The sequence below is a fragment of the Gobio gobio genome (genome assembly GCF_949357685.1).
Source record: "Gobio gobio genome assembly, chromosome: 21".
Taxonomy (NCBI): Eukaryota; Metazoa; Chordata; class Actinopteri; order Cypriniformes; family Gobionidae; genus Gobio; species Gobio gobio.
Genome location: NC_137117.1, coordinates 43,360,280 through 43,504,458, shown reverse-complemented (window position 1 = coordinate 43,504,458; position 144,179 = coordinate 43,360,280). Strand labels below are relative to the sequence as shown.

General features: G+C 37.5%; 2 protein-coding genes across 2 annotated transcripts; one reads left to right on the top strand and one right to left on the bottom strand.

Moving 5' to 3' along the window:
* The first annotated feature begins 26,587 nt into the window (after positions 1 to 26,587).
* nup210 (nucleoporin 210) lies at positions 26,588 to 115,184 on the top strand. The gene is made up of 40 exons (XM_079803120.1): positions 26,588 to 27,203; positions 29,342 to 29,478; positions 32,203 to 32,334; positions 39,259 to 39,355; positions 44,267 to 44,417; positions 44,564 to 44,696; positions 47,107 to 47,262; positions 47,443 to 47,511; positions 49,548 to 49,654; positions 50,506 to 50,646; positions 50,796 to 50,933; positions 51,071 to 51,226; positions 51,378 to 51,567; positions 60,779 to 60,924; positions 61,020 to 61,238; positions 62,238 to 62,411; positions 62,489 to 62,681; positions 68,424 to 68,530; positions 72,680 to 72,784; positions 72,863 to 72,964; positions 76,628 to 76,756; positions 81,103 to 81,230; positions 81,309 to 81,444; positions 82,062 to 82,124; positions 86,797 to 86,976; positions 88,264 to 88,344; positions 88,426 to 88,557; positions 91,448 to 91,606; positions 91,683 to 91,774; positions 91,943 to 92,117; positions 92,410 to 92,585; positions 96,597 to 96,817; positions 98,759 to 98,895; positions 99,053 to 99,161; positions 101,175 to 101,321; positions 101,426 to 101,676; positions 101,812 to 102,016; positions 105,024 to 105,140; positions 105,253 to 105,327; positions 114,056 to 115,184. The coding sequence occupies exons 1-40, from the start codon at positions 27,037 to 27,039 to the stop codon at positions 114,157 to 114,159; spliced, it is 5,637 nt and encodes a 1,878-aa protein (XP_079659246.1). The 5' UTR covers positions 26,588 to 27,036; the 3' UTR covers positions 114,160 to 115,184.
* A 4,860-nt stretch (positions 115,185 to 120,044) lies between these two features.
* Positions 120,045 to 131,921, bottom strand: LOC307117528 (E3 ubiquitin-protein ligase TRIM35-like). The gene is made up of 6 exons (XM_079802423.1): positions 131,321 to 131,921; positions 126,676 to 126,771; positions 124,767 to 124,997; positions 124,654 to 124,676; positions 124,247 to 124,365; positions 120,045 to 121,367 (listed from the first exon to the last, which is right to left on the bottom strand). The coding sequence occupies exons 1-6, from the start codon at positions 131,708 to 131,710 to the stop codon at positions 120,832 to 120,834; spliced, it is 1,395 nt and encodes a 464-aa protein (XP_079658549.1). The 5' UTR covers positions 131,711 to 131,921; the 3' UTR covers positions 120,045 to 120,831.
* Positions 131,922 to 144,179: the final 12,258 nt, after the last annotated feature.

The window sequence follows — 144,179 nt, the reverse complement described above, 5'->3', positions numbered from 1 at the left end:
TTTGTAGACCTTTTAACTACTTATTGGAACCAGAAGGAAAGTCAATGAGTGACTTTTTTACCTTTGGGACAAAAGTATGTTCAGTAGGTCAAATATGTAATTCTGTACAGCCATAATATGTAAAAGAAAATAATAATAAATAAATAAAAAAAATTTTAAACCTTTTGTAGACCTTTTAGCTACTTATTGGAACCAGAAGGAAAGTCAATTAGTTGCTTTTTGACCTTTGGGACAAAAATTTGTTCAGTAGGTCAAATATGGACTTCTTGTACAGCTATAACATGTAAAAAGAAAAAAAATTAAAACCTTTTGTAGACCTTTTAGCTACTTATTGGAATCAGAAGGGAAATCAGTGAGTGACTTTTTGACCTTTGGGACAAACATTTTTTCAGTAGGTCAAATATGGACTTTGTACAGCCATTATATGTAAAAAAAAAAAAAAAAAAAATATATATATATACATATATATATATATATATATATATATATATATATATATATATATATATATATATATATATATATATATGTATATATATATATATATATATATATATATGTATATATGTATATATATATATATATATATATTAAACCTTTTGTAGACCTTTTAGCTACTTATTGGAACCAGAAGGAAAGTCAATGAGTGACTTTTTGACCTTTGGGACAAAAGTATGTTCAGTAGGTCAAATATGGACTTCTGTACAGCCATAATATGTAAAAAAAAAAAAAAAAAAAAAAATATATATATATATATTAAACCTTTTGTAGACCTTTTAGCTACTTATTGGAACCAGAAGGAAAGTCAATGAGTGACTTTTTTACCTTTGGGACAAAAGTATGGTTCAGTAGGTCAAATATGGACTTTGTACAGCCGTAAAATGTAAAAAAAAAAAAAAAAAATTAAACCTTTTTTAGACCTGTAAGCTTCTTATTGGAACCAGAAGGAAAGTCAATGAGTGACTTTTTGACCTTTGGGACAAAAATTTGTTCAGTAGGTCAAATATGGACTTCTTGTACAGCCATTATATGTAAAAAAAAAAAAACGTAAACCTTTTTTAGACCTGTAAGCTACTTATTGGAATCAGAAGGGAAATCAGTGAGTGACTTTTTGACCTTTGGGACAAACATTTTTTCAGTAGGTCAAATATGGACTTTGTACAGCCATAATATGTAAAAAAAAAAAAAAAAAAAAACAAATTTAACCTTTTGTAGACCTTTTAGCTACTTATTGGAACCAGAAGGAAAGTCAATGAGTGACTTTTTGACCTTTGGGACCAAAAAATTGTTCAGTAGGTCAAATATGGACTTCTTGTACAGCCATAATTTGTAAAGAAAAAAAAACAAAAAAAAAACTTAAACCTTTTTTTGACCTGTAAGCTACTTATTGGAATCAGAAGGGAAATCAATGAGTGACTTTTTGGCCTTTGGGACAAAAACATTTTCAGTAGGTCAAATATGGACTTCTTGTACAGCCATTATATGTAAAAAAAAAAAAAAAACGTAAACCTTTTTTAGACCTGTAAGCTACTTATTGGAATCAGAAGGGAAATCAGTGAGTGACTTTTTGACCTTTGGGACAAACATTTTTTCAGTAGGTCAAATATGGACTTTGTACAGCCATAATATGTAAAAAAAAAAAAAAAAAAACACAACTTTAACCTTTTGTAGACCTTTTAGCTACTTACTGGAAACAGAAGGGAAGTCAATGAGTGACTTTTTGACCTTTGGGACAAAAACATTTTCAGTAGGTCAAATATGGACTTTGTACAGCCATAATATGTATAAAAAAAAAAAAAAAAAAAAAAAAACATTTTTTAAAACCTTTTGTAGACCTTTTAGCTACTTATTGGAACCAGACGGAAAGTCAATGAGTGACTTTTTGACCTTTGGAGAAAAAAAATTGTTCAGTAGGTCAAATATGGACTTCTGTACAGCCATAATATGTAAAAATAATAATAAAAAAATTATAATAATTTTAAAAACTTTTGTAGACCTTTTAGCTACTATTTAGAACCAGAAGGAAAGTCAATGAGTGACTTTTTGACCTTTGGGACAAAAATTTGTTCAGTAGGTCAAATATGGACTTCTTGTACAGCCATAATATGTATTAAAAATTTTTTTTTATAAAAATTAAAAAATGTAAACCTTTTTTAGACCTGTAAGCTACAAATTGGAATCAGAAGGAAAGTCAATGAGTTACTTTTTGACCTTTGGGACAAAAATTTGTTCAGTAGGTCAAATATGGACTTCTTGTACAGCCATAATATGTTAAAACAAATAAAAATAAATAAATAAATAAATAAACCTTTTGTAGACCTTTTAGCTACTTATTCGAACCAGAAGGAAAATCAATGTGTGACTTTGTGACCTTTGGGACAAAAAATTTGTTCAGTAGGTCAAATATGGACTTCTTGTACAGCCATAATATGTATTAAAAAAAAAACAATTCAATGAGAGACTTTTGACCTTTGGGACAAAAAATTGTTCAGTAGGTCAAATATGGACTTTGTACAGCCATAATGTGTAAAAAAAAAAAAAAAATAAAAATAAAAAAACCTTTTTTTTTTTAAACCTTTTGTAGACCTGTAAGCTACTTATTGGAACCAGAAGGAAAGTCAATGAGTGACTTTTTGACCTTTGGGACAAAAAATTGTTCAGTAGGTCAAATATGGACTTCTTGTACAGCCATGATATGTAAACAAATTTAAATAAAATTAAAACCTTTTTTAGACCTGTAAGCTACTTATTGGAATCAGAAGGGAAATCAACGAGTGACTTTTTTGACCGTTGGACCAAAAAATTTTCATTAGGTAAAATATGAATTTCTGTACAGCCATAACTTGTAAAACAAAATTAAAACTTTAAAAACTTTTTGTGGAACTTTTGGCTAGCAACTGGATTCTGAAGGTAAATCAAAAAGTATATATAGTAAGTTAGTGTTTAAGGACTGTTGGTACAAAAATATGTTTAGTGGGTCAAATATGGTCGTCTGTACAGCCAAAACATGTAAAAAATAAAAACATAAATGTGTTGACCTTTTAGCTACTGGTTGGAATCAGGAGTTATGGCTTCTGTATGGCTTAATGTAAAATAAGGACTCAATGTGTATGTATAGCAACTTAATATTTAAACACTCAAAAATATGTTCAAAATAATTCAGTTGTGCATTAAAAAATAACATTTGTTCTGTTTCAGTGCGTTTCAATGAATTGTTGTGTTATATACGGGATGACATATTTTGCACCATCTAACAATGCTTTGCGTATTAAGGAGATAACACCTCATGTTAACTTTTGCAGTACATACAAGAATAAGCTTGTTCTATTGTGTATTGAAAAGAGAACACACCAAACGTGTTGTTGCCGTGCATTGCATGCAATAACTAACTTATGTATTAAAGAGATAAAAACATATTTGCTTTTGCATTGCATTGCACGAACTAATGCTTCGAAGAGATTAGTGCTTTTGCGTTGCATGAATACAAGGTGTGCATTTAAGAGAATAGTGGTTTTGCATCGCAATGCATAAAAAACGCATTGTGCATTGACGAGATTAGTGCGTTTGCATTGCAATGCATAATACATTGTTGTGCATTGAAGAGACAAGTTATTGTGCAAAACACATTGTGCATTGAATAGATTAGTGCGTTTGCATTGCATAGCATTAAAAAAACTTGTGCATTGACGAGATAAATACTTTTGCATTGCAATGCATACAAGAACTTTTCGTGCATTGAAGAGACAAGTGATTTTATATTGCATTGCATTCAAAAACTCGGTGTGCATTCAAGAGAATAGTTGTTTTGCATTGCAATGCACACAAAAACTCGGTTTGCATTGAAGAGAATAGTGGTTTTGCATCGCAATGCATACAAAACGCTTTGTGCATTAAAGAGAATAGTGGGTTTGCATTGCAATTCATACATAACTCATTGTGCATTGAGATATGTGCTGTTGCATTGCATATAAGAACTTGTTGTGCATTGAAGAGACAAGTGATTTTGTATTGCATTGCATTCAAAAACTCGTGCATTAAAGAGAATAGTGGTTTTGCATTGCAATGCACACAAAACACATTGTGCATTGATGAGATTAGTACTTTTGCATTGCATTGCATATAAGAACTTTTTGTGCATTGAAGAGACAAGTGATTTTGCATTGCATTGCATTCAAGAACTCGTAGTGCATTTAAGAAAATAGTGGTTTTGCATTGCAATGTACACAAAACACATTGTGCATTGAATAGATTAGTGCGTTTGCATTGCATAGCATTAAAAAAAACTTGTGAATTGACGAATTAGTGCTTTTGCATTGCAATGCATACTAAACTCATTGTGCATTGAGAGATGTGCTGTTGCATTGCATATGAGAACTTGTGCATTGAAGAGACAAGTGATTTTGCATTGCATATAAGAACTTTTTGTGTATTGAAGAGACAAGTGATTTTGCATTGCATTGCATATAAGAACTTTTTGCGAATTGAAGAGACAAGTGATTTTGCATTGCATTGCGTTCAAGAACTCGTTGTGCATTGAAGAGAAAAGTGATTTTGTATTGCATTGCATTCAAAAACTCGGTGTGCATTGAAGAGAATAGTGGTTTTGCATTGCAATGCATACAAAAAGCATTGTGCATTGAATAGATTAGTGCTTTTGCATTGCAATGCATACAAAACTCGTTGTGCATTAAAGAGAATAGTGGTTTTGCATTGCAATGCACACAAAACACTGTGCATTGATGACATTAGTACTTTTGCATTGCAATGCATACAAGACTCGGTGTGCATTGAACAGATTAGTGCTTTTGCATTGCTTTGCATTAAATAAAACTTGTGCATTGACGAGATTAGTGCTTTTGCATTGCATTGCATATAAGAACTTTTTGTGCATTGAAGAGACAAGTGATTTTGCATTGCATTGCATTCAAGAACTCGTAGTGCATTTAAGAAAATAGTGGTTTTGCATTGCAATGTACACAAAACACATTGTGCATTGAATAGATTAGTGCGTTTGCATTGCATAGCATTAAAAAAAACTTGTGAATTGACGAATTAGTGCTTTTGCATTGCAATGCATACTAAACTCATTGTGCATTGAGAGATGTGCTGTTGCATTGCATATAAGAACTTGTGCATTGAAGAGACAAGTGATTTTGCATTGCATTGCATATAAGAACTTTTTGCGAACTGAAGAGACAAGTGATTTTGCATTGCATTGCGTTCAAGAACTCGTTGTGCATTGAAGAGAAAAGTGATTTTGTATTGCATTGCATTCAAAAACTCGGTGTGCATTGAAGAGAATAGTGGTTTTGCATTGCAATGCATACAAAAAGCATTGTGCATTGAATAGATTAGTGCTTTTGCATTGCAATGCATACAAAACTCGTTGTGCATTAAAGAGAATAGTGGTTTTGCATTGCAATGCACACAAAACACTGTGCATTGATGACATTAGTACTTTTGCATTGCAATGCATACAAGACTCGGTGTGCATTGAACAGATTAGTGCTTTTGCATTGCTTTGCATTAAATAAAATTTGTGCATTGACAAGATAGTGCTTTTGCATTGCATTGCATATAAGAACTTTTTGTGCATTGAAGAGACAAGTGATTTTGCATTGCATTGCATTCAAGAACTCGTAGTGCATTTAAGAAAATAGTGGTTTTGCATTGCAATGTACACAAAACACATTGTGCATTGAATAGATTAGTGCGTTTGCATTGCATAGCATTAAAAAAAACTTGTGAATTGACGAATTAGTGCTTTTGCATTGCAATGCATACTAAACTCATTGTGCATTGAGAGATGTGCTGTTGCATTGCATATAAGAACTTGTGCATTGAAGAGACAAGTGATTTTGCATTGCATATAAGAACTTTTTGTGCATTGAAGAGACAAGTGATTTTGCATTGCATTGCATATAAGAACTTTTTGCGAATTGAAGAGACAAGTGATTTTGCATTGCATTGCGTTCAAGAACTCGTTGTGCATTGAAGAGAAAAGTGATTTTGTATTGCATTGCATTCAAAAACTCGGTGTGCATTGAAGAGAATAGTGGTTTTGCATTGCAATGCATACAAAAAGCATTGTGCATTGAATAGATTAGTGCTTTTGCATTGCAATGCATACAAAACTCGTTGTGCATTAAAGAGAATAGTGGTTTTGCATTGCAATGCACACAAAACACTGTGCATTGATGACATAAGTACTTTTGCATTGCAATGCATACAAGACTCGGTGTGCATTGAACAGATTAGTGCTTTTGCATTGCTTTGCATTAAAAAAAACTTGTGCATTTACGAGATTAGTGCTTTTGCATTGCATTGCATATAAGAACTTTTTGTGCATTGAAGAGACAAGTGATTTTGCATTGCATTGCATTCAAGAACACGTTGTGCATTTAAGAAAATAGTGGTTTTGCATTGCAATGCACACAAAACACATTGTGCATTGAATAGATTAGTGCGTTTGCATTGCATAGCATTAAAAAAACTTGTGAATTGACGAGCATTGCAATGCATACTAAACTCATTGTGCATTGAGAGATGTGCTGTTGCATTGCATTTAAGAACTTGTGCATTGAAGAGACAAGTGATTTTGCATTGCATTGCATATAAGAACTTTTTTGTGCATTGAAGAGACAAGTGATTTTGCATTGTATCTAAGAACTTTTTGTGCATTGAAGAGACAAGTGCTTTTGCATTGCATTGCATATAAGAACTTTTTGTGCATTGAAGAGACAAGTGATTTAGCATTGCATTGCGTTCAAGAACTTGTTGTGCATTGAAGAGAAAAGTGATTTTGTATTGCATTGCATACAAGACTCGGTGGGCATTGAACAGATTAGTGCTTTTGCATTGCATTGCGTATAAGAACTTTTTGTGCATTGAAGAGACAAGTGATTTTGCATTGCATTGCATTCAAGAACTCGTTGTGCATTGAAGAGAAAAGTGGTGTTGCATTGCAATGCACACAAAACACATTGTGCATTGAATAGATTAGTGCTTTTGCATTGCATTTCTTTAAAAAAAATTGTGCATTGAAGAGACAAGTGATTTTGCATTGCATTGCATACAAGACTCGGTGTGCATTGAACAGATTAGTGCTTTTGCATTGTATTGCATTAAAAAAAACTTGTGCATTGACGAGATTAGTGCTTTTGCATTGCATTGCATATAAGAACTTTTTGTGTATTGAAGAGACAAGTGATTTTGCATTGCATTCAAGAACTCGTTGTGCATTTAAGAAAATAGTGGTTTTTGCAATGCACACAAAACACATTGTGCATTGAATAGATTATTGCGTTTGCATTGCATAGCATTAAAAAAAACTTGTGAATTGACGAGTTAGTGCTTTTGCATTGCAATGCATACTAAACGCATTGTGCATTGAGAGATGTGCTGTTGCATTGCATATAAGAACTTGTGCATTGAAGAGACAAGTAATTTTGCATTGCATTGCATATAAGAACTTTTTTGTGCATTGAAGAGACAAGTGATTTTGCATTGTATCTAAGAATTTTTTTGCATTGAAGAGACAACTGATTTTGTATTGCATTGAATTCAAAAACTCGGTGTGCATTGAAGAGAATAGTGGTTTTGCATTGCAATGCATACAAAACACATTGTGCATTGAAGAGACAAGTGATTTTGTATTGCATTGCATTCAAACACTCGGTGTGCATTGAAGAAAATAGTGATTTTGCATTGCAATGCATACTAAACTCACTATGCATTGAGAGATGTGCTGTTGCATTGCATATAAGAACTTGTGCATTGAAGAGACAAGTGATTTTGCATTGCATATAATAACTTTTTGCGCATTGAAGAGACAAGTGATATTGCATTGCATTGCGTTCAAGAACTCGTTGTGCATTGAAGAGACAAGTGATTTTGTATTGCATTGCATTCAAAAACTCGGTGTGCATTGAAGAGAATAGTGGTTTTGCGTTGCAATGCATACAAAACTCGTTGTGCATTAAAGAGAATAGTGGTTTTGCATTGCAATGCACACAAAACACATTGTGCATTGATGAGATTAGTACTTTTGCATTGCAATGCATACAAGACTCGGTGTGCATTGAACAGATTAGTGCTTTTGCATTGCATTGCATTAAAAAAACACATTGTGCATTGACGAGATTAGTGCTTTTGCATTGCATTGCATATAAGAACTTTTTGTGCATTGAAGAGACAAGTGATTTTGCATTGCATTGCATTCAAGAACTCGTTGTGCATTTAAGAAAATAGTGGTTTTGCATTGCAATGCACACAAAACACGTTGTGCATTGAATAGATTAGTGTGTTTGCATTGCATAGCATTAAAAAAACTTGTGAATTGACGAGTTAGTGCTTTTGCATTGCAATGCATACTAAACTCATTGTGCATTGAGAGATGTGCTGTTGCATTGCATATAAGAACTTGTGCATTGAAGAGACAAGTGATTTTGCATTGCATATAAGAACTTTTTTGTGCATTGAAGAGACAAGTGATTTTGCATTGTATCTAAGAACTTTTTGTGCATTGAAGAGACAATGATTTTGCATTGCATTGCATATAAGAACTTTTTGTGCATTGAAGAGACAAGTGATTTTGCATTGCATTGCGTTCAAGAACTCGTTGTGCATTGTAGAAAGTTATTTTGTATTGCAATGCACACAAAACACATTGTGCATTGATGAGATTAGTACTTTTGCATTGCATTGCATATAAGAACTTTTTGTGCATTGAAGAGACAAGTGATTTTGCATTGCATTGCATTCAAGAACTCGTTGTGCATTTAATAAAATAGGGGTTTTGCGTTGCAATGTACACAAAACAAATTGTACATTGAATAGATTAGTGCGTTTGCATTGCATCGCAATAAAAAAAACGTGTGCATTGATGAGATTATTAATTTTGCATTGCAATGCATACAAGACTCGGTGTGCATTGAACAGATTAGTGCTTTTGCATTACATGAAAAAAAACTTGTGCAGTGACGAGATTAGTGCTTTTGCATTGCAATGCATACAAGACTCGGTGTGCATTGAACAGATTAGTGCTTTTGCATTGCAATGCATACAAGACTCGGTGTGCATTGAACAGATTAGTGCTTTTGCATTGCATTGCATTAAAAAAAACTTGTGCAGTGACGAGATTAGTACTTTTGCATTGCATTGCATATAAGAACTTTTTGTGCATTAAAGAGACAAGTGATTTTGCATTGCATTCAAGAACTCGTTGTGCATTTAAGAAAATAGTGGTTTTGCATTGCAATGCATCCAGAACTCATTGTGCATTGAGAGATGTGCTGTTGTATTGCATATTAGAACTTGTGCATTGAAGAGACAAGTGATTTTGCATTGCATTGCATATAAGAACTTTTTGTGCATTGAAGAGACAAGTGATTTAGCATTGCATTGCGTTCAAGAACTCGTTGTGCATTGAAGAGAAAAGTGATTTTGTATTGCATTGCATTCAAAAACTCGGTGTGCATTGATGCGATTAGTACTTTTGCATTGCAATGCATACAAGACTCGGTGGGCATTGAACAGATTAGTGCTTTTACATTGCATTGCATTAAAACAAACTTGTGCATTGACGAGATTAGTGCTTTTACATTGCATTGCAAATAAGAACTTTTTGTGCATTGAAGAGACAAGTGATTTTGCATTGCATTCAAGAACTCGTTGTGCATTGAAGAGAATAGTGGTTTTGCATTGCAATGCACACAAAACACATTGTGCTTTGATCAGATTAGTACTTTTGCATTGCAATGTATAAAAAACGCATTGTGCATTGAATATATTAGTGCTTTTGCATTGCATTTCTTTAAAAAAAAATTGTGCATTGAAGAGACAAGTGATTTTGCATTGCATTGCATATAAGAACTTTTTGTGCATTGAAGAGACAAGTGATTTTGCATTGCATTGCGTTCAAGAACTCGTTGTGCATTGAAGAGAAAAGGGATTTTGTATTGCATTGCATTCAAAAACTCGGTGTGCATTGAAGAGAATAGTGGTTTTGCATTGCAATGCATACAAACCGCATTGTGCTTTGATCAGATTAGTACTTTTGCATTGCAATGCATACAATACTTTTTTTGCATTGAAGAGACAAGTGATTTTGTATTGCATTGCATTCAAGAACTCGTCCATTGAAGAGACAAGTGATTTTTTATTGCATTGCATTCAAAAATTCGGTGTTTATTTAAGAGAATAGTGGTGTTGTATTGCAATGCACACAAAACACATTGTGCGTTGAATAGATTAGTGCGTTTGCATTGCATCGCAATAAAAAACTTGTGCATTGATGAGATTAGTACTTTTGCATTGCAATGCATACAAGACTCGGTGTGCATTGAACAGATTAGTGCTTTTGCATTGCATTTCTTAAAAAAAAATTGTGCATTGAAGAGACAAGTGATTTTGCATTGCATTGCGTTCAAGAACTCGTTGTGCATTGAAGAGAATAGTGGTTTTGCATTGCATCGCAATAAAAAAAAACTTGTGCATTGATGAGATTAGTACTTTTGCATTGCAATGCATACAAGACATGGTGTGCATTGAACAGATTAGTGCTTTTGCATTGCATTGCATATAATAACTTTTTGTGCATTGAAGAGACAAGTGATATTGCATTGCATTGCATTCAAGAACTCGGTGTGCATTTAAGAGAATAGTTGTTTAGCATTGCAATGCACACAAAACACATTGTTCATTGAATAGATTAGTGCGTTTGCATTGCATAGCATTAAAAAAAAACGTGTGAATTGACGAGATTAGTGATTTTGCATTGCAATGCATACTAAACTCGTTGTGCATTGAAGAGACAAGTGATTTTGCAGTGCATAAAAATAACTGATAAGTGCTTTTGCATTAGCAAGTGCATGGCAACATCTGTCTATTCAAAAGGTCTATCTCCTCAATGCACCTCGGAATGAGTTGTCTTGCCAGGAGTAATCCTTAATGCGAATCCTCAAACATAAAATGTCTTATAATTCCCTTTGACTCCTCATGTTAAATCAGCCGGAACGTAGTACATTATGACCTATTGAACATGTTTCTGGCCGATGAGTCCTCAAATATTAAATTACTATAAACATTCATTGACTCCTTACGTTACATCAAGCCATACATTAGGTACATATTAATTCTACTGAACATGTTTAAAGTCTCCTGTTCAAGGAGATAGATAATGTTCAATTGACTTACTATCCATACTCATTGACTCATTCTTATGTTACATCAGGTTCTAATGTACGACTGTTGTAACATTGAAGTCAATGAGTAGTATTAAATCAGTTTTCAAGGACACTTTGGTCAAAATAAAATGGACTATGGCTGATTTATCATCATAAAGAGTCTATATTTGTGTATTGAAACTTAATTTAGTCCATATTTGACCTACTGAACATGTTTCTGGCCAAGGTGTCTACAAAGGTTTTCAACTATATACTCACAATGTTTCCTTCTCATGTTAAATCAGACAATAGTCCATATTTGACCTACTGAACATATTTTTTGCCAAAAGGTTCACAAAGGTTTCCATCTGCTATATATTTTCATAGAACCCTTTTGATATTAAATCAGACATACAGTATATATATGACCAACTGAACAAATTTCTGGCCTCGATCATGAACTTACTATACATACTCATTGACTTCCCTTCTGATTCCCTTTTGTGGACAAAGGGTCAAAAATGGACATATGGACTATCTTATGGACTGATGAATATTCAGACAGAAATATGTTCAGTAGGTCAGTAGGTGGACTACGGTATGGCTGATGTAACATAAGGAGTCTTTTAAAATATATAGTTGAAAATATTGTGTGGACCCCTTGGCCAAAAACATATTTGACAAGGTCAAATATGGACTTCTGTACAGCCATAACATGTAAAAATAAAAACAACATTTTAAAATCCCTTTTGTAGAACTTTAGCCTAGTAATTGGATTTAGAAGAGAATTGAATGAGTATTTAATTTAGTATTTATGGAATCTTGGCCCAAAAATTTGTTCAGTAGGTCCAATATGGACTTCTTGTCCAACACTAACATGTTAAAAAAAATATATAAATAAAAACTTTAAATTATTTTTGTGGAGCTTTTGGCTAGTAATGGGAATAGAAGGGAAGTCAATGAGTATATATATTAAGTTAGTGTTTGAGTTATCTTAGGCCAAAAATATGTTATGTAGGTCAAATTTGAATTTCTGTACAGCCATAACATGAAAAAAAAAAAAATGAAATAAAACCTTTAAAAAAAAGGGGGGGGGGGGACTTTTGGCTTGCAATTAGAATCAGAAGGAAAGTCAATGAGTGTGTATAGTAAGTTAGTGTTGAAGGACTGTTGGGACGAAAATATGTCAGTAGGTAAAATGCGGACTTCTGTACAGCCATTACATGTAAAAAATAAATAAAATGAAAAAAAAAACCTTCTGTGGACCTTTTAGCTACTAATTGGAATCAGAAGGGACTTTTTTGACCTTTGGGCCAAGAATATGTTCAGTCGGTCAAATATGGACTTCTGTGCAGCCATAATATGTAAAAAAAAAGAATAATAATAATAATTAAAAAAAAACTTTTGTAGACCTGTAAGCTACTTACTGGAATCAGAAGGGAAGACAATGAGTGACCTTTTTTTACCTTTGGGCCAAAAATATGTTCAGTAGGTCAAATATGGACTTCAGTACAGCCATAATATGAAAGAAAAAAGATTAAATAAAACATTAAAAAAAAGGGGGGGGGGGGGGGGGGGGCTTTTGGCTTGCAAATGGAATCAGAAGGAAAGTCAATGAGTGTGTATAGTAAGTTGGTGTTTAAGGACTGTTGGGGAAAAAATATGTTCAGTAGGTAAAATGTGGACTTCTGTACAGCCATAATATGTAAAAAAAAAAAAAAAAAAAAAAAAAAAATGTAAACCTTTTTAAGACCTGTAAGCTACTGATTGGAGGGAAGTCAATGAGTGACCTTTTTTTACCTTTGGGCCAAATTTTATGTACAGCCATAAAATGTAAAAAAAAAAAAAAAAAAAAAAAAAAAAATTACAACCTTTTTGTGGAACTTTTGGCTAGCAATTGGATTCAGAAGGGAAGTCAAAGAGTGTGTATGTATAGTAAGTTAGTGTTCAAGGACTCTTGGGCAAATATTATGTTCAGTAAGTTAAACATGGACTTCTTGTACAGCCATAATATGTAAAAAAATAAAATAAATTAAAACATTGTGTGGGACCTTTTAGCTACAAATTGGAATCAGAAGGGAAGTCAATTAATTGGAACCAGAAGGGAAGTCCCCACTGAGCAAAGTTATGTCCAAAAGACGTCTTTTCAATGTCTTTGCCCCTAGAGGTGTACGTTGAAAAGACATCCACTGAGGAGCCAGAATGAAAGCTTTTATGACGTCTGTTTTTGATGTGTTCTGCACGTCCGATATAGAACCTATATGCTGTACTTTTGCTAAACAAGCCAAACAAGAACATAAAACTCAAAAGCACAACATCAGATTCTAGACTTCTGATGATTTAGTCATCAACAAGGAGCTGACAACACCTGAAGTCACTTTATCTTTGCTTTCTCAGCCATAACTATTGTGTTTCACACACACAGTTAAAGCAGCCAAAGAAAAGCCAACACAAACACAGGGACCAAGAGCCCAACTAAAGCAAACGCTTCCCACCACAATGGTGACTTCAAATTAACCATAAATATCACCATCTAAACCTCAGTTAATTCTCAGTAAGAGCTTCTAGACGTCTGACAGAAATAGTCAAAGTGTGTCTTATGTCTGTGATTAAGGGCAGCTCCAGTGTCTCAGTGGGAAACACTGTCTCCTCACAGCAAGAAGATCCTGGATTGAATCCCACGATTCTCTCACGATCCAAAGATGTGTGAATTACAGATGCTAAATTGTCTAAAGTGTCTAAAGGTGTGAGCTAAGTTTCTTTTATTTTCCTGATTTCTGGACAAACACACACTGTCTGTGAGTTGCTTTGCAATTACAAATGGGAAATATGTCCACAATGAGCACATTTGAACTAGTTTTAAACCTTGAGGTTCCATGAACGTCTATATCGGACGTGCAGAACACGTCAAAAACAGACGGCATAAAAACTTTCACTCTGGCTCCTCAGTGAACGTCTTTTCAACGTACGCCTTTGCTCAGTGGGTAGTAGCCTAGGCTATAGCCTGCCTATTGATAAAAAATATGATTTATAGCCTATGTAAAGATGTGTAGCTGCCTATAATTTAATTTAGTGATAGTGTGTAACCTATTGTACTTTCTAAATTTCTTTGTAGGGAACCACTCACATACCCTACAAACAGCCTGCACTCTCCTCAAACAGCATCCCAAGATTGTTTTTTGGCCTATACCAACTGGATTCAACTTGTTTTTTTGGAAATCTGCAGTATTGCACCTATTTTTAATGGAAGAGCATGCTAGGAGCAAGCTAGTGTAACACACATTATATCAGTCACACAGCCTACACAGTAAATTCCCCAGTGTTGAATTAACACCGCTCGGTGTTCATATGGGAACCACCCGCAGGGTGTTAAAGTAACACTGAAGCAGTGTTAGAGTTAATAAGATACTTAAGTGATTAATTGAGTGGTGATTGTTTGATTATTGAAGACACTAGTTCTTATTGAGAATGAACAGAGGTTTACAGGTTGATGTTGTATTGAAAATTTCCCATAAAACATCAACCTCTAAACCTCTGTTAATTCTCAAAAAGAACTGTAGACAAATGACAGAAATAAAGTCAGTCTGGTTTATAATAAGAGAGATTTACCCCCGGTTTCACAGACAATGCTTAAGCTAGTCCTAGACTAAAATGCATGTTTGAGCTGTTTTAACTGAAAGAATCTTGCACTGACAATTCTTAAAATATGTCAGTGGCATTGTTTTGTCTCAAGATGCACACCAGTAATGTTTTTTTCTTGGGCATGTTTATAAAAGTTACTTAAATGTCCTAATTGAACTAAGGCCTAATCCTGGCTTAGTCTAAGCCCTGTCTGTGAAACCGGGCCTTAATGTCTTTTCAGTTGATGTCATCTTAAGCTGTGGCTGTAGTTGTGTTTCTCTGTCCTTCAGTGATTCTGTTCATTATCATCAGGTGTATTTAATAATCAAACAATCATCACTCAATGAATCACTTAAGTATCTTATTAACTCTAACACTGCTTCAGTGTTACTTTAACACCCTGCTGGTGGTTCCCATATGAACACCGAGCAGTGTTAATTCAACACTGGGGAATTTACTGTGTATCCTACATGACGAATAAAAATAACAAACAAATTATGTAATGCAATTTTATTTCAAATGAACGAGGAAAATAAAGTGGGTTGAATCCAAGCAGCTCTAAAAGATTTTTAGAATAGTTACAGAATAACCTGGCATCCTTCTGAAGGCACTCCACTCTTTTGAAATGCTCTATTGATAATTGAAACATGTTAATTAGCCTACACAAATAAAATGTTTATTAAACGAAGCAAACATTTTGTTGAAATATCCACAACACAAGAGCGCACGGTTTATCCCCCAGATGCGCTTGAAAGTTGTTCGTTGCTGTAGCAACAGTAGACTTCAGGTGCAGTGCGTTGTCGTGATCACGAGAAAACAACTTTTGTTATCTTGAGATCACGAGAAAACAAGACAGAAAAAATTAATCCATGGTCTTTTGGGGCTTCCATAGTACAATCACTTTTAATCTTTATTTTATTCTTCAGGAAGCATTTCCAGTTTTGACCAGCATGGGTCACCATTTGTGTGTGTTTTGTGCATATCTCGTATGTATTTCGGTGTGTGTTTCTGAACATAGACCGTTATGGATCCGTCACCTGATTGGCCTACATAACGGAAATTCAAGCTATTTGGGCAAGACAGCCGGATCATTTTTAAGATGATCATTTATTATTATTATTATTATTATTATTATTATTATTATTATTATTATTATTATTATTATTATTATTATTATTATTATTTGTAGACCGGATAATTTCAGATTAGTTTACACAGCTTTATCCATTTAAAAGTTTCTGTTGTGGCATCTGTTAAAGTAACAGTTTCTATTCAGATTTTCGGTCAGAATCACAGTTCATAATTTCAGATCATGTGCTTGGAAGTTGTGTGCAGAATAAGACCATAAGACGCGCACCGATGGAGAGGCATTTCCATTGGCTGCAGTCTGCCTGTATTGGCCAATCACAAAAGTCAACATTGTGATCACGGACTTGGCAACACTGATTACGCATCCAATAACATAATATCCCGCTAGGTTTGTATTATTGTATAATAGCCTATTACGCTACATTTATGTGGTTGTTATATTGTTGACTATTGAGTGGCTAAAATATAGAAATCCTTTACATTTTCAAAAAAAAAAGAAAACCAACTGGAGTGTCGTTTGTTTGTGTGTAATAAAAAATTGTGTGTGTGAATTTTATATTTGAGAGAGAAAAACTCTACTGTAGGCTAATCCAACCGCTGTGGGTACAGGTGGCATCTAATGGCGATAATGGTACTGCGCCCAAACAAAATCTTACTGAAAGCTATTTTTTGTTGTTGTTGAGATATTAAGTTTCTCTGAATTGCTAAAACTTTTCTCGAAACCTTCACACGCTTTCACAAAACCTGAAACACAAAACCAAATCTTCAAGCTACATTCAGAGAACCTCTGATTTCCTCAAAACCATTTTATCTGTGATCAAAATCAAACAATGCTTTCAGTTAATACACACGAGTCAATATTAGTCAACACTATAGATCAATCATTAGACACCACATAAAAAAATGGAGCAGCATGCAAAGCATGCAGTCAGTATTCAGCACTTGTAAAAATACTGCAGTCCAACTGCAAAATCCAAAGAGGTAAAAAAAAAAAAGGGAGTAAAACTCTAATTGTTTTGAGAAAATATTTCTCATAGTCACACACAGACATCAAGATTTTGCATATGATTCACAACAACGGTGACAATCAAGCATGAGTTTTGAGTTTTGTACTTTGAAGCTACCCATCATGCATTGCAGCATGAAGGTTTTTTTTATGATTGTCACCGTTGTTGTGAATCATATGCAAAATCTTGATGTCTGTGTGTGACTATGAGAAATATTTTCTCAAAACAATGTGCACATTTTGTTTTATCATTTTTCAGGATAAGTGATTATTTTATTGCTATTAGTCCCGAAACAGTGGATTCACAAGGTTATAGTATATAAACAAATGATTTGCCAAACAAGAACATAAAACTCGAAAGCACAACATCAGATTCTAGACTTCTGATGATTTAGTCATCAATAAGAAGCTGACAACACCTGAAGTCACTTCATCTTTGCTTTCTCAGCCATAACTATTGTGTTTCACACACACAGTTACAGCAGCCAAAGAAAAGCTCACACAATTACGGGGACCAAGAGCCCAACTAAAGCAAACGCTTCCCACCACAATGGTGACTTCAAATGAAACATAAACATCAACATCTAAACCTCATTCTCAGTAAGAGCTTCTGTAGACGTCTGACAGAAATAGTCAAAGTGTGTCTTATGTCTGTGATTAAGGGCAGCTCCAGTGTCTCAGTGGGAAACACTGTCTCCTCACAGCAAGAAGATCCTGGATTGAATCCCACGATTCTCTCACGATCCAAAGATGTGTGAATTACAGATGCTAAGTTGTCTAAAGTGTCTAAAGGTGTGAGCTAAGTTTCTTTTATTTTCATGATTTCTGGACAAACACACACTCTCTGTGAGTTGCTTTGCAATTACAAATGGAAAATATGTCCACAATTTGAACTAGTTTTTAACCATGAGGTTCCATGAGCGTCTATATCGGAAGTGCAGAACACGTCAAAAACAGACGTCATAAAAACTTTCATTCTGGCTCCTCAGTGGACGTCTTTTCAACGTACGCCTTTGCTCAGTGGGATGTGTGTGACGGATTCCCACAATATCTCGAGGGCTTGTGTCCAGCGAAAGTGACGTCGTTTCCTGTTTCCCAAATGGATTTTTTTTCATAACTTTGATGAAAACCAATCACATAAACTTTAAATAACAGAATCTTGTTTGTTTTATAACTCTTATTATTCAAACAATGTTAGTATTTATTAACTAATTGCATTAAATAAATTGTAAAATTGATTAAATCTTTTAGAGTTTATTTACTTTTAATGTATAGATTTTAAAAATATGAGTTTTTAAATAAAATCAAATAGATGTAAATGCATAAAAACTAACTCTGCCATGAATATACATTTAACATGATTCAAATAAATGTTATTTAACTTTTTTAATTATCCTGATTTAGTTCTCTTAATTATTATGCAATTTATACAATAAACTTTATGTATTTTAAATAAATAGGTTTTATTATCCTAATGAAAATAAATTGTGTAAAGTTTATTTGGTAGATTTGTGTTAAAATTATGAAAAAAATATAAATGGGAATTTGTCATTTAATAAAATTACATAAATCTTAAATTTTGGGTGAAATATTTCTGTGAGTGTATCCTGTTATTTATTATAACATGTTTCAACGAGAAAGAGGAACAATATAAATGTGGCCGAATAACAAATCACATACTGAGTTTTCTGCTACAGTCACATTACGGGCAAAATTACATTAGTTGCATTGCGAAAAAAAAAAAAAGGTTTGCATTCAAACAAAAATGCAGTATTGCAGTAAGAAATATAATTTTTGCACTATAATTGTTTTTATATCCGTATCAATTTGATAAATAAAATAATTAAATAAATTATAAGAAACATTTCTGCTACAAAACACAGATTGTTTTAAATATATATATTTTTATTAATATACAAATAAGAAATATTGGAATGTTTAAACATGAAACTAAACCGCCAGTAGGTGGCGCAGGTGACCGTCTTAATGAGTGAGTCATTGAATCATTGATTCAAAGATTCGTTCAAACGGCCGATTCGTTCACAAATGAGGCAGTCATTTGCGAACAAGTCAATGGATCTTTGATTCAACCGAAGGCGGGGCATATTCATTACGCGTTGCAGTTTCTCCCATTCATAAGTAATCGCACCCGACTGTCTTTCTATAATCTTTTGACTGTAGTCACTGTACCTTGAGTTGCCAGTTCCTGTGTGCTCATTTGTCTTGAAAAAATATCTTTAGCCTAAGTTTGGCACGATTGTCAGGGACCTTCTGCCTGCTGCTGCTGTCTCACTGAAGATCAATGACCCTGTCCATTTCTTTTTCTCATTTCCCTCAGCATCAGGCTTGTCTTTATTAAACCACAATCACATTTAAAATAAGTCAAAAGGCTAAAATCAATACAATTTAATTAACTCTTGACCCGGTCACAGTAGTGTTCATGGTTGCTGTGACTGTGTGTTTATTATGCACATTTGAAGCAGCAGAAATAACCATGAGAAAACTATGATCAGAGGATAAAGTTATCATCGCATACATTTGCTGAGCTCAGCAAGTGTTTGATATCTGAAACTTTACTGTAATAAAATATTTGGAATTATTAATAATTATTTTTATAATATTGTTGTCATTATCTGCACATTTATTTTTAGATACACACTGCACATAGGATGTTTTAGTCTAAGGTGTCACACAGGCACACACACATATCAAGAATCAGCTCATGAATCTCAATAATGGTGAAAAAAACAAAAGCTTCATCCCGCAATGCATTCTTGGAGTCACCATGGTACATAACTCATCCTTGACTCCCAGCATGCACTGCAGGATGAAGCATTTGTCACCATTGTTACGATTCATGATCTGATTCATGATGTGTGTGTTTGACGAATATCTGCTGCAGATTTACACTTTCTGAAAACATTGAATTTTTTAAGAATTCATTCTGCACTGGACATCATGGAGCAGTTTCACAAAACTTTTATAGCAAACAGCACACAAATCAAGTAAATGTATATCATCCATTTACTCATAAACTGGATCAGATCTTGAGATTATGACGTGCTCAAGTAATTTCTGACAGTGTTTTCATGCCATAACAAACATATTTTATTATAATGCAGTTACAGCAAGAAGAGAAGAATTAAAAGACAAGGAAAGGGTCAAGAGCTCAAATAAAGGAGTCACTGATCACGATTCTGGAGACTTCAGATGAAACATTCAATGAACCATCAACATCTAAACCTCTGTTCATCTCAATAAGAGCTGGTGTGTGTAGATTCATGATGTCTAAAACATCCAGGTAATACAATAAACAGTCAAACACTCTTTATTAAACGTCAATGGACTAAACACAAGTTAACAATACGTGTCAGTGTTCATCCAAACAAGTAACTCTGGCAAATACACACATACAGTCACATGTAACACACAATAGACACACGTTGTGTAACTATAACACATTATTGTCTAAAAGGTTTCAACACACTTCTGTGTAAGAGGAATAACACATTAGTTGAGTTACAGGTAACACGGAGATGTGTTAAAGAAAACGACACAGGTTGTGTGTTAAATTTTACACAACATGTGTTGTCCCTGAGCACACACACTACATGTGTTAAAATCTACACATGTGTTGTCCCTGAGAACACACACACAATATGTGTTAAAATCTACACAACTTGTGTTGTCCCTGAGCACACACACTACATGTGTTAAAACTGCAGTGTTTATGTTCTCAAACAAACAGGCCTGAGTAAATAATAGTTATTTATAAAGAATGTTTTATCAGTTGCTACATTTTAATTTAATTCAAAGCGCAAACTCTGTCAACTGTTATCTCTTCATGATCTTTTCTCAAAAGCAGCATCGATGTGGTGTTGAAGTGTGAATAATTGAGTTTATAGAGTCATAGAGTTTGAAACATTGTACTTTGTGTGCACATGCGTTCTGTACTCGACTATTGATTAAATGCTTAATCATTTAGTTTCACTTTATTTTAAAAATAACATCTGAGTATGTGATTACCTGACAGAATTTGTGTGTTAAAACGACTTACACATTTATTCTGTAAGAGATAAGTTGATGATATAGACATATATTGATGATATTCTAATTATATGACCAGCACCTGCATATGACTTTCACCTTTTAAGTTGAATTACTGAAATAAATGAACTTTTCCACGACATTATAATTTATTGAGACAGCAAAATCCTCAGTGTTAAAGAGCACCTATCATGGAATTTTGAAATTTACCTTTCATGTAGTGTGTAACATAGATCTAAGTGAACAAAAACATCCTGTGATAGCTTGAAATATGACAGTGCACCGTATATATAGTTCCCGTAGCGTAAGGAACTTACGCAATACTCGTTCCCTCTTCTAGAGAGAACCGAGGTTACGTTAAGTAACCGAGTATCGTTATTTTCTTTCAAAAGTAAGAGTCGACTCGGAGTCATTTTTAAGAATCGTTAGAAGACCGAAGCTTTTTCTCTGACTAGATGACGTCAACTTGTCAAGTTATTTGAATACGATACGCCCACTTATTGCGCTCCAAGACGCCAGTGAAAACTAGAAAACATCATGGCCACGAGACGCTGTGTTCTGAAGTGCGACTCAAAAGCAAACTTTTTTCATCTGCCCAAGGATGAGCATTTGAAGACTAAGTGGCTTGAAGACAAACCATACATCGTCGCGATTGAGTGTTTATTATTAGTCGTCAAATGTATGTTTCGCGATCTCAGGAAGCTTTTATTATGGACTTTTATTATGGCACATGGTATCTTCTTCGTCTGTCTGTACCATATATGGATTACATGTGCACAGAGCGCCCTCCGGCTGCCAGTATGAATTGAAAACAACACATAAGAGACTCAATCGCTCATGATTAGGCTATTTCTGCCCATTTTGAGGAAGTATTGAATAAAAAATACTCCTCTGTTTAGAAATTTGACACAGACATATAAGAATCTATCAATATGTCTCCTCATCTGCACACTTTTGAACTAAAAGCCCTGAGGGATGTTGATTTGTCGCGAGTCTTCGTGAGGAGTTTTTTTATGAATGAGATCAGCTGAGGCTCATATTACAATCAAACAGTACCGACGCGGTTTTCATATTCATAACTCCTGACACATATTAACAAATTACTGTCATTATAAGACTTTGATGGGCGTTCCGTTTCCGAGAATATCTGCACAGACTATACCAATCACAACTGACTGGGTCATCTGACCAATCAGCGCAGATTAGCGTCACGTAAAGGCGGGGTTTTGAAAAGTGAATCACTAAAGGAATCATTTGAGAATCGCTGTCAAAACAGGTAAAAATAAATGCATATTATAAGAAAACTAAAGTCTTTTTTGTCATTGCATGCATGCAAAACTGTTGTTGGGGACTTCTAAAACAATATTTGGAACATTTTAAATGCCATGATAGGTGCTCTTTAATTGAACACTGCTGGTGTTCATATGAGTCCACTATGAGTCCACACTCAGAGTGTTAAAAGGTAACACCGAATCAGTGTTGAAGTTAATGAGATAATTCAGTGATTAATTAAGTGATGATTGAACATTAGTGATGAACACCTGATGATAATGAGAAACACTGAAGGAAAGAGAAACAAGAACTACAACTGACTTCAGCCAGAGCCTTAGATGAAATCAACAGAAGATGAAAGAAGACATTGAATCTCTGAAGATCTCAGCAGAGGAGGATTAAACAACTCCACAAACAGCATTACCAGCTTCACACATTACTAACCAGACTGACTTTAATTATGTTAGATGTCTACAGAAGCTCTTATTGAGATTAACAGGGGTTTAGATGTTGATATTTTATTGAAAATTATAGATTTGTTTTGAAGTCACCATTATGGTGATTAGTGTTTGCTTTAGTTGGTCTTTTGACTTTTCAACACTATTCTGTCCTTTGGCTGCTGTAACTGGTTGTTATGGTGAGAACAGCAAGAGAACGTTGATGATGAAGTAATTGATGATCTCCTAAGAGTAACTGATTAAAGTATCCTTGTAACTCTACAGCAGGATATCCAACAATGTGTTAATCAGAACAATTAAACGGTTTTCAAAACATGTACATAGGTTTTGTACTCCAGTTTAATAGCACATTACACAATAAGCACTTCTAACTCCTGCAAAATTTACTCACACACAGACATCAAGAATCAGCCTATGAATCTCAGCAATGGTGACATGATTCATGCTGCAATGCATTCTGGATGCATCATGCAAACCTCGTCCATGGCTCCCAGAATGCATTGCAGCATGAAGCATGTCACCATGGTTGAGATTCATAGGCTTATTATTGATGTGTGAGTGTGAGTACAACTTGCATGAGGTCGAAGTACTTAACAGACATTTTGCTTTAAAACTTATTCAGCTTTTCTGATTAAAACAGTGCTGGATCTTTTCTAGAATCACAACAAAACAAAGTTAATAGTATATTGCTCATACTCAGTCACACTATCTGTTAAGTATGCCACTTCACAATTATCATATTCTTTTCACTGAGCAGCTGACAGCACCTGATTGTGTTTTCTATTGCTTTTCTTGCCATAGCAAACTCAGTTACAACAGCCAGAAAACCACTAACATTACAGTCATCAAATTGCACAACCAATGAAAACACTAATCATCATAATGGTGACATCAAAAATAAGAGCTTCTGTAAATGACTAGATTTCTGACAGAAATAAAGTCAGTCTGGTAATGTGTGAAGCTGGTAATGCTGTTTGTGGAGTTGTTTAATCCTCCTCTGCTGAGATCTTCAGAGATTTAATGTCTTCTTTTATCTTCAGTTGATTTCATCTAAGCCTGTGGCTGAAGTCAGTTGTAGTTCTTGTGTTTCTCTGTCCTTCAGTGATTTTTCTCATTATCATCAGGTGTTCATCACTAATGCTCAATCATCACTTAATTAATCACTGAATTATCTCATTAACTTCAACACTGATGCAGTGTTACCTTTTAACACTCTGAGTGTGGACTCATAGTTGACTCATATGAACACCAGCAGTGTTCATTTAACACTGAGGATTTTGCTGTGTAGTATAATTACTATATATTCACTATATATTCTCCTCTTCTCCTGTTATTGTCACTTGCACTGCCTGTTACATGTTTAGTATTACCTTCTCTGTTGGCGAAGAGGGCTTCATATGTGATAAATGCAGGGAGATAGGCTGACAGAGAAGATTTCAGATTTAGAGACACCCATCCAACTTTTATTGAGAAAGTAAGAGATTTAGACACTGCTTTGGATGTGACTAGCTTAGTGAACTACATTGTTTAATTCCGGTTGCAGAATCCGTGCAGCAGGGAAACTGGGTGACTGAGAGTCGAGATAGTCGCAAATAAAAAAAACACTCTTCCGTTCCGATTAGAACATCAAACAGGTTCTCCCCACTCAGTGACGCACCCACTGAGAATCCTGTTGAAAGTGCCCTAGTTATTGGCGATTTTATTATACGGAACGTGAAAATAGAGACACCAGCCCCCATAATCACATGTTTACCGGGAGTTAGAGCGCCTGACATCAAAGCAAATTTAAAAGCTAATTCACATCGGCACTGATGATGTTTGACTTTGCCAGTTGTAGATCACCAAAATTAACATTACAGAGGTGTGTGAACTCGCAAGTACTATGGCAACTAAAATGTTTTGCTCTGGCCTCCTTCCTGTTAGGAAGTGATGAGTGATGAGATACTTAGCAGACTATCCTCACTCAATGGCTGGTTGTCTAAGTGGCGTCCACAGAAGAACATAGGGTTCATAGACAATTGGAAAAGCTTTTGGGACAGCCCTGACCTGTTAAAAAGAGATGGTATTCATCCCTCCTGGGATGGTGCCGCTCTTCTCTCTATATTTGACACATAGTCTTAGAGCTGAACCTTGACTAACTGGGGCCCAGGTCAGGAAACAGACAGACTGGCTGAACGACCGTCTGCTAGCTGACTCATGTCACAGAAGTCAGATAAATCCCAACACATTTGGGACTCACTCACCTAGATATTATCACATAGAGACTGTGTCTGTTCCCGAATTAGTAAATACAAAAAACTCTTGAACCCATTTACATTTTTTTACAATCGCTATTACTTTTTACAAATTTCCTAAACTCTTGTTAGCACAACATCTGTCTCTGAAGGCTATACAATTAACACATTTATTGTTGCTTTTAAACGAAATGCATACAGTTAACACATTTAAAAAGCTTGAACTTCTTTTACACACAAGCTCAACCAAGACCAAAACAATGTATTTTTACTGCCAAATTTACCAATGCTTTAACGCTGTATGTCAGAACAGATAACAGCATGTTCTAAACCTTACCTTATAGGCTAAAGTCAAGGTAAACATTTGTCTATATTGTGAATTGAAACACAAATATATCCCCTACAATATTATCCAATTTCAAATGCATGTTTGTCTCAAGATCAATCAATCAAAATTTTAGAGCAACTGAAGTGGACCAAAGTGCTGTGAAGAATAAATAAAATACATAAAATACATAACTCATACGAGGCATAAAATACAAAAAACAAAACATATTAGAGACATAAAACATAAGAAAAACAGCCATACCAAAAAAAAAACTATAAAATTAACTAAATGTCAACATCAGGTGCACTGTAAAGAAATTCAACCTATTTCAACTTAAAACTTAAGTTCAGTTGCTGCCTTAAATTTTTATGTTAAAGCAACTTAAAAGTACAAGCCATTTAAATTTAGATTACAGTAAACTGACAATTTTGTGTTGAATCTTGTATAACTTAAATTAAAAAGTTTAAATTGCTTAACTTATTTTGACAAGTTAAATTAACTTAAAAACATATGTTGTCATAACTTATTGATCCCATCATTTTTTTAAAGTGCAAAGGCCAAGGGGAAAAGGTGGGTTTTTGACCTGAGAGAACGGGTAGGTGTATGGTGTGGGACAAGTCCATTTAGGGATTTAAAAACAAATAAAAGAATTTTACAGTGGATCCTAAAATTTACAGGCAGCCAGTGGAGTGAGGCTAAAATGGGGGAAACGTGCTTGTGTTTACATGTTCCAGGTAAAAGATGCACTGCAGCATTTTGTACCACCTGGAGATGGGTGACAGAAGATCCACTAACTCCCACATACAGTGCATTATAGTAATCCAGCCGAGTGGTAACAAAGGCGTGGATTACTGTCTCAAAGATGAACACGAACACAAGTAATGTTTTTTTTCTAAGTCTAAGTCATGTTAAGAAAAGCTACTTAAAGGTATAGTTCACCCAAAAATGAAAATTACTCCATGATTTATTCCCCCTCAAGCCATCCTAGGTGTATATGATATTCTTTTAAAAGCCAGGAAAAAATATATAACTCTGATTGTGTTCATCAGAAAGAAGAAAGTCATATACACTAGGATGGCTTGAGGGTGAGTAAATCATGGGGTAATTTACATTTTTGGGTGAACTTTCCCTTTAAATGTCCTAACTGAACAAAGGCATTGGCATAATCTAAGCCCTGTCTGTAAAACCTTACCTAAAAAAAACATGTTGTCTAAAAATCTGCCTGTATCTCTATTTCATGTATATCAACAATTTTCATTAGGAAACACAGGCGGGATTTTCACAGACGCTGCAACCCACTTAACTTCAACCAGTCAAAATGAAACTACGACTGTGCCTTTAAGGAAACTCGTCACTGTTTGAATGACGGAAATCAAGTCCCAGCATGCCTCGCTCCGCTTCGGTAGTAACCTTCGGCGGGTATTTTCCATGCGACTATGTGTATTCAAAAAGTATATGTTTTTTGCTTGCTCCGTTGAAGTCTTTGACTATTTTATTGACTTGTTTTTTTCTATTAGTGTCTTTGTTCTTATTTGAAAATCCCAACCACTGAGTTAGGAAAGAAGCAATAATGAAAGTAACAGTGACTGTGCAGCTCGCGCGGCGTGAACTCGAGCGCGTGTTGTAGTAAGAGACACTGCACATCGTCATCATCATCATCATCATCATCATCATCATCATCATCATCATCACTACTGCTGTCACATCTGATTAGTGGCGCGAGGGATGAGGCGGGAGGCTGATGGGCAAACTTCATCTAACTACGAATACTCTCATAACCGTAACTTGAAATATCTCAGTGAATAGTGAATCTGTGATGATGGTGAACGTTCGTTCTCTCGCGGGGCTCTTTATTCTCACACATGCGTTCATCTGCAGTCTGACAAACGCTGCCAAACTCAACATACCTAAAGTTTTATTACCTCTTGCCAGAAGCACAAAAATCAACTTTACACTGGAAGCATCAGAAGGATGTTATCGCTGGTAAGTGCATTAAATACAGCGTTACATTAGAAGTGCATTGGCATTTCTTAACTAATTTACAAATATAATGTACTAGAGAATACCTTGCCCGGTTGTAACATCAAACATATTGTTGTGGTCTGTGGATGATAAAGAGTAACTATATGCAATACTGTAACGATGAATGCTGAAAGGTCAAGCACGTGGTGCTGTTGTGATGTGTTTGTTCTGACAGCCATTGCAGATCTCACGTTTTAAATGTATGTAATTTATAGATAAGACAATGTTTTAAATGAATGTCTTTATTTTTCATATGACGAGTTTTTATTTTATTTTAACATATAAAGTTACACCGATCAGGCATAACATTGACAGGTGAAGTGAATAACACTGATTATCTCTTCATCACCTGTTAGTGGGTGGGATATATTAGGCAGCAAGTGAATATTTTGTCCTCAAAGTTGATGTGTTAGAAGCAGGAAAAATGGACAAACGTAAGGATTTGAGCGAGTTTGACAAGGGCCAAATTGTGATGGCTAGAAGACTGGGTCAGAGCATCTCCAAAACTGCAGCTCTTGTGGGGTGTTCCCGGTCTGCAGTGGTCAGTCTCTATCAAAAGTGCTTCAAGGAAGGAACCGGCCACAGGGTCATGTGTTAAACAAACAAGTTCGATCCATGGAGGCCCCACCTCAGAACTTACAGGACTTAAAGGATCTGCTGCTGACATCTTGGTGCCAGATACCACAGCAGCACACCTTCAGGGGTCTAGTGGAGTCCATGCCTCGACGGGTCAGGGCTGTTTTGGCAGCAAAAGGGGGACCAACACAATATTAGGTCATAATAATATTATGCCTGATCGGTGTGTATATTTATATAATTATTAATAGATTGTATGTTTCACTTTGCTTGCAAATTTCCAAGAAAAACATTGGTAAAACTTTTAACAATAAGGTCTCATTAGATAAGGTTAGTTAATGTATTGACTAACATTGTCTAACAATGAGCTATAAATTTGTTACTGTATTAATTAATCACAACTGTTAATTTAGTTTGTTAGCTGAGGTCCATTACATTAAATTAACAGATACAACATTTTGATTTTAAAGGGTTAGTTTACCCAGAAATGAAAATTCTGTCAAGAATTACTTACCCTCATGTTGTTCGACACCTGTTAGACCTCCGTTCATCTTCTGAACACAAATGAAGATATTTTAGTGTAAAGCTGAGGCTGAGAAAGGCTTCAGATAGGCCTCCATTGGCATTCAGTACATTCACACTCTCAAGACCCATAAAAGGCTCTTAAAACGTCGTTACAAAGTCCATCTCACCACAGTGACTCTACAATAATTTTACGATGCGACGACAATAGTTTTTGTGCGCAAAAAAATCAAAATAACACCTTTATCCAACTTGTTCTTGTCTTCCGTGTGTGTCTCCACGACGCATGCGCGAGAATATGACGTAGCGCCGGGGTTCGGGAATCCATGAAATGCTCACTTTAGCCCCATTTTGAGAACTACGCCGAGACCTAAAGCACGATCAATGTAGAATTCAACAGCTTAGATACGCGCGTCTTCCTCTGCTTGTAAACAAATCTCTTCTGGGTCATGTTTCCGAACGCCGGATCTGCGTCATATTCTCACGCATGCGTCGTGGAGACACACGGAAGACAAGAACAAGTTGGATAAAGGTGTTATTTTGATTTTTTTTTGCGCACAAAAACTATTGTCGTCGCATCGTAAAATTATTGTAGAGTCACTGTGGTGAGATGGACTTTGTAACGACGTTTTAAGTGCCTTTTATGGGTCTTGTGAGTGTGAATGTACTGAATGCCAATGGAGGCCTATCTGAAGCCTTTCTCAGCATCAGCTTTACACTAAAATATCTTCATTTGTGTCTGAAGATGAACGGAGGTCTTACAGGTGTCGAACGACATGAGGGTGAGTAATTAATGACAGAATTTTCATTTTTGGGTGAACTAACCCTTTAATAATGTATTACTAAATGTTGGAATTTCATTAACTAAGATAATAAATTCTGTTTTCATTGTTAATTCATGTTAACTAATGTAGACCTTTTTGTAAAGTGTTACTGGTGAAAAGGTCACTTTCTGGAGCTTCGTATGAGCCAGTAGTTAATGTGTTGTGTGCTCTCCACAGGTCCTCCAACAGGCCGGAGGTGGCCAGTATAGAAGCGGTGGATGTGGATGAGCGCCAGTGCTCTCAGAGGGCTGTCCTGCAGGCCCGCTCCACTCAGCCGTCCCGGCTCACCAGCATCATACTCGCGGAGGACATCTGTGAGTGTCACCCTGCGCTATTTGTTATTGTTGGTGTAGCTTGTTAGTTTGTCGTTCCTTGTTAGTTTGTGATCTTATTACTGAGAATTGCAGAGACAATGTGCTATGCACTCTTATATCAGTTAGAAACCCATCTCTCTCACACAATTACAGTGAACTGAGCCTTTTAGCTTAAAAAATTATGCATATGGGGCCAGTTGCATAAACTAAGCCATTATGTTAAGACAGTGTCTTAAGATCTAGTATGAGCCACTAGCAGTTATTCAAGTGGCGTTCAGTCTTACTTTTCGTATCAAATTAGGCCAGTCTATGTTTTTATGTTACTGATTTAAAAAAATTATGAACAGTCTTAAAGAAAAAAATGTATGTCTAACTTGTAAGACTAGTCTTAACGGTTTATGCAACCGGCCCCTGAGCACCGTAAATGTATAAAAGTAATGACCCGGGGCCGGTTGCATAAACCGTTAAGACTAGTCTTACAAGTTAGACATACATTTTTTTCTTTAAGACTGTTCATAATTTTTTTAAATCAGTAACATAAAAACATAGACTGGCCTAATTTTATACGAAAAGTAAGACTGAATGCTAGACTAGCCTGGCTGCAAATTAGATGCCGCTAGGGTATGTCTAGATTTCTAGGCTATCTTCCTACATGTTTTTTTAAAGGGTTAGTTCACCCAAAAATGAAACGTCTGTCATTAATGACTTACCCTCATGTCGTTCGACACCCGTAAGACCTCCGTTCATCTTCGGAACAGAAATGAAGATATTTTAGTTGAAATCTGATGGCTCTGAAAGGCCTCCATTGGCACAATGGCACTTTACACTCTCAAGACCCTTAAAAGGCACTAAAGACGTCGTTACAAAGTCCATCTCACTACAGTGGTTCTAAAATAACTTTATAAATCGGCGAGAATAGTTTTTGTGCGCAAAAAAACCCTAAATAACGACTTATATAGTGATGACGATTTCAAAACACGGCATCATGAAGCTTCGAAGCGTTATGAATCAGTGAGTCGATTCAGCGGTTTGAATCGCCAAATTTCAGCAGTTTGGCGGTTTGACACGCGATCCGAATCATCAACGCTTCGAAGCTTCATGAGGCCGTGTTTTGAAATCGTCATCACTATGTAAGTCGTTATTTAGGGTTTTTTTGCGCACAAAAACTATTTGAATCGCCTCTCGAGCAGCTGTTTCAGTCATGCTGGTACAGCTCCTATATCTATTTAAATGGGGAAACATCATTTTTCAAAGCTGTATTTTTTCTAAATGCTCAAATCATGACACTTTTTTTTGTTGTTTTTTTTGTGTGCATTTTCCAGGCTGGTCCAGCCATGAGCATGTGCAGCCATAAGCATGTCTCAGAACACTGGGTCTCATTATATGCACAGACGAACTGCTCACTGAAAATTTCCACCTAATTCACAACACACGTGTACGCATAGATTTGTTCTTAACTTCGTTCGAATATTAATGAATTTGGAGTATTCTAAATGAGCAACCACATGCCTGAGGATAGTAATTTGCATAAAGCGCAAATCCATATAAAGGCTTTCAAAGCACACCCTTTCCTTTCACCACTCTCAGTAAACATGGCGCTGTCTACAGACACACACTCGCGATCCTGGAGCAATGTCAAGAGTGCCAGTCTCACATAACACCTTTAATAGAGACCCAGATCACAGACCTCTGATTAGCCAGCTAAGTGGATGTGTGGTTTCAGTTGTTCCTACATTTCTTCATAGATTTATTAAATAATTTATTATAAATCATGATTTGTTTGTGAACACATTAATACGCAGGTTTCACTCACAAATCTGTGCATATGCACGGTTAGTATATGAGTCCCACTGAATCTTTCTATAGCAACCTTCTAACTTCAGCTGCAATGACTTTACCAATTGCTCTTTTATTCACAAGGCAGGACTTATTCCGCCATATACTCACTTATAATATTGTGAAGGTATTGTGTATGTTTGGAAGTTATAGAGTATTATTTTTTGAGTTTTATTAATGTATGAATCGGTTTTTAGATACTTTTTTGTATTTGTTTTTGATTGATAAAGGCCCTTCTAGGGACAAGTGTTGCAAATTAGCCTTTGGCTATATACACTGTGATACAGACATCAGATTGTTTAGTCAAAATGATCTATGTTGGTGGTATCTGTCCCTATCAAATAAATTATTAAATAAATAAAATAAAAATAAAATATTGTGCATTGCACTTTCCCCCATTCGTAGTAATATGAGTGCACTGTCTTTGTATATCTAAAGTCTTTGGTTGTACAGACACCTTTAATGGTGCTCAATTGTCATTTGACCTTGACACCTCTTCCTTACTTTTCATTATATTGAGAACATGCAAAGAAATCACTTTTGAGTTTCACGGACGAGAGTAAATTGCAATTTTTTTTTTAACGTTTAGTAAACAGTGAAATTTACATCACGTTATAAAGAACATCAAGATGGATAATATGTTTTTAAGCCATTTTTGTGTGAAAGGAACACTGGCAACATGCCGGTCGGGTTACTCTAAATGGAAATTGGCTGATATCAGTTTATAGTGCCTAAATAAGAGTTTGTTTTCTTATTGCATATTTTTGCTGTTTGACCATATTATTAGCAAATTAAGTTTAGTTTCAGAGAAATTGTCCATCTGTGGAAAATGGCTGTAGTTCAGTCCTTCTCAGTGGGTGCTGATGAGTGCTGTTGATCTGTGTTCAGTGACGGGACAGGTTCTGCGCTGTGACGCTATAGTGGATGTTATCAGTGAGATCCAGATTGAGTCCACCACTCGAGAGCTTCACCTGGAGGATTCTCCGCTGGAGCTGAAGATTCATGCGCTCGATTCAGAGGGTGAGTGGAGCACCTATTCATGTCACGCACATACAGATCTCAGGGCTCCAGACTGCGACTAAATGGTCAACCACACATTAATTTGCGAGTGATATTTACGCTGAGATCGCCATGTCATGTTATAATTAAAAATTGTTTTATGAAAAATGTTCTGTGAGTAGTCCATCAAATCTTTTGTTGTGTTGACAAAATGAGACGACGGGCAGCAAAGTTACAGTGGAAAAAACCTCACTGAGTCTGAGCACCAAAATACGCATCAGAAACGGATGTGAAAACGGAAAATATCGGGCTTTTACAAAAGCCCTCATCTCTATCAAGCAACAACGCTGATGGCTGTGCCAGCATGAGAGAGAGGGAGAAAACGACTGAAATGTGTCAATGAATGAACATCCCAGTACTGTAAAAGTGCAAGAAGGCAAGTGCACACAACATGGTTAAAGGGTTAGTTCACCCAAAAATGAAAATTCTGTCATTAATTCCTCACCCTCATGTCGTTCGACACCTGTCAGACCTCCGTTCATCTTCGGAACACAAATGAAGATATTTTAGTGTAAATCTGATGGCTCTAAAAGGCCTCCATTGGCTCAATGGCACGGTTCACTCTCAAGACCCTTAAAAGGCACTAAAGACGTCGTTACAAAGTCCATCTCACTACAGTGGTTCTACAATAACTTTATAAATCGGTGACAATAGTTTTTGTGCGCAAAAAAACCCTAAATAACAACTTATATAGTGATGACGATTTCAAAACAAGGCATCATGAAGCTTCGAAGCGTTATGAATCAGTGAGTCGAATCAGCAGTTTGAATCGCCAAATTTCAGCAGTTTGAGACGCGATCCGAATCATCATTCGGCTCATTGATTCATAACGCTTCGAAGCTTCATGATGCCTTGTTTTGAAATCGTCATCACTATATAAGTCGTTATTTAGGGTTTTTTTGCTCACAAAAACTATTGTCGCCGATTCATAAAGTTATTTTAGAACCACTGTAGTGAGATGGACTTTGTAACGACGTCTTTAGTGCCTTTTAAGGGTCTTGAGAGTGAACCGTGCATTGAGCCAATGGAGGCCTTTCAGAGCCATCAGATTTACACTAAAATATCTTCATTTGTGTCTGAAGATGAACGGAGGTCTGACGGGTGTCGAACGACATGAGGGTGAGTAATTAATGACAGAATTTTCATTTTTGGGTGAACTAACCCTTTAACAACAACAGATAAACATGCCAGCTGTGTGGACGCCAGAGATGGGCACCTGAGTTAGTGACTCGGACTCGCATTTTATGAGACTTCAGACTTGACTCGGGCTTGACCTGAAATGAATTCAGACTTGACTCGACAAAAAAGACTTGTGAATATCTTGTGACAAGTCTTTAATCCTTATCTATCGTAAATGAAAAATGTTTTACTTTATTTGAATGTTATAATATCTTCTTCACATGTACGTGACGTGGTAGATCGGACCCTTGTCATAGAATTTGATTACGGATGGTTGTGTATTGCGCGTAAACTCCGACATGTCATAAGAGTCCCATGAAACATGACAGGATCCATCGTGCCATACACCATCACATTTGGATGTATTACCATGTCAAATCGGCTAGATGCAAAGAATGTGTGGAAAATAATTAAAGACACCGGAACAACATTTTATTAGACATCGAATCCACAAAGGTTAGTGATGTTAACTCACACAGCTCACTGTTTTACTGTGGTGTAGCTGGGTGGCTCTTTTGAATTGCCTGCCTGTTAAAGGGGTGATGAACTGAGAAATCAACTTTCCCTTGAGCCTTTGATATATAAAAGTTAATCGTGATATAAGAATATCCTGTAAGTTTTAGAGCTGAAAACTTCCTTGTTAGTCAAAGAAAAGCTTTTATTAACACCAGGCCCAGAAAGCGAGAGCTCTCAGAATATGTCGACCATTGATGCAGAAACATCGCCTCTACAGATAAATATGTACGTCTACTTCTGTAGCCCCGCCCACTGACTCGTGGAGCTAAACGGATCGCGCTATCAAGCTATAAACATGAGTTATACATTGCGCTGTGCCTGGTTGTGGAAGAACACAGTCCCTGCGCAAGGCTCCTTCGGATTATAATGGTGGGAATGAGTGGCTAAACTTTATTTTTAATGAAGTTCCAGCTCACGTGGGGAAGACATTGCACGTATGTTCATTTCACCGGATTCGTTTGTAAATAAGAGACTGGTTTTGCAGACAGGATGATATTACATGAATGCATGAAGCTAATCACTATTGTGAGTAAAAATGTTTTCTATGTGATAGTATTGCATTGTTACAGATCAAATACAATGTTACATTGTGTACATGTCTAACTAAACATAACTTACGGCTGTCACAGGGCAGCCCAACGTCCAGATGGGCTACCAATACTTATCATCATAAATAGTGAAATAACATTCCTTTCTTGATGTGCGTTCACTCTCTTGACTTGATCTTTGAAGGAAAAATACAATCGCGGAAGTTTTGATCATGCTGTCTGCAATGTTGGCGCGCGTGTATTAGAGCCCGACCGATAAAGAATTTTTAAGGCTGATACCGATACAAATATTTGGTGATTTAAAAATCTGATGAATGTATAAACAAACAGATTTCCCTTATTTGTAGTTATTCATGATCCCTCAGCCTCTCTAAAATAATATGATAATGCAGTTTAAAAATAAACTTGTTTGTTTTCTTGTTACAACAAAACAGAGGAGCATAAAAATATATTAAAGTTCTGATAAATAAAATTTATAAAAATACAAACTTAAGATATGAAACTTAAAGTCCTTTGGATGAAAACACAATAACAAAAACAAAACAAAAAAAATCAAAGTTACCAGTATTAATAGATGTGGAAAGCTTCATAAATATAACTTTGAGCAAGACTGGAAAAAAAATATTTAAGTTCTATAAGTTCTGATAAATAACAACATCAGCAAAATATAAACTATATACAGTATAAATATGAGCCACCTTATAATTACAATACATCATTTGGTGCCTGCCTTCGAAAATCTACTACTTAGTGATGCAGTAAATCCATTATGTGACTTGTTAATGCTGCGTCTGAACGAAGTCAGCAACGCACTTTCGTTCACTCCTCACGTGCCTAACTTACAATTTACAATGCAGGGACTGGAACTACAAATATACTAGTTATATTGTTGTGATTTCCAATCGCATTAAAGGAACACTCCACTTTTTTGGGACTTTAGCTTATTCACTGTATCCGCCAGAGTTAGATAAGTCCATACATACCATTCTCATCTCCGTACATCCCATAACTCTGTCTGACGCACCCACCGTTAGCCTAGCTTAGCACAAAGACTGGAGGTATATGGCTCCAGCTAGCCTACTGGTGACAAAATAACACCAACATTTTCCTATTTACATGGTGTGATGTGTATAGTCACAGCGTGTACAAATAACAAGGTTACATGAGACACAGCCATATTATAAACGTACACACACTGGGGACTATATTCTCAGAAGGCGCAGCACTGCTCTACTTCTGCGGAGGGCGGAGTGATTTGCTTGCAGGACCGGAGAAGCCCCGCTGTTACGTCTGTCAAAAAAACCAACGTGACTAGGAAGATAGTAGCGAACGTGACTGTTGCATGGCTGACTTTGAGGAATTGTCAGAGGATTTTTACTTTGTATCAAACCAAAATCCAGAACCATATCGTTTTGAGCCAGAATACACAGACAAGGAGTTACAAACTTTGGAAGCTGATAGACAAGACGCCGAATTGACCTATCGGTAAGCCCCGCCCCCCTTAGTTACTGTTGCTAACTCGGACAAACAAATGGAGTTGCTTTATCTTACAATGACAGCCGTCAGTGTGAAAACCTTATCCCAAGATGTTTTTGGACACAGAATGTAGCGTATATCGTCTGAATGATGGCCAGACTTTTCTGATGGTTTATTAAGTTTGTCATTTTTCACTCCAAAAAAATCATTGTAAGAGCTGAACAAACAAAGCATAAGAAGTGCGCTCTAACGTCTCATTCACAAACTCTCTCTCACTGTTGCATTACCATTAAAATACACAGCAAACTACACAAAAACACTCATAAAACTAACAGTAAACAAACATATAACAGAGCGTATGCCTTTTCGAGGGTGCAGTTAATAACTGGTAAACTTTGTATGATCTACAAAACAACTGCGATAAACTGCGTGCAAGCTCTCCCTTTCACCACCCGTAGACTATAATACCCATCAAAATAGGAGTCCTCCTTACTGGGACAGATAATGTAGACCTTAAACATATCTAAAATTAAATTAATTTACATATAACCAGTTTAATATGGAGAGGCACTGAAATGTAGACCTTCGTGTTTTTGACCTACAGTGTTACATGACGTGAGAACAGTTAGTTATTTCGGTTTGTATGTTAGCAGGGACTTTAATCGTAACTTAACGAGAGTATGACAAACAGAAAATCCTCTCAGGATACCAGGAATCAGTGTTACAGTACCTCAGGCATGACATTTTAGCATTTTTGTAGCATAAACACCATCAAACCGATGAGAGCTTCGGATTTTCCAATGCATCTCTATGGCGCTGACACCTAAAGATGTCCGAGTTCCGGTCCCAGCGCAACTGATACTCAATCTGCCATCCATTGGGTCATCTGCGGTCGAGGGGAGGGGCTTACCGATAGGTCAATTACCTCTGGCACCGCTCATTTGTTACTGTGACAGTCAGAGCTTGTTCGTGACAACACAATACTAACATTACAGGGGATACATGGAGCACGGGAACAACTGCAATACAGTAGTGACCACCCTATTCATGTAATAGTGTCACTAACGTTACATTAGATACACTAGCTAATGACACTGTTACAGTAGGCTAGTCGTCTAAAAACATAACGGAACACTTACCGCAGCCACAGGTGGTCCGCTTTGTCTTGTCTGTAGTCACTACCGATGGGATGGCCGTATTCTTCAGCCCACGTTTCATGATCCGTGTGGCAAATTCCATTTTTTCAAAATAGTCGTCCTCCGTTAAATGTTCTGAGCAAACCCGATGGTAGGCTACTTGATGATGGCTACAGGTGTCTTTGGATACATATCCAGAGCAAGCAGCTGCGGTAAGTACTTCCGTTGTTTTTAGATGACTAGCCTACTGTAACAGTGTCATTAGCTATACATAATGTACCGTTAGTGACACTATTACATGAATAGGGTGGTCACTACTGTATTTCAGTTGTCCCCGTGCTCCATGTATCCCCTGTAATGTTAGTATTGTGTACGAGCTCTGACTGTCACAGTAACAAATGAGCGGTGCCAGAGGTAATTCGGCGTCTTGTCTATCAGCTTCCAAAGTTTGTAACTCCTTGTCTGTGTATTCTGGCTCAAAACGATATGGTTCTGGATTTTGGTTTGATGCAAAGTAAAAATCCTCTGACAATTCCTCAAAGTCAGCCATGCAACAGTCACGTTCGCTACTATCTTCCTAGTCACGTTGGTTTTGTTGACAGACGTAACAGCGGGGCTTCTCCGGTCCTGCGAGCAAATCACTCCGCCCTCCGCAGAAGTAGAGCAGTGCTGCGCCTTCTGAGAATATAGTCCCCAGTGTGTGTACGTTTATAATATGGCTGTGTCTCATGTAACCTTGTTATTTGTACACGCTGTGACTATACACATCACAACTTGTAAATAGGAAAATGTTGGTGTTATTTTGTCACTTTATTGAGCAGTAGGCTAGCTGGAGCCATATACCTCCAGTCTTTGTGCTAAGCTAGGCTAACGGTGGGTGCGTCAGACAGAGTTATGGGATGTAAGGAGATGAGAATGGTATGTATGGACTTATCTAACTCTGGGGGATACAGTGAGTAAGCCAAAGTCCCAAAAAAGTGGAGTGTTTCTTTAATGACACCTTTAAAGCATGAATACAATAAAACAGTTTTAAAAGTGAAATCATAATCAACCACCCCTTTAAAAATGCTTGTATATGTAATTTATACCTTTTTAATGATTTGAATACACCCATTCTAGGACTAGCATGCTTTAAATTTTGATGTCATTTTTTGGGCAGGGTGATGCATGATGTTATGTAGTTTAGTATAATATTTTCATGAAAACAATAACGAATTGAAGCTAGGGCTGCACGATTAATCGAACCGCAATCACAATTTGGCTTATGTGTGATTATGAAAGCGCAAAGGCTGCGATTTTAATGAAATAAAAAAGCGTGTCAGTGAAGAGCTGATCTGTGATCAGTAGTAAACGCTCTTCCATCTGAAAGCACTGCGAGTTTGAGTCGCTTATTATAACGTGTGCTTGAAAAAGCAACGGTCAAACATCTTCACAAACTAGTAATGTAAAGTGTTCATAAACCTGTTGTCCAACAAAATACAACGTTTAATAACATGTTTTAACTCACTTCATATCGTCAGTCGAGCTGATGTGGCTTCTCATCACAGAATGTCAATCAGCACTGCATACTTTATTATTATGAAAATGTCTGCATATTAACAGGTAACCCATTTTTAAAAAAAGATGCTTTCTGTAAAATATAATAATCGTTATTATTATTATTATTATTATTATACTGTTATTTATTCTTAAAAGCTCTATTTTAATTTTTTTATAATGAAAATGTTATTGTAATGGTAATATTTCTTATTTTTATTTAGCAATAATAATAATCATAATAATTATTATTAGTCATATCAATATATAAACACAAAATGTTATATACACACTTTTCATTTGTAAAAATAAAAAAATTATAATAATCGCATTTTAAATCGCAATCGCAATTTTAACCAGAATAATCGCAATTACATATTTTCCCCAAATCGTGCAGCCCTAATTGAAGCTATCAGGATAACTCCGTGAAGAAGGATTGTACTTGTGTCATTGATGTGCATTCTGGGTAAAAATTTTCCTCATTCTGCCTTCAGGAAACACCTTCAGTACTCTAGCCAGTCTGTTGTTTGAGTGGACTATCGTGAAGGATGCGGAAATGGCAGGTTTTCCTGATTCCTACAACACCCTGCAGTAAGAGCACACACTTCCTGTGACCAAATGATGCTGATTTTTACTTAGTAGTCCTGCTTTGTCCCATTTCCTCATGTTTGAATGTTTAAAATTGAATTGTCTTGAAGCATGTTTGTTTTTTCAGCATAACAAAATAAGTATGGATTTCATTTATTTTATTTCAAAGTGTTTTTATTGTTTTAAATGTACATAACACAAACAAACCAACCTACAATGAGTGTTTAAAAAAAAAAAAAAATCCCTTAGCTATATTATATATATATATATGGAGTAGGGGTGTAACGGTTCGTGTATTCGTACCGAACGGTTCACGGGGTGAGTTCCAAATGGAATCAGTATTCCCTATTTGATCATCCCTATGTGAGCAGGACACACGTGTACCGTATGTAGCAGTTTGGAATGCACTTGGCAAAGGGAGCGGCGTAAATTCCTCATTATCTTCAGCTGGGATGTTCCGGTGACAACGCAGCACAGTGTCCGTCAGCAGATCAGGGTTGCCAGATATTCACAACAAAACCCGCCCAATCGCTACTCAAAACTAGCCCAAAACAAGCCCAGTCTCATTTCAGTGGTTTTTTTTTGGTAAAAATCTCTTATGGGGGGTAAAATATATGTCTTTTTGGCAGGGTTTCCTGCTGAAATACGCATTCCCGGTGCTAAATATCACACAATTGGGGTCGCTTCAACCTGCGGACATGTATGAACTTGGCAACACTGCAGCAGATGTCGCAGTTTTATCTGCATCATTTTCTTTTTTTTAGCCTAACTGTTGCAAATAAAAATAAACATTTTTTATTTTAAAATGTTTATAAAAATATGCTTTGTAATACTGTATATAAAAAGTAATATAACTCTTAAAAATATGAATTGTATATTTATTTATGCTGGCGCTGCATTGTCACGGGAACATCCCAGCTGAAGATAATGAGGAAATTACGCCGCTCCCTTTGCCAAGTGCATTCCAAACCGCTACATACGGCACACGCGTGTCCTGCTCACATAGGGATGATCAAATAGGGAATACTGATTCCATTTGGAACTCACCCCGTGAACCGTTCGGTACGAATACGCGAACCGTTACACCCCTAATATGGATAGTTCACCTAAAATAAAAATTATAATTTACTCGTGCTCATGTCATTCCGAAGTTTTGAGAAAACACAAAAGAAGATATTTTAAAGAATATGTGAACTGTTTTTGTCCACACAATGTGAATATCTGGCATCATTGCTTTTTAACTTCGGAGCCAAATGGTTTGCTGTATCAAGCTGTTTCTACGAAGAGTGTTTAGACGAGTCTCGAGGAGGATCGCTCTCTTACCTGGGTGCTGGTGTGACGGCGCAAGTCAGCGAGTGGCCGCTGCAACATACACTTGTTCCTGTGTTGGTTGGCTGGGCGTTTCCATTCTTGAGTGCTCACACGCAGGCTTGCCGTCGGACTGCTGTGAGCCGCGGCCATCTCCCTGAGTGCTTATGCACTTCTAAAAGAGCTTTTCCTTAAAAAAAAGAGCAGCACAGTTTGACCCTGCGCTTTTTCAAGATGTCATTCAAACCATGTGTTTCTGGATGCGGTTGTTTCCTGTCCTCATTTGACGGGCACGATCTCTCTCGCATATAAACATGTGAGATTGCTTTCATGGGTGATCCATGCTCTATCAGGAGAGCATGGTCACGTCTGCGCGTTGTTCGTCTCACCTTTCTCGTAAGGGCTTGAGTGTTCAGCGCGCCGTGTGCCGTCGAGCGCCGGCTGATAGCGGGAGTTGTCACAGCGCGTCACGCGGCACTCTAGATGCGCGGTCCAGACTATGAAACCTCAAACGGGGTTGAGTCCCTTTGCTTATTCCCCGATCTAGTTTCTTTTCTGGTGCACTAGAAAAGGGCTACTTTGGCTAATAAGCCTTGGTGACCTGAGGATTACAGTGGGGCTTCCCCGCCGGGTACATCTATTCGGGCCCCCACTCCTCTATTGCATCATGAGCATGCTGAGACTGCCTGCTGGTAGCTCAGATGGGATTACTGGTCCTTTTTTGAAAAAAGGGGGGACCTAACGTTTCATTTGTGGCTCTGGCAGAGGACAGATGTCAATTGCTGCATCGGAGAGAGCGCTGTTATGCGCTGGAGATGATGATGCTGAGTTTCCCACTATAATAGTGTGTGCTCATGCTGAATCAGATTCAGAGTTGACAGCCATGATTTCCTGGGTGGCTGCCTAGATGTGCATTGGAAAAATTTAGCAGTGTGGAACTATTTGGTGTCAAAATATGGAACACCAAAAGGGCCATAATCTGTATAAGTTTTTTCCCTCTCTCACTACCCTCTGTCCTGCATGCACAAGGGTAGTCCCGACTCAGGGGTTATGCAGAAACTGCGTGCGGTGATGGACCTCGCTAACCGGGTGACGGAAGTCACTGCACGCTCCCTGGGTCAGGCGATGTCCACATTAGTGGTCCAGGAACCTGGGGCTGACTTGGCAGATATGCGTGAGCCCGACAAAGTTGGGTTCCTCAACGCCCCTGTCTGTCAGGCTGGCCTCTTCAGTGACGCCGTCGAGAACTCGCCCAGCAGTTCTCGGTGGCCCAGAAGCGGATGGAGGGGGTTTAAAAAAACAAAACAAAAAGCAAACAAAAAACAAAACATCCTGCCCCGACGACTAGCTGCTGCCTTCACCCAGTCGTCGGCTGCAGCCGAGGGTGCCCCCCTGCGTCCGCCTCCGCCCCTGCTAAGCCAAGCGGCAGCCTCCACCCGGGCAGCAGGTGGCCGGGCGCAGGGGACGCGCCCAACCCGTCTAGGGCTAGCAAGCACAAGGGCAAGCGGCCCTGGAACGGGCAGCCCAGCGAGATGGGGAACTGCTCGGGGAGAAACTGTCCGCACCCCTCCCTCCCCCGGGGGGAGAATATTTTTCGGTTTCGGTCCTGCCGCTGGCTCTCCGGAGTCCAGCAGTACCCACATTCTCAGAGCAGTTTCCTCCCTCCCTGGGCCCTGAGAGGGTCAGGTTGGCAGTGTGCGACGCCCCCGGGCCTTGCCACTTCTTTCCTCCCCTCTCCCCCTCGCCAGGGGGCAGCAGTGTGGGCACAGAGGTACCCACAAAAAGTGACCGGCTGAGGTGACGGAGCACCATGTCCCTGTGTTCACACAACTTCATGAAGCCGTGAGGCGACAGGGACAGCCCGAAGGGCTTCAGGTCGATCGCTGCAAATCAATCTCAGGGACGGATGCATTCGAGAATGCGTTTCTGCGTTAACATTCTGAACGGGAGCTTGTGCAGGGCCCGATTCAGAATGCGCAGGTCCAAGATTGGCGCCCCTGGCCTTCTCACCCATACTCTGCCCCACCTGGAGTACTCAGGCAACACTCCGGGTCTGCATACTCCACCTCGCTGCCCCGCCCCGGGTACGTCTGTGGTGCCGTTGGTCCCGCTTGTTCGGTCCCTGGGGGCCTGGCTAGGTCTCCCCAGACCGTCTCGCTGGGTCATCATACCATCAGCATCGGCTACGCGATTCAATTCGCTCCCCGGCCTCCCAAGTACAGGGGCATCCTCTTCAACACCGTGTAGAGCAGTGGTGCCCATGTCTTGCGGTCAGAGATCGATGTCCTGCTGGCGAAGGACGCGGTTGAGCCGGTTCCTCTGGCCGATATGAAGTCAGGGTTCTACAGGCCCTACTTCATTGTACCCAAGAAAGGTGGTGGGTTAAGGCCAATCTTGGACCTGCGCATTCTGAATCGGGCCCTGCACAAGCTCCCGTTCAGAATGTTAACGCAGAAACGCATTCTCGAATGCATCCGTCCCTGAGATTGATTTGCAGCGATCGACCTGAAGCCCTTCAGGCTGTCCCTGTCGCCTCACGGCTTCATGAAGTTGTGTGAACACAGGGACATGGTGCTCCGTCACCTCAGCCGGTTGGGCCTTCGGGTCAACCGAGAGAAGAGCAAACTCTGCCCCGCGTAGAGGATCTCTTATCTCGGTATGGAGCTGGATTCGGTCAACCGGACTCCGCGCCTCACACCAGAGCAAGTCCGGTCAGTGTTGAACTGCTTGAATACGTTCAAGGGCAGGACAGCGGTCCCACTGAAATTCTTTCAGAGGCTCCTGGGGCATATGGCATCTGCAGCCGCGGTAACGCCGCTCAGATTGCTTCATATGAGACCGATTCAACGCTGGTTACACGACCGAGTCCTGAGATGGGCGTGGCAGAGTGGCAAGTACCGGGTCTCAGTTACTCCTTACTGTCGCCAAACCTTCAACCCGTGGGCGGACCCCTCGTTTCTCTGGGCCAGAGTGCCCTTAGAACAGGTGTCCAGGCATGCTGTGGTCTTCATGGATGCCTCATCCACGGGCTGGGGGGCTGCGTTGGCATATCAATTGCCTAGAGTTACTGGCGGTACGTCTTGCCCTGGCCCGGTTCAAGAAGCCGCTCCGGGGCACTCTATGTAGCGCACCAAGTCCTGAGGAATGCCGCTGCCGCGGGCATCATAAAGTAATTACGCTTAGTGCATCACGACGGCCAGCAGCGGGACTGTAGCAGGGTATTGCGATATCTTTCTAGTACTGGTATATCGTGCAACTAGTATAGAGAAAAAAAATTATGAAAGAAAAAGTCATAAAGGTTTGGTACGACATGAGGGAAATTATGAATTTTCAATTCTTGGTGAACTATCCTTTTAATTAAATGTGAATGAAAACCGTCTGTTCTGTCTGGATTCTGCTGATGTAACATTGTAGATATATCTTAAAAAAAAGAAAAAAACGTTCCTTGTGACAAAATATTAGACAACCATAAGATAGTAGAGTACCATTTGTTTGAAGTGACTAGATCTATCCTTCACAACCTCATTTTACATTCACGAAAAATATGGCATCTACCACGACTACGTTCTGTTCTAACAAGCTTGGCTGCACATGTAATTTCTCCAGGGTCCTGAGGTTTGCGGAGTCGGCGTACACTCCTCCAGTGTATATCTCTGAGATGGAGCGAGTGGGACATCAGGGCGATATCATCCTAGTCTCAGGAATCAAAACCGGCCACGCCAAACTCAAAGCCAAAATACAAGAGACAATCTATAAGGTCCATGTCACTTGTGATTGATTTTATTCCTCATATAAATAGATTTTTGGAAATAAAAATGTAAAAATGAATATGTTAGCAAAAGTTCTGTTGTCATGAGTGTTTTTTTTCTGAATGTGGCATACTTTTGGTTGACTTTTCTTCAGGATGTTGGTGCTGCCGAGGTCAGATTGCTGATTCTGGAAAACATTCTCTTGAGTCCTGCGTATGATGTTTATCTGCTGGCTGGCACCTCCATCAAATACAAAGTCCAGAAAATACGTCAAGGAAAGATTACAGGTAAGCTTTTATTAATTCATCAATACATGCATTTTCTTTATTGATTATTTACAGATTTTTGGACAAAAATGACAAACTAATCGGGCTGTAATCCGTTACCAAGAAAGATATACAAAATAAAATTAAGCTTTTTTTCTTATCAGCGCCAAAGAGACTCAAATAACTCATTTTTTTTATCATTCAGGCAAGTGTTATTCATCATTATAATCTGTTCATTTTCTATTTTTTTGTGTACAGTCACAATAAAAACAAAATGTTGTGCTTTTTGCAAAATAAAGAAAACAAACATGATGCGCAATCTGCTGCCTCTCTCTCTCTCTCTCTCTCTCTCTCTCTCTCTCTCTCTCTCTCTCTCTCTCTCTCTCTCTCTCGCTCTCTCAATAATGTCTAATCTGATTATCTTCAGAAAATGACCTGTAGCTTAGTGAAAACTTATCACAAAAACATGAGACATATGTCTAAAGAAACGTTAAAATGTCAGGTTTTAAATAATGTAAACCAAATCGGAAAAAAAATATTCTGTGTTTGTAATCTGTTTGAAAAGAGAGACATGTCCGTCGTTCCCGAGCGTTTCATTATCCGCTAATGCGACCACGCCCACGGAGCACGCGTTCTTTGAGATTCAAATACTGAGCCGATCCAGAGTCGACGCACACACATCAACTCAAACAAACACATCAAGTGAAGCGCTATATTTCAGCAACATCCTTTTGATATGCGTTGAGGAATAATCCTGGAATAATTCTCCTCATGAAAAGCTATTCATGTTCTGTTCAGAGCAACGGATTCAGCCGCTGATTGTAAGGTAGGCCAAGTTTATTTAGTTAGCATCTGTGAATATATTAAACGCAAAAAGACCGTTTAAATATGAATCCTGCTGCAACATAAAATTTATGTAATAGACGCAAGACTGTTTAGACAAGATTTATTTGGCCTGTTTTGGACAGATCATAACGTGTTTATTGTAAAAGAGCGTAGTGTCACATCAATAAAACTTTTATTCGCAAATGTCTGCTCAGATGCTATAAATATAGTACCAGTCAAACGTTTTTTGTTCCGTAGCCATTAATACGTTTTTTGCTTCATATTAATGTTTAAATATTATAGCCTAATGTTTATTTTATTTTTTAAATTTAATATCAAAGTTTGTCAGAAATGATTCTGGAGTTTTGTTTTGTAGAAAGCCTTTCTTTAAAGGGAATTTCATTTTGTATAAATTGTATCCAAAAAGGGATAGTTGTCTGATTTTTTTTATCCAAAGCCAAAAGTAAAGTAAGTTTGTAGTAAAAACATGGTTTTAATCTCATTAGCTAATTGTTGTGTTTTAATAAATTGGTGGAATAAATCATAAATTATAGTTTAATAAAGCATAAATTGTTGTGGCAGAGAATATAGATTGTTTTAAGTTATCTGGTCTACCTTTATGAAGCAACTCTGCACTGTGCCCAAGCAGAATTTCCCCTTGGGGACAATAAAGTTAACTAACTAACTAAGCAAAAACTCACTTCATTTTGATTTTCCGCCCAGAAATTTGTACTTATCTAGTAATTAATCTTGATTTAAGAATTTTAAATATTTGGACTGGAAACAAGAAAAAAATGCCAAATAAGAAGAGCATTTTTTGCAGTGTAGTCAAATCTTCTGATCATTTAAAATATAATAGGCCTTTGTTGATTACATTCCAAAAATAATAAACTACAAAAAATATATATTTCCTTTGCCCTGTTGCTCTCTGTCACAGACTTACCTGAAGCTCATTCATTATGCAACTCATTAATGCGAGTCCTTTGTTATCTCAGGTGCTATCTCACCATTATTCATTAGATATCACGCCTCCTCGCATATTGGCTTTGAGAAGAGAAACTGTCTTACAAATTTTAAATCAGTGTATTGTTTTATGTGAATGAGTAGGCTCAATGATTCTCACATCAGTTTAAAGAAAAAACGTCTAAAGTCTTGAGAACACATATCTATTGTGTGTTTTGAGGCCTTAATTTTAAAACACATTTTTTTGTTTTTTCAAAATCCGTGCATAAACATTTTTCTCTCAAAAATACAAGCATGTACATACATGTTTTTCACATATTCTGGCAGCCCAGTTTGTGCTGAATACAGTGTAATTACAATTTTGCCATTAATATGTTTATAAGCAACTGAAAAAAGCACAAATGTCAGAGCATTGTCAAAACTTCTAAAGGGCCCTAAATCGGCTCAGACTAGGGGTTACAGAGCTGGGTTAGACACACTCGCTTTACATTATCAATGCATTGATAATCACTATAGTTTTAACCTTAAATATTGTAAAAAGACCTAATGGACTCAATGTCCATATGTGTGGGCCACGTTGGGTTTTATAGCAGTGAAATAGCGATGTCTGTACTGAAGCTGAGAGTGTCTTCCTCAATTTCAGAGCTGTCCATGCCCTGTGATCAGTATGAACTTCAACTTCAGAACAGTGTCACCCCTAATGGACAGCCAGCGGCTCCTGTCGCATACTTGGACCAGATCAGCTCAACCGTCTTTGGCCTTCAACATGGACACACCAACATTGTGCTGGACCACAAGAGTATCCTTCACATCACCTTAAAACTGACTTGATTTCCCAGGCTTTTATAAGACTTTGAGATTCCTCTGAACAATACAGAGTCTTTCATGAAGAATGGGATGTTGTGTTTAGAGATGATTATGTTTGCAGCAGTTGATTTGATAACTTTACTCTGAGCTTTCCTTCATTCTGAATGGCAAGGTCTTGGGATGCAGGGCATTTCCCGACTTCCCAACAGCACCATCTATGTTGTGGAGCCTGGATACTTGGGTTTGTCTCTTCATTAGCTTTGCATGGAGAGAAATTTCAGAAGGGGTGTAACGGTACCAAGTTTATAATCGTTAACGAAAACCAACGAAAAAAAGAAAACTAGATGGGTAAAAACATAGTCGTTAACTGAAATAAAAATAAAAACGAGAATAAAAAACTAACCAAAACTGTAATGTGTGTTTGTCAAAACAAATATACAATAAACGAATATAAAATAAAATACAATTATAGATTAAATGTCCTTAGTTTTCGTCTTTGTCAATGTCTTTCATAGAGCAAATAACGTTCAGCTGCATTTCCTTTCCCTGCGTCTCGTACTCACGCGTCTCTCTCACATGCACACACACACACACACACACCCCCGTGCACACCGCGTCTCCATGAGAACGAGTGTTCGACGTTGAAAGCAAGTTCGCAAAAGGTTGGTATCTCATGAACACCTTTACACAATCACACATTAAAAAGTGGTATAAAAATATTTTTAATTCTGAATATAATTTTGTCAGTGTGTTAATGTCGACCCGAGAAGCAATTGCTACTTTAGAAAGTTAACTAGTCGCAAGTTTGAGGTAAAATGCACTTGGGTTGTCGATGTCAAAACACTATATAAGCTGTGATTCAAATATGAAAAACTGTTATGTCATTTGTTTACTCTTACACTGAATGTTTGCTGCTTCAATCCAGATGAGTGGGCTATTGTATAGGGTAAATTTAGTGTAGGGTGTGAAAAGTGTACAGCTGTGGTATTTGTAACGTTATAGGTTCAGCTTAGTTTAGGTTTAGCTATATATTTGTATTTTAGCTCAAAAATGGGTTGAATACATGCGGTTCATGTATGTCTTCTTTAGTCTGTTGGCTTTTTACAGGCACACGTCACTTACACATTTTGCACTTGTTGAGACTGTTTACATATTTGTGCCCACATGTACATTTTATTTACTGGTTTTATTTTTTTAATGAATATTTTCTAAAATGTTATGATTTTTTTCATGCCCATGATGTGAGAAATCCACTGCACTATGGAGACATGAAGGTGATGCCAACGGCCATGCGTGTACAAATCAATATACTGGAAATATTCTGACCTTTTTGAATCTTGCCCCTGACAAATAACCCAAATTACAAAAAAAATACTAAAACTTACACTAAAACTAATAAAAACTAAACTAAGACTAAGCATTTTCAAAAACTAAACTAGAAAAAAACGAATTAAAACTAAACTGAATTTGAAAACAAAAAGTCAAAATGAAATAAAAATAAAAACTAATGAAAAATGCAAAACTATAATAACCTTGAACGGTACACGTATTCATACCGAACTGTAAACAATGTCACGTAGCATCACAGCTGTGAGTTCACTTTAGAAATGAACTCTTTCACTAAATATATGCACTATATTAGCCTATATATTCATTATATTCTACTGAACCTGTTAGTGATGTCTTGATTATTTCATGTATGTTTAAATAAATCTGTCATGAGAATGACAGACACTGTAAATAATTATATTTCAACAACGAATTGGAGAAAAAACTATTTAATAATTAGTTAAGTTAATGCAAAAACTGCCTTATGTGAAGTTTACATGTTTGCATGTGTGTTATTTAAGTGTTTATTATATCTGAAACTGAATAGCAAGGGATTTTAGGCTAATAGTTTGGGCTCTGTTGTTAACCTTTAATATTACAGTAATGTGCAAGTAAGGGCTTCCTATACACTTTACAGCATTAGCTGAGATAAATTAATTCAATTACAACTTAAAGTTTCTTAAAGATATAAAAATTAAGGACAAACAAACTTTGTTCAGTAAACCACTTTTTAATCAAAATAAAGCAATTTTATATTTAGTTTTCTCTCCCCTGCTTCAAACTTCAAAACCAAGGTACGTGTCGAACCGTCATTTTTGTGACCGTTACACCCCTAAATATCAGCATTTTTGACAACTTGTAATCTTAAGTTGATCAATTAATAAGATGTTTTAGTATAGTTGATTGACTATAATTGATAGAAACTATTTTTATCGTCTTCTCTACTAGCATTCAAGATTCATCCTGAGGATCGCTGGGTCCTTGAGACACCGAGGAAATATGAGATCTTCATTGAAGTGTTTGATAAGTCAGGCCACAAGATTTATCTTTCTGATGTAAGTTGAATTTGGACTTTTAAAATGTGTCTTTGGTTTTTATTCTTTTCAATGTCATTAAATGCATCTTCTGCTCATTATGAGTAGAGAGAAATCTGAAAAGTTCATAAAAAGTTACTTAATCACTGCCCTCGCTTTAAAGGGTTAGTTCACCCAAAAATAAAAACAAATTGTTCTCGCCTGACACAAGCACGCTTGAGGTTCTATTTACCATATTTGATGTGCTCTAAGTACGTTTGCTGATCAATGTTTATATGTGAATAAAAGTCTAAATTACGTCAGAAGACGTGCATGACGTGTACTTTTACATGCATAAAAGTTTTGGTTGCATTGACTTTAAATGGATGGACATATATTAAAAATATCTTCTTTGGAATGACATTAGAGTGAATGACAGAATTAAAAAAATTCTAACCCTTTAAGATGGATAAATGTTTTATTTATTATGAAAAGATGCACATAAACTGCAATGAAAACACAACTACAGAATAAAGTACTAGCTGTGCATAAACAAAACAATTTTGTTTGCCTCATCAGTTTTAACAAAGATGATTGGTTGCTATGACCTAATGTGCTGTAAGACACTATGATGCTCCCAGAAATAAGGCCTTTTCCAACCAGTCTCTCGCAAACATGGAGTTTGTCATATGGTTTAGTAACCAAGTAATTTATTATATTTGATAAAAAACAACAACATTGGTTTCCTCAATGGCTGCAAATGTGTAGTGATGCTTCTGTTCTTTTGAACAAATGAGATGGTTCTTTATTAACCAACTCTTTTTACAATTTGTAGTTTTTAGTGTACTTTAAAACCAAAAAAATTAAACCATGTTTTAATAATTTTTTCACAGAATATCCGTATAGAAACCATGTTCCCTACCGAGTACTTTGAGGTTCTGGAATCATCTATTAATGGATCTTACCACCATGTGAAGGCTTTGAAACACGGTCAGACCGTCATTGATGGCACACTGAAAGCTGTCGTTGATCAAGTAGGTTTTTGTCTCATTACAAGGTGAACATTTGTTTTCTTCAGCATTTAAAATGATATAATTTACTCCAGTTACATAGATCTTCCCAGTGTTCAGTATTGCTTTGTCAACACTATTCTAGTTTGTTGTAACCTCATTTGTGTCTTCAGGCAGGAAGTGTCCATGCACTCTCTGTTCCTGTGCGTAATGAGCAGGACGTGGAGATCTACGACCCCATAGTTCTCAAACCCGCCATCCTTACATTTCCATGGCAGCCTAAAGAGGGAGCATACCAGTATACCATCAAGGTGTCTTATGGCTTTCTTTTTTTATGACGAACATTAACGATTTAGCATTCTAAACTTCAATAACACAAAAGAGCAAATAAAGTTTGAATCTAGTCTTCTATGTGTTGTGGAATTAAATGTGATTGTGTCTGTTTCAGGCGACTGGAGGAAGTGGCAACTTCAGCTGGTCGTCCACTAACTCAGCAGTCGCCACAGTTACAGTGAAAGGAGTGATGACCACGGTCAGGGACGTTGGAGTCAGTGTGATTTATGCCCATGATGTGAGAAATCCACTGCACTATGGAGACATGAAGGTGATGCCAACGGCCATGCGTGTACAAATCAATATACTGTTCTTGATTGATCATTCTTGAATTTAGTTTTTTATTTTTAAATAACAGATGGACGTTTGAGCATATAATTATTTAGCTCTTGTCTTAGATCTGCTTTCTGTTGTTCCTGCAGGTATATGTGATTGAGCCGGTGGGGATGGAGTTCAGCCCATGTGCGGTGGAAGCCCGTGTGGGCTTAAATCTGGATCTGCCACTGCGAATCTTTGGCCAGCTGGGCGGAGAGAGAGTGACGCTCAGTGACTGCTCACACTTTGATATGCAGGTGGACATGGAGAGTCACGGCATCTTTCAGTTGTTGGAGGGTGAGTTGAGTTGATGTTAAAAGAAAGGATTTTGTTTCTTGCATGTAACCAAAGTCCTTTTAAAAATTCAGTCATCATTTACTCACCCTCGAGCTGTTCCAAACCTGTATGAATTTCTTTCTTTTTCTGAAAAAAAAAAGATATTTTGAAGATTGTGGCTATATTTGAATACCACGGTATAATCAATACAGCAAAATTTCATTTTTTTTTTTTTTAAAACTAGTGGTTTTTACTTAGAAAAAATTGAAGACATATGGGTTATGCATATTAATGGGAACATTTTTCACAGCTGTTGATTTGAAGTCCTGCATTAATGGTCTTCAAATATGAACATGGTGCAAATTATAAACACTCAGTTACTCAGTTTGTGTTATTTAAAGGATAGAAATATGATTTCATTGTAATAATATTAGCAGATTTAACTAGGGTTGGGTATAGTTAAGTTTTTTTTACAATACCAGTGCCAAACGGTACCGGTGCCTGAACCGATACTTTTTAAAAAGAGCCACAAAACGACAGTGGATGACATTTAAAGAATGGCTTTTTATTGAAAGAAAATTCTTTAAATTGAACAATTTATTAAAAGATTAAAGTATACTTAAATATATAAATATAAATAATTACAAAACACAACAAATTCACAATAAAACCTAAGCCACCTAACCCAACTACAATAATTTAACACTAAATAACAGTTACAGTACTAATAAAAGAAAAGTAGTCTGTATTCTTGGTATGCTACAAACCAGAATCAAGGTTCAGCAATTCTTTTGCAGAAAATTTTATTTTCATTTTTTATAAATAAATTAGACAGACAGAGAATGAATAGAATGATAAGTGCTATTCTTGATTGGTCAGGTGCTGCTGGAAGAGATGTGTCTTTAGATGTTTTTTGAAAATGGCTACAGACTCGGCCACACGAATTGAGATAGGCAGGTCATTCCACCAGGTGGGGGCGGTCCAGGAAAAGGTCTGTGAGAGCGATTTCATGCCTCTCTGGTATGGCACCACAAGGCGTCGTTCACTGGCAGAACGTAAGCTCCTGGAGGGTGTGTAAGTCTGAACAAGCGAGTTTAGGTATATTGGTGCAGAGCCAGTGATTGCTTTGAAGGCGAGCACCAGTGCCTTGAATTTAATGTGAGCGGTTATTGGCAGCCAGTACAGACTGATGAAGAGAGGCGTGACGTGTGCTCTCTTCAGCTCATTAAAGACCACCCTCGCCGCTGCATTCTGGATCAGTTGCAAGGGCATTACAGTAGTCCAGTCTGGATAGAACAAGAGCTTGGACCAGGAGTTGTGTGGCATGCTCTGATAGGAAGGGTCTAATCTTCCTAATGTTGTATAACGCAAATCTGCAGGACCGGGTTGTTGCAGTGATGTGGTCATTGAATTTTAGCTGATCATCAATCACAACTCCAAGGTTCCTGGCTGTCCTGGACGGAGTTATGGTTGATGATCCTAGCTGAATGGAGAGATTGTGGTGAAGTGCTGGGTTGGCTGAGACCACAAGCAGTTCTGTCTTTGCAAGGTTGAGTTGCAGGTGATGTTCCTTCATCCAGGCAGAAATGTCTGTTAGGCAGGCAGCGATACGAACACCAACCGTGGGATCATCTGGTTGAAATGAGAAGTAGAGTTGAGTGTCGTCGGCATAGCAGTGATAGGAAAAGCCATGTTTCTGAATGACCGATCCCAGTGATGACATGTAGATGGAGAAGAGAAGTGGTCCAAGCACTGAGCCCTGGGGAACTCCAGTAGCTAGATGATGTGACTTAGACACTTCACCTCTCCATGACACCCTGAAGGACCTAGCTGAGAGGTAAGACGTGAACCACTGGAGAGCAGTTCCTGAGATGCCCATCTTCATGAGAGTTGACAGGAGGATCTGGTGATTAACTGTGTCAAAAGCAGCAGACAAATCCAGTAAGATAAGTACTGTGGATTTGGAGGCTGCTCTTGCCTGTCTCAGTGCCTCCGTAACCGAGAGCAGGGCAGTCTCAGTTGAGTGGCTGCTTTTGAAGCCGGATTGGTTGATGTCCAGGAGGTTGTTCTGTTCAAGAAACGTAGAGAGCTGGTTAAACACAACTCGCCCAAGTGTCTTTGCAATGAAAGGCAGAAGGGAGACCGGTCTGTAGTTTTCTAAAAGTGCTGGGTTCAGAGTAGTGATCGACTGATATTGATTTTTTTAGAACCGATACCGATAATTTTTGTTTTTATGTGCCCGATAACCGATATACAGAACCGATATTTATTTACTGTTTTTCTTCTGTTTTTCACACGATTACAACACTGAACTGAACAAACCATTTTTTTTATTACAATCACTCACTCCTTGCATAGAAAAAACAAATCTTATTTATACACCAATAAATAGAGGGGTCTGAAAGTGCAAAAAATAAAAAAAGTGCACTGGTATTTTTTGTTGTTTTAGATTTTGACCCCATGCTCACATTAATTTGGCATTCTTTGCAAACTGCCAGCCCTGGCAATGACTGAGTAAGTCCATACTTCACTTTGGGTTTTCCTCCTTTCAGTCATCTTAAAAAAAGTGTTGAAAATTAGTAGTCTTTCATGTTAATTTGCATAAAAAATAATTTTATTTATAAAAAGCATCAGCAGCAACACTAATGTTAACAATAAGCAAAATAAATGTAGAATGTGTAATGTTTTCAAATGGAGAAAATGAATTAAAGACAGGAGTCATATCAACTTTGCAGAAATGTAATACTTAATTTTAAACTACAGTTTTAGTAGATTTATAAACTGTTTAATAGGTTAAAGAGTGAAGAATAATTCGCTGGATAATGTTAAATAACTGAATAATATTCTCTGGAATATTGGAATATAACAAACATCGTAATTTATTGCATTTCTCAAATGGTATGTTAAGTTATATCAGAATTATTAATGTTTTTGTCGTTCTAGATTTTGAAATATCTGCTGACAAACTGATGTTTATCTATGCATTTACACAGAACTACTCAAACTGCGATCGTTCGCGGAGATAATAAATAATTAATATCCATAGAGTTGTTTAGCCTACTTTGATGTTTATTAACAAATTAATGGTTACGTAAATGTTTATATAATTAATTACGGTGTTTTAAACAAGTGAAACTTGTTAAAGTTATATGCGGTGGCCGTGGAGCATTTCCTGAGCATCAACCCGCTGCGTGAACAGCAAAATACAGGCGACTTCACGAGACTAATGATGAGCATAGACAGGGAGAGGATTAAATTCAGCGCTTTTATTTCCAACATGTGCTCATTCATGGCTGTATTATTTAATTCATGCAAAGTTGCATCTGTATTTGGACAGGGATTATTTTACGTGGCTCGGTGTAAAATCACGGAGGCATGTAAAATTATCCGTCAAATCCTGAATAAACTAGCTAGATTTCAGGCATTTATGTAACATCTAATTTGTGTATTAATGACTTATGTTAAATAAAGTTTACTAATTACCGCAAAGCAGGCAAGTATGCTTTACCTGTGCACGCCGTTGTCTCGTCTCCCCACGTCTCGCCTCAGATGCGCTGTAATGGCGATCCTGCGCGCAATTCTCAAAACGCCCACAAGACGGCGCCGTTTATCGGTAAATCCGATATCACAAAACCGATATCCGATTATGGTAAAATGCTTAAATATCGGGGAAAATATCTTAAATGCTGTGGGGAAGGTCCCGGTGTGAAGAGAGGTGTTGACAATGTGAGTGAGTGCAGGAGTAACAGAAGAAGGAATGGCCTGAAGGAGGTGGGTGGGGATAGGATCAAGCTGACAGGTAGTGGGATCCCACTCGTCCTGGAAAACCTGGAAAACCTGGAAAATTGATGACAAATTTTCCAGTCCTGGAAAACACATGGAAAATTAGAGAAAATATAAAATGTCCTGGAAAATCTTTTTGTTGTCTGGGAAAATTCTTTGAAAAAAGTTATTTCTTTAGCCGAGTATAAAGAGTTTATCGCTGGCCCAAACAATTAGCGCTAGTTGCAGAAAGCACATGTTCAGGAATGCTGAGTTTGATACGTGTGAGTAGTATTTTGAATAATGATGTTTAATAGCTAATGCTATAACTGCTCAAATGTATGCAGTGAATGTTAACTCGTAAGCTGATACCTAATCACATCATTTTGATATAAAGGCACATTTGTGTGTTATATAGTCAGAATTGCGTGATATAAACTCGCAAGTCTTTTCTTCACAATTGACTTTTTTGTGCAGTTGCAAGTTTATATCTTGCACTTCTGACTTCTTTTCTCAGAATTGCGAGATCTAAACTGCAATTTGAAGTTATAAAGTCAAATTCTGAGGAAAAAAAAATTGCGACAATTTTCGCGTTTATATCACAAATATGTAAACTCGCAATTGCGAGAAAGTCAGAATAGCGAGATAAAAAGTCACAATTACCGTTTCTTATTCTGTGGTGTAAACAAGCTTCCATAGTCATAATGTATGATAAAGAGCTCATATTGAAAAATGCTGGATTGTTAAGGAATGGCAATAAACTGTACCGCTTTTAAAGACTTAGAAAGCAATATTTGGCATGATCCTTGTCTTTTATTCCCGCCGTAGTAAAATTGAAAATGTCCTGGAAAAGTACTGGAAAATGGTTGCTGAAAAAGAGTGGGAACCCTGAGCCTGCTTAAATGCTGTGGGGAAGGTCCTGGTGTGAAGAGAGGTGTTGACAATGTGAGTGAGTGCAGGAGTAACAGAAGAAGAAATGGCCTGAAGGAGGTCGGTGGGGATAGGATCAAGCGGACAGGTAGTGGGATGACTGGAAAGGAAGAGTTTGGAGACATCTGCTTCGGAGAGCAGAGAGAAGGAGGGGAGCGTGTGTGTGATGGTTGTTGAGATGTGCGTGTCGGTTTGTGGTGTGGAGAATTGGCTGCTGATGGAGGAGGTTTTGTTTGTGAAAAATGATGCAAAGTCATCAGCTGTAAGAGTTGATGAAGGAGGGGGAGGAGGTATGTTAGGTTTGTTGTGGTAGTATGTAGTTTTAGCAGTGGAGACATTTGCAGAGAAAGAAGCGAGAAGAGACTGATATAGGGTTAGGTCAGTAGCGTTTTTAGTTTTGCGCCACTTCCTCTCTGCCGCCCGCAGTCCAGAGCGATGTTCGCGGAGAACATTTAAAACCCTATATAATGATCATGTTAGTTGATCTATATTGCACGATGGGTGCCGCCATGTTAGTTTACACCTCACAGAACCGGATCTGTCGGATTTACATCACATAAATTCATCCACGTCTCATGAAATACATGAAAGTAAGTGACAGGTGAACTTGGAGAAGAATAGAGTAAACTATATAGTTAACTATATAATGTGTATCTGAAATAAATAAAACGCGTAGTCAAATTGTAACTGAAAGAATTGTTAGTGCCACTTCCATAGACATCAGTGTGTATTTTTTTGCTACTACTTGTGTGCATAGAAATGTCTGAAACCTAAAATAGATTTAACCAAGGATGGGTCGGACATGATTTGTTGCACAAGTTTGTCTCCTCCTTCTCCTTTTCTCCTTTTCTCCTCCTTCTCCTTCTCCTTCTCCTTCTCCTTCTCCTTCTCCTTCTCCTTCTCCTTCTCCTTCTCCTTCTCCTTCTCCTTCTCCTTCTCCTTCTCCTTCTCCTTCTCCTTCTTCTCCTTCTCCTTCTCCTTCTCCTTCTCCTTCTCCTTCTCCTTCTCCTTCTCCTTCTCCTTCTCCTTCTCCTTCTCCTTCTCCTTCTCCTTCTCCTTCTCCTTCTCCTTCTCCTTCTCCTTCTCCTTCTCCTTCTCCTTCTCCTTCTCCTTCTCCTTCTCCTTCTCCTTCTCCTTCTCCTTCTCCTTCTCCTTCTCCTTCTCCTTCTCCTCCTCCTCCTCCTCCTCCTCCTCCTCCTCCTTCTCCTCCTCCTCCTCCTCCGGGAAAGTTATGAGATTTGGCAGACTCATAGAGGACAGTCTGAAGTGTCAACATAGCAAATTTGGAGTCTCTAACTCAATCCCTCTAGCGCCACCACCTGTCCAAAGTTTGACTCATGTTTATGTTAACTTTTGAACCATAAGGGCTAGAAACAAAATTATTTTTTCCTCTGATTCCTTGGCTCAAGCCGATTCGATCGTCACCATATGACGTCATTTTCCGTAATGAAAATTTTCCCGTCATTTTGAATTTTCCGAAAAACCTACTTTTGCGAACTCGTCCTAGACGGTTCATCCGATTTGCACGAATATTGAACCAGATCATCTTCAGACCATGCTGACAAAAAACATGGAATTCAAGTTTATTCGTCACATCGTTTTCGATAAACGCGCGAACAAATTTTACGTAGCGGTTGCGAAAATACACTTAAGGCTATACCTCTGCAACGCTTTATCGTATTCAAACCAAACTTGGTAGAAGTCATCACATGTATGACCTGAGGCAAAATGCAGCGTTTTGGCGCAGCGCCACCTACTGGTCCGTAGATACAAAAAATGCCTATTTTTTTGTCGTTTGTCTAAAAATTATAAAAGTGGTATCGTTAGATTCAGGACGTCATGCTGAGTCGCATGATATATAATTTTACCATATCGGCTATTTTGGCCATTTTTGAATTGTGCGCTAAAATGCTGTATTTTATGAACGCATGAACGGATTGTTACGAAACTCGGTATGGGTCATCAGCACGATGCCCTGAAGTAGCCTGAGAAGTTTCGAAACAGCGCCACCTAGTGGATAATTTTTTTCCCCAAACGCTTACAACTTTGGGTGGCATTGACTTATTTTTTTTCCGAAACCAGCGTCAGAAGTTCGGAAACATAGGTCGATAGCCTAACCTTAAGGCCCAAATGTCAAAATATTGATAATAAGGGGGTGTAAAATCCAATCAAAGTCAGGTGTCAGTCATTTTTCATGTGTTTTTTCATATAAATGTCTATAACTCCAAAACGAAACGAGATATTTTCACCTAAATTGACACAGACATGTATGGGCTCACTCCGAGGACAAAAAAATGGTAGGATTGTGCCACTTGGTGGCGCTATAATAAAACACAACATGAAATTCACATTGACTACAATGCAGTACTTTGATATAAAATGCTATGCTTTACAAATGAATTGGTGTATCATTACGAAACTTGGTATTTGCCATTAGCACCATGCCTTTAAGGTACTTAAATGGTTTCAAAACAGCACCGCCATGTGGTCCATACTTATAATGACAAGGCCTCTTGAGGCTATATCTCTGCAATGACATATTGACACTATATTGACACTCTGCTTTGATATATTGACACAATCTTTGCATGTGTCATTGTTCCCTTATTCTGACCACACCACATCAATTTCGTAACTGTGCCACCTATTGGTTGAAAGTGATAAATCATTAAATCATTATTATTGACTGTATTTATCATTTTACAGCTATTTTGCCTAAAATCACCTTAATAGGTCTTTGATTGCTCATTGCTGCAGTTGATCTGACACTACCAGCCATTTTGGCATGTCTTGTCTTCTTCTTTGCGCTTGGCCCCGATAATGGCTGCTTGCAGCTATATTGCTTATTTATTTTCATTGTTTTGACCAATGTAACATTGTATTCTAATAAATAAACTACCAACATTTTAGAAATTTCACAATTCTTGATTCCAACGAATATTCTACAGCAAAAACTACAAGTGGCAAGTAGGTTACATACATTTAAAACATTATTGAATACAAGTGAACAGTCAGTCATAAAGTGAGAACAGTGCTAAGAATTAAGTGCTTTAAATGAAGGTTCAGGTCTAACAGTATTTCAGGAAATTGAATAATCAAACGTAAAATAACATTGCATAATCTTCACTGTATATGAATTCAATATAGATGAATGCATGTTAAAACTACAAAAGTTATTCAGCAAAGATCAGTGGGTGTTATTTTTTTCTTTTGTTCTTTAATTAACTTTAATGACAGACTGAAGGAGGTGCGGTCACTTTAAGACCAAATGTGCAATGTTGAATCCAAAATCCGATTTCATCTAAAGACTTAGCCGACTGTATTAACTATGATACTCGCTATTTTTGGCATACCTTTATACACATGTATCCGTTCAAGCACAAGACGTGCTCTCTGTTCGCGCTTTTGATGAAGCGCCATATGCCGCGCACCAGGTGCGTCACGTTCTCATGTTCAAGGCGGCAATGCAAAACAGTGAATCTAAATCACCATACAGAAAAAAGATTCACTTCAAGAATGAAAAAAGTGGCATTGATGTGTTTCGCTGTAAAACTGCACAAACGGAAACAAAAAAGCGCAAACTAACATCTTACACAGACTTTACACAGAAAGAAAAATACTTAAATGTCTAGACACACTCTTCCATGCAGCCTAGGGTGACGTCATTATACATTAACAACGTTTTAAGACAAATTGTGTCGTTTCATAGAAAACTATTAATGGCGGTGCAGGATTGTTAACAACTCTGCGCTTATGTGCCGCAATGTGCCGCGCCGCCGCAGTTTCATTTCCCCCCTATCAGTTTCTACCAATAATGGAAACGAAAGCTGAAAATTAACACAAAAGAAAGACATGAATAATCCTGTCTAAAATTATAAAATGAAGGTTTCTGTTTGTGACCAGTTCCAGGTACGTACTGCAATAATCATGCCTTGAATCTGTTGATGGTATGTCATATTTGTATGTCTCAAAATGTCAATTTATATACACAAAACTTGCCAGAAGTCATGGTTTAAGGGGTTATTGTAAAAAAAATTATTCCGGAGGTGCTTGACCCCGGACCTCCCCGTGCGTGGCTTGGTAACAACCTCCGGCACGTAACGGCACCGCTGCTGGAAAGATTTCTAGGGGAAACACTGAATAGTCTTATTTAACTTGTTTGTTCATCTTTGGTTCAAAGCCACTTGCTGCAAACTTTTATTCACGGAAGCCACACGTTAATTTCAAGCGAGTGAGATAAAATATTTCAACTTGAACTCAGATGTAGTTTTGGTATTGAGGTCAAAGTCCACTTGCCTTGCGTTTGCTATACACTGAAAAAGACTCAGCAGATTTGAAGTGTTTGCCCCTTTAGAAGCGACTTTCTTTTTGCATGTTCTGCAGACAGGGTGACCATCTTCGATTTAGACCATCTTTCGGTTTATCATGAAACCGGTAATCGCCCCATCCCTAGATTTAACAGAAGCAAAGTGTTATGTAATTAATCCAAGTCCTGCAGTATTTTTTGACCATTTGTGTGTTTGTGTGTAAATGTCTTCAGGTAGACTTCCTCCAGGTCAGGGCCACTGCAGCGGGGTTCGCGTTAAGGCCTTGATCCCCGGTTACACCAACCTATTGGTTAGCTATACCCATAGTAATGTTCACCTTAGTGCAAAGATCACCATTGCTGCCTACCCGCCTCTCAAGGTAAGATGTTTTGATATACTGTGCTTTAAAGATGGAGGAGCAATGTTGCCGTGAGCAGTGAACTGTAGATGGACATGCTTCATTGTCTTTGGCAGCCGGTTGACCCTGTGTCTGTGGCTGTGGTGACGTTGGGCTCCTCTAAAGACATGATGTTTGAAGGAGGCCCCAGGCCCTGGGTGCTAGAACCATCCAAGTTCTTCAGAAACCTGACCGCTGAGGACCATAGCAGCGTTGCGCTGTCTCTGCAAGGACCTGCCTCACGATCCTACTCCAGACATTTCGTCAGAGCCTCATGCAGAGCTCTGGGAGAACAGGTAGAGATGCCTGTCATATCCTTTAGACCAGTGTTTCCCAACCACGATCCTGGAGGCACACCAACACTGCACATTTTGCATGTCTCCTTTATTCAACACGCCATTTCCGGTCTTGTGCTGCGTCCCAATTCGCACACTATCCGTACTAAATAGTATTCGAAAAAAGAATTAGTATGTCCCAAATCTTAGTATGTTGAAAAAAGTATTCCAAAGATTCCCGGATGGTTTACTATTTCCGGTCAGAATCCGAAGTGCAGATCGATGCGCACTCTTAACGGCTGATATTGCCCACAACCCATTGCGAGATGGACGAGGATTCGATTAGAACTACAAACGCGGATAAAAAGTGTTTAAAAAACTACAAACATGACTTACGCGAGTCTGACGGTTTGAGTGAGCAATTATCAGGATTTAACCTGACGAAAAGATATTTATTCAATATTATCCACATTATATTTCTCCTTCAGCAGCATTGCGAACTTTTGTAATGATACGTTTGGCCATTAACTTTGCAAACACATGAGAGGAGTCTCTGCATTAAAGACCCACGAAAGGCAGATCAACGAGCGACTACATTTCTCTTTTCGATACGGTAGGAAATTAAATTGAAAGTGGGGGATTTGAACTGTGACGATGATTGACTGGGCAGTTTAAACGGTGACGGGACGCACAGAGTCCGTTAAAGATGACGAAGTAGTATGTCCCAAAGCTTGCATACTCTTCTGCTACACACTCCAAAGTATGTACTTTTTCTTCACAAAAAGAGTACATACTTTTAGGACGTAGTATAAGTAGGCGAATTGGGACGCAGCCTTGGAGTCTCTGATAATAAGATGATCATTTGAATCAGGTGTGTTTGATTTAAGGAGACTTAATCAAAGACAAAATCTGCAGTGTTGGTGTGCCTGCAGGATCGTGGTTGGGAAACGCTGCTTTAGACTGTCAACTAGGAATGTGGATCGATATGTTTGAAATGTTCACATAATTGTGTCTTGGCAGGTCTTGGCAGTGACTGTTGGAAACCAGCCCACCATGACGAACCCCTTCCCAGCTGTAGAACCAGCTGTTGTGAAATTTGTGTGTGCACCTCCATCACGTCTCACACTGACCCCCATTTACATGAGCCCACAGCTGGACGTGTCCTGCCCTCTGCTGCAGCAGAACAAGCAAGTGGTGAGCAGTCAAACCCTCAGTTTCTATATAGTCTTAAAATGACAGGAAGTTCAGTACCATTTGTACTTGTTCTGTAGGTGCCCGTTTCAAATTATCACAACCCAGAGCTGGATGTGGCAGCTTTCGACCAGCAGGGCAGGAAGTTTGATAACTTCAGCTCTTTGAGTATTATCTGGGAATCCTCCAAAGTTTCTCTGGCGAGCATCGAACCAACCATGCCCATGAAACTACACGTACACGAGGATGACAGCAAGCAAAAAAAACTTCACGGTACCTTATAATGAATACTCTGACCATTATGAAATACAAGTATGCATTAGGGATGGACGGTATGACAAAAATCACTGAGTAATAGCGTATATCACAATTAGTGGTCAACGATATATCGGCTTCGGGCGATACGTTTTTCTGATTTGCCGATGTGTTTGAAACGGGACTTTTATTTTGACGGCTGGTGCTGAATACGCCAGTGCCTGATCACACAGCACTTACATTCTTCTCTGTCTTCAATAGTTTACGGCCTCTGTTAAACAGTCATATCTAATACATCATAATATAGACATGTTAAACAAAGAAAGTAAATGGTTTGTGAAAAAGTATAGCGTTTGCTTTTATATTATTAGCAACGGAAAGGCAAACAATAGGCTATAATACCTTCTCATTTACCGTCAACATTCAGCTAATACGCATCTATATCATTAAAACAAATCTCTGAATATCCAATAAACATTTAATTTCATAATCCTTTCAGATTTAATCAAATCCAGCCATGAGATCTTCTGAAGTGCGCATTTGTAGCCTGCATCAGTAGGTGCGTTTACATGGAGCAATGTAATCGGTTTAAAAGTCAAATTCGAATGAAAATGCTCCATATAAACACCTCAATCGGAATAAAAATGGCCAAACCGAATGAAATTGTAATCGGTTTGAGAGGGGTGGGACAAACCTTTTCATGAACCGATTAAACGAAAAATTCCACCATGTAAACGACCTGATCCGATTACTTTGATTGCACATCTTTCTGTGACGTGACATACAGCGCGCGCCTCCATTACTGAAGACCGCGCGTTATGTGCTAATGTTGACAAGAGAGGAAAGTTAATTTTTCTGAGGTATTAAGCTTTTTTATTTCGTTACAAGTTATGAACATAATGTTGGAATAATGACACAGATATAGCTACACCATCTCATCTTGACAGTGTTTGTCCTAGGCTTCAACTGCGCCTGACAGAAGAATTTATTTTTCTGAGGTGATTCTTACACTCTACAACAAATAATAAATAGCTTTTATAAAACTGTATGAGTCCTGGTGGCCATTGAGAGTTGCCATTGCAACAGGGAACATTCAAGCTGCTGGAGAGGACGTGTCGATATTTCTCTCTATTTCTCCTAAGTTATATATAAAACAATTTCAACAACTGTTTCAAATTGGTTAAGTAACATTACCCACAGTTAACCTTTTGTTAATATTTATACCTCTGTGATTATGGTATCTTTCCTTGATCATCTGAAATATTTATGCGTTTAGTTTGTAGTAATGATGCTGAGCACATCTTGAATGCTTTCATTCATGTTTTACCGTATATCCTATGTTTTTATTAATAATTTGGGTGCATTTTATTGTTAATTTTGTGTTTTTCAAAATAAATGAATTGAATTCATTTTGAGGCCGCATTCATCATTCACAGCTGTTGAAATAGCCATTGTATAGGACATAAATTACGTTAAACTACCGCATATCCGTAGCCTGGTTAAAACCAGACCATTCTCAGTAGTAACTGAGTTATGGTCTGGCAAAGCTTCATAGACAAATCATTTCCAAAGGGGCGTCACCAAAGGGCGTCGCTCAAATGCCTCTTGGCGCAATTGGATAGACCTAAAACCAATCAGAGCGATGAGGGAGATGACGTATGCAGAGCGACGGAGAAACAGCTGAGACTCTGGCCGTTTCTCAATATGCGTTCTTGTCTGTACTTGTGTTCTCAAATAGGAAATGTCCCCGGTTTCCATTTCAGCAATCTGGTCACCTTACCTAAACCACATATTAATGTTTAATATATTATTTTTTAAATGTAAACGAAAAGAGGCAGGGTGTTTTATACTTCGTTTTATTATAAATATATAATATAATCAATGTAGGCCTAGCTACGCGTTGCCTGAACCACATTCGTGTGGCTATTATTATTATTATGTTTAATTAAAAAAATTTTATGAAATGAGGCAGTGGTGTTTTATGACATATTTCGTACGCGAACTTCTGACTTGCGTCCGTGACTTACCAAGTTTGACTCCGGAGAACGAACTCCCGAGGACGGGAGGACACTAGTCCGCCTACAATGCTCTTGACAGTATCACTCAGTATATATTTGTATATGTAGTGCAGGCAATGCATGTTATCTTCAATGCATGTTTATAACAAAACGAAATATAAAAAACCCAGCCTCTTTTCGTTTACATTTAAAAAAACACACACACATAATATAGGCTATGATTATCACTGTAATAAATTAAATATGACACAAAACACAACCCAGTCTCTTTTTGTTAAATGTCAGTTCATGTGTGATCATCAATAGCAAATATAAAAGTATAAGTAAAAGGTATAAGAAGCTATACAATAAATAAAGCAATTCAGTCAAAGTCAGCGCTAGGAGACTACAACGGTAAGGTTTAATATCTTAAAAATATAAAGTTATGAAACTTCACTTTGCCCTCAGACAAAACGATCTGTCTAGGAACAAATTATAGATTAATGAGAGCAAAGATCAGCCGTTAGATCTACACAAGACGAGACGGTTTAACCACTACAGAGACAGAGCCAGCGGCAGACGGCAGAAGGACTGGCCGAGGAAAGGCGCCTCTCGGCGGGCTCAATGATCGATTGAGCGCCGCTGAACCACTGGAGCTCACAACTCCGAAAACGGCAGATCAAATTTTAAAAAGGCGCTCTCTTTATAAATAAACCAGAGATTTTAGCTTTAAACAACTTCATTCACTCCTGAAAAGGACTTAAAACTATATTTTGTAAAACATTAACACTACCAGAGGACTCTCGCTAAGACCCATTCGTTTAGCCACAAAAGGGCCAAGCTGGTATCAGACTTTTGCCGAATCCAGTCGGTAAGACAGCGATAACATCTTTTTTAGATATAAAGGCTTCGAGTGTTGTTCTTTGCTCTGGTTTTAATGGAAAGGAGAAGTTTAAATCGCTTAAAACAGACGCGATAGCTGATTCGAACGAGTGATGCTCCACAGCAGCGGAAAATCTGCTTCAACGTCGCTGCGCTGTCGTCATCGTGTAAAGCCCGCCCCAACGTTTCTAATTGGTGCCGCGATTTCTAGGGTTTAGAAATGGGTTTGAATGGACTCTTTGCCAGACTACTTGCAGAGCAAATCTAAAATTGCCGGAAGTTGTCTGGGTTTTCCCAGGCTAGCATATCCGCCTACAGAAAAATAAATAAATATAAAAATTACCAACACAGAACTATTGATCCACGAACGTCGCAGTTATTATAATTGGCAACGCTACGAATCTATGCGACAGACAAACTGTGAGCATGTCACAAAATGAGTCCGATTGACAGCGTCAGCACATGTAAACACCAAATCGGTTTAGATAACGTCTCATGTAAACAGTCCACCGAATCTTTCAATCGGAATGATTTTAATCGGAATGACAAAAAAGTGTGCATGTAACGGCTAATGTGTTTCTGTCCGTGACGGTCGCTCCATGCGAAGTGAATGCGGACAGGAGTTCAGCTTCCCTGGAGACGCAACAAACTTTAAATTCTTGATTTTAAAATATGCTGCGCTATATTCAGTTGACCCCTATGTCATATTAATGTCATTTATAAAGTGCTGTATGTAAAATGTGTGCTACCTTGTCTGTATTTGAAAATATGATTACCAGTATGCACAAACTTACCAGATTACTGAGTGCCCTGTTAGCCTACAGTGTTTACTTCCTTTTTATTCATATATCTTTAAACAAATACTTTAAAAATACTTTAAAAATATTAATTAAAATATAAATTAAAATAGATATAAATTATGTATATTATATATCGGCCATCGGTCACACTGCTCTCTAAGATATTGGCACCGGCCATCAAAAAAACAATATTGGTTGACCACTAATCACAATATATCAATTTAAACATTAAAACATAAGCATAAGATCACAGCTGAAACTAATGGTTAACAATATTAAAAAAAATGGCCAGAAAGTAAAACATTTTGGGGATAGTATCAGAAGTATTGAATAATGACAATAAGCATAATTGTGTATATAGTGTCAATTTTGACATGCCTATATACAGTGCATCCGGAAAGTATTCACAGCGCTTCACTTTTTCCAAATATTGTTGTGTTACAGCCTTATTCCAAAATTTATTAAATTCATTTTCCTCAATTCTACAAACAGAACCTCATAATGACAACGTGAAAGTGTTTGAAATCTTTGCAAATTTATTAAAAATAAAAAACGAAAAAATCACTTACGTATTCACAGCCTTTGCCATGACACTCAAAATTGAGATCAGGTGCATCCTGTTTCCACTGCTCATCCTTGAGATGTTTCTACAACTTGATTGGAGTCGACCTGTGGTAAATTCAGTTAATTGGACATGATTTGGAAAGGCACACACCTATAAGGTGTATATAAGGTCCCACAGTTAACAGTGCATATTAGAGCACAAACCAAGCCATGAAGTCCAATGAAATGTCTGTAGTCCTCCGAGACAGAATTGCATCAAGGCACAGATCTGGGGAAGGGTACAGGAAAAATCTCTGCAGCATTGAAGGTCCCAATGAGCAAGTTTGGAACCACCAGGACTCTTCCTAGAAATCTGACAGAGCTCCAGCCTTTCTCTGTGGAGAGAGGAGAACCTTCCAGAAGAACAACCATCTCTGCAGCACTCCACCAATCAGGCCTGTATGGTAGAGTGGCCAGACAAAAGCCACTCCTCAGGAAAAGGCGCATGAACGCCCGTCTGGAGTTTGTGAAAAGGCACCTGAAGGTCTCTCAGACCATGAGAAACAAAATTCTCTGGTCTGATGAAACAAAGATTGAACTCTTTGGCCAGAATGGCATGTTCTGCATGTCTGGAGGAAACCAGGCATGGCTCATCACCGGGCCAATACCATCCCTACAGTGAAGTATGGTGGTGGCAGCATCATGCTGTGGGGATGTTTTTCAGCAGCAGGAACTGGGAGACTGGTCAGGATCGAGGGAAAGATGAATGCAGCAATGTAAATGGTAAATGGACTGCATTTGTATAGTGCTTTCAACAGACCCATGGCCACCAAAGCGCTTTACATATTGCCTCACATTAACCCATTCATTCATACACCGACGGCGGAGTACAGAGACATCCATGATGAAAACCTGCTCCAGAGCGCTCTGGACCTCAGACTGGGGCGAAGGTTCCTCTTCCTCAAGCACACAGCCAAGATAACAAAGGAGTGGATACAGGATAACTCTGTGAATGTCCTTGAGTGGCCCAGCCTGAGCCCAGACTTGAATCCGATTGAGCATCTTTAGAGAGATCTGAAAATGGCTGTGCACCGATGCTCCCCATCCAACCTGATGGAGCTTGAGAGGTCCTGCAAAGAAGAATGGCATAAACTGTCAAAAAATAGGTGTACCAAGCTTGTAGCATCCTACTCAAAAAGATTTGAGGCTGTAATTGGTGCCAAAGGTGCTTCAGCAAAGTATTGAGCAAAGGCTGGGAATACTTATTGTCATTATGGGGTATTGTATGTAGAATTTTGAGGAAAATAATGAATTTAATACATTTTGGAATAAGGCTGTAACATAACAAAATGTGGAAAAAGTGATGCTCTGTGAATACTTTCCGGATGCACCATTATTCACCAATAACCATTATGAATTCAGTTGGTCTAAATTCCATTTTTCTACATGAATCTACTGGTTCACACAATCATATACCTTCATACCGCTCAGCCCTTATGATACATGTATATAATGTATGTGTGTGATGTTTTCTGCAGGTCATCAGACGGTTCTTGTCCATCATGAATCGGGCGTTGCAGCCATCACGGTGACCGCAGTCGGCTATCAAACGTCTCACCTAGAAGCAGCCGCGGTTTTGAGCGGAGTGAGTTCCTCTAGTATTTTTTGATATGAAAGTTTTTAGTTTTTTTTTTACCTTAACCAAATCTACAATAAATCGACTCTATTAACTTCAATTCTTTTGACACAAAGCCTTAGAGGCAGCGCCGCCGTTCCCACCACGCACATAACGCGCTGCGCATACGGCACAAAGTGCTGAGGGGGCACCAAAAGAAGTTCAAGATAAAAAATAATAATTCAAACATACAATGATGCTTGCTTATTAATGTGTTTATTCCTGTTGGCAAGTTAAAATTTTTTTTGGATAACTATGGGAAAATTTTTTGTATTAATATTACATTGGTGAAATTGCAAAGCTGGCACAGAGGTGTATAATTACAATGTAAAGTTACTATGACTGTCGTTGTTTTTATTTTTAAGTAAGCTACATGTACAGCTCCAGCACAATGTAATATCTCAGTGTCCAAAATACTTGCTGCATTTCGTTCACTTCCGGCGGATATAGTGCACTAAACTGTCATGTTCTATGTAAGAATTAGTGAGTGTTGCTGTATCTAATATCACGTACATGCTCACTCAGAGTCAACAACGATAGTCCATTCCTGTGCTAGAGTCGACCCTGAAACTAGGGCTATTCAGAGCCATGTGGGGCAGGAGGACATGGGTTCATCATGGATCTCTGGTTTAGATTGAGCGATCAACAGCTTGAGGATTAGAGAGTGGCTGAACCGACATTTCTGGAGAACAAGAGCCGTTTCGTTTCCTCCGCAGGAAATGACCAACTCTCTCTAACCACACACATCACCTCAAAGCATCACCACAGTTACTGTTGCCAACAACAAAGCTAACCAGCACAGGAAGCAAAAATGACTGTTCTAACGCCAAGCCAGCTGTCTACAGTGACTGGCAGACACTTTCTAACTGAAAAGGAGCTTTAGGTTAATTTTGAAAGGCTCTTCTTGGGCAGCAGCTCATTTAATAGTCACACATTAGCGCCACACATACAATCAAACCTAAATTTATTCTTACACCTTCAACATTTTCTCACATTATCACAGTTTATTCGCTATAGTTTAGAAAATGGTAATAAAATATGAAAAGAACTCAGAGTTAAACTGTGTCAGAACAAATTCATCTTGATAATGTCAGAAAACTTTGATAGAAAGGTATGTAATGGATTACAATCAACCAATCAGCTGTTAAATTTAAGTACACAATTAGATAATACAAATGAAGTACACAAGTCTGTAGCTATGTTTACAAGCCCTGCTGTAACTGATTCTCTGGTGCTGCTCAGGTCGCAATTTCAATCACACACACAGCACGGAGCAGGAATATCTGGACCACAGCCAATCAGAGGCAAAGACCCGCCCCATCTCTGTCTCTGATTGGTTTAGACCACAACATGATCGAACCATGAGTGTGTTAGTTCAGTCAAAGGAGAAGGAACAAACGCTTTGTTCATGGAGAAGCAGCAATGTGGATGCAATGACGTTAGGTGCACCGGTGCGACCTAGGAAAATTTGAGTCGCACCCTTACAAATTTTGGGCGCACTCTAGAGCCCTGATTTGGCATTGGCCAGTTTTTCTGTTTGGCCAATTAAATGTTGTGAGCTGAACTTTTATTTTGACTGAGAACCAAGACACCAATTCTGTCTTCATTAGTTTACCATGTTTGTTTAACAGATTTGTCTACTAATAGATTAAGCAAACTTTTTTATATGGATACCTGCTGCCATTCCAAAAATCTGCATTTATTTCATTTAAACAAGCCTTTAAAGGCTTAGTTCACCAAAACATTTTTAATTCTGTCATTAATTCCCCGCCCTCATGTTGTTCCAAACCCGTAAGACCTTCGTTCATCTTCAGAACACAAATTAAGATATTTTTGATGAAATCCGAGAGCTCTTTGACCTTTCCATAGACAGCAATTTAATTAACATTTTCAAGGTCCAGAAAGGTAGTAAAGAGATCATTAAAATAGTCCATGTGACTCCAGTGATTCAACCTTAATGTTGAAGCGACGAGAATACTTTTTGTGTTTAAAAAAACAAACAAAAATAACGACTTAATTCAACAATTTCTTCTCGACCATTGCTTGGTCATTGGTCATCAGTCTCCTACGCTGTTGATGTAGTACAGTTCATTGCTTCCGAGTTACGTCAGAGCTACACCAGAACGCCGGCTTCCCACTGGCCGATGCTGTTCACATGTGAACCACGCATGCGTGTGATGCTGACACAGGAGCTGACCAACCAAGAAATTGTTGAATAAAGTTGTTATTTTTGTTTGTTTTTTTGCACACAAAACGTATTCTCGTCGCTTCATAAAATTAAGGTTGAACCACTGGAGTCACATGGACTATTTTAATGATCTCTTTACTACCTTTCTGGACCTTGAAAGTGTTAATTAAATTGCTGTCTATGGAAGGGTCAGAGAGATTTCTGGTCCACTAATATACTACCACATCCTTTATGGGAGTGGCTAAACTCTAATACCCCCTCAAGTGGTTTAGTCTCTAAGGTATATAACTCTATTCTATTACAACCATATTCCTATATTGCAGCTGTATACTCTTGGGAAAGAGAAGTAACTGCTAAGCCTGACTGGGATATGGTATGGGCCAGCAGTTTCACTTCTTCTAAGAACCTTGTGCATCAGATGATCAATTATAAGCGTATTAATAGGGCATACATTACTCCAAGTATACTGTATAAAATTAAGATTAGGGCAGATCCTTACTGTCATCTCTGCAACAAGTGTATATAGTGGTCTCTTACATGCATATGTTCCCCACTGTAGTACCACTCTGGACATTTGATATCATATACAGGGAGTGCAGAATTATTAGGCACGTTGATTTTCTGATCATATTTTTTTTCCAGGCACATTTGACCAATTCCAAACCACAGTAATCCTAATAACTACTATTGATTTAGTATTTAATAATGTATAATTGATATATAATTGTTCATGAAGGCTGGAAATGAAAAACACCTTATATTCAGGTGTGCAGAATTATTAGGCATGTTTTCTTTTACAGATAAATTGAGCCAAAAAAGAGATTTAACTCAGACTGAAAAGTCAAAAAGTATTAAATGCCCATGAGAAGGATGCAATACTAGACATTGCAGTTAAGGCGTGACCATTGGACAGTGAAATGCTCGTTGGGTCAGCAGGGTCAGACAAAAACAGGTGGTGAAGTAAAGACACCTATTAACCGCAAAAGAATTAAGAATTAAAGTGAAGAATTAAGGGTGAAACCATCAGGAACCCTTTAGTCTCCAGCGCCACCATTTTCCAGAGCTGCAACCTACCTGGAGTCTCCAGAAGTGCAAGGTGTCAGGATCTCAGAGACTTCAGTTAGGTAAAGAATCCTAAAAAATGACCCCCACTAGATAAGAATCACAAGCTGAAGTGTTGTAAAATACATGAAGAAGGTTTTTTTATAGGCTTTATGGACAGATAGGTTGAGAGTGACTCTTGAAGGACCAGCACCACATCCTCTAGTACCACTGTTTGAAGAATTCATCTTCCAGAATCTGGCAGTACGTTTTGGGAGTTCATTTTAGTCCATCCTGAAGTCCGTTTTGCAGAGATGGACTAAAAATGAACTCCCAAACTCCGGTCTTTTCTTCACCACCTGTTTTTGTCAGATCCTGCTGACCCAACGAGCATTTCACTGTCCAGTGGTCATGCCTTAACTGCAATGTCTAGTATTGCATTAGTATTGCATCCTTCTCATGGGCATTTAATACTTTTTGACTTTTCAGTCTGAGTTAAATCTCTTTTTTGGCTCAATTTATCTGTAAAAGAAAACATGCCTAATAATTCTGCACACCTGAATATAAGGTGATTTTCATTTCCAGCCTTCATGAACAATTATATATCACTTATACATTATTAAATACTAAATCAATAGTAGTTATTAGGATTACTGTGGTTTGGAATTGGTCAAATGTGCCTGGAAAAAAAATATGATCAGAAAATCAACGTGCCTAATAATTCTGCACTCCCTGTATATTGCTTTATATCTGCCGCCCTGCTCTCTAAGATATCGGCATCAGCCAGCAGAAAATATTGGTGGACCACTGCCCCTTATTATCATTATTGAACTTCAGTCTAAATTGGAACTCTGATTCATGTGTGTTATGTTTACATGTGTGTGTGATAGTTTGATCCTTTGACCGCCGTCTCGGCCACGCTTGACCTTCTGTTAGTAGAGGATGTGAGGGTGACCCCTGACACCATCACCATATACAACCATCCCGATGTGGCGGTAAGGTCACACACACACACAAACTCTGCTGTGCCTGAAAGAGTTTGTACAGTGTGTCTGACACACGCTTCTCTGCAGGCGGATCTGACTCTGCAGCAGGGCTCCGGTTATTTCTACGTCAATGCAAGCGTTGGTGGAATCGCAGAGGTCACGTTTCAGGAGTCCCAGGGAATTGCTCAGGTAACATTTTAAAGGATTGTTCCAGGTTCAATAGAAGATAAGTTCTGTCAGTGGTGTTTTGTTTACTGCAAAAAAAACTATTTAAACTATACATTAGGGTTGGGTTGTGTGTATTTGTCCTTTCAAGTGCAAGAAGGCACGAGAGAACTCAATTCGGTATTCGTGCACTATATTACAAATCACCTTATTTAATAAGAAAAAGAGGAATTAATATTTTATCCCATGGGTTTAAGTTATTATAGACCTGTAACTATTCTATTCCCATTAAGTGTGTTATTGACAGTGTCGTAACCAGGAAAGCCTATACTTAACATCTCTGCTCTAGACGACAGTAAAGGATTCTCATTTAGTAGACACACTCTTTGGTGTGAGTGAAACAATAAAACAGTTGTAAACAATAGCTTTCTGGTATCTTTCTCATGTGAAAAATAGGTGTGTTTTATTGTAATCAATGTGCACTTGTAGTATATTTTTTAAAAACTGTAAAAATCCATTCTTCATAAAAGTAATCCATACAGTTCCAGGGGATTAATAAATGTCTTCGGAAGCAAAGCGTGCGTTTTTGTAAGTAAATATATAATATATTAGTTCTGTCAAAATTTGCGCATTAACGCAGGTGATAATTTTTTTTCCGTTTAACGCGTTAAAAATATTTAACGCTGCATCCATTTTTTTCTATCATCCTTTGGCTAGCTTTACCATATATGATCACACTCTTATTCATGTAAATGCTTTAAACGCATTCAAGCACCACAAGACAAAAGAGAACTGTGAATTTCCTGGGTGCGTCTCAATCAGCTCCCTAGTTTCCTAGGTGGTGAATCAGTATATCCCCCTGATCAGAGCCCTGACTACTGAACTAGGGAGCAGATTGAGATGCAGCCCTTGTCTGAAAGACGCGCGCCAGAATAGAGTTCTCGTCAAGCTTGAATGAAAAATAACACACCAAAATGCCCATTTTGTGAAGTATTCTCATAAGAGCAGTCTTAAACGAGTTAAATAACGTCTTAAATGAGCTTAAAAGAGTTGTGGAGAAAATGAGATTCGCGTGACAGCACGTCAGATCCGCGTCATGTTCGGCAGCGGCAGATCTTAAAGGAACAGCAGCCACTAATGCTGTCAGTCATTAATGTTAATCAGAGAACAAAGGTAACAGAGAAAATTGTACCTTTAATAAGGAGGTATTGTATTTATGCAGTGCTGACAGTTTGATAGCAATTTTAACATAAACTATTCAATTTATGAATATTTCCTAACTGTTAGACAAGTAGGAAGGCCACAGGTAAATATGACATTTATTGTAATGAGTTTATGTGAAGATTGTTTTAAGTTCACTTGAAATTGATATAGCTCAGTTATACTATAATGTTGAATGTCTATATCATTAATGTAAAAAAGAAATCTGAGACCTCAGTAGCAGTTTTAGTATCATAAAAAGATGCCATTAAAACAAATATTTCAAATATACTGTATTTAAGTTGTTTCTACATTAATTTGGAGAGTAACTATGAAATTATTACAATAAAAAATTTTTTTTAATCACGATTAATTACAGAAAAAAATTGCAATTAATTTTTTTAATCAATTGACAGCACTAATGTATACAGTGGCAAGAAAAAGTATGTGAACCACTTGCAGAATCTGTTTAAATGTGAATAATTTTAACTAAACAAAAGAGATCATACAAAATGCATGTTATTTTTTATTTAGTACTCTCCTGAATAAGATATTTTATATATATATATTTTTTAAATATAGTCCACAAGACAAAAAAAATTGTGGAATCTATTAAAGGGTTAGTTCACCCAAAAATGAAAATTCTGTCATTAATTACTTACCCTCATGTCGTTCGACACCCGTCAGACCTCCGTTCATCTTCAGACACAAATGAAGATATTTTAGTGTAAAGCTGATGCTCTGAAAGGCCTCCATTGGCTCAATGCACGGTTCACTCTCAAGACCCTTAAAAGGCACTAAAGACGTCGTTACAAAGTCCATCTCACTACAGTGCTTCTACAATAACTTTATGAATCGGCGAGAATAGTTTTTGTGCGCAAAAAACCCTAAATAACGACTTATATAGTGATGACGATTTCAAAACACGGCCTCATGAAGCTTCGAAGTGTTATGAATCAGTGAGTCGATTCAGCAGTTTGAATCGCCAAATTTCAGCAGTTTGGCGGTTTGACACGCGATCTGAATCATCATTCGACTCACTGATTCATAACGCTTTGAAGCTTCATGAGGCTGTGTTTTGAAATCGTCATCACTATATAAGTCGTTATTTAGGGTTTTTTTGCGCACAAAAACTATTGTCGCCGATTCATAAAGTTATTTTAGAACCACTGTAGTGAGATGGACTTTGTAACGACGTCTTTAGTACCTTTTAAGGGTCTTGAGAGTGAACCGTGCATTGAGCCAATGGAGGCCTTTCAGAGCCATCAGATTTACACTAAAATATCTTCATTTGTGTCTGAAGATGAACGGAGGTCTGACGGGTGTCGAACGACATGAGGGTAAGTAATTAATGACAGAATTTTCATTTTTGGGTGAACTAACCCTTTAAAATAACCCTGTTCAAAAGTTTATGAACCATTAATTCTCAATACTGTGTGTCGTCACCTGGATGATCCACGGCTGTTTTGTTTTTTTTGTGATGGTTGTTCATGAGGCCCTTGTTTGTCTTGAGCAGTTAATTACTGGAATTTACATGGTCATGGCAGAAGTTGTTAGCCTGACAAGCCAGACCCACATCAAGATGTTGGGTCTGGGAACTCCCCATTGGCAGGGTTCAATCCGAGGGGAAACGGTTGTCTTTCAAATTCCCTCTGCACGCAATAGGATAGCGCTACAACCAACCAGAGGAACGAAGAAGGTGAAGCGGAGCTAGTTGATAGATTAAACTTTCGCCATATCCAGTTGGCAAAACTCCGAACACATCTTCCTTTCTTAAGAATGACTTCAGTGCCGTTCTTTGTTCTTTTCTCAAAGAAAAGCTTAACTCCAAGTCTTCCAGAGTCGATTCGAAAGACTGCTGTTCGCCAGCTTCTTTGTTTACGAGTAGCACGCGGAACCACCGCAACTCTGCCGTCATTATGTTAAGCCTGCCCACCGATTCTATACACAATGTGATTGGCATGACCAGAGTTTGGTTTTTCCAGTTCGCACGCCAACGGAGAGTTGCTAGACTACCCTGGCTGCAAATTAGATTTGCTGCCACTAGGGTGTATCTAGATATCTAGGCTAAGAAGTTGTAACTTTACACAGAAAATATTATATTATAAATATTATGTGTTTCTGTTACACTTTTTTCACTTTTGTAAACTGAGAAATAAGTTAAGATTTCATGTGAAATGGCCATTAAAGCTTAACTTGTGTTGAAAGTGGAACATTAATTTAAAGTATTTCACAAACTCTGCACATTAATTACATTTTCTAGTATTTTCAGTTGTTCAATGCTGAAAATTGCTGTCTGATCTTTGTGTTTTAAAATGTTTGAAAAAAAATATTTCATTGATATTGTTCTCAAAGACATTAGTGGACTTCTGTTAGTGAGCTCTACAGCTGACTGCACAATATAAATTGGTAATAACTTGTTTCTTCTGCACACTGTGAAATCAATTTAGTTTAATTTGAATCTAATCTCATTTCATTGTAACTCAGGTTGTCCCAGCTCAGGCGGGAGTCTTGCAGGTGATGGTTCATGACCTTTGTTTGACCTTTCCTTCCCCCGCTACGGCTACAGTTCACATCTCTGATATTCTGGAAGTTTATGTGCGTGTGGTCGACAAGGTTAGTGACATCCATTTTAAAAAAAATGTGTTAAAGTGCCCCTATTATGGTTTTTTGAATATTTAATTTCATGCCGTGCGTAATATCGCTGTGTGAATGTAAATGTTCTGCAAAGTTGTAAAGTCGAAAAGTGCACAATAAATAGTTATTGTCCCCCAAAAGAAAGAATCGACTCTGAACCGCCTTTACGAGTCCCACTGCATGACGGTTGTACACCACTAGAAAATACATTTGCATAATGTTGTACGTTGTCCTCCCACGAACAACTTGACCCTCAAACGTCATTTTACTGATGACTGCTTCTCAAATCCTGGAGTTCAATTCGGGATTCGGAAAGCACTTTCTCTGGAAAGATGAATCCGTACCCAGTTTATTTGGACCAACATTCTCCTCAGAATCACAACCTGTAATTATGATTTATTATTAGGGATGCACCGAATCAAGATTTTTGAGGTTCGGCCGAATACCGAATCCACTGGTTAAGATTCAGCCGAATCCGAAACCGAATACCGAATCCACTGGTTAAGATTCAGCCGAATCCGAAACCGAATACCGAATCCACTGGTTAAGATTCTGCCGAAACCGAATACCGAATCCACTGGTTAAGATTCTGCCGAATCCGAAACCGAATACCGAATCCACTGGTTAAGATTCTGCCGAATCCGAAACCGAATACCGAATCCACTGGTTAAGATTCTGCCGAATCCGAAACCGAATACCGAATCCTACTGCCATCCTCAGTCCATTATCACAGTAAACACATTAATGAAGTAAACAATGTCCACAGCAGTGTAGGGATGCTATTGACCATTTAACCGTTAACCGAAAGTAAGAACTTTGACCGATTAATACTATCAGTTAAACGGTTTAAATGTTTTTAACATTTTTTTGTTTGGTTTTTTTGATGCGTGGTTAAGAAATGTTGTATAGCGTTATTTGTTCACTCACGGAGCACGTCGACATGTGTAACCACAAACCAGATATATCTCGCAAAATGAAGCAATGGAAAAGCTTACTGTGTGGGAGCATTTCGACAGAAAAATACAGCAGTAGTACAAGCTCCCGACTGGTGGAGAGCAAATGAACGGCTTCCCGAGGCTGGCCGCTCTAGCGAGGCGTTATCTCTATTCCCGGGACATCAGTGCCATCTGAAGCCTTGTTTAAGGCTTTTAATAGTGTGGCTTTGGTCAAGTTTACTAAAGTAAACATTGTCACGTATGTTCTTCTCACCGCTGTTTCCTGATGGTTTGTAGAAAAATTACCCCGAGTCGTCCTCTGTCGTTTCAAAGAACAGCACAACGGAGAGTTGCAGTGCGGAGACAGAAGGATTGAGAGGATGTTTTCTGCCGTGGGTTTAACTGTCAATAGGCTGCGCTCCAGACTAACCCACATCACTTAGACATGTTACTTAAAAAAAAAAATAAAAAAAAACATTCAAGGTGTGGTAGCCTAGGCCTGCTATTTTTATTTGACCAAAAAAAAAAATAGCGATTCCGGTTCTTCAAAGCTTCAAACGGATTCAGTGTATTTTCGTTGTGTCATTTTAATTTGGTAATTATTTAAGTGAAAAATATTTAGTGTAGGCCTATTTATTTTATTCTTTTTATTTATATTTTATCTGATCTGTATGCGGCTGTTTGCACGGTAAAAGAAAATAAATTTTGGACGCTGTCTGTATTCCTTCATGCACAACTCATATTCTTTCGGATGTTTCATACGCGAATATTTTAACAGCGGCTGTTATTCAGGGTCCTTGCCACCACGAGACAAATCGGCATTGCAAACTGAACATGTAGCTCGACTGGAATCGCCTTCTTTTGACTTAAAGTACTGCCACGTTTTCTGTTCATGAGTTTCACTTTCAACGGCGGCGTCATTATGGAAAAACCTAACCCCGTCAAAAAAAACAATATTCGGCCGAATCCGAACCGAATCCTGCATCCCTATTTATTATTGATGTATATATTTTCTCCTGGGTGTTCAAAATGCGTAGTTTTGTGTTTTATATTGTGCAAGTCTCTTGCTAACTCGCGTTATTACTGTCTCACTGAAATACTTCTGCTGATCAGCTGTGGGCCACTATTACTTAAAACTGTGTCTATTAATGCGGATTGTCTGTCGTTCTTACTACTTTGAGTAAAGATAAAGGATGGGGCAAGATTTGTTTTGCAAACTTTCTTACATCAGTTTTTCAAGTTAGTGCTCAGCTAACATATGCACCGTTATTGATTGTGCTGTGAAACATACATAGGCATAATCAGCATAATAATTAGCTTGCCCTTTAACATGTACAGATATACCAACTCAAATTATATGAATTAAATACCTGTGTTTTTACTATTACAAATGATGAATTTAGTAGACATCTCTGAATGTTATTTATGGAATAATATTTTAACCTGCAGTTAATCACTTATTTATATGTAATATGAACTTTTAAGGTCTGAACTAGGAATAGCACAACCATTAGCATATAATATTATATTATCATTACATTAGCGCAATAGTAATAAAGATGGTAAATAACAGAATTCTAATGGTCAACTTTATAAAATGTAACCGTCCCCAAATAATGATCTGCAATCGTAGATTCAACAATCAATACATACCCACAATGCTACAAAAGGCATAAGACGTATGGAGATGTCAAGTCATGTCACCTTTATTTATATAGCAGCTTCACAGTGTTAAACTGGAAAATAATGCAACAGAATTCGATTCGGCTGTACAGCCGCTCTGGAGAAAACAGTGATGTCATCCAGCTCATTTCAATTATCATAGTGTCAATGCGGGCAGATCAGTTATATAATGGGATATAGTGGGATATTTGTTTCTAATGAAAGTGCATTTCTTTGTGATTTTAAAATACTTGAATGAAACTGCTCACTTTTCAGCAGTTATTGTCTATGGGGCAGATTTCTGTTGGTTGTACATCAGATAAATTAGCACAGTAGGTCTACATTACGTTTATTTGAATGCATTAACGAGAGTGATTGTGTGTGTGAATTAGTCATACGTCTCTATTTATTATGAAGCTGTGGTTTGCCCTTATTTCAAAAGGTATTAAAATCTATGCTATAACGGTTGAGTTTCTAAGCTACTTTAGTGATAAATCACAGGGCAGAGTTGACAATGAGTTTCTGCGCTCCTCTCTGCGCGCGCGATCTTCACGTGATGTCTCACTGCCTGTGAGTGTCCGTGTGTCACAATAGATCAGGCATTAGTTCATGATAATACACATCTGATGGACTAAAATCGCTTCAATGTTCAAACTGGCAGGCCTTAAAACTCATACAAATGACAAAGCTTTGTGAGGAGCAAGTGAAAGTGATCTGGGTGCGCGCGTTATCAGAGGCATGACACGGCTTGGCTCTCTACGTCACAGAAAAAAGCTCATGAGCCTTGAACGGAGAAGTTTTCCATAACGTTGTTCTTGAATAGTGCACAATCGCTTGAATGTTCAAACTGGCAAGCCTTTAAACTCATTTAATTGACAAACTTCATGAGGACGCAAGTGAACTGGCTTCGGGGCTTGCGCGCGCCGTCTCTGTGTGTGTATCAGCGCATATAAGAACGGCGATTAACTTCCGTGTATAAACTGTGTAAAACATGCAATTACCGTAGTAATTTTGAGCATTTATAAACAAAGATAACTGCTCCTGAGTCCTGCATCTTTCCGTGTGCCTGCAAGCTGCACTTGATGTGACTGACGGGGCGGAGTCACGTGACTAAAACTGAAATAACCGTCATGGGAAAATTACATTGGTTAGAGGCTCTAAATTTAGATTTCGATTAGTTTTTGATTAATCGTCCAGCCCTACTCCTTACGGAAACCTAAGATTCTTAAAGGGACCATAGCTACATAAAACAACAACATAAAGGATCACTAGAAGAATGGAAATAAGACTTCTAACATGTTGTGTGACAACGGAACAAAACGAGTAGTGTATCACTGAGAAACATCCTTCGTTCGGGTTGAATAAATTCTTCCAATGTTTCATCATCGGACTCACGCTCAGATTTATATGGCAAACTCAACATCATCGTTGCTGTCTTTACAGTGTGTACAATCGCTGAGGAAGCCTCAGGACGGAGCTGAAGCACATTTATGGTAATGGCCGTTGACTTCCGAAACACACACTTTATGCGGTAGACGAATCAATGTATATTATGAGAAAATGAAAATGTTTTTTGACCTTTGATGCATGTAAACCTGCTGTAGAAGACGGCAAAACAAAATTAGGAAACTTTAAAATAGCATAACAGGGGCACTTTAAAATAAATTTCACAGGAATTTCCCAAACAAACAATTTTGAGGTGAAATTTAGATGAGACAATCATTTCAGGTTGAGATCGGCAAGTCAGTCAAAGCATACGTACGGGTTTTGGATGGCAACAAGAAGCCTTTCCTGTCCAAATATTTCTCTGTCATGAACCTGAAGCTGAGGGCAGCGTCGTCCATTATATCTCTGCAGTGAGTAACCAATTCCAGATCTTCTTTACTTGATGTTCTGGCATCTGTGAAAGCTAATAAACTTCTGTTGTTTGTCAGAACTCTGCCCGATTCATCAGAAGAAGATACGGCTACATTTCTGGTCAAAGGTCTGGTGATCGGACAAACCAGTGTGTCTGCTGTTGTCATTGACAAAAATGGCAGAAAAATCACCTCTACACCCCAGCAAATTGAAGTAAGCCTCTTCTGTGTTGTCATCTACAGCTTTTTGAATGGATTGCTTAGCTTTCATAGTTGTACTACAGGGCTGCTGAATGTTTGATTCTGATTACTGAACGTTTTAAGGTGTGCAATTATTTTCCAGTAAACGCACGGCTAAAGTAGTTCCAGCCAGGTCGCATTATCGCATTACAGTTTTATATCACTTCGATGATTTCATTTATTTCAAATGTCTTTACAGACTACAACAGCAAATTAACCAAGACCGACAAAATACTCAACCAAATAAATATAAAAACAATAGGATTAAAATGACAAACTATTTTTCTAGTTTCAGTTAAAAAAGTAAGTAATTTGTTTATATAAAATAAACAAATAACACGATTAAATGATTATGGATGATAAATGGTAAAACTGATTGAATAATTGAATATAAATGATTGAATAAAATAATTTATGTAAATAGTAGCTAAAGAAATAAAGCAAATAGAAAAAAACACAAACGTATTATTGCCCTCTTGAAGCTACACACACACACACACACACAGATTTTGCTGCTGGAAACTTAAATTGGATCCTCAGATCCTTCATGATGATATAACTTTTTCTTGAATGTGTTTTTATTATCTGTAGGTCTTTCCCCCCTTCAGACTGCTGCCCAGGAAAGTCACTCTAATAGTTGGAGCAATGATGCAGGTGCATAAATCTTTTTCTCAAATGTGTATTTATTCCAGTACATTTCACTTACTTTCCTCTTGTCTAATGCACTCAGACCTGATGTGTAAATGAGCTGTTGAACACACAAAACACAAGACAATGCTGCAGTCTAGAGCTGTAGTTCAAAATTCAGAATTAGTTCAGAATTAAATCATTCTGGTTGATGAACAGACTGTTTACATGAATGCAAAGTATTCAGATTTTTTTTTAAAGAAAAAAATAAATAAAATTGGAATAAATATTTTGATTTGCATACACAATTCATGTGCTAGCTATTGGGTCTCATACACTAACCATGAGTGTACGTGTGTGAAATGTTGTGTGTGTTTTCACAAACAAATCATTATTCATAACTTTTTGTACTAACATTTATTCTAAATGTGCAAAAAATGTTAAAGTAACCACACGCATGCAAAAATCATACTCTTATAAATGTACAATGAAATTTTATGTGTAGATAAATTCATCTTTATACTATATATTTCGTCATAAGCTGTTAGAAAGGTGTGTTTATAGCTCAAGCTGCAAGGTTTCTCTGTAAAAACAGCTGGCTAATGAGAGGTCTTTGTAAAAGGTGCCATATGTTTGCTGAGAATGACAAAGGTGGTGCAGAAAGCCCTTTAGTGGAGAATGTTTGGGCATATTTTATGCAAATTATTTACCTCTAGTATGCAGTCACTCATTTTGAATATACTGCAAATTCATTAAAGAGCACCTATCATGGCATTTAAAATGTTCCAAATATTGTTTTAGAAGTCCCCAACAACAGTTTTGCATTCATGCAATGACAAAAAAGACTTTAGTTTTCTTATAAAATGCATTTATTTTTACCTGTTTTGACAGCGATTCTCAAATGATTCCTTTAGTGATTCACTTTTCAAAACCCCGCCTTTACGTGACGCTAATCTGTGCTGATTGGTCCGATGACACAGTCAGTTGTGATTGGTAGAGTCTCTGCAGATATTTTCGGAAACGGAACGCCCATCAAAGTTTTATAGTGACAGTAATTTGTTAAAGGTCCCGTTCTTCGTGTTTTTTTGAAGCTTTGATTGTGTTTACAGTGTGCAATATAACATGTGTTCATGTTTCGCGTGTAAAAAAACACAGTATTTTTCACACAATGTACTTATCTGTGTACCGCTGTTTCCACTGTCCTAAAAACGGCTGGTGATTTCCTCTTTCTATGAAGTCCCTCCTTCAGAAACACGTAACGAGTTCTGATTGTGCAAGCGCTTACCGTGTTGTAATTCGACCGCAGCTTAGCGCACGTGCCAGCAGTTCCTGTGTTGTGATTCGACAGCAGCTTAGCGCACGTTGGAAAGGTCACGCCTCTTAACGGGGAGATGTATGCGTTCAATAATCTCTACAGCGTCCCTGGGAAAGCCAAACAAAGGTGATTTGACTCCTGGATGAAAATAACAGCGTCTCGACGACATGGTGATAAACACACTCAACGCAACAGTTCCTTTTCTCCACGCGACACGTCCGCTTCTCCACGTGGGACAGCAACAAGACCGCGCCCCCTTTTTCGCGTTTCTTTGTGGGCGGAGGTAAGTCTGTTCTACTGCTCTACTGACGTAATTAAAGAAGGAAGTACCAGGATGTAGTCCAAGCCAGCCGTTCGCTGTAGGCTTTGAAAGGGAACTTCTGTTAAATAAAATATCTCGCTTGGCATTGAACTTTGAGCTTTATAATTTTACAGGTATTATTTATGCTCTAACAGCAACATTACACACTAACTAAAGTTTGAACAATGGGATCATGCGGAATGGGACCTTGGGAATATGTGTCAGGAGTTATGAATATGAAAACCGCGTCTGTACCGTTTGATTGTAATATGAGCCTCAGCTGATCTCATTCATAAAAAAACTCCTCTATTCTCCTCACGAAGACTCGCGACAAATCAACATCCCTCAGGGCTTTTAGTTCAAAAGTGTGCAGATGAGGAGACATATTGATAGATTCTCATATGTCTGTGTCAAATTTCTAAACAGAGGAGTATTTTTTATTCAATACTTCCTCAAAATGCGCAGATGTAGCCTAATCATGAGCGATTGAGTCTCTTATGTGTTGTTTTCAGCTCATCCTGGCAGCCGGAGGGCGCTCTGAGCACATGTAGTCCATATATGGCACAGACAGACGAAGAAGAACCATGTGCCATAATAGAAGTCCATAATAAAAGCTTCCTGAGATCGCGAAACATACATTTGACGATTAATAAACACTCAATCGCGTCGATGTATGGTTTGTCTTCAAGCCACTTAGTCTTCAAATGCTCATCCTTGGGCAGATGAAAAAAGTTTGCTTTTGAGTGGCACTTCAGAACACAGCGTCTCGTCTCCATGATGTTTTCTAGTTTTCACTGGCGTCTTGGAGCTATAAGTGGGCGTATCGTATTCAAATAACTTGACAAGTTGACGTCATCTAGTCAGAGAAAAAGCTTCGGTCCTCTAACGATTCTTAAAAATTACTCAGTCGACTCTTACTTTTGAAAGAAAATAACTATATATACGGTGCACTGTCATATTTCAAACTATACAGGATGTTTTTGTTCACTTAGATCTATGTTACACACTACATGAAAGGTACATTTCAAAATTCCATGATAGGTGCTCTTTAAGAACAAATTGTGCATACGCATGTGTTCTCACATTAATTATATTTTCCATGTGAAGTTCTCCTGTGGATATAAAAATGAACAGGCCACACAATAGTGAATGAGATCCAGTGAGTGTCTTGTGCTGGATGAATGGATAAAAATCATTATTTTTTTAAATGTAATAATAGGTTTTAATGAAAGCAAGGATGTCTGAAATGTACATCCAATGTATGGAAATACTGAATAATAACCACATTACAATAATGTGGTTATTATTCAGTATTTCCATATATTGGATGTACATTTCAGACATCCTTGCTTTCATTAAAACCTATAGGTTAGTTGAGTGAAATCATTAAATTTGCATTTATAGTGTTGCTATTATGACACATCTTGTCATAAAGTCATTTATACATTCTGTAAAAGTTTATCCCAGTAGTAGGCCAACTTACCCCTCTTGTAATATTTGACATTTTGTGCTAACAACTAAATTAGCAAATGTTTCTCTTTATTTCCTGTAATAAGACATTGGCTGAAGTGTCATCACCCTGCACATGCTGAATTTATATTGAAATGTTACAGGTTAAAAGTGAATCCACATTGTTCTTAAGAGGGGGGCATCTTTCACCATCATTCCCCTAAACAAACAACAAAGGAAAATCTCTCACTGACCTTGACTAACTTAAGTAGCGTAAATAAGGATTAATCTATGTTTAATGTGTGCGGTAAGACTGCAGTGTTATTTTACATTTGATTATTACATTCTCTAGTAGGCTATTACTTATCTGAATATCACTGAAAAACTAAAAACACTGTTTATTTAATTTGTATTTTTGTCCATTTTGTTTGCAATTAGGTTTTTTTGTTCTTTTTGTATTACTGTCTCTGTTTACTACTAGTATCGATGATTGTACAATTTCACTGATATTTAAAATGATTCAAATCGTAAAAGACTGATCATATCACCCAATAATAATCGTTATTTTAATATTGACCAAAAATAATGGTGATAATGATTTTTGCCATAATCGAGCAGCCCTACTGTCAGTTATTTATCTCAGTATTGTAATCACAATAATTAATCCGTTAATATAATTTACATAACATCTCCTCATTTCAGCTTTTCTGTTCACTTTGAGGTGTTTCTTTAAAGGGTTAGTTCACCCAAAAATGAAAATTCTGTCATTAATTACTCACCCTCATGTCGTTCGACACCCGTCAGACCTCCGTTCATCTTCAGACACAAATGAAGATATTTTAGTGTAAATCTGATGGCTCTGAAAGGCCTCCATTGGCTCAATGCACGGTTCACTCTCAAGACCCTTAAAAGGCACTAAAGACGTCGTTACAAAGTCCATCTCACTACAGTGGTTCTACAATAACTTTATGAATCGGCGAGAATAGTTTTTGTGCGCAAAAAAAACCCTAAATAACGACTTATATAGTGATGACGATTTGAAAACACGGCCTCATGAAGCTTCGAAGCGTTATGAATCAGTGAGTCGATTCAGCAGTTTGAATCGCCAAATTTCAGCAGTTTGACACGCGATCCGAATCATCATTCGGCTCATTGATTCATAACGCTTCGAAGCTTCATGAGGCCGTGTTTTGAAATCGTCATCACTATATAAGTCGTTATTTAGGGTTTTTTTGCGCACAAAAACTATTGTCGCCGATTCATAAAGTTATTGTAGAGCCACTGTAGTGAGATGGACTTTGTAACGACGTCTTTAGTGCCTTTTAAGGGTCTTGAGAGTGTAAAGTGCCATTGAGCCAATGGAGGCCTTTCAGAGCCATCAGATTTCTACTAAAATATCTTAATTTCTGTTCCGAAGATGAACGGAGGTCTGACGGGTGTCGAACGACATGAGGGTGAGTAATTAATGACAGAATTTTCATTTTTGGGTGAACTAACCCTTTAACACTTGTCTTAATATGCCGCCTCAAACAGCACACATCTAATTGGCTCATTAGGGCAAGAGGTTTGTCTGTCATGTAATAGCATGTCTATGATTGGTCTTCTGATGTCTGGATGCACCTGTTCTTTTGTAGATCACATCAGAGGGAGGACCGCAGCCTCAGTCAAACATCCTCTTTTCTCTTTCCCATGACGACATCGCCTCTGTCAACAGCTTGGGTCATGTTCAGGGCCTGTCGGTGGGAAACATGACCGTAATTGGCGTGGTTCAGGCTGTCGATACGGAAACAGGCAAACTAGTTGTGGTGTCAAAGGTGATGCTCTACAAACAGATGTGGAGATTTGTTGATCTGTGTGGTAAATGAGTTAAAGGGATAGTTCACCCAAAAATCACCTCAATCAGTTACTCTCCCTCATGTCGTTCCCCACATAAAATACTTTTTCAACTCCGAAACACTAATGAAGATCTATTGTAATCTGAGATATCCTTCCACTGAAAGTCTATTCACCCAAAACACTGACTGTTCAAAACGTTCATAAAGAGAATGTAAAATAAGTCCAAAAGCAGAGGTGGACAAAGTACACAACTCCATTACTCGAGTGAAAGTAAAAGTACTACTGGTCAAATATTGCTCTGTTACAAGTGAAAGTTGTTAAAAACTATTTTTACTTAAGTAAAAGTACAGAAGTACTTGCTTTTAAAAGTACTTAAGTATCAAAAGTAAATTTCCTTTTTTATGTCAATGCATTATTTTATTATTGTGGCATTGTTGTATAAATGCACGCTATGCCATTAGTGATGCTCCATACGACCATCTTGAACTAATTTAAATACTTGTATAAAAGTTACAAAGCTGCTGTCACTTTAAGGCAGAATGCACAAATCCTACACACTGATACACATCCGATATTCCTCCAACTGTTTACGTGACATAATCAACTTTATTTACGCGAATACTTTCCAAAATGGAAATTGACATTTTGTGTGAATTGGTCTGTTTAAGTGCGGAAAAAAAACACAAGAAAGCTCTATTCAGTTCTCGTGCTCTGGCATCTGAGAGCCACAAAACAGACTGAACTGAGCTCTTTCATCATCCATATGTCTATGCTTCTCTTTCTCCCAGACATTTACATTTTGCCAAAGAAAAAAAAATCATCCACTGACTTGCAAAGCTGCTACAGAAACGACTTTCGACTTCGAAGACCTTGATAGAAATGTAGTGGAGTAAAAAGTACGATATTCGTCTTTAAAATGTAGTGAAGTTAAAGTAAAAGTTTCCCTAAAAAATACTTCAGTAAAGTACAGATACTCAAAAAGTGTACTTAAGTACAGTACTCAAGTAAATGTACTTCGTTAATGTCCACCTCTGTCCAAAAGAACCGAGCGGTTTTATCCAAGTCTTCTGAAGAGACAATCACTTTATATGATGAACAGACTTTTAGGGTGAACAGACTTTCAAAGGAGGGAGAGAAATCTATCAAGATTTCATTAAAAATATCTTAATTTGTGTTTCAAAGAGGAACTACAGTACATGAGCTTGAGTAGTTGATGACAGAAGTTTTGTCAGAACTAACCATTTCAATATTGTTGATATTGACAGGATCAAGTTGATGTTGAGGTGGTGCAGCTGAAGGCCATTAGAATTAGAGCTCCCATCACCAGAATGAAGACGGGAACATTGGTAAACACGCATTACGATTTGCTCAAAGTTTTGTCTACAAAATATTTTAGATTGTTACAGAGATTTGGTCTCTTGCTGTAGATGCCGGTGTATGTGATGGGCCTGAGCAGTAGTCAGACGCCCTTCTCTTTTGGGAACGCTCTTCCTGGACTGACCTTCCACTGGTCTGTAACTAAGAGGGACGTTCTGGATGTCCACACACGCCACGCAGAGGTCAGAATAAAACTCTTTCTCTGCTGCACAGTGCTTGTTTTCACTATTTTTGTGTTGATTTTAACTTCATCACAATTAGTGCTGGTGTCTCAGTATTTTTCCTAGTATTGACAATATTTGATATATACACCGATCAGGCGTAACATTATGACCACTGACAGGTGAAGTGAATAACGCTGATTATCTCATCACTAGGGTTGGGAATCGTGAGAAATTTTCCGGTTCCGGTTCCGCCTAACGATTCCGGTTCCGATTCCGGTTCCATTAAAATTATTAAATAACTAGTGGTAAAGGAAAAAGGCACAATACGCAACTCAAACAATCCATTTTGTGTTTATTACTTGCTCTAAAATTAATTTACAGGTTGGCAATGTCAAAAAAGTCCTGTACTGTACATATATTACAGTATTAATTAAGCCATTCTTGCAACACATTTTTTTTTTCAAATGAACACCTCTGAAATTGTCTTATTACATTTTATCTCTCTGGCTCTGAATAAAACCAAGTTATAAATTATATTTATTAGTTATATTTATTAATTAGTTGTATATTAATTTAATAGTAATTCAGTTATTCAGTGAACTTGTAAATAATAAATTGCAATTCAGCATTACAAAGGTAATTGTGCCTAAACGCTTACCTAAACCATGGTGAGTCAACGGTTGACAAATATATATTTTTTTTTATAGGCCTTTGACTATAAATCTGGTATAAGCCCTGTGGCACTCTGTGCTGTAGCAAATGTTTTGTCAAATTGCTAGTGCAGCCTCCTTTGCATGTTATTAACTTTTCACATGTGTTACATTTTGCTTCATTATCATTCATTCTTTGGAAATGAATCCATACTTGTGACTTTCTCTTCGCCATGCTGGTGGTCAACGAGAAAATATCTGACGCAAAACCGTAAATGTGAAGCGCGAGGGCTTTCAATGCTGAACTGCGTTGCACTCCTGGAAGCGGCAGGCAACGTAATTAATATTCATGATGAGGTGAGCCAGGGTTGCCAGGTTTTCACAACAAAACCCGCACAATTGCTACTCAAAACTAGCCCAAAACAAGCCCAATCGCGTTTCAGGGGGGCTTCTCCGGTAAAATGCGCATTTCCGGGGCTAAATATCACATAATTGGGGTCGCTTCAACCCGCGGACATGAAACACAGCCCGCGTCAACAGTGTTTAAGTAGCCCAATTCCGCGGGAAAACCACGAACTTGGCAACACTGGCTGTCACTCGCTATTAAAGGATACGCTTCCAGTATTTCGCACACACATTGCACCAGAACCGTTTTCGGAACCGAAACTTAGGAATTTCGCGCGGTTCTGGTATTTTTCAAAAATCAGTTTCGGTTCTGCATAAGAACCGGTTCTCGGTTCCCAACCCTACTCATCACGGCACCTTTTAGTTGGTGGTATATATTCGGCAGCAAGTGAACATTTTGTCCTCAAAGTTGATGTGTTAGAAGCAGGAAAAATGGGCAAGCGTAAGGATTTGAGCGAGTTTGACGAGGGCCAAATTGTGTGATGGCTAAACGACTGGGTCAGAGCATCTGCTAAACTGCAGCTCTTGCTGTTAGTATCTGTCAAAAGTACTCCAAGGAAGTAACAGTGGTAAACAGTGGGTCATGTTCAACATTTTGTTTTTATTGTGAGTGTACACAAATATATAAAGCGAAGGCTTGATATAAAGTGAAGGCTCGCCCTTGATGTCCGATCAAACAGACAAGCTCAAATTGCTCAAGAAGTTAAAACTCTGAGGTCTGCAAAGTTTTCTTATCAGTGCCAAAGAGACTCAAAATACTCAGTCGATTTTGATCATTCAGGCAAGTGTTATACATCATTATAATCTGTTAAGCTTCTACTTATATTTGTGTACACTCACAATAAAAACAAAATGTTGTGCTTTGTGCAAAATAAAGAAAACAAACATGATGCGCAATCTACAGCCTCTGTCAATGAAGTCCAATCTGATACTCTTCAGAAAATGAACTGTAACTTATTGAATACTTGTCACACAAACATGAGGCCTATGTCTAAAGAAACATTGACATGTCAGGTTTTAAGTAATGTAATTCAAATCGGAAAATATTCTCTGTTTATGTAATCTGTTTGATAAGAGAGAGATATCAATCGTTTGCCAGCCTCTTCATTAGGTTTAATGTGTCCACGCCCACAGAGCGTGCGTTCTTTTTAAAGTCAAATACTGACGCGATCCATGCGCGTATATACCCACCCACATCAACTTGAATAAAAGCATCAAGTTTAGTGCATGTACTCATTTTGAGACGTGGTGAGGAATAATCCTGGAATAATTTACCTCAGAAGATAAGCTCATAATGTTATGCCTGATCGGTGTATCTCAATATTTTTGTATTGGCTCTCGATACATTTTTAAAAAAGGAAAGGAAAAAGACAATGGAATATCGCAAAATTATTTAGTTATACTGTACCTTTCTTACAGTTTTGCAATATATTACTATGTACTATATACTTTGTAACCCCTGTATCATGATGTGGATCGTATCAGCAGTTTATTGGCAATAGAAGAGCTTTTGTTACAATGTAAATAAAAAGTGTTTACTGTAAAATCAACACTAGTTTATAAATATACAACCTAGACATAAAAAAAAATTACTTGAGAGGAACATTTATAATTAAATATACTTAAAGGTACCAATATAAAATTTAAAAATGTGATACAAAAATGTGTGGTTGTTGCAACAACAAGATCGAGTTCTTTGAAGAACAAAGATTCAAAGAAACACCTCAGCATTACCTGGGACAAGTGGCAGGTCTATTAGTTGGCATTTACACATTTCTGTGGTGAACCTTCACTCCAGTTCACTCCACTTGTGCTTCAGTTTAAGCAGTGTTTGTGTGATATCTCTCCTGCAGGCGTCTGTACAGCTCAATGCTGAGCACAACTTTGCCATGAGTGTGTTTGGCAGGAGTAAAGGCCGCACTGGATTGAGGGTGGTGATGAAGGCCAGTGTTCCTCTGGCTGGACATCTGGAGGACAATGCCCTTGAACTCTATGATGAGATACAGATTCAGGTAGATTGAAACTCATTCTGTCATTCATTTGCTAAACAGTGAGCAAAGATTGACTCTACCATACATCGTATTTCAGGTCTATGAGAAACTGCAGCTGTTGAACCCAGAAGTTCAAGCAGAGGAGATACTGATGTCCCCAAACTCCATGCTGAAGCTCCAAACTAACAGGTGCTTCAGTTCAGATCAACACATCGTGTCAGCCAGACTGGACATTAAATAATATTTAGTAACTTGACAGACAAAATTAGAATATTAGATATTAGAAAATTAGAATAGTCTTTTTTTTGTATTTCTTTGCGTGTCAACTGTATAGTGTATGTGTGTTATTTCCTGTAGAGATGGACAGGGGTCACTGTCATACCGTGTGCTAGACTGTCCGGACAGAGCTGCTCTCATCCAAGTGGATGATAAAGGTCATCTGACATCTGGGTCTCTGACAGGAACAGCATCCCTACAGATTAGCTCTCAGGAAACATTTGGTGTCAATCAAACCACCATCATCGCTGTGAAGGTAACACTCAGACATATAACGGCTGTTTCACACAAACTCCGTTTGCAGTGTGTATGCGGTTTGTATTTTTTTTCCGCTTACCTAATAGAGAACAAAATAGGGGATAAGTAACTTGCATTAATTGCAGATTGGTGATATTGCTTATTTAAAATCTTGTGATTAATTTTTAGCAACTGACTGGCTGACAGTACATTATCACTCACATATTTATATTTTGTAATTCACTGTAGATCTTAACTGAATGTTTTAGTAATTATTCAGAATCAGCAGTGTTTGTGTGTTGTTGTTTAAGGTGGTGACCGTATCATACCTACGTCTGAGCACTAGTCCAGTGATGTACACGTCTAACAGAGAGACTGTGTCCGCCATCCCGCTGGGAGCCGTTCTGACCTTCACCGTTCATTTCCACGACAGCACAGGAGAAACCTTGCACAGCCACAACTCAATGCTCAGCTTCTCTACCAACAGGTGCAGCAAAACCAGGAAATGAGACCTGCAAACACATACACAGTCCCTACGATGCAAGCCAGCAACATTACAAAACTACACCGCTCCTATTATAGTCAACAAAACTACACCGCTCCTATTATAGTCAATAAAACAACACCGCTCCTATTATAGTCAATAAAACAACACCGCTCCTATTATAGTCAACAAAACTACACCGCTCCTATTATAGTCAATAAAACAACACCGCTCCTATTATAGTCAACAAAACTACACCGCTCCTATTATAGTCAACAAAACTACACCGCTCCTATTATAGTCAATAAAACTACACCGCTCCTATTATAGTCAATAAAACTACACCGCTCCTATTATAGTCAACAGAACTACACCGCTCCTATTATAGTCAACAAAACTACACGCTCCTATTATAGTCAACAAAACTACACCGCTCCTATTATAGTCAATAAAACAACACCGCTCCTATTATAGTCAACAAAACAACACCGCTCCTATTATAGTCAACAAAACAACACCGCTCCTATTATAGTCAACAAAACTACACCGCTCCTATTATAGTCAACAAAACTACACGCTCCTATTATAGTCAACAAAACTACACCGCTCCTATTATAGTCAACAAAACAACACCGCTCCTATTATAGTCAACAAAACTACACCGCTCCTATTATAGTCAACAAAACTACACGCTCCTATTATAGTCAACAAAACTACACCGCTCCTATTATAGTCAACAAAACTACACCGCTCCTATTATAGTCAACAAAACAACACCGCTCCTATTATAGTCAACAAAACTACACCGTATTATAGTCAACAAAACAACACCGCTCCTATTATAGTCAACAAAACTACACCGCTCCTATTATAGTCAACAAAACTACACCGCTCCTATTATAGTCAACAAAACTACACCGCTCCTATTATAGTCAACAAAACTACACGCTCCTATTATAGTCAACAAAACTACACCGCTCCTATTATAGTCAACAAAACTACACGCTCCTATTATAGTCAACAAAACAACACCGCTCCTATTATAGTCAACAAAACTACACCGCTCCTATTATAGTCAACAAAACTACACCGCTCCTATTATAGTCAACAAAACAACACCGCTCCTATTATAGTCAACAAAACTACACCGCTCCTATTATAGTCAACAAAACTACACCGCTCCTATTATAGTCAACAAAACAACAAACTCCTATTATAGTCAACAAAACTACACCGCTCCTATTATAGTCAACAAAACTACACCGCTCCTATTATAGTCAACAAAACTACACCGCTCCTATTATAGTCAACAAAACTACACCGCTCCTATTATAGTCAACAAAACAACACCGCTCCTATTATAGTCAACAAAACTACACCGCTCCTATTATAGTCAACAAAACAACACCGCTCCTATTATAGTCAACAAAACTACTTGCTCCTATTATAGTCAACAAAACTACACCGCTCCTATTATAGTCAACAAAACAACACCGCTCCTATTATAGTCAACAAAACTACCGCTCCTATTATAGTCAACAAAACTACACCGCTCCTATTATAGTCAACAAAACTACACCGCTCCTATTATAGTCAACAAAACTACACCGCTCCTATTATAGTCAACAAAACAACACGCTCCTATTATAGTCAACAAAACTACACCGCTCCTATTATAGTCAACAAAACTACACCGCTCCTATTATAGTCAACAAAACAACACGCTCCTATTATAGTCAACAAAACAACACGCTCCTATTATAGTCAACAAAACTACACCGCTCCTATTATAGTCAACAAAACTACACCGCTCCTATTATAGTCAACAAAACTACACCGCTCCTATTATAGTCAACAAAACTACACGCTCCTATTATAGTCAACAAAACTACACCGCTCCTATTATAGTCAACAAAACAACACCGCTCCTATTATAGTCAACAAAACAACACCGCTCCTATTATAGTCAACAAAACTACACCGCTCCTATTATAGTCAACAAAACTACACCGCTCCTATTATAGTCAACAAAACAACACCGCTCCTATTATAGTCAACAAAACTACACGCTCCTATTATAGTCAACAAAACTACACCGCTCCTATTATAGTCAACAAAACAACACCGCTCCTATTATAGTCAACAAAACTACACCGCTCCTATTATAGTCAACAAAACTACACCGCTCCTATTATAGTCAACAAAACTACTTGCTCCTATTATAGTCAACAAAACTACACCGCTCCTATTATAGTCAACAAAACAACACCGCTCCTATTATAGTCAACAAAACTACACCGCTCCTATTATAGTCAACAAAACTACACCGCTCCTATTATAGTCAATAAAACTACACCGCTCCTATTATAGTCAACAAAACTACACCGCTCCTATTATAGTCAACAAAACTACACCGCTCCTATTATAGTCAACAAAACAACACCGCTCCTATTATAGTCAACAAAACTACACCGCTCCTATTATAGTCAATAAAACTACACCGCTCCTATTATAGTCAATAAAACTACACCGCTCCTATTATAGTCAATAAAACTACACCGCTCCTATTATAGTCAATAAAACTACACCGCTCCTATTATAGTCAACAGAACTACACCGCTCCTATTATAGTCAACAAAACTACACGCTCCTATTATAGTCAACAAAACTACACCGCTCCTATTATAGTCAACAAAACAACAAACTCCTATTATAGTCAATAAAACTACACCGCTCCTATTATAGTCAATAAAACATCACCACTCCTATTATAGTCAACAAAACTACACCGGTTATATTACCAAAACATGGACTAAATATTTTGCATCAAAATAGTACGCATAAATGCAACATATCGCCAATATACTGTCAAAATTATCCTAGTTATTTTAATACTAAAATATATTAGCCTTTCACCACAGTACCATCTGAAGTATCAAAAGTGGTTTGATATTAAAAGACAACTTTCACAGGACTTGCTCAGTTTGGGACACTACATTTTCAACTAAATATCCAAATAAATCTAATTAGTAAACTAAATTAACTATATAAACTAAATTACTGATCTGCCCACATTGTCACTATATGATAATTCAAATGAGCTAGATGACATTACATTTTTGGGACACTACATTTTTCAACTAAACATTGAAATAAATCTAATTAATAAACTAAATTAACCATTTAAACTAAATTACTGATCGAATTATTGATCTAAAGCCTACACTGTCACTGTATGATAATTGAAATGAACTGATGACATCAGCGTTTTTTCCAGAATGGCGATACAGCTGAATAACATTATGCTGCATTATTTTCCTGTTTAACACTGTAAAGCTGCTTTGAAACAATCTACATTGTTAAAAGCGCTATATAAATAGTTGACTTGACTTGACATCACCGTTTTCCCCAGAGCGGCTGTACATTTATATATATTTGTTCATGCTAAGTTCAACATTTACTTATACATTATTAAAATCTTGTTAACATTAGTTAATACACTGTGAACTAACATGAACAAACAATGAATACCTGTATTTATATCAACTAACGTTAACAAAGATTAGCAAATACAGTTACAAATGTACTTCACATGGTTAGTTCATGTTAGTTAATACATTAACTAATGTTAACTAATGAAACATTATTGTAAAGTGGTACCAAAATTTCCTGGAGGCACTGTTGACAAAGCTGTCTACAGTGATGATTCTTGCAATGTTGACATTTTGCTTGAATTGAATAGCAATATAAACATATGCATTATATGGCCTGTGGTAATTGTGGACTAGGAACACAGAGGAGATCTGGAGAACTAATGATTGCTCACAAATGAATGAATGTTTATTTACAAATGCGTAGGCATCAGAACACAATATTAAAGGTGGTAATAGCAGACAATTTAAATGTCATATTTATACAGGAATATTAAGAAAAAGCAGTGGGTATGGTTTTTTTTTGCTAGCTTGATCAATGATTTATTTTTTTGGATTTTAACCATCTATATTATGTGTGCAGGGATGATTTGGTGCAGGTTGGTAAGGGTTCAAGTAACGGCACGCTGATGATACGGACGGTCAATGTGGGTCTGACTCTTCTGGGAGTTTGGGACTCCGAGCAGGCCGGACTCGCTGATTTCATCGCACTACCTGTCCAATATGCCATTCATCCAGCAGAAGCCCAGCGGCTGGTCGTGGGAGATGTTGTGTGTTTTTCTGCACAGATTATCAATCAGGAGGGTAAGAGAGGACAAAGACACCTAAAAAATACTAGACAGGCATATTTGCCTGCAGGGTTCCCACTCGTCCTGGAAAACCTGGAAAATTGATGACAAATTTTCCAGTCCTGGAAAACACATGGAAAATTAGAGAAAATGTAAAATGTCCTGGAAAATCTTGTTGTTGTCTGGGAAAATTCTTTAAAAAAAAGTTATTTCTTTAGCCGAGTATAAAGAGTTTATCGCTGGCCCAAACAATTAGCGCTAGTTGCAGAAAGCACATGTTCAGGATTGCTGAGTTTGATGCGTGTGAGTAGTATTTGAATAATGATGTTTAGTCTTGTGTTGCCACTTACAGCAGTTAGCTAATGCTATAACTGCTCAAATGTATGCAGTGAATGTTAACTCGTAAGCTGCTACCTAATCACATAATTTTGATATAAAGTCAGATTTGAGTGTTATAAAGTCAGAATTGCAAGATATAGTAAGAATTGCGTGATATAAACTCGCAATTCTGACCTTTTCTTCACAATTGACTTTTTTGCTCAGTTGCGAGTTTATATCTTGCGATTCTGACTTCTTTTCTCAGAATTGTGAGATCTAAACTGCAAATGCAAGTTATAAAGTCCAATACTGAGGGGAAAAGAATTGCGACAATTTTCGCGTTTATATCACAAATATGTAAACTCGCAATTGCGAGAGTCAGAATAGCGAGATAAAAAGTCACAATTACCTTTTCTTTCTATTCTGTGGTGTAAACAAGCTTCCATAGTCATAATGTATGATTAAGAGCTCATATTGAAAAATGCTGGATTGTTAAGTAATGGCAATAAACTGTACGGCTTTTAAAGGGTTAGTTCACCCAAAAATGAAAATTCTGTCATTAATTCCTCACCCTCATGTCGTTCGACACCCGTCAGACCTCCGTTCATCTTCAGAACACAAATGAAGATATTTTAGTGTAAAGCTGATGCTGAGAAAGGCTTCAGATAGGCCTCCATTGGCATTCAGTACATTCACACTCACAAGACCCATAAAAGGCACTTAAAACGTCGTTACAAAGTCCATCTCACCACAGTGACTCTACAATAATTTTACAATGCGACGACAATAGTTTATGTGCGCAAAAAAAAATCAAAATAACACCTTTATCCAACTTGTTCTTCGCTTCCGTGTGTGTCTCCACGACGCATGCGCGAGAATATGACGCAGATCCGGCGTTCGGACACATGACCCAGAAGAGATTTGTTTACAAGCAGAGGAAGACGCGCGTATCTCAGCTGTTGGATTCTACATTGATCGTGCTTTAGGTCTCGCGTAGTTCTCAAAATGGGGCTAAAGTGTGCATTTCATGGATTCCTGAACGCCGGATCTGCGTCATATTCTCGCGCATGCGTCGTGGAGGCACGCACGGAAGACAAGAACAAGTTGGAAAGGTGTTATTTTGATTTTTATTTGCGCACAAAAACTATTGTCGTTGCATCGTAAAGTTATTGTAGAGTCACTGTGGTGAGATGGACTTTGTAACGACGTTTTAAGTGCCTTTAATGGGTCTTGGGAGTGTGAATGTACTGAATGCCAATGGAGGCCTATCTGAAGCCTTTCTCAGCATCAGCTTTACACTAAAATATCTTAATTTGTGTCTGAAGATGAACGGAGGTCTGACGGGTCTCGAACGACATGAGGGTGAGTAATTAATGACAGAATTTTCATGTTTGGGTGAACTAACCCTTTAAAGACTTCGAAAGCAATATTTGGCATGAGCCTTGTCTTTTATTCCCGCGGTAGTAAAATTGAAAATGTCCTGGAAAAGTACTGGAAAATGGTTGCTGAAAAAGAGTGGGAACCCTGTGCCTGTCTAGTACTGATATACTACTAATGGCATATTTATTTCAGCCCAAACTGAGCATTTAAACAGGCATGGCTTTCTGTGAGTATTTGAGTGTCCTGTTGTCATGGTCAGGTACGTCAGGTGTGTGGAGTTCATCATCCAGTGCTGTGCTGGAGGTTGAACCCAGGACCGGAGCCGCAGTGGCCAGAGACAAGGGCACAGTCACCGTCTTCTACGACATACCAGGCCAACTCCGCACTTACATAGAGGTGAGCGCCTGTAGTATCAAATAGATCCAAACTCATCAAAAATGAGTTCCTTTAATTTGGAGATATTTTTAATCATGAAAATCATGAAAAGACAGTGGTCTAAATCTGTGATCCATATTAAATTGTAGACGTATTATAACATTGTGTTTTCTTTTAGGTTTTTATTGAAGATGCAACTGTGACGTCCGTCTTGACTCCCTCAGTGAAGAAAGACAGAGACTCTAAAGTCTTGATGTCAACCAGGGACACCGGAAGCAACCTCATTGGTACAGATCACTCCTTGAATTGCTGTAGTCCTCACACTGGTGCTCATTGAGGGTCATGCTTATGTGCTGTGTTCGTGATACGTTTGTGTCCTGCCTTAATGCATTAACCCTCTGATCAGTGTGATTAGTCAAGTCAACTTTATTTATATAGCGCTTTTAACAATGCAGATTGTTTCAATGCGGCTTTACAGTGTTAAACAGGAAAATAATGCAGCATTATTTTATTCAGCCGTCTAGCCATTCTGGAGAAAACGGTGATGTCATCAGTTCATTTCAATTATCATACAGTGACAGTGTGGGCTTTAGATCAGTAATTAGATCAGTAATTTAGTTTATATGGTTAATTTGGTTTACTAATTAGATTTATTTGAATATTTAGTTGAACATTTTTTTGTCCCCAACTGATCAAGCCAAGCCAAAGGCGACAGTGGCAAGGAAACAAAAACCCCATCAGGTGACCTAATGGAGAAAAATAAACCTTGGGAGAAACCAGGCTCAGTCAGGGCGTCAAATTAATCTTGATAATGTTAAAAATGTTGTTTCTAAAGATGGTAAGCTAGTTTCACTCTTCTTTGTCAGGTATAGGTTTGGCTGTTTGTATGAGAGTGAAGTTTGGATCCGTATTTGTGTGAGAGTGAAGAGTGTCAAAGATTTCTAATTAAAATGTGTTTCCACACATTCCAGCCAATCACATATATGTCTGTTGAACATCAAAGGTGTTTTGTGTTCATTTAGCTTAATATTAGTTATGTATATGTCACTTTAAAAATCTCACACAGAGGGACCAGATAGAATGTTTTCAATTAAAGTAATATTATATAATGGCCCCAAAAGTAACAAAAAAGTAAAAAAAATATATATCATTTTTAAAAAAGTAACAAAAATGTGTGAATTTGTGGATGTTTGTAATGATAAAACAATAGATAGAATACTGTTGAAAATTAAGGTTAGAAGAATTGTGGTTATCAAATACATCCATACATTTTTGCTAAAAATCTATGTTGCATGTGTATATACACCCTGGAGCTGATAAAGCATGGCGCTAGTATAGTACCCAATTATTTATGTGAATCCAGTCATAAAAATACAATTTACTTTACTGTATAGGATGTCAGGGAAATTGGCAGAATTTAGATGAATAAATAGGGCACTTAAATCGTAATATGGACTGGTGTCTGTGAATATTAAACCACAAAATGATTTAAATCTGAAGTCTGCATGTTGTGCGTGTCAGTTTGGTCTGCTGCTACAAAAAACTCAAGCACGTGTGACATGTCTGCCATCTCAATAAAAATGAGGACACAAACACATGAACTTCATCTCCAGAGCTGCTCTGAGAGTCACTTCACCAGCACTTCACTGTTTTATTTGAGAACTGTCTTCATATTTACACAGAAAGCTCTTCATGACCAAACACCAAAATAAAAGTTCACTTTAACTTGAGTAAATTGACAGAAATGTATTGTATGTATCTAATGTATGGTAGAAAGTAATTATAATATCGTTTCTTGAGGAATATAATTTTTTTAATCAATATTTGTATTTAAACCATAAAACACTGTTTGCCAGAAAATCAAAGGAATTGTTCAAATATCATTTGATTTTATGTTTTCAAAAGATTAATTAGGTTGTTAATGTTTTATAAATTCAGATCAGACCAGATTAGATAGACCTTTTTGATTGTTAGATAGACCTTTTTGATTATTAAAATGTCATTAACATTAACAACCATTAACATTTAATCCTGAAAAAAACTGAATTTGGAAACTTAAAAAACATCTAATCTAATTTGGAAAAATAAAACGGATTTCAAAGGGACTAGCAACACTAAAGTCATGGGTTTGATTCTTAAGAATCACAAATGCAGAAATGAGAATGATTTTATACTATGAATGAACTGAAAGTGTCTGCCAAATGTAAACATTTCCTTAAACATGTATTGTGTTCTATTTATTTGATCACAATACTTTTCCTCACAGCATCATAACACTCACTGTTTTCTTGTGTCCACAGGAAGCTGCTCCTCATCCCAGTTAGACAGCGTGGCTTTGCTTCACCCAGAGTCCTCTATCAGCTGTCACCTCCACTTCACCAGTAGCGCTGTGGATTTCTCTGCTCATGACGTCTACCACACTCGCACCGCATTTGACGCCAGCACAGGTCTCTCGGATGAAGCTTCGCGCGTTTTTGCCACTGGACTTTAGGCATTTAAATGAATAAATAAACGTTTTAAACCTTTCATCTTGATCTCCTGTGAACGTCAGGTTTCTACAGCTGTGCATTGAGCTTTAAGCCCATGAGTGACCAGCAGGTGAAGGTGTTGAGCATGTCTATGACTGACGTGGAGGTCACGGCCATTGTGCAGGGCAGTCACTTCAACGGACAGCAGATCGGCACTCGGCTGCCCGTCAATCCAGGCATCTACGCTGATCAGACGGACATCATCCTGAGTAATCAGCACACATCTGCTGATCTCACCATCTATGGGACGCCAGGAGCTCTGCAGCAGCTAGATGTAATGTCTGCACCTTTGTCTCTCTCTGCTATTTGTGTCTGAAAAGTGAAATCATTTTGTTGATATGTCTGAGATTGCTCAACTAAGCATTAGTGTATTCACCAAACATTCTGATTGGCTCTTTCTGACGTTTAGGTAAAGAGCAGTTCTCCTGCAGTTGTGATCGAGCAGAAGGAGGTTTCCCAGAGCTTTCCAAGCTATATCAGATACACGGTTAGTGTGGTGAACCCGCAGGGAGCTCTGACAGCGTCTCTGTCTATAAGCAGCGGGTCCAGTGATCAGGTGCTGCTCATTCCAGTGTCTGTCATGCATCTAGCTGCCAGCGGCACTTCTATGCAAGGTTGGTTCCTCCACATCAGTCTGATAGTAAGAAATATTGTTTATGATATTGTTACTACTTTAACAAGTAGTATGTGGTAGCCATGTAGAGATGGTGGTCCAGTGGGTTAAACCATGGAACTGATACGCTGAAGGTTGCTGGTTCGATCCCAGCGGTCACCACCAGTGTGTCCTTGAGCAAGGGACTTTACTCCATGTTGCTCCAGGGGGATTGTCCCTGTAATAAGGGGTACTGTAAGTTGCTTTGGAAAAAAGCGTCTTCCAAAATGCATAAATGTAAATGTAGAAATCTAGTTCTCCTTGATCCTTTAAAGGTGGGGTATGAAAAAGGAAGGAAGTATGATCTAAAACACTTTTGTCCAAATTTGTTTAAACTTTCTTTATATGTCAATACATAATTAAAATTTAAGTACTCTGAAAAAGAGAGCATAAAAATCGAGTGACTCTAGACTTTTTAATCTGCAATAAACACAGCTCATTATTTTCGTTCGGGCCGAATCAAGTGATTGGCTTGGGCGACTGTCACTCTCTCTCGTTACCATGGCTACCACCGCTTTTGCTCAGGATCTGCCCACATGCGCCCCAGTGTTGCCAAGGGCTACTTCAACACTGCTGCCGCGGCTGTTTTTCATGTCCGCGGGTTGAAGCGACCCCAATTATGTGATATTTTGCCCCGGGATTTGCGAATTTTAGCAGGCTGCCCTACCAAAAAGACACATATTTTACCCCCCAAATTTTTACCGGAGAAACACGATTGGGCTTGTTTTGGGCTAGTTTTGAGTAGCAATTGGGCGGTTTTGTTGTGAAAACCTGGCAACCCTGGCGCACCCGTTTGATTTGAGTTCAAGAGGCTGTATTTCTGCTGGACAGGTCATCTTTCATTTTGATTATACATTTTTTTGGTTTATGTTTTCATGAAGCATGTCTCACTAGCACACGTAGCTGCCTAATATAGCTAACATAACATTACTTAGCTTAAAGTTACAATGTTATACACTTAGCGAACCATTAGTAGAGATGATAAATACTCAATATGCTTAGCTCAAGTTGATCGCTGTCGTCTTGAATTTCACAAAATGTAACTTTAGATAACAAAATGCATGTGTAAAAGCTAGTTCACCGCATCCAGGAACTTTTTTTAGAGCTAAGTTAGCTTTAGCTGCTACCCTCTGTCTAAACTCTTTTACCATGTTCACCGGGAACTTTACCTGCACGTTTATTTCGGCCCTTGGTTTGTTTTTATATACTCTACCAATGTTTTTATCTTGTAGCTGTGTGTGTCGTAGACACTGTGTTGTGTGTGTATTTTGAACTTTACCAGTAGCGTTATTCTAGCTTGATAGTGAGTACTAAAAGACATCTTATTTGTTTATATTCATAATGATAAAGTTAGATTTTTTATTACATGTGATTCTGACATGATGTCACTACATGCACTTCTTCTCCGCTCGTCTCAGGTTAATAATGTGTCTTTCAGCTGAGCTGATCGCGGTCGGCGCGTTCATGTGTTATGGGGGCGTGGCTTTGGAAAGAGCCCAGAAGGGAGAAGGTGGAGTGAATGGAAATAATGAGCTGTCTTTAAAACAGTCGTGAGAGGTCTACAGACACTCAATTTTCATACTTTCTTTTTCAGAGTACTTACATTTTTATTATGTATTGATATATAAAGAAAGTTTAAACAAATTTGGAAAAAAAGTTTTTTTAACCAAATCCTACCTACCCTACCTTTTAACATATGCAAGGTCTTGGTACCATTAAAACATCCTGCACATTTCTTAGCTTGAAACATCCTTCTCAGAAAACAGCATTTATTTAACCATGCTCCAAAAAAGGCTTGTTAGGATGTTGTGGGATTTGTGATGTCACACGAGCAAATATATTTACATATGACTGCCTCTAGAGCAAGACACTGATGAATAGTTATACATCATCTCACCATAGGCCAGGTGACAGCCATTATGCGACTGTATATCAGTGGCCGCACTCGCATACAGTCGCATAAAGGCCATCACCTGTGTACACCAGATGTGAGCATCTCTGTTAGGGCTGCAACTAACGAATTTTGTTATCTTTTCTTTTCAATCGATTTCTTTTTTTGATTCATGTAACTATTTTTTAATGGTTAATGTATTTGTTTATTTTCTGAATAGTCGATTAATCCTTTTGGTAACTAATCTATGTATTTACATATACCTAATGATATTATTTATCACAAAAAAACATATTTATGCAGTGTTGGCCTAATTAGGAAAGGTGTTTACTATGGCTGCATTCACAGTCACTTTTGGGGGGGGATTTACAGCAGCGACTGTGTGAATCCTGAAATGTTTTGTTCGTTCAGGAGATTGTTCGTTCAGGAGATTAAAGTAGCTGCTTCAATATGTTCATTCAAACAGCTGAAGTCTAACTAACCATTTCAGTTTTACAGAGCACCATTTTATTCGATCTCTGTTTAAAAAATGTCCACACGTTAGATCGGAGACCATATTTTTGTAATAACCGCTAATTTTCAGCATGCCGGGAGCTGCCTTCATTGAGGAACATAAACAGAATCGACACACGTGAATGTTTACGTAATCGACGGAAAAGATTATGTTGACGTGTCGTTGTAGCCCTAATTTCTGTACAACCTTCAGAAGGACCCCAGTGTCAGGAACAAGTGCATGGTTTATTTTTACTCGTGTCCCAAGTGTTTGAGAATTAGATGTTTGCTTTGCATAATGTCTGTAAGGAAAATTGTGACAAATGAAGTGTAAGTAAACAGTTTGATAATGGTTTGCCTGTAAATGATGAGTGTTTTGAAAACATTATCCCAAAAAAACCAAGTGCTATAGCGAGGGAGCATTGGATAGTTTCCCCATGCAGTGACATTACCAATCATGACAGTGGCCGAGCCTTAAGGAAGACAATCCTAAAATGGATTGTTCTAACAGATGGGTCAGAATGAGGGTTGAACATGTTCTTTGTTTTTTGCTCCTAAATGCTTGCTTCTTTACCTTTTCTTCTAGCACATATGGTAGATGGAGCAGATGGGCCCAATATTCTTCAGCAGTTTATTGACTCCTATCAAGTGATGTTCTTCACTTTATTCGCTCTTTTGGCTGCCACTGCTGTTGTCATCATCGGTAAATGCTTCCATATCCTGCAACACTTTTTAATATCATGGATAAGACAGTGATCATTCCTTCTTTTTGAATATCTTTTTATATTTTAACAATATTCTCTCTTTTTCTGTAGTGTGCCATGTACTGTTTTCTCCAAGAGATCCTGTCAGTCATGCTGCATTCATCCTGAAGACTCCGCCTCCCACTGGTACATGCATCTGGAAAATACTCCTGCAATTATGTAACCAAATTAGTCCTGGGAATCGATTAAAAAAAGTTTTTTAAAAAGTAATTTAAAATCGCACGATCGGCTCACTTTTTTTCTTATCAGTGCTGAAGAGACTCAAATAACTGTCATTTTTTTTTATCATTCTGGCAAGTGTTATACGTCATTATAATCAGTTTTTTCGTGTACAGTCACAATAAAAACAAAACGTTTTGCTTTTTGCAAAATAAAGAAAACAAACATGATGCGCGATCTGCAGCCTCTCTCAAAGACGTTCATTTCTTCAGAAAAGGAACTCTAGCTTAGTAAACACTTGTCTCACAAACATGAGACGTATGTCTAAAGAAACGTTGAAATGTCAGGTTTTCGAACCAAATCGAAAACAAATATTTTGTGTTTATGTAATCGGATAATGAAGTGGCTCACGGGTGACTGACATCTATGTATTTTCACACAGATTAGATAAACACAGAATATTTGTTTTCGATTTGGTTCTAAAACCTGACATTTCAACGTTTCTTTATGCGACCACGCCCACGGAGCGCGCACTCTTTCAGATTCAAATACTGATGATCCACGCGTCAACGCCCACACATCAACTCAAACAAACATCTAGTGAAGCGCTGTAACGTTACTTCAGCTACATCATTTTGAGACGCGTTGAGGAATAATTCACCTCATGAAAAGCTGTTCATGTTCTGTTCAGAGCAAAGGATTGTAAGGTAGACCAAGTTTATTCTGATAGCATCTGTGATTATTAAATGCAAAAAGACCGTTTAAATATGAATCCTGCTGAAAACATAAAAAATTGTACAAAAAATGTATTAAAAAAATGCTCTTCTTAGTCATTTTGTCTTGTTTCTAGTCTAAATATTTAAACATCTACTAAATGCATCTTGATTTAAGAATAAAACTAAATCTTATTTAGTTGAAATTTGTACTTAAGGCCTTTGTTGACTACATTCTAAATAAATGATTCTGAGTTTTTTGTAGAATGTGATTTTGTTTTGTTTTGTAGAAAGTGAATTGCTTTCTTTACAGTGAAGTTTGTTTTGTATAAATTGTATCTTAATTTTAATTATTTATTATTACATTTTTTAGCATGAGACTACTTTCAAAAACAAATTTTTTTAGAAAAAATCCTCTTAGTAATTTTTGTCTTGTTTCTAGTCAAAATATTTAAACATTCTTAAATCAAGATGCATTTACTAGATAAGTACCATATATATATATATTTTTTTTATCTATCTATCTATCTATCTATCTATCTATCTATCTATCTATCTATCTATCTATCTATCTATCTATCTATCTATCTATCTATCTATCTATCTATCTATCTATCTATCTATCTATCTATCTATCTATCTATCTATCTATCTATCTATCTATCTATCTATCTATCTATCTATCTATCTATCTATCTATCTATCTATCTATCTATCTCTCTCTCTCTATCTATCTCTCTATCTATCTATCTCTCTATCTATCTATCTCTCTATCTATCTATCTCTCTCTCTCTCTCTATCTATCTCTCTATCTATCTCTCTCTATATATATATATATATATCAGGGGTGGGCAAGTTAACGCGGGCGATTAATTTTTTCAGCTTAACACATTAAAAATATTTAACACAAATAACGCAGCCTCCGTTTTTATATCCATTTTTGCCTAGCGTTACATTATATGCTCACGCTCTTATTCATGTAAATGCTTCCAAGCGCGACAAGACACAAGAGAATGCCCTGTATGTCAGTGTCCTGTCTGTGTGGCTGCGTCTTATGTCAGCTAATCGAGGGACACTCTGACACGCACACACACACACACACACACACACACACACACACACACACACACACACACACACACACTCGACGTGTTAGACGGATGCTCCCATCGAGTTCTCTTTTGCTCTTGAACAAGCAATAACAACAACACAGAGAATTCTGAGTATTCTCATATTAGGAGTCTTAAATTGGTCAAATAACGTCTTAAATTAACTTAAAGAGTTGTGAGGAAATGAGATGCGCGGGACAGCGCGTGAGATCCGCGTCATGTTCGTCAGCGGCTGTTCTTAAAGTGACAGTAGCACTGATGATGCCTGTCATTAATGTTCATCAAAGAACACCGGGAACAGAGAAAATTGTAGCTTTAATGATGATTAATCTATGTTTCATTTATTATTTATGCAGTTAAAGGTGTTTGATAACTATTACATTTCTGTATGTCTAACAGGGAAGGCCACAGGTAAAAGTAACATTTATTATAATGGTTTTATGTAAAGATTGTTTTCAGTTCACTTAAATTAAAAGTTGTTTTTTTAAAGCCTAATAAATGTTGAAATTGGGAGCTTTCAGTTATACTGTAATGTAACGTCATTAATGTATAATAGAGACTTTAGTATCAGTGATACTGGCCCTCATTCATAAAAAGATGCCATTACAACAATTTAAAGACAGTATATTTTAAATATGTGTTTCTACATTAATTTGGAGAGTAACTGAAATTATTACAATATCAAAATATTTAACTTAAAATATTAAAAACTTGCGATTAATCGCGATTAATTACAGACAAAAAAATGTTTTAATCGATTCCCAGCACTAATATATATATATATATATATATATATATATATGTCCTTTGTCCTGTTGCTCTGTCACATACCTGAAGCTCATTATGCAGGTCATGCGGGCTATTATGTTTTTTTGTCCACTCGGGTGTGAATCCAGCATTATTCATTAGCTATCACGCCTCCTTGCATACTGTCTTTGTGAAGAAAACTGTCTTACAAATTTTTAATCAGTGTATTGTTTTATGTGAATGAGTAGGCTTAATGATTCTCACATCAGTTTAAAGCAAAAACTCTAGGCAAATACACCCATTAGTCAAAAGTCTTGTGGACACATATCTATTGTGTGTTTTGAGGCCTTAATTGTACCACCTCCAAGGGGTCATAATTCCCAGGGTCTTCGCAGAAACCTTGCAGCAAGTCGCCAACGCAACACAGAAACCCCTCTCCTACAAAACCTTGGGGGAAGACATCCTTTGCTGCAGCCATGGCCAAGAAACCCCCTAATTTCGCTCCCTCTAATCCGGATGCCTATTCTGCTCTTCTAATTTTGCCATTCAAAAAATGGAGGGTAACTGTTGGCAAGGTCAGCCTCCCCTTGCTAGTTGGAGCTCACCCGAAGTTCAAAAAAGTTTCACTTTTCCTAGAGTGTTCCTTCCAACACGCGTTGGGGGATTTCCCTGTTCTAAAGGGAAAAACAATGCTTGTGCACATCTTCTCAATGTCACCACACAGCTCCCTAAAAAATTCCTGTTATTTCCTGGCTCAAAAAAGGACTGCTCCCTTCATCCCATTTTGGATCTCAGAGTGTTGAAGAAACATTTAAGAAAATGCAACTTAAGATGTTAACACACGGCTCTCTCTGTCTCTCTCTCTCTCTCTCTCTCTCTCTCTCTCTCTCTCTCTCTCTCTCACGCTCAAGTCATCCGAACGGTTCACATTGGTCTATCTGAAGGATGCTTTCTTCCAAATAAGCATCTATCCTCTGCACAGGAAATTCCTACGTTTTGCATATTAAGGCATATGTTATGAATTCAGAGTCCAAGAGTGTTCTGTCTGTATGCAGAGCTGGGCTTAGCCCAAATAAGAATAGTGGGTCTCCAGATCCTAGCATACATTATATTGGCAAAAGTTTTGACCTGCCTTTACATGCTTGTGAACTTTAATGACATCCCATTCTTAATCCAAAGGGTTTAATATGGAGTTGGCTCACCCTTTGCATAGGGCTGTGCAATTAATTGAGTTTCGATTTCGATTTTGGCTCCCAACGATCACCAAAATAGTACAATGGAGAAAAAAACGATTATTTTGCCATGTTCAGTTTTGCAAGAACACTCTTATTTGGTCTTGCGTTCTGAATGAAACGCGCACGCACACATCCGCCCCTCCCGAAGCCACAAACTCTCTCAGGTCGCGAGTCTCGTGACTCGTGTGCATATCATCCGCTGGAATTTAAAAACTCGGCGCGAGTAAAGATGGCAGAAGGAGGGCAGTTACAGCAGCGTTTGGTGAGGAACAAAGGCAAAACCAACTCCGTTGTCTGGGAACAGTTTGGCTTCGAGGAATCAGATGACGAGCAGAAACATGCTACGTGCAAGATTTGCCACATGGTAGTGGCTGCAATGCAAGGGAACACCACAAATTTGTTTAACCACTTGAAAATTAAACACAGAGTGACCTATGACAATCTAATAAAGAAACAAAAACTGACGAGAGCAGGGGTGCCGTTTAAACGTCCTTTTTTTTCCTTCATATTTTTCAAATAATTCTCTCTTTGTAAACTTTGTTCAATGCATGCGAGTGCTGCCATATTTTCGAATATGACCAGTCGTTTTCACCGTCATCACCCGGGTTTAGTGCCAGAAGACGTGAATGAGAAGTAGCTCGCGCTGTGAGAAAATTTGTCTCTGTGTACTCATCCGAGAGCGCGCACACGTCTCTCAGCGCGCAAATATTGAGTTCTCTTTCAAGTCTTGCTCTTGAACGGACAAACTCACACAAAACGTATGTCAATGTCCATCTTGATGAGTATCCTAGCAGACATAGTCTATATATGCCTTAAAGGGGCTATATGCGTTTTTCTGAAATTTAAACTCGCGACTGACACCTGTGGCCAAAAAATAGAACTGCTCTCATTTTCTGCTCGCTCTCGCAGTGGTGGTGACGTCACATCCGCAGACAGCGCGGGAAAAGACGACCCGCCAGAAAATAGGAAAAATAGGATACAGGCTTATAGGTGCACCCACTGTGAGCGGACAAGGTGTCAGTATGCTCATCAGGAGATGTTTGAGTTATAAATGGTAAAATAAAAAGGCTATTGTTACGTTTATTTTGGGGAAAAAGTTGCATATAGCCCCTTTAAGTAAACTTTATACATTCGATAAAGACGACGCATATCCGAGCATTAGGTCTTAAAAGGGCAGTAGCCTTTACTGGTGTCTGTTTAATGTCAAACAACAAAAGACAAGGACATCACTCTCTGCTCTTGATTGAATAGCTTTTGTAAGTTTAATAGGATTAATCTTTAATTTATGCACTCAAATATGCAATGTTATTTTACATTTGTTACATTTCTGTACCTGAAAACTAATGTTAGACGTACCTGAAAAACCTGAAAAGCATATCTAGCTGAACCATATTGTTGATCTTATTTATTTGTGGTTATCATTTTTACTTGAATACTTTTATACTTTGATTTGAATATATGTTATATTATTTATTGTAATAGTTCAAAAAGTACAACAAATGTTACAATTTCAATTGAATTGTTGAAAGGTGTCTTTTTAATAAATGCAACACATTCCCAAAGTCATGTGAAATAATCGTGTTACATAATCGTAATTTCAATATTGACCAAAATAATCGTGATTATGATTTTTTCCATAATCGAGCAGCCCTACCTTTGCAGCTATAACAGCTTCAGCTCTTCTGGGAAGGCTTTCCACAAGGTTTAGGAGTGTGTTTATGGAATTTTTTTACCATTCTTCTAGAAGCGCATTTGTGAGGTCAGGCATTGATGTTGGACGAGAAGGCCTGGCTCTCAGTCTCCACTCTAATTCATCCCAAAGCTGTTCTATCGGTTTTGAGGTCAGGACTCTGTGCAGGCCAGTCAAGTTCCTCCACACCAAACTCGCTCATCCGATGCTTTGTGCACTGGTGTACAGTCATGTTGGAAACTTGGCACAATGCAGTCAGGCAAGTCCCGTTCTCCTGGCAACCGCCAAACCCAGACTCGTCCATCGGATCGCCAGACAGAGAAGCGTGATTGGTCACTCCAGAGAACACGTCTCCACTGCTCTAGAGTCCAGTGGCGGCGTGCTTTACCCCACTGCATCCCACGCTTTGCATTGCACTTGGTGATGTAAGGCTTGGATGAGCCACTCGGCCATGGAAACCCATTCCATGAAGCTCTACACACTCATCTTGAGCTAATCTGAAGGCCACATGAAGTTTGATGTCTGTAGCTATTGACTCAGCAGAAAGTTGGTGACTTCTGTGCACTGTTCGCTCAGGCCACATCAAAATCACAGTCAGTGCATGCTACCACTTAATGGCTGAGTTGCTGTTCCCAATTGCTTCCACTTTGTTATAATGCCACTAACACTAACTAATTGGAATATTTAGTAGTGAGGACATTTCACGAATGGACTTATTGCACAGGTGGCAACCAATCACGGTATAATGCTTGAGTTCACTGAGCTCCTGAGAGAGACCCATTCTTTCACAAATGATTGTAGAAGTGTCTGCATGCCTAATGCTTGATTTTATACACCTGTGGCCATGGAAGTAATTGGAACACCTTGATTCAATGATTTGGAGGGTTGTCCCAATACTTTTGGCAATATAGTGTATATGGACGATTGGCTGATTATAGCCAATTCAAAAGAAAAAGTGGTGCTCACTTGCAGAGACCGCTGCTTCCACCCTCAGGTTGTGAGTGTCTGATGTAGGAGAGATTCGGCGAGGCACTTTTTCGGAAATACCCATTGTCCTTTGTTCTTCTTGCTATTGGATGAGGACATGTACCTCAGCGTTGACACATTAGCCCATCCGTGTCCCAAAATGCTGCTTTACGCTCCCCTTTCCCAGATAATTTCTACTCTACTTGACTTTTTAATAGTAAAAAGCACCCAGGAGGCCCAAAGCACCATGGTTGGCAGAAATGATCTTCTGTATGCCCAGCCGTGTCACCTCCCGTTATCCTGTCCCGGTTGGGGAAACGTACCATCCTCACTCAAAAAGGGTGACCCTCTGGGCTTAGGTGAGACACAGGGCCCACAACTGATCTTCTGTCTTTTAAGATATCTCCTGGCTCTTGCCTCAGCCAAACGTGTCAGCGATTTGCATGCACCCTGTTCATCCCTAGTGCACTAAATTCTCTCTCAGTCGAGATAAGGTTTTTCTTAGGCCTAACCCAACTTTTATGTGTGCTGTAAATGATCTTTCCTCCTTTCACTCACCCCCTTTCTCCACAGAGGATCAGAAGTTGAATGCTCTGTGTCCTGTACGTGCTCACATGGACAGGACTAGGGATGTGACGGTGAGGAAATTTTCCCACCGGTTAATTGATGTGTGACAACACCGGTAATACCGGTATCACCGGCGGAGGCTTTTAAATCTAAAGTAACATGCACACGACCGCTCTGAACTGAAAACGCGCCGGTGCGCACACACCGTGAATGACAGCTCGTCTGTAAATGCGCGCTCTGTGAGACCATGGGTGCGTCTCAATCAGTTCCCTAGTTCAGTAGTCAGGGCACTGATCAAGCATTGATCAGTCTATGATTGAGATGCACGCCATGAATGAATAACAGTTCGTCCCCTTGTTTATACTCGACGCGCCCACACGAGCGCGAGGGTGCGCGCGGCAAAAAAATGCGCGGAGGCTCGCACTGCGGAGCAAGGCGAAAGTAAACAATGCGCGCTCTGTGTGGCCGTGCACATTTTACTTTCAGTTTTGAATTAGCGCCAATTCGGCTGCAGGTTGCTTGAATTGTGGGTTCATTAGCCTATTATTTTTAATGAAAAACACAACAACAAAACAAATGACAAACTCCCTTAAATAGGCGCTTTTACGTTTCGCTTTGAAACCAAATCTTCCGCAATCATCTCAATCAGCTCCTCACTCTTAAATCTGATGAATGACTCCTGCCGCTGCCGAGACTCACGGTCGGATCCTGCTTTATTAAGCAGATACGTTCAGTTTTTATTTGTATTGTCTGTTCTCTAACTGAACTAAATTATTTTATTACTATAAAAAAATCAAAGACGGTGGGCGGTGCCACGGTGGGCAAGTGATGTAACCGGTGTTGAGTCTGGACACCGGTAACACCGGCAACACCGACTATCGTAGCAAGCCTAGACAGGACCCGTTCTTTCACAAGGATCTTTGTTCATGTTATTAAGCATGTCGTTATTACCCTCGTCTGGTTCCATTTTCATGATTGCGTGCATTATCAGGCGTATACATGCATTCATATCGCCGCTGGGTTGACACCCTAATGTTGAGGGTTGTTTCTTTGTGATGTGTCAGGCACCGCCTTTCCAGGTGACCATCCTCTGGCTTCCAGGGCCTTGCTGTGAGTGTATGGGCTACTGGGGAGCTGTCCATATCTCCCTTAGGTGAATCTCCAACACACGTTGATGAAAGAGGAAGTTACTGTTTGTAAAGCCGGTTTTCTGAAACATTGAGGGCAGAGATCCACCAAGCTTGCCCCATGAGAAACAAATATGCTCACTGAGGAAATGTAGCCTGTGCAGGGGCTTTATGCACTCTGATAAGGGGTAGTTCCATTAGGCACACACTCTTGTCTGTCGAAAGCCATTGGTGCAAATGGATGCTTCTGCAGATGTCAGGTTTAGATGCCCTTCCTCAATGTTTTAGAGAAAGGGTATGAACAGTAACCTATTGTTTCTTTAAATCCACTGACAGAGCAACTGTCTTGCTCAACATCTTTATCCGACAGCAGAATCTATCACTCTTGTTGTTCAGAACACACCTGCACACAGAAATGGCAACTGATCTGACTTTACCACATTTTATTTTATTATTATTTCTTCTGGTGTTTAGGAATATTTGTAACCTCTTGTAGATGTTGATTACTGACTTTGAGTTGTAAATGCTGCTGTTTTTTCAGGTGTAGCTAAGCTGACTGAGAGCCCCTTCAACAACAGTGCGTCTTCAGACATGAAGGGAAGCCCAAGATTACGTTTGTATTCACCAGACTACAACTCCAGATAAACCTTCTCCACCTGAAGACTGAAGAAAGTGCCTTATAAATACAGGAGCGTGTATAAGCGTGCTGGAAAATGGAAAAAAGTATTGCTTACATGCTTAAAACGATAGCTTTTTATTTCTGATTGAATATGTCAGGCCTGCATAGTTTTGTCTGCTTTTGTTTGATTATTTAAATGTTTGATGTGTGCTCTCATTTATTATTATTATTTTCATAACCTTTTTTCCAATAGTTTTCATAGCTTGAGATATGTTGTGATGTTAAATGTATGTCTTTTTTTCTTTGAAGCTCAGGACAACCATTGGAAACTAATGTGATTATGTAGCATGTTATTGAATAGTGTGAATAGTGCAACCACTGATTCCGTCCAAAGTGCTCTTACAAGTGTTTGATCTGCAAAAACGAATGGCCAGTCGTTTCATTTAAATATTGGTTTTAAATATTTTGAAGAATTCTTGAGTTGAGTGCAGCTTCTTTATGTGAATTGATGTGAATGTTAAAAATGTTTAAGGGCTTAGTTCAGTTCCATTGCTTTAGCAGGTAATGTGGTTCTGAAAGGACAGGCTAGTAATCAGTGAAGTAGCATTTGCTGTTGAAAAGTCCTACAATAGATACTGATAATTCTGTTACTGTGAGTTTGAGTCACATTCAAGATTGTGACCATTTTTGACCGAATAAATGCCTCAGCCTTGTGAGCCTGTTTAAGTGAGACAGAAATGCTTAATGAATAATTCGTTTTCTTCTAGTATCTGCCTTTGTAAGCGTGAGCCATAATGTGACTCATAGAACTGCTGCACTGAATAAGATGAGGATTTGTGATGTATGTCATAATCTATGAGTTTAATTTGTTTATGTAACCACTTCTGAGCCTCAGTGTGTTTGCTCTTCTGTCTATCCCTGTGTTTGCTCTTCTTCTACCTCCCTCAAAAAAATAATAGCTTGTGCTTTGAGAACAGCCTTTATTTACTGTGTGTTTTTTGCAGCATGTGATCAATAAACATAAGATTGCTTTTTATGTTCTTAAAATTCACATATTGTCCAATTAATTATTTCATGCGTTGCATGAGCAGAGATCTTCATTGCGAGAATTTAATGAATTTTGAAAACATTTCTTTTCCTAACATTTTTACACATTAGATGTGTTAACCTAATTTGCTCTCAATATTACAAAGAAATCATCCATGTATTGCTTATTTCACTATTAAATGTCTAATAGTATGTATAAAATATGAGTGAGTTGTACATTAACTGTACATTAATTAATTTGTTAATTATATTTTTTATTGTTAGTTGATGTTTAAAATCAGATGTATAACTTTCTGCACTAGTTTAAGCCAACTTGATGGTGGGATGTAAATTATTGATTGGTTTCTTCATGCAGTTAATTTGCTATTTTGCCCAGCTGAAGCTGAGGAATCACTTCAGGTCCTGATAACTGAGGCAGGTACACAGGCAGGAAAGGTTTCCATTCCCATTTTTGAACATGAGAAAAGTAAAGCTGAATTGCATATAACCTTACTGTTTCTTCAATGTTTATATGGCAGACACGGTGAGTTTGGTGTGCTAATAAGCCATTTAAAATGTAGCTAAAAGTGATGTGTCCCGCATATGGTCAACAATGCAATGGTTGTAAAAATTACAAACATTTTTTAAATGGTGCAGGTCCACTCAAACAAATCAACGTAAGCAATGTTAGAGCAAAACTGAATGTTGAACTTGACCAGACCATTGTGCTGAAAGTCATTTTTAGTGGTGAAATGGCACAGATATTCCATTGGCAAACTGAATCAAATGAGTGAAATGTACAGTAGTGCACACTTCCACTGCCAGTCTGCATTTATTTTATTAAAAATAAAAACAAACAAAAAAACTAGTATGGTGAATATTATTAAAATGTAAAATTGCTGTTTTCTATTTGAATAGGTTTTAAATGTAGTTTAATGCTGTGATCAAAGCTGAATTTTCAGCATCATTACTCCAGTCTTCATGCAGTGTCACATATATTAGAATGATTTCTGAAAGATCATGTGACACTGAAGACTGGAGTAATGATGCTGAAAATTCAGCTTTGGTCACAGCAATAAACTACACTTTACTATATATGCAGGTGCATCTCATTAAATTAGAATGTTGTGGAAAAGTTAATTGAAGTAATTCAACTTAAAAGGTGAAACTAATATATAGACTCATTGCATGCAAAGTGAGATCTTTCAAGCCTTTGTTTGTTAGAATTTTGATGATGATGGCTTACAGCTTATTAAAACCCCACATTCAAAATCTTTGAAAATTAGAATATTACATGAAATCAATAAAAAAGAGGATTTTAAATACACAAATGTCAGCCCTCTGAAAAGTATAATCATGCCTATGTACTCAGTACTTGTTTTGGGCCCCTTTTGCATGAATTACTGCCTCAATGCGCGTGGCATGGATGCTATCGGCCTGTGACCCTGCTGAGGTGTTATGGAAGACCAGGATGCTTCAATAGTGGCCTTCCGCATTGTTCTGTCTCATGTCTCTCATCTTTCTCTTGGCAATGCAGGCGAGTTAGCTGGCCAGTCAAGCACAGTAATCCCTGGTCATTGAACCAGGTTTGGGTACTTTTGGGCAGGTGCCAAGTCCTGATGGAAAAGGAAGTCAGCATCTCCATAAAGCGTATCTGCTGAAGGAAGCATGAAGTGCTCTAAAATGTCCTGGTAGGTAGATGGCTGCTTTGACTCTGGACTCTTGATAAAGCACAGTGGACCAACACCAACCGATGATATGGCTCCCCAAACCAACAAAGACTGTGGAAACTTCACACTGGACTTCAAGCATCTTGGATTGTTTGTCTCTCCATTCTTCCTCCAGACTCTGGGACCTTGGTTTCCAAATGAGATGCAAAATTTGCTCTCATCAGAAGAGAGGACTGGACCACTGAGCAACAGACCAGTTCTTTATTTCTTTAGCCCAGGAAAGACGCTTTTGATGACATTTGAAGCCCATGTCCAGGATGTTCTGTGTGTGGTGGCTCTTGAGGCAGTAACTCCAGTCTCAGGCCACTCCTTGTGAAGCTCCCCCACACATTTGAAAGGCATTTTCCTGAGACTCTTCTCAGGGTGCCGTCATCCCTGCAGCTTGTGCACCTTTTTATTCCACACTTTTCCCTTCCACTTTACTTTCTATAAATATGCTTTGATTCAGCACTTTGAGAACATCCAACTTCTTTTGCAATTACCTTTTGAGGCTTTCCCTCCTTGTGGAGGGTGTCAATGATGGTTTTCTGCACAACTGTCTTTTTTGAGAGGCTCAGGAACCCTTTGCAGATGTTTTGGGTTAATTAGCTGATTAGAGTGTGTCACTTTGAGCCTACAATACTGAACCTTTTCACAATATTATAATTTTGTGAGATTTTGAATTCGGGGTAGGCCTATTTATAAGCTGAAAGCCATCATCATCAAAATTATAACAAATAAAGGCTTGAAATGTCTCACTTTGCATGTAATGAGTCTATATAATACATCTATATAATCTATCTATAATAAACTATATAATACTGGTCATGTAATTAGAATATCATCAAAAAGTTGATTTATTTCACTAATTCCATTCAAAAAGTGAAACTTGTATATTATATTCATTCATTATACACAGACTGATATTTTTCAAATGTTTATTTCTTTTAATTTTGATGATTATAACTGACAACTAAGGAAAATCCCAAATTCAGTATCTCAGAAAATTTGAATATTACTTAAGACCAATACAAAGAAAGGATTTTTAGAAATCTTGGCCAACTGAAAAATATGAACATGAAAAGTATGAGCATTTACAGCACTAAATCGAGCCGATTAGTCTGTGACACTTGTTGTGAACTTCTGTTGTTTCTTGAAGTAGGTATACGGCTGTGTTGACCTTGGACCTCAGAAAACACAGTGGACCAACACCAGCAGATGACATGGCACCCCAAACCATCACTGACTGTGGAAACTTTACACTGGACCTCAAGCCAATGTGGATTGTGTGCCTCTCCTCTCTTCCTCATTTTAATGATTTCTGGACAAACAAAACACTAGACATTGAGTTGCTTTGCAATTACAAATGGAAAATATGTCCACAATGAGCACATTTGAACTAGTTTTTAACCTTGAGGTTCCATGAACGTCTATATCGGACGTGCAGAACACGTCAAAAACAGACGTCATAAAAACGTTCACACTTTTTCTTGTTGACTCAACTTTTGTAAATAACAGTTATATGAACTGAAAATATGTTTTTTTTTTTGTTGAGTCAACTTGACATTATTTTTCTGGAGAGATGCAACTATTCTGTAACACATCTTTTGTAGTTGAGCCAATTCAACATTTTGTGTCTATTGGAAACAGAAGTTCTTATTAAGAATAAACAGGATCAGATGTAGATTTTTGTATTGAAAATGTCTGGTCACCATTTTGGAGATGAGTGTTTCCTTTAGTTGGGCAGTTTGGCAGTTTTATTTGAGTTTGTGGATATTGTGGTTTTTGTAAAAGAGTTTAACAAAACACATAAGTTGCAAATAAAGCTGTAACCTATGATCATGTGATTTAGATAAAAGCCTTATAAAAGGGAGAAGTTTACTACTTTATTCATGATTAAAAGAGATTATTTATGAATAGTATGTTATATTTACCAACAAATGTTTATGTTCTTTTATCTTCAGTTGATTTCATCTAAAGCTGTGGATGAAGTCAGTTGTAGTTCTCTTGTGTTTGCATGATAATTGGATAATAATTGTATTGTTAAGTAATTATATGATATTATATGATAATTGCATATTGGTGGTTACCCCCAACACTGCTCATTTCATACTAGATTGAAAACACCTGATCACTAAATTGTCTCAGAGGAGAGCTATGATAGTATTGTGTACATCTTGAATATAATCAGAATGATCAGCTAATAAGGGTAAACCAACTGGAAGGAGCATCTGAGTTGGCTTTCCACAATTGTATTGCTCAAGTATAATAATTTTTTAGAAAACGAAAACATGTTTTGGGCATGAAGATAATAATAACAATACTACTTCAATCAGCATATGAAACCCAACAATGGTGACGTTTCATGCCAGCATACAAAACTCCACAATTTCTCCCAGCATGCATTGCAACATGAATATTTTTTGATTGTCACCATTGTTGAGGTTTGTATGATGAATGTTGATTCTAAGCATGTCTCAATATTTACATAGGCCTATATCTTTATCATACAAGCTGAATTTATCATGAAATTTGCTGAAAGACAAATAACAAACTATATTAACTATATTAGGTCAAGAGCCTAATTAAAGCAAATGCTGTCACTAAAATACTGACCTCAAAAGAAACATTTTCTACCATACTTCAACATCTAAACCTGTTAATTCTCAGTAAAAACTTCTGTAGACGTCTGACAGAAATAAAGTCAAACTGGTTAGTATTAAGTGAAGGTGTTAATAATCTTTCTGGATTTGTTTAATTGTCCTCTGCTGAGATCTGGAGAGATTTAATGTCTTTTATCTTCAAGGCATGTGGCTGGAAGTCAGTTGTAGTTTCTTGTTTTTGCTGTTTCTTGTTTGTTAAGTGATTCTACTTGTCTACTTGTATAGGTGTTCGAATGTTTCAGGAACATTAAGGAAACTGGACATTTTTATGTTCATGGAACGTTACAAATCAACGAGTGTTGAGTTGTAAAAAAAAATATTAAGTGGAAAGAATGTTTCAGGAACATCATACTAACATTTAAGAAAACATTTCTTTAACATCAAGAAAACTGGACATTTTAACATTTCCATAACCAAAACGTTTGGATTGTCCATCTGATGTGCCCTTTCAGCACCGGAGCTCAGAATCACCTGCACATATGATTTACGACTAAGAAAACCACATAAATATTTATACAATGCAAAACCTTTATTTCACTGATGCCTCTTCAGATAATTCCATCTAAACAACATGAGAGCATGACAGACTTAACTGGGACATGTACCACCACATTATTACCAAATACCCCATAATATGCATATATTCATATTGAATGAAAACAAAATTGTATAGTATTCCTTTTTCTTTCTTATTTTCTTAGAATTGTAATGAATTAGTTCAGATCACAGTAAACTTCAACATCAAATGTAAATCAAGTTAATACGTTTTTATGAACTTTGAATTTTAAAATAACTGTGTGAAACCTTTTCTTAAACCACTTCCATCAACTGTTACAGACAATTACCTATTTGATGAGCTGATCATTTTCTAGTGTTACGCTGTGTACACAGTAAAATCCCCAGAGCAGTTAACACTGCTCAGAGCACATATGGTCCCACTCTACAGAGTGTTAAAGTAACACTGAATCAATGTTAAAGTTAATGAGATAATTGAGAGATTAATTAAGTGATGATTGGCCATTAGTGATGAACACCTGATGATAATGAGTAGAATCACTGAAGGAAAGAGAAAAAGAAAAACACAAGAACTACGACTGACTATAAAAAAGACATTAAATCTCTGAAGATCTCAGCAGAGGAGCTTCTGCTGTTGTAGCCCATCCGCCTCAAAGTTGTAACAACTCCACAAACAGCATTACCAGCCTCACACATTACTAACCAGACTGACTTTATTTCTGTCAGACGTCTACAGAAGCTCTTATTGAGGTTTACTCCTTAAAGTTCACTTCAAGAAGCAGAATCAGATAGAAGTGATTTTGAATTTAACTGGTAAGATCCTCAGAGGGGATGTTTCACAAATACTTTGAAAGAATGGAAAGAGTGTCTCTCTAAAAATTGTCCTGAATGTACGTAGTTGTGTGTTGGTTACAGGGTCAGAGAACGATACCACTCCATTGTCCCAGTCCAGCTGAACTCTCACACGCCGAAGCTTGTCTTTGACAGTAAAGCGAGTGGCATGTTGCTCAGGAGATTGAGACACATACTCTTTCCCTGTGTACTGCACATACCAAACACCATCTTTGAAGAAATCGTCTCCTTTCCTTTGGTAGGATGCTTTGATTATTCCGACAGTCCAGGCTGAATTGTTTCCCACCTCCACATCCCAGCAGTGTGTTCCTGATTTAAACCCTTCTGATCCCAAAACACAGTGAAAGAATTCAAATCTCTCTGCATTATCTGGAAATGGCTGCCTGCTCTTGTTGTGTGTCAGGCTGGTCAGATCATCAGACAGGACCAGTTGTGGATTTGCAGTATTTGGGTCCAGAATCACTGGATCTGATGAGAGGAAACAATCTGCTCTTATTCTGGTAACAGAACCATCAAGAGTAGAACCATGAAAGAAATACTTAAAGATTATTTATTAATATTTCAGAAGAATGGTCCTCCTCACTTATTATTGGTTATAGTTTGGTTCAAATCCTAAATTTTGATTTATTAACAATCAAACATATGTATTTTCCCAAAGGCAAAGTTCAAAGATTTCTATTTATTATATTATATTATATTATATTATATTATATTATATTATATTATATTATATTATATTATATTATATTATATTATATTATATTATATTATAATTATATTATATTTATTATATTATATTCATTTATAAAGACTACATAGGGGTGGTTTCCCGGACAGGGTTTAAATTAAGCCAGGAGTAGGCCTTAGAATCAACCACAACTAACTGAATTGATCATTTGAATTTGTGAACGAATTGATCGTTTTCATTTAAAGTGAATTATTCAAACAATTCAACAATTAATGCTTATTTAGTTCTGTACATAACTTTTTCTGACATAACTGACTTCAGCCACAGCTTTAGATGAAATCAACTGAAGATAAAAGAAGACATTAAATCTCTGAAGATCTCAGCAGAGGAGGATTAAACAACTCCACAAACAGCATTACCAGCTTCACACATTACTAACCAGACTGACTTTATTTCTGTTATAAATCTACAGAAGCTCTTATTTAGAATTAACAAAAACATTTTGGTTTATTTGTTTATGTCACCATCATTGTGATCAGTGTTTTCTTTCGTTGGACAGTTTGACGACCTTTCGATGTAAGAGTTTTTCTGGCTGCTGTAACTGAGTTTGTTATGGCAAGAAAAGCAAGAGAAAACATGTTCCATAATCAGTGTAATCATTGTGTAGTGGCTGAATTTACTGATCTCATCTCTGAGTTTAATATGAGTACTTTACTAGTTGGGGGCCGTTGTGGCCTATTGGCTAAAAAGTCAGACTTGAATCCCGAAGGTTGCGGTTTCGACGCTCAGGTCCTGCAGGAATTGTTTGAGAGTGGAGTGAATAACTCAACCCTCAATAGGCACCGCAGTAATATGGCTGCCCACTGCTCTGTGTGTGTGTACTTGAATGGGTTAAATGCAGAGCACACATTTCAATTATGGCACTGCACAGTTTTGATATGAACAGCAGATTCAATTTTCATTATGCTTTTATAAGCACTTAAAAATTTAGCCAAATTTCATCACAGACATCAAGAATCAGTCTATGAATCTCAACAATGGTGACATGCTTCATGCTGCAATGCATTCTGGGATCCATGGATGAGTTTTGATGCATGAGTCATGATGCACTCAGAATGCATTGATGCATTAATGCATTGCTTCAGCATGTCACCATTGTTGAGATTCATAGGCTGATTCTTAATATCTGTGTGTGAGTAAATCTTACTGCACTTAAAGGTGTATATTGTATGAATAATGATGTGTTATTAAAGTGAAAAAATTAATTGTATATTTTAAAAATTGTTCAGATTATCTGTTTGAAACTGTGCTGGATCTCCTACTGTAAAGTCACAAGGCTACTGTAATCAATGATTCTATATGATGATAACAGCTGTATCATTAACAATTCATAGTGGACTAAACCCCAGCAATGTTTTTTAACACTGAGAATATTGCTGTGTCAAGTGGCCTCCTAGTAGGTTTATTTTAAGCCTCAATTTAGTCCTGGAGTAGCTCTTGTCTTCCTCCAGGAAATCATCTTATTTAACTTTGGACTAGACTCTTTAATCGAGTATTCGGACGGTAATTGTTTCTTGTGGGGTCGTAAGGTATTTTATTCATTGACAGTCATTGGCCGTCCGAATCCAGAATGTCAATGTGTTTTATTCATTGACAGTCATTGGCCGTCCGAATCCAGAATGTCAATGTGTTTTTCTCCCACCACACGCGTAAAAATCCCTGGCTGAATTACCTGTTTTTTGACAAACACCAAGGTCGTGTGGTAATTTTATTTCCATCCAAATCCACATCTCTGTGTTTTCAAGAATACATCACTTCAAAATTCACTGTTTATATCCTTTTTGACCACTGCAGGGCACCGTACGGTTGTGCTTTGCTGTAATTTGGATGCATTTTAAAGATCTAGACTTGTATTACTAAAATGCTGGCAAGTATTTACAAGAGCAATATTTCATCACCGCTCAAAAAATAAAAAGAAGAAAAGCACGTAAACATTTGAAATGGGCCGTTATTACGGCAGCAATTATATCTGTTAAAATAACCACAGCATTATGTGAACCTCATGTAAATGAGGCTGTATTAACTTATTTCCGCTAATTTCCATGTGGAATAAAATGACATCCTTCATTCTGAGATAAAATACAAGAAAACCATTTGAACTGTAATTTAAAAATGTCTTCCTATTTTTAAGCAGATTTAAATAATTAAATAATTATTATTATATAAATAATAACTTTTAACAACTGAATTTACCATAAGCTAAATGTTCACTTAAGATAAAAATAAAAACATTTTGTTAGTCAGTGGTTAACTTCGAAAGGACCTTAATGTTGATTGTGTCTTTTTAAAATATGCATAATATTTTCTGTAGTCAGTATAGCCAGTATGTTCTGCACATCAACACTCGAGAGAGGTTTCAAGAGAAAATACTATTTATTTGATAATACTATTTTTTCATTTTTCTATGGGGAGTTTTTTTTTTGCTTTTAGTTGAACAAAACAGGTTTAAACCTTAAATATTTTAAATGTTATATTAGACTATAGGTTATATTAATTTTAAATGTTATATTAGACCATGCACTTTAAATAAAGATAAAGTTGTTAAAATGTTTGTTTCAGTGTACAATCTTCATTGCTGAACAGATCTTTGGTGACTCACTGTTTTGGACAATGTCTTGCATCTTCTCCCAGACTCTGAATGTCAGATTGCCCAGGTAATGCGGTACATTAATCAAAGATCCACAACGCATCTCTGGATCAGGCTGAGTGCTCTGGGCTCTAGAGAAACATTTAGATGTCAGTACAGGTTCAGAACAGCCTCAGAGCTGCAGAATCCTTTGGAGAACTTCTAGATGCAGAAGGACAGAAGGATGTCATATATTCCTGCATGAACTTTCAAACAGTTCCTTAAGTATAGCCCAATCGTAAAATAAATCATTTTGATGCACTTGAAATATATATATTTGATTGAGGCCCTAAAAAAAGCTTCCAGAGGTTCTCCAAAGGATTATTCAGAGGTAAAACTTTTGATTTTGTCTAAAGAGGAGACAGGAGCAGCTCCCTTACCTTTCTTTTGTGACATTAAAGTTCTGGAAAATAAGTGTGGACAACACATTATTATTTCAGTATGTGTAAGTGTATGGCTGAATGATGTCAAGGAGTCATTATTTGATTGTCACCTTTAGAAACGAGACGTCACTGGCTTTCATTGTTTCTTCAATGTCTTTGATTGTGTGTGAAAGAGCTGAGATGTGTCTGTTCATCACCTCAAGTGTGTCCTTCATCATCTGACACTTTTTCTCTGCTTCTTCTCTCAGTGCATTGATTTTAGCTTCTTCTTCATCTGTGAGGAACTTATGAAGCTTCTTAAACTCGTGTTTAATCTGACGTTCGGTCTGATCAGCTTGAGTCTGAAATCACATCACATTCAGTTTAAATCCGCTCTGTGTGAACACACAACAGATGACAGTATTTCCATGATATCCAAGTCCATGATTAACTGTCCCTTGTGAATAAGAAGTGTGCTTAGTTGTCCTGAATGTATACATTAGAACACAGTAAAAGTATATTTTAAAAACATGCAGATAGAGTATTACTGAAGTTAAAGGCAACCTAAGCGTACTTGAATAGAGAACACTTTCACGTTTCTTAATACACTTATAAAAAGGGCACTTTGTAATAATGTCAACCTATACCTATAAGAACATTTTATATAATTAATCCTTTGTTATGTTTTAAAGTGCTCTTTTATTGATGTATTGACTAACTAAAGGACATGTACAGTAAAGTTGATGTTGATGTAGTGTTTGTTATTTGATATTACATTTAAAGTGAATATATTTTAAATGTTCTAAATTACAACTTCATCATTAGAAATGTGTAATTACAAATATATTTAAATACATGGAGTTTCAAAAGAAATTACATTGCCTAAAGACTAAACAAAAACGTTTTCCTTTTATACCCTTTCCAAGGTCAGCATTCTGCACTCCTTCTGTAATTTTCCACAGTCATCTTCAGTTTTACACCTGGACCCTCAGAATTAGATCTACCCACTTTTAGGTGGACAGTGACCTCTAAGGTCATGAGCTGGTCACCTTGCTGGTTTTACCTCTGTCATGTATTCTTACATGTCTTTCAACACACGCTTTACCATATTTAAAAAAAAACAAATAGAAGTAATTAGTGTATGAAATGACATATATAAATATGTACTTAAGTCCTCCTTAATTGTCCTGTAAAAATGCCAGGAATTTACAGGATTAAAGAGTATTATTTTACAATACATTTCTGAAGCCAGAAATAAACAGTGAAATCAATGCATGCTGGGTCATTTTCTTACGAATGACTGTTAATCAACAGCAAAATGATGCTAACATCACAGTGATTTACTGTAAATTGACTTTAACCATGCCTAAGAAATTATATTGTTTAGTGCTGTAATTGTTTTGTAGTCACTTGTTTGGGATCCTGGTCCTTGTATGTTCATATTCAAATTTCTGATCAGCCAAGTCAGAAGTATGACAAATGAAATTATTTGATATAACAATGACAAGTTAGATAATAAAGTAAACTTGCCCGATTTTAAGTTAGTCTTATACTATTATTAATGTTACTTCAGCATAATGATGTACCACAGACATCAATACTCAACATACAAAACACAATAATGGTGACACTCAACCTTAAAATAATTAAAAAAAGATCAATTCTGACCATTACAAAATAAAAAAGCAACACAAACTGCTGAACGTGAACCAAATATACATTCAGCAGCACAGATAAAACCAACAAGAAGAATCAAGAAACCCCACAGTATAATCTATTCATGCCGCACTGCATGCTGGGTACCTTCACATGCACTGTAGAAATACTGTATGATATTCCAAGAGTGCAGTTTGAGACAATACTGTGGAATTACTGGAATTACTGTGGAAGTCATGCAAAGTCAATGCAAAACATGTATTTACACAATAGGTTGATTGCATCAATTTAATTTTGTAGTATGTAAGTACATAGTTAAAGACACAAGTGGGACCTCTTTTCACAAGGTGTGTGTGTGTGTGTTTGAAATGTTCATATCTTTACCTTAATGTGCTGCACAGTTTTATTGCACTCTCCTTTCATTTCTTCTTTACGTTTCAGTTTCTCTCGTAAGGACTTCAGTGCTGTTTTAAGTTCCTCCTGGAATTTAACAGTTGAAAATATGTAAAAAATCAGTGAGCTGTGAGGATTTGAACATGTGATATGTTTGCATGTCAGGCATTTTTCTATATTCATATACACCGATCAGGCATAACATTATGACCACCTTCCTAATCTTGTGTTGGGGCCCGTTCTTCGTACCTCGCTAACTCAGTTAGCTGGATTTGATTGTTGACGATTTGGCATGATCTTGGATTGTTTGGTTCTTCGAAGCTCATCCTGAACTTGCTGTAGTAACAGGTCCGTAAGCTTAAACCTGCTCATGAGCGGCTTATTTCATGTAAACAGGATTAGATTGCATCTTGAGGTGATACTTAAAATCTGTCCCAGCCACTGCTACTTTATTACAAGAGTGCATTTCTGAACCAGGGGCAATAATAATCATTTTAAATAATAATATAAAAATGTTATATTGTATATGTATATGAGAATGTATAATGTTGTGTATAATACTAGACAGCCACTTGATTGAGCGATTTATTTGTGATGGAATAATTACTTTATATAATTTTATTTTTATTGGTTTACACACATCACATGTTGTACAGTTAATCTGAGCCGTGCATTAAGTGATGACGGATATTAAGGGAGTGGCTTGATGCAGCGCAAGAGAGGATAATTTGATCTTGACCCATAAGAAACTTGAATACTGTCACGTTACAAATCTGCTTCAAATTGAATTAAAAATGAAATTACAACATTGAAATAAAAATGTACAGGGTGTACAAATACTGTATAAAATCGTGAATATAAATAATTGGTAATCATGTTATAAAAAAACAAAAAACATGTATCATTGATCTATTATAACTGTTTTGGTGGTTTGGCTGTTTCCTTATAAAGGTCCAGAAATTCGTGGGGTTTTTATTGTATAATTTGTCAAGTTTTTTGCCAGGTGGCTTTTTAATTATATGATGTCATTACGTTGCTGTCTTGACGCCAGCCAATCGCTGCATTGCTGATCGTGGTTTCGAGTATCGATGCATCTGCCCTCTTCAGGGAACACAAGAACGTGCAGTGATCTTAGATCATTTAATCCAGATATTTTAATCCAATCCGCAAATTCGTTTGAAGAACCAAATTAGCCAGAGATCAGTTATCACGATTAAAAGATCTGGGATCTGTCAAATCATCTCAGATGTAATAAGCAACGTACGAAGAACGGGCCCCTGGTCCCCCTTTTACTGCCAAAACAGCCATGGACTCCACAAGACCCCTGAAGGTGTGCTGTGGTATCTGGCACCAAGATGTTAGCAGCAGATCCTTTATGTCCTGTTGTGAGGTGGGGCCTCCATGGATCGGACTTGCATCCCTCAGCACATCCCATTTTTGCTTTGTGGCAGGGCACATTATCCTGCCGAAAGAGGCTACAGCCATCAGGAAATACGTTTTCATGAAAGGGTGTACATGGTCTGCAACAATGCTTAGGTAGGTGGTATGTGTCAAAGTAACAGCCACATGGATGGCAGGACCCATGGTTTCCATGTTGGCGCTTTTGGTGGTGGACAGGGGTCAGCATGGGCACCCTGTGCAGCCCCATACGCAACAAACTGGGATGCTCTGTGTATTCTGACACCTTTCTATCAGAACCAGCATTAACTTCTTGAGCAATTTGAGCTCCAGTAGCTCGTCTGTTTGATCAGACCACACGGACCAGCCTTCGCTCCCCACGGGCATCAATGACCCTGTCGCTGGTTCACCACTGTTCCTTCCTTGGAGTACTTTTGATAGATACTGACCACTGTAGAGTGTGCAGTGCTCTGACCCAGTCATCTAGCCATCACAATTGGCCCCTTGTCAAATTCACTCAAATCTTTGCACTTGCCCATTTTTCCTGCTTTTAACCCATCCCACACAGCAACATTGTGTTGGCCCAGATCCGGCCCACATCTGGCGCATGTGGAATACTGATCTGGCCCACATGCTGCGTGAAATGACGGCCCTTGGGTGGCTCACTCCAGTTTGCCACACTCTCAAAAAAAAAGTACAAAATTGTACCTTTTAAGGTACAAGTGGCCGTCACTGGGGTGGAACCCTTAAGGGTACATTTTTGTACCTCTAAGTCAGGGGTAGGCAAGTTCAATCCTAGAGAGCTGATGTCCTGCTCCAACCCCACCACAGCCACCACAGTATAAAGCTCATAATTCCCAGCATGCATTGCAGCATTAAGTATGTCACCATTGTTGAGATTCTTGATATCTGTATGCTTTGGCTTAGAATATATTTAAAAGAAATCAGAACTCAGAATGTCTGATGTGTGCCAAAAAAGGTATTCTTGGTGAATTTTTTTTTTCTAATATGTATATATACACATATATATATAAATTTTGTCAGTGACGTTTAATCAAAAATGTTTCTTCATGACAATTTTTGATTACAGCATCTTTTAAATTGAACAGATTGTGTTTTGTTAACACTGTTACAAAAATTACAAACTCACATAAAAAGCCAAGAGTCAAACAGCCTGAGTAAAGGAAACACAGATCACCATAATGGTGACCAAACATTTTAAATACAACATCAACATCTAAAAACTAAAGAACTTTCAGTCAGTCTGGTTAGTAATGTGTGAAGCTGGTAATGCTGTTTGTGGAGTTGTTTAATCCTCCTCTGCTGAGATCTTCAGAGATTTAATGTCTTTTTTATAGTCAGTCGTAGTTCTTGTGTTTTTCTTTTTCTCTTTCCTTCAGTGATTCTACTCATTATCATCAGGTTTTCATCACTAATGGCCAATCATCACTTAATTAATCTCTCAATTATCTCATTAACTTTAACACTGATTCAGTGTTACTTTAACACTCTGTAGAGTGGGACCAAATGTTCTCTGAGCAGTGTTAATTTAACTCTGGGGATTTTACTGTGTATATAAGTCGTTATTTAGGGTTTTTTTGCGCACAAAAACTATTCTCGCCGATTCATAAAGTTATTGTAGAACCACTGTAGTGAGATGGACTTTGTAACGACGTCTTTAGTGCCTTTTAAGGGTCTTGAGAGTGAACCGTGCATTGAGCCAATGGAGGCCTTTCAGAACCATCAGATTTACACTAAAATATCTTCATTTGTGTCTGAAGATGAACGGAGGTCTGACGGGTGTCCAACGACATGAGGGTTAATGACAGAATTTTCATTTTTAGGTGAACTAAACCTTTAAGTATAAAAGCAAGTTATCAAATTTCTTAAAGCTAAGAATCACTCAGTTATTTAAGACAACTCGAGAGGTCTCTCAACTGGTTAGGAGTTGCCAGTAGGGGCTTGTGATGGCACTGAGGAGATAGAGACGTGCGCAAATATTTTTAGAAGAGGAAGAATGTTTTTGAAATGTAGCAGTTAATCAAACAGTACACTCTAAAAAAAAAAAGGTTCTATATTGCACCAAAAATGGTTCTTGGCTCGTAATCATAGGGGAACCTTTTTTAGTGCTATATAGCACCAATTTTGGTGCTTCAGTGGTTCTTCAGCGGTTCTTCAGAGGTTCTTCACCGGTTTTTTGACTAAGGTGCTATATGGCACCTCTGAAGAACCGCTGAAGAACCACTGAAGCACCAAAATTGGTGCTATATAGCACTAAAAAAGGTTCCCCTATGATTACGAGCCTTTTTTTTTAGAGTGTATCGTTTGGACAGAGCAGGCATCATCTTTGTCAGTGCTGGTTAATATTGGGCTGAACTTGCCTTTTATAACGTTTCCGCTGTTCGACTAATCCAGCAAGCAGTAGCGCTTCTTCCTCCCGCCAGTTCGGTTTTCTTTTGGAGTCCATAATGGCTGATTATATCCAAAAATCTAGGCTATATATAGGCAGGTCAGCTAACAGCACACCATTTAAAAAAATGTAATTAAGTCATGGTGAAAAACGTGTTTATCTTTCATTTCAAATGTGTATATTATAATGTATTCTCTTGAAAATTATTTATTGTCAAATGTGTGTTGAATGTAAACTCCTCTTAGGAATTTCACCATTCAATGTGAATTTATCTGAGAATATTCTTAAATAGGGACTTCTATTCAGTGATTGGTTCATGCCTATCCAAAATCCCGTTTGTGGCACAGAAAAGTGTCGTCAATCAACTCTAAGACTGACACTTAAGATTTAGTCCTACACTACACTTAAAGTATGATTGAGATGCTTGATAACTAACTTTTAAGCACAGCTTTGAGCCAATAATCTTTTTACTCTTAAGTCAATTCTTAGCAGTGTTCTTGTGAGTAATTCTCAGATGCTTAATAAATACGGGCCCAGATCTGGCAAACAGGAGTGGGCCACCCAAGGGCCGTCATTTCACACAGCATGTGGGCCAGATCAGTATTCCACATGTGCCAGATTTGGGCCGGATCTAGGCAGACACTAGGCAGTTGCTTATGTGGGAATTGAGGACAAAACGTTCTCTTGATGCCTAATATATCCCACCCACTCAGTGGTCATAATGTATGCACTGACTGGTGTGTTACACATGAGCACAATGGTGCAGAGAAGCATACATCAATGTGATTTGCTGCTCTGTGCATATGAAAGAAGAAGAAATTATCCTACCTTGTAAGATGGAACAACTTCGCTGATGGGTTGAAACGTGTGATTAGCATGTTTCTGCGAATCTCTGCACACTAAACACACAGGCTCTTTATCCTTCAGACAGAAAAGTTTGAGTTTCTCACTGTGAGAACTACAGACGTCCTCAGATGAACTCTCACTTCTCTCCTTCAGCAGGAATGACTCACATACGTTTCTTAAAGCAACATTATTAGGCGGTTCCTGTTTTGAGGATCTTCTCCTGCAGACAGGACACTCCTGAGTGTTCTTGATTCTCCAGAACTGCCAAAGACATTCTTTACAGACACTGTGACTACACGACAGAAGAACAGGAGCATTGAAGATTTCAAAGCACACAGGACAGGAAAGATCTTCCACAGACAGTGAATCCATTCTGTTCAAACCTGATCAAAACAGTACTTTTACTTTCTAAATGTTGGTTTAAAAAACAAAAAAACAAAGCAAAGCTCTTCTCTATTCTGAGTCCTTTCAGAAATAAGACACTTTTCTCTTCCTTTCCTTGTGATATTTTGAGAAAGCAATCCGTGTGACATAAAAGAGAGAAATAAAACACTTCTGGCTTCCTGCTACGCATGGTGAGAAGGTGGAGCTTCTGAAACTATGTCAATTATATGAGACTTTATACCAAGATAGGATTTCCACATAATTTACAGAGACTGTTGTCAAAACTTATTGCACTCCATTTCTGTTCAATTTCTGTTCAGACACAAACCTTAAATAAAGTCTATCAAACATTTCCTCCATTACTGTCTGACTTTGGTATGGCATAAGATTTCATAGAAGAACTTGTAATAAATAGCATATTATGGGCCATAATGGTGTTTAAACCAAATTCAAAATGTAAAACAATACTAAAAACTTAAAACAATGAAACAATATAAAATGTAGATATCAAATATTGTCTTCAAATATTGTAATTAATATAACATTGTCTGTTATTTCAAAGTACTTTGGGGTTGAAAATGACCAGTGTGCATTACAGCATTTTGTCATGTGCATTGTGTTGCATGAATTAAAGTGTGAAGAAACTTTGATTCTGGATTAAAGCTGATAACAGGATCATACTGATGTGATCTCTCTTCCTTGCCCCCTCCATTTTCAAAACTTCCCATTTTTCAAAACTACAATGCAAATGGACCTCTATTGAATAGAGGCTTCATGGCACTTTAAACCTGCCTTGATTGAATTTGACACCAGATGGCGTTATCACAACAGACGGACCTGAGGAACAGACAAGTGAGAGAGGCTCATACTGTATGACCCAAGCAGGTCTAAGCTATACGTTAGCACTTAATGGCAGTTGTTTGGCTGGTGCAGGACCCCCTGGAAGGTTACCAAATCTCAAATCTGACATATTTGATTGTTATTGTGTTCTTAAAGCTACACTGTGTAACTTTTTTTGTCTGTTCTTAGCTAAAAACACTTAGTTCTTTCAAAAATATATGTGCTCATTAATGTATATTTACTTCTTTCAAGTAATAAAGTATTCTCGTAAGTTTATAATATGCCATTGAAAATACATAAGGTAATGGGATCTAACGGTGGTCGCCATGTTGCCCCTCCATCTTGAAAGTACATTAGCCAAAGAGGGACATACCCGTAAATTCAAGCTTCGCCTTTCGCATTGTTTTAATACTCGATGGCACTGTACAAAATTCTCTGCCTCGCGCATGTGCGCGTCAACTTGTTCAGACTTGTCTGGTGCATGTGCAGATAGTTTTCATCTCAGCAGCGTCCAGTAACAGAGTTATACGGAGTTTTCCTGGCTTGTTTATTCCTCAAAAGTCTGTTTTTCCTTGTGTGGTGTTTCTGTGCGTTAATAACTCCGTAAGTAATAATAGTTATTGTCATTGTAGATGTGTTTCAGAGTGTGTCATCGCGTAATTCAGTTGATGTCACCTCAGAAGTATTTTTGTGTCAACATACAATAGCGTAATGCTCACCTATTTGAATAATCATTCAGTTATTTTGTTATCAACAATGTTTATTCGTTTATAGAAAATATTTGCTTGTAATGTATGTTGATGGAAATATGTATCAGGTCTGATCGGCATATTAACAATTGTTATACAGAGCGCACTGCAGTGCTAACGTTAAAGCGGCGCACACGCTTTTGTAACCGGACACCGCTTGTTAGCAGCGGCAGCGGCAGCTCCGCTCCTTTTAATGCAGCTGCATTTAGCGCCTATATATGGTACAATAAGCTCTGGTTTACGGTTACATTATACAAATGTAACTTATAAGTAGTTATACAGTTCTTAACTGTGTATGTATATTTACCATCCTTATTTGTTCTCTCACAGAAACCACATTTATGTACATATCCACGCAAACCTGTTTATGCCCTGCAGTTGGATGACTGAATAAACATTACTATCATCAAAGTTCACTCTGGATTAGCTGCAGTTCTTTCTAGCCGAATAATTAGGCCAGTTGAGTTCCAACCATCCCACTATGCACAGAATATCCCACAGGCACCGTGTCGAATGTGGACGAGGTCGAACTGGAAGCCATGTTAATCTTGGACTAAATCGGCCACCGTAGGAGTTGAAATGAAATCGGAATTGAGAGGAACAGAAACTAAAATTCACTGGATGGTCATATACCTTTTCACCACTAGATGGGGGAAAATATCACACAGTGTAGCTTTAAACAGGCCGATAAGATACTATTACCGTTTTTTACAGTCCCTAGGACACATTTCTCAATACTTTGGCCACTTTTTCTACACTCTTCACACAGTGAGCACAACAGAAATCTATGTGAGCTACATAGCAACATTGTGTCGGCTCAGATCCGGCCCACATCTGGCACATGTGGAATATTGATCTGTTTGCCAGATCTGGGCCACATGCAGGCCATAGCAATGCCACGTGTCAGCCAAGAGCAAAGAAATAAACCAGAACTGGACCTTATCTGAGCCACAAAATCTGTGTAGATTAAATAAGGAGTCATCTCAGCCTTAATAAGTCTGTTAACAAGCAGAATCACTGAAGGAAAAAAGAGAACAGAAAAATAGACGAGCAGAAACACAAGAACTACAACTGATTTCAACCACAGCCTTATGAAATCAACTGAAGATAAAAGAAGACATTACATTCACTGTAAAACCCAACAAGTTAAGCTAACTCAATTAATTTGAGGAAACTGATAACCTCAATTAATATGAGTTTAACAAACTTAATTGAAGTAAAGAAAAACTGTAGTTATGAGTACTCTGAACTTATTTTAATTGAGTCCACTAAACCAAGGATATTTCTTAATGTCCAATTAAACTTTACACTGCATTCAAATATTTATTACAGCTAAAACTTCACTATAATGAGTAAAACAACAGAAATAACAAACTTTAAATTAACTCAGAGAGCTTGCTAGTTACTGCTAGCTCACAATAGCACACACAAAGTCAAACCCAATGAGTTAAGCGAACTCATTATGTAATGAGTTCGCTTAACTCATTGGGTTTGACTTTGTGTGTGCTATTTGAGGAAGCTTATTACCTCAAATAATTTGAGTTTAAAAACCAACAGTTATGAGTACTCTAAGCTCATTTAAGTCGAGTACACTAAAATAATTTTTTTTAAATGATTCTTAATATATGTTGCAGTTGAGTAATTAAGTGATTAATTAAGTGATGATTGAGCATTGATTATGAACACCTGATGATAATGAGCAGAATCACAGAAGGAAAGAGAAACACAAGAACAACAATTGATTTAAGCCACAGCTTTAGATGAAATAACAGAAGATAAAATAAGACATTAAATCTCTGAAGATCTCAGCAGAGGAGGATTAAACAACGCCACAAACAGCATTACCAGCTTCACACATTACTAACCAGACTGACTTTATTTCTGTCATTTCTGTTTTAATGAAAATAATAGTTTAATTGATCATTCATTCATCATGTCACCATGATGGAGATGAGTCTTTTTTTAGTTGGCCTCTTGACCCTTAAACATTTAACTTTATTTTTTTTCCCTCTGGCTGCTTTAACTTTTTGTTTAGAAAGCACATTTGTTATGGTAAGAAATGCCTAGAGATAATGTGATTAGTGATGTTGGTACAATCATCATGTGGTGGCTTAAATTACTGATCTCACCCAGAGTTTTTTGCCCTGATAATAACAGTATTGAGTTTTTAATATGTGTATCACTCATAATGGTGAGTTGGCAGCACAAGATCCAGCACTGTTGTGGTAATTGAATGAAATGCAGTATTAATCTGTGGCATTACATAGACACACACAGAGATCAAGAATCTGCGTATGAATCTCAACAATGGTGACAATCAATGAAAAGCTTCATGCTGCAGTGCATGCTGGGTACCACCAATCAAAACTCCCTCATGGGTCCCAGCATGCATTGCGGCATGAATAAATTATGCATCTGAATTGTGACTAATTTTCTTTGATTCTTACTATTTGCTTTTACTTTTGCTGTGTTTGTTGTGATTTTTTTGTAGCTTGTTTTATGTTCAAAGTTGATCTGTTTATCTGAATATATTTTTTTGATTGTCACCATTGTTGAGATTCATACTCTGATTCTTGATGTCTGTGTGTGTCCAAATAATTGTCTTAGATTAAAACCTTTTATGCATTAATTTTATTCATTTATATCCTGCATAATGTTTGATTTTCATAACCTTCTTGGATCTTGTGCTGTAGAAACACATAGGTTATTTTATGAATAATACAAGAAATATAAACATAAAACCTCTACCCAGAGCATTAGACTCTGAATGAGATAAGTGATTTAGTCACCACATAATGACAATATCATCAGCAAAATACAACCAACTTACATTTCACTGATCACATTTCCTCTTGGCTTCTCTTATCATGACAAATGTGCTTTGTTAAAGCAACCAGACATGTCTTGTCAAGGGTCAAGATCCCAACAAACGCAAACACTGAACACCATCATGGTGAATTCAAACAAAACTATTATTTTCAATATATCAGAAATGACAGAAATAAAGTCAGTCTGGTTAGTAATGTGTGAAGCTGGTAATGCTGTTTGTGGAGTTGTTTAATCCTCCTCTGCTGAGATCTTCAGAGATTTAATGTCTTCTTTTATCTTCAGTTTATTTCATCTAAAGCTGTGGCTGAAGTCAGTTGTAGTTCTTGTGTTTCTCTTTCCTTCAGTGATTCTGCTCATTATCATCATCAGGTGTCACCATCAATATGCAATTATCACTTATTTAATCACTTAACAATACAATTATTATCCAATTATCATGCCGGGAACTAGAAATGTTCTATAACTGTGTAGGATATACAATTAACGCATTTATTGTTGCTTTTACACATATTTAAAATGTTACTTTTACACTTTTTTACACACAAGCTCAACCAAGACCAAAATAATGGATTTTTACTGGCAAATTTACCAATGCTTTAACACTGTATGTCAGAACAGATAACACCATGTTCTAAACCTAACCTTATAGTAGGGTGACCACCATCAAACAAACCAAATGTGGGACGATTACTAAGTTTGTGTGGGACATGTTACCAACACTAAAACATAACCTGAAACTGTTGTATAATCTTAAATTCAACATCACTGAGCCCAAAGGCAACAGGCATCATGCAGATAACTACTTTTGAAACAGTTCTGACCAAGTGCAACTAAAATCCAACTAAATAAATAATGAAACATAAAACAACATTAAATTAGTTAATCCTATATATTAATTTATTTTATATTATATATATTATATATATATATATATATATATATATATATATATATATATATATATATATATATATATATATATATATATATATATATATATATATATATAAATAATTTTTTTGGGGGGGGGTTGTATATATATAAAAATATATATTTATATTAATTTATATACAGAACTGTATTTGTTTATATATAAATATATTCATTTATATACAGAACTATCCATTAGTTTTCTGACAGGGAACACATGGAACGAATCACCGGCCACATTTTGATTGACATCCGTCACAACCTACTAGTGACCGTGTTTACTCCTTTCTTTTCAACCATTGGATATGGTTTAAAAAACGGCTTTTGTATTTGTGTAAGGCGGGATGTTACTTCTGACGAAGCGCTGTTAAATATAGGTGAAAAACGATGCCGCAAAAATAATAAATAAAATGCTTTCTTAAAAAAGCAAAAGAACGAATGCATGTTTTCTCAATATGATCATTAAAAATCAACAGACTGGTGAAAATGCGGGACATTTTCTCAATATGCGACATGCGGGACAAGGGGTGAAAATGCTGTGCGCTACAACGCAAAGCGGGACAGGTGGTCCCCCTACCTTATAGGCTAAAGTCAAGGTAAACAGCTGTCTCTATTGAGAATTGAAACACAAATATATCCCCTGTATTTTATTCCATTGGTATTACGTCTATGGAGAGTCCCCACAAAGATAGTGAAACAGCTGATTGAATTTGTGCAAATATATCAATCATAGCTGATTCCCATCTAGGAATTGTTCAGGGGTAATGTTCTTTCAATCACATGCCCATATGGTATACAGTATAAAAGAGGGCATCTTTGGGCTGATCTTGTGTGAAAAAGGAACAACACAAACAACACAGCAACACAAAGAAAGTCAGAAAAAGGCCTGCATGAGGGAGAGGAAGATGAGTAGGACAAGGAAGAGGAGTGGGACAAGGGCAAGGTTGGAGGATGCACGAGGAGTTAGGATGCATGGTGGCGTTCAGAGAAGGGCCAGAATTAGGGTAATTGAGGAAATAAGAGCTACTATCATAGACCATGTCATAAACCACAGGCTATCATATAGAGAGGCTGGTGAACGAGTACAGCCAAATCTCAGCCGGGACACAGTGGCATCCATTATCCAGATTTTTCAAAAAAACCAACAGGTAGGATATTGTATAAGGGCTTCTCCTACTGCAAAGTGTAAATACTTTTACCATGTATTTCAGTGACTGGATGCCTCTGGTCCCTAACTGTATTTTGTCTATCTAAGGATTCAACATCTACCTCCCTCAGGGGGCAGAGGAAAGCTCCTAAATGAAGAACAGGAACTTGTTATTGTCAACATGGTGATTGCTGATAATGAAATAAAACTGAAGGGCATTCTTTAAAGCTACTCTGAGATGGGTTATTCATTTTTTTGTATTGAATTTCTGCAGCAAAAGAAACAAAATGCATGCATTTACTAAACCCAACAACAACAACAACAACAACAACAACAAAAAAGAGTCTTCAAAAGACACACAATCTATGAAAAAAGTAATGCAGTTTCTGAAATTCCATAGTGTTAGTGTTTTTATGACATTGTGCTATGGTTGACTAAATGTTCCTGTTGGAAGAGAACATGTGTTAGGGTTTTGGTAGACATAGTATATTGTGTTAGGGAATTATTGTATTATGAAAATTAGTTTTGGAGTTTAGTTTACAATGTGTGATTTTGAGCATGAAATTAATCGTTTTGGCAATTGCGTGATATAGGTGTGTTGGAGCGTTGAGTTTAGGAAAATTGTTAAAAGTATTGAAAAAATTGCCATAGCGATTGTAAAAAACTGTAAACAACTCCACAAGCAGCATTGTCAGCTTCACGCATTACTGACCAGACTGGCTTTATTTCTGTCAGACGTCTACAGAAGTTCATTGAGAATTTAACTCTAATGTGTTTCATTTGAAGCCACCATAACTGTGATCAGTGTTTCCATTAGTTGGGCTCTTAAAGTGCTCTTATTATAATTTTGTCTGATTAAGCTGCAATGAGAGTATTTTTGTAAAACATGTTTGAAGTAGCAAAAGAAGATAATTCGAAATGACATCAGATAATGATTGTTATCTGTTGATGGGTTTAAAATCATCATAAAAGCAATAGAGGTCATTTGAATCTAACCTTTGTGTTGTGCTGTTAATACAATTACATAACAAACCCTGTGTTAATGAAGCATCAGATATAGCTGAATTATTACAATCAGTTAGAAAATTGATACAAACATGAGGTCAAACAGCTCTGCTACAAGGGTAGAACTGTTAAATGAACTCGCCTCAGAATTTATTTGACTCCTCTCAACAGTGTTAAAAGTAACTTTGAAGCAGAGTTAAAGTTAATGATATAATTAAGTGATTAATTAAATGATGATTGACCATTAGTGATGAACACCTGATGATAGCAAGCAGAATCACTGAAGGAAAGAGTTACCATTTTTTTTCCAGTGTTTGCTTTAGTTGGGCTCTTGACCCTTGACTTTTTAACATAAGTTTGTTCTGGCTGCTATAACTATGCTTACAAAACACTGTTTTATTATAGCAAAGTCAACAATAAATAATTTTTCATGTGTTGATTAACTATTAATTATTATTATTATTATTTAGCATCCTTTTGTGACCTGATAAACTAACAACATTCTGAGACCAATCTTTACATATATAGGTGATATGTTGATTTTGCATTTAATACAAAAGTTCTGTGGTGTGCCAATATAAAAAATTCTGCACTGTAATATAGTGTTTAAATACCTTGTTGCTTAAGACACACACAGACATCAAGAATCAGCATATGAATCTCAACAATGGTGACAAACAGCATATCAGATACAATGATTAACTCTGAACATCACAAAACAAGCTACTAAAAAGTCACATAAAACAGCAAAAAAAAAAAAAAAAGTGGTAAGAATAAAAGAAATTACTAAAACAATTAATCTTATAATTTATTCATGCCGCTATGCATTCTGGGAGCCATGGGTGAGTTTTGATTGGTGCACCCAGAATGCACGCAAGAAGCTTTTTGATGGCCACCATTGTTGAGAGTCATATACGCTGATTCTTGATGTCTCTGTGTGTCGATATGACAATGTTGTACAAATGTAATAAATTGAGGTCCCTAAGAAAAAATAAATTATGAATAATATTTTGAAAATGTAAAAATGCTGAAATTTACACATGCAAGCTTTGTGTGATGGGTAGAGTGTATGTGTAAGGGTGGAGAATAAATAGTTTGTACAATTATAAAAACCATTATGTCAATGGAGAGTCCTAGCGTGTGTGTGTATGTGTGTGAACAGTAGGTCTGAGCAGCTTTGTTTGAGCTCCAGTTGACGACAGTGACATTCAAGACAAAGAAGGAAGGGTTAAAAAATTAAAGTAATTTTCAATGTTGCAAAATTTCAACATTTTGACAACTAATTGTGGCAATGTCTTTATTTTTCTGGATGTATTCCTGTGCATACAGGCACATACATTAGACAAACTGTCATATTTCAGAAACTGACTTTTGCAAGACACAACAGGCAGATCTTTCATGCTGCATACCACAGAAACCACATTCTAACTATTATTTTCTTCATCTTTCCCCTACAGGTTAGGTGACAATATCCTGTGTACTCCTTCCAAAAAGATTTCAGCTTCTGCAGGATACATTTGTGTTTCAAAACATTTGTGTTTTCCCTAGAGCAAATGCATGAAGTGTCTCCCATTTCAAGACGTCAGCTACAGAGCAAAGATCTACCTGATGAGGCTTGAACTATATGACTTTGTAGTATTTTCATCCTTCTCTAATTCTCGAGATGTGGGACAACATAACTTTAAACTCATAACTTATACTGTGTCCCAACAAAAAATGGCAGCACTGTCATACAAATTATTGATTTTTGAAATAATTTGCATCATGTTAATAGCAAAACCAGAAAAAATTCTAATAGTTGAATTTTCAATATTTATATTTTAAATATAATTTATATATTATATATATATAATAATATTTATATTACTGTAAAGTGGAAATATACCCAATTAGATCAGTCTCAAAACTCAATGCTTTGAGAAAAAAATACAAATGTCACCGTGGCTGAATACATATAACATATAACATATAAACTGAATATGCTATAAATATATGCTCTATGGAGCTTTGTGAGTGTGTTTTGTAGCTTTGTGTGTATAGTTTAGAGAAAAGGAGCCACAATTTAAGAAATTGTAAGCAATTTTTCAACTCAGCATATTAAGTGGGAAAAAATGGAAAAAGCAGAAGGTTGTATCTAAGTATAAGTAAATATGTTTGACAGATTGTACTTAAACTCTTATGTTTTCAGTTTTGATATCTGATTTGTCCTGGAACTGAAGAATTAGTGTAATATTGGGAAATTCAGCTTCCACAAAACTGCATGCACATGTGCTAAGAAACCACCAGGTGGTGTTGTGCTTCAGGACAGGACAATGCAGATTTTTTTAAATAACTATTTACGCTTTGAAAATTTTAGTTTTCATGTAATCATGCAGCTTTATGATATGACAGAAATCAACACTGATTTCATCCTCTCCTTTTCATGTACTTTAGGCCTATGTTTACAAGACATCAAAATATTAAACCAACTGTTGTCTTCTCAATCAAATGCTATTACTGCTTTTAAGAGAACTAGTTAGCTTTTCAAAGACATTTTTGCAACCGGGTGACAGGGTTAGTGGATGTAAGAAGCCAGTTGAGTTCGTCACATTAACTGTGAACTTACACTGTAAATTCTAACAAGTTCAGTTTACTTAAAAAAGTTTGGAAACCGATTGCCTTATTTTTGCAAAGCAAAATCAACCCTCAATGATTTAAATATTCTATGAAATAGAAATTTCCCATATGAAATATTTTTTCCCCCCAAAAAATAAAAAGTCATGCCAAAGAGGGTTAAAGGGAAAACTGAAGTGAAGTTAATAATCAGCTAAAAGTAAAGAAAGCTAACACTTCAAGTAAATGGAGTAATACATATCAAGTTAGTTTAATGCCAATTCTAGTTAACATACTCTAGAATATTTACTCACTGATTCTTGAGATAAGGGACAAAACATGTCCCAAACACAAAAGCCCTATTTATGTTAAAAAGTAAGAATGTCAACACAATACAAATACTTAAAAAGTTACATCTAAGGGAAATTTGTATACTCAGGATATTAATTGCTTATACTTTTAAATAATTTCTCTAGTATTATTTTAAAAGCACACTCTATACTTGGAAACATGTGTAATTTAACGTGTCCTCAGCATGAGGTCACAATGTAAAACTGCCAAACAAAGTGTTTAAAAATGCAACAAATAAAAAAAAAAAACCACAATTAGGCTTAAAAAAACAGTTTAATGTGATTTAATATGTTTTTTTTCAAGAGCAAGAGAAAACACAATCAGGTGCTGTCAGCTGCTCAGTGATAAGAATATGATAATTGTGAAGAGGCAAAATTCACAGATAGTGAATAATGAAAACTTTGTTTTGTTGTGATTCTAGAAAAGATCCAGCACTGATTTAATAAGAAAAGCTGAATAAATTTTAAAAATGAATGTCTGTTAAGTGCTTTGACCTCCTGCAAGTTTTACTCACACACAGACATCAATAATAAGCCTATGAATCTCAACCATGGTGACATACTTCATGCCGCAATGCATTCTGGGAGCCATGGATGAGGTTTGCATGATGCATCCAGAATGCATTGCGGCATGAAGCATGTCACCATTGCTGAGATTCATAGGCTGATTCTTGATCTCTGTGTGTGAGTAGAACTTGCAGGAGTTAGAAGTGATTATTGTGTGATGTGTTATTAAACTGGAGTACAAAATTTATATACATGTTTTAAAAATCGTTTAATTGTTTTGATTAATACAATGCTGGATCTCCTGCTTTAGAATAACAAGAATACTTTAGTCAATTACTCTTAAGAGATCATCAAATGAGGCCACTATATGATAATAACAAATGTATCATCTTTCAATAACTTCATCATTAACGTTCTATTGCTGTTCTCACCATAACAAACAGTTACAGCAGCCAAAGACCAGAGTAGTGTTGAAAAGTCAAGACCCCAACTAAAGCAAACACTAATCACCATAGTGGTGACTTCAAACAAATCTATTATTTTCAATAAAATATCAACATCTAAACCTCTGTTAATCTCAATAAGAGCTTCTGTAGACATCTAACATAATTAAAGTCAGTCTGGTTAGTAATGTGTGAAGCTGGTAATGCTGTTTGTGGAGTTGTTTAATCCTCCTCTTCTGAGATCTTCAGCGATTCAATGTCTTCTTTTATCTTCAGTTGATTTCATCTAAGGCTCTGGCTGAAGTCAGTTGTAGTTCTTGTTTCTCTTTCCTTCTGTGTTTCTCATTATCATCAGGTGTTCATCACTAATGGTCAATCATCACTTAATTAATCACTTAATTATCTCATTAACTTCAACACTGATTCAGTGTTACCTTTTAACACTCTGAGGCCTAGTCCAAACGTACACGGGTAATTTTATAACCGGAGTTTTTCCTCCTCCGTTTTAAAAAACAATCGCGTCCGTGTGGAGCACGGTATAAAAAAATTTCCGTCCACATGAAGACGCAAAACCGCGCTATGATTGGTTGCTTGATTTCCACATGGGTCCCATCCACGGCACCGATGCACTGAGGGATGCCATGGGCTCAGTGAAACCCTTCTACAAGTTTACTTTGGAATCAGTGACAGGTACACAGGGGCAGGGCTCAAGTGGACTGAAGCTTCACACACTTGCCTTACTATGTTGTATTATTGTATTCTGGCGCCTCTGTTCTGCAATACAATGAGATAACTGCGCATGTATCTGTATATACGTAATAAGCGCTGTTAGCAGAGTTAACACTGAGGATTTTGCTGTGCAGAGCGGCCTGCCGGGAATTCTCCCGATTATCCCGATGGACATTCCGGGCCTGGACAGTGAAACAAAACTACAGCCACAGCTTAAGATTGCATCAACTGAAAATACATTACATCTCTCATCTCTATAATCCTGACTGACTTTATTTCTGACATCTACAGAAGTTCTTATTGAGAATTAACAGAGGTTTAGAGGTTGATGTTGTA

Coding starts and splice junctions, on each gene's coding strand:
- nup210 (XM_079803120.1), top strand. CDS start 27,037: ATGATGGTGAACGTTCGTTCTCTCGCGGGGCTCTTTATTCTCACACAT. Junction 29,479..32,202: donor CATACTCGCGGAGGACATCT/GTGAGTGTCACC, acceptor ATCTGTGTTCAG/TGACGGGACAGGTTCTGCGC. Junction 60,925..61,019: donor CTGCCTACCCGCCTCTCAAG/GTAAGATGTTTT, acceptor TGTCTTTGGCAG/CCGGTTGACCCTGTGTCTGT.
- LOC307117528 (XM_079802423.1), bottom strand. CDS start 131,710: ATGGATTCACTGTCTGTGGAAGATCTTTCCTGTCCTGTGTGCTTTGAA. Junction 124,998..126,675: donor AAACTGTGCAGCACATTAAG/GTAAAGATATGA, acceptor ATGTGATTTCAG/ACTCAAGCTGATCAGACCGA. Junction 124,366..124,653: donor TTTAATGTCACAAAAGAAAG/GTAAGGGAGCTG, acceptor ATGTTTCTCTAG/AGCCCAGAGCACTCAGCCTG.